The sequence below is a fragment of the Mustela nivalis genome (assembly GCF_964662115.1).
Source record: "Mustela nivalis genome assembly, chromosome: 12".
NCBI classification, from domain to species: Eukaryota; Metazoa; Chordata; class Mammalia; order Carnivora; family Mustelidae; genus Mustela; species Mustela nivalis.
In genome coordinates this window covers 33,578,726-33,722,904 of record NC_139031.1, presented here as the reverse complement: position 1 = coordinate 33,722,904, position 144,179 = coordinate 33,578,726, and the positions used below count along the sequence as shown (strand labels likewise).

Below are 144,179 nucleotides of genomic sequence, written 5' to 3'. Positions count from 1 at the left end.
CTGATGTTTTTCATGATTAGATTTAGGTCGTGATTTACTTGCTTTTCTGACCAATAATGCAGCAGCGACTGTGTGTCCCTTGTGAAACAGGAGGCGCCTGACCGCGGTTGGTACCATTGCAGCTGATGCTAACTTTATTTGCTTGGCTCAGGCGCTCTAGCACATTCTTCCACTACTCCTTTTTGTACTTAAAAATATATATGTATATTTAACAATGAGGTAAGAAGGATGTTCAGAGGCATATAATGATGTTGGGAAAAAAAGATTCCACTTGTCCTATGAGAAATAGAATTCTTTTGGGGTTCGGAACCATACGTACGTACAAGCTTACAATGCCTTGGTAATAGGATCCGTGTACTTGTACCTGTATGTTCTACACGTACCTCTTTCTTACCTGTGATGGTTTACTTGCTAAAAATTGGATTCTGGTGGCAGCCAATTGCTCCCATTCTTGGCTGCCATTGTCTTAAAAGTTGTATCAGCTTAAATGCCCTCAGCTTGGTCTCTGGCTTGTGTTAACCACATTGAAGACTTGTTGAAAGTAGTTCTCCAGGCCAGGATCTCCCACACACAGCTCCAGAGAGTCGAGGCAATGCTTTTTACAGAGTCTATGGGAGCTAACTTGGCACTGAAGTGACCAGGCCGGAAAAGTACTTCACATATTTGTTATTTTGGCAGGTTGGTAAGAAACAAGAAGACAAAGCGACTAAGTTTGAATTTGGTAAGGAATTATAGTCACCTGGACTCTGATACTTTGCTTTCCATTTCCATTTCCTATTCCTTGAAAGCGAAGTTGGTATTTTGGGGGCTAATAGGTTCCATTTATAGTTCACGCAGGAATATTTAGAATTATCATCCTGAAATAATAGTGGTGAGAAAATCAGCAAGAAAGATTAACTTTCTCCATGCATATCCAGGGACTTGACTTGGAGTCTTTTTTTTTTTTTTTTTAAGATTTTATTTATTTGACAGAGATCACAAGCAGGTAGAGGAGCGGGGCAGGGGGGTGGGAAGCAGGCTCCCCACTGAGCAGAGAGCTCTATGCGGGGCTCAATCCCAGGACCCTGAGACCATGACCTGAGGCGAAGGCAGAGACCTTAGCCCACTGAGCCACTGAGGCGCCCGTTGACTTGGAGTCTTATCAGTCTGTTTCTCCCACCAATTACAGCCTAACCTACTGCAGTAGAATGTTAACCTTCTGGGGAGGAAATTCTGTTATTTCTTGATAATCTTCTCCCCTTTTTCTATAGTGTAAAGTGTGTGTGTGTGTGTGTTTTTTAACTGGGCAGATGCTATCCAGAGATTAAAAACTACATTTCCCCTGCTTGTGTAATCTAGGCGTAATCTAGTCCATTTAAGTTCTGACAAGGGGAATGAAAGGGAAAGTGGTAGGTACAATTTTTCTTAGAGGGGGCTGCTTTTCTTCCTCTTCTATCCTCTGGCTGGAGTATGTCCATGCCGACCAGAGCTGGCACAGTCACTTTGGACCTTGAGTTGATATGAATAGTGTAGGTCATCGGTGAGCAACAAGGTAAAAGGAGCTAGGGTCCCTGAGATCCTGAAGTCCCATACGGAACCTGAGCCACTGACCTCTGAACTTACTTGAGCCTTCTTTGTGTATCTGGCTTCCCCTAGATCAGTGGTTCTCAAACATGAGTGCACTCAGAACCACCTGGGAAACTTTTAAAATTAGAATTTCCACTTAAGACAGCATCTTTGAGAGTGGGATTTGCCTATTAGTATTTTTTTGAGCTGTAATTAACCTTTTTAGTGTCAGGTATACAACAGAATGATTCAATATATATATATTGTGAAATGATCATCACAATAAGTCTAGTTAACCTCCATTACCACACATAGTTTCTTTGTGATAAGAACTTTTCAGATATACTGTCTTAGTAACTTTCAAATAAACAGAACTTATTGTTAACTGTAGTCACCATGCTGTATGTTATATCCCCATGACTTCTTTTCTAATTTAAGTTTGAACCTTTTGATCCCACTACCTGGTCCCCACCCCCACCTCTGACAACCACCAGTCTGCTCTGTCTCTGTTAGTTTTGTTGGTTGGTTGTATAGATTCCACTTATATGTCAGATTATATGGTATTTGCCCTTTTTCTGTTTGGCTTCTTTTTTTTAGCATAATGCCCTCAACGTCCATCCAAATTGTCACAGTGGGCAAGATCCCTTTTTTTTTTTTTAATGGTTGTATGACATTCTGCTAATATATATGTCATTTTTTTTTTAACCCATTCATCTATCAGTGGACCCTTAGGTTGCTTCCATATCTTGGTTATGGTAAATAATGCTTCAGTGAACATGGGGGTGCATATATCTTTTCAAGCTAATGTGTGTGTTTTCTTAGAATAAATACCTAGAAGTAGAATTGCTAGATCATATAGTAGTTCTATTTTTAATTCTTTAAGGAACCTCCATACTATTTTCCATAATGGTTGTACTAATTTAGATTTCTACCAACCATTGCTGAGGGTTCCCTTTTCTCCTTCTCCTTTGTCTTTTTGATAATAACCCTTATAACAGGAATGAAGTGTTACCTAATTGTGGTTTTGGTTTGCATTTCCCTAATCATTGATGATGAATACCTTTTCATGAATGTGTTAGCCTTCTGTATATCTTCTTTGGAGAAATACCTGTTTAGACCATCTGCCCATTTTTTAATCCAATTGTTTGCTCTAGAGTTGTATGAATTCTTTATATATTTTGGATGTGAACCCCTTAACAGATACATGATTTGCAGGTATTTTCTCCTATTTGATGAGTTGCCTTTTCATTTGTTGACAGAATCATTTTTAGATATTACTTATCCTTGTGCTGGTAACTAACTATAATATATGCAATGGAAAAAACAACATTTTTTTCCAGTTATTGAGGAATGAAATTCAATTTAACAAATTCTATTTAAACAGATATTAATAAAATGTAAAAATAGTTATTTCCATGTAGAAACATGGAGTAGATAATTATATAGAGAAAGAAAATCAGACTCAGTCACTTCCTTCATGGCCTTCTCAGTATTTCAAATGATTCTCAACACAGAATTCCGTAAACATCCCACTTCAGGGGCACCTGGATGGCTCAGTGGGTTAAGCTTCTGCCTTCAGCTCAGGTCATGACCTCAGGGTCCTGGGATCGAGTCCTGCATTGGGCTCTCTGCTCAACAGGGAGCCTGCTTCCCTCTCTTTCTCTGCCTGTGTCTTTGCCTACTGGTGATCTCTCTGTCAAATAAATAAATAAAATCTTTAAAAAAAAAATCCCACTTTAAAACTTCTGTAAAAGACAACCAGTTTCTCAAGTACATGAGTTATATTCTAAAAGTTCTTACAGTCTGTCTAGAACTACTTTCACCTATAATACAGAAAAGCAGTTGGAATTCTATCCCTTCTATTTTGTTTGTTAAGCTTCTTGGAATTTTTAGATTTAGCTAACATCATAATAGAATTCTCAAAAGTCTAATTTTCAAAGTTCTAATTTAAAAAATTCCAAACTAAAAAAAAAAAAAAATTCCAACCTATATGTCTTAGTTATATTGTTAATTAGAAGTTGGTACCACTGTTCTGGTTTTGAATTATAAATATAGTATTTCAGTAAATTATTTGTATACCTTACCATTTTGAGGAATCAGATGTCTGAGTTTTGAAAATTGGTACATTTCAACTTAAAAAAATTAATCAGAGTGTTATTGTGACTACATAAAAAAAGACCTACATTTAAGAAAACAAGACCAGAAGGATAGACTATAATGTTACTAGAACAAAAAAGCCCAGCTGAAATAACCTATACGGAAGAACTTTTAGTCAAACATAATGGTTACCAAACCTGTTCTTTAATTAGGATTACTGAAGGGTTTTGACTTTTTATCTTTTTAAAAGATTTTGCTTATTTGAGAGAGAGAGAAAGAAAGCATGTGCTCAAGCAGGGGCAGGAACAGGGAGAAAATCTCAAGCAGATTCCATGGTGAGGGCAGAGCCCAATGCAGGGGTTGATCCCACAATCTCAAGATCATGACCTGATGCAAAATCAAGAGTTGGACACTTAACTGAGCCACCTAGGCCCCCCTGAAGAGTTTTTTAAAACAGTCGCCTGATCTTCATCTCCTATCTATTGAATTAAAATTCTTCTTGGTAGTGCCTGGTAATTTATCATTTTTTGTTTTTTGGGGTTTTTTTTTTAAAGAAAGTTTTCAAGGGTCTTCTTATTCATAGTTTTGTGTTTGTGATCTATTAATCTAAAGAATACAGGGGGTTTTTTGTTTGTTTTTGTTTTGAGAGAGTGCATGTGCTGGAGGAGAGGCAGAGGCAAAAGGAGAAGGTGAAGCAGGTTCACTGCTGAGCAGGGAGTCTGATACGGAGCTTGATCCCAGGACCCTGAAATCAGGACCTGAGCTGTAGGTAGACATTTAACCAACTAAACTCCCTAGGCAGTATCTATTCATTTCTCTAAAATACTCTGATTTGTAGAGTTTCTTTAGTAGAGCCAAAACTTAACATTTTCTTTACTTTTATTGAGAATGGCTGTAAGAAGGCAACATTGGGAGCATTTCTGAGTATTTCACAAAACTGAGGAGACCATGGATGGATGTGCATAGGCTTGATAAGTGGAGTGAGATTATGTGCTCCACACATTTTGGGGGGCCTAACTTGAAAGGTAAAGGTCAACATGAAGGAAGGTCATCAAACTTAAGACTTTTGATACTTTTATTTCAACACATACATGTGATTTATGTATGTGCTAAAAGGCTTAGTTAGATATAAATATTTATAATGTCACAATTTTTGTAATCCAGCTTTTCCCTTCCATTTTAAAAATCTATTAGGGACTTAAAAAAAACACCAAAAAAACCTGTTGTGACTGTGGATGTTTCTTAAATTTGAATGATCCTACCTAATACCTTTCATTCAAAAAGTCTCCTGAAAAGAGTTTCAAATGAAAATCAGAGATAATGAAAAATCTGCCCATCTTGAAGAACTGTGAGGCTGAGAGAGAACAAAAACTCTGATGGTTATTGGGAGATTGTCAAGAATAACAACGGGACTTGGGTAAGGTTTCTTTCTCCTTAATTTCTGTCACTGATCCAGCAAACCAGCAGGGCAGGTATTCTAGGAGCTCAGGGAGCCATAGGACTGGATCTACATCTCCTTGCTGCCTACCTGGCTCTCACAAAGACCTGCATGGCAGCGGTCACTTGTGCAGAGGGAGGGGTCAGGATCACAGGGCCAGGCAAGTCCGCCTTTTATAATACTGGCCTCAGTGAGGAGGCCGTTGGCATTCGGGGTCTCCCTGGAGTTCTCCTGATGCCACAGTCCAGGACTTTGGAACTCTGCCTTACTTCATAGCCAGGCCTAGAATGGGTCTGCGCAAACCCACCCCAAGGAGGTAACCCATCATGTCATTATGTCGCCCTTGTTCTTGGCTTCTGGGATCTTCAGTACTGTTTTTGTGTTTAATCTCAGTGTGCATACTCCATGAAAGCAAAAACTTCGTTTTGTTCATCATTGAATCTCTAGTGCCTTCAACCATGCTCAGCCCAGATAAGTGTTCAATCATTATCTGTTAAATGAATGGATAAATTCAGGAGCTTTTCTCTCTCTCTTTTTGGTAGTTGAATATCTTACTGTGACTGTGTTTTTATTTTTTAAGTTTTTATTTAAATTCTAGTTAGTTGACAGAGTATATTAATTTCAGGTGTACAATTTAGTGATTCAACACTAACATATAACACCCAGCGCTCATCACTATAAATGCACACCTTATTAACCCTCATCAAGAGATTCTTAATTTTAAAAATTAACTTATAAGATTCATAAATTTTTAAAATTGTTCCTTTTAAAAAGCCTCCTCACATTTTTGTTTTCAGAACACAGCAGCCTATTTATTTTCAGAAAATTAAATTGTACCAAGACATGTACCGTAGTTACTTTTTACTTTTAATTTTTGCTAGTCAATCAACAGTCTTCTCTGTTATATAGAACATTACTAGGGGAAAAACAAAATATGTAGAAGACATAGCCTATAATTTACTCATCTCCATATTCCTTGGAGAAACTAAAATTTATAAAATGTTAAAATCTTTTATAAAAATTTCCATACAACTATGTACTTATAGATAAATATGTAAGGAGATAATTTTGTGGTTAAAGTTTGATAGTGATTAAAAATTGCCATAATTACCTAAATTCTAAGAGAATAAAATTTCTATGTGAATGCTATAATACAATGCAAAAACAAAAACTTCAGGGTAAGCTTTCTATCTGCAACTTCTATTTCTAATCATTTTCCCTGAGATAACCACAGAAACATGGGAGTATTTCATCCATTATATTTTCTTTGCACTTACATTTCCACATATGTGTGGTTTCTACATCTTGCTCTCCTTCAGCAATTTACCTTGGAGATCTTTCAAAGTTAGCAAAAAGATTTATCCCATTCTAAGAAGGTTAAATTATTTGGCCCTAACCATTTGTTTGACTTAACCTAGTTCCACATTTTGTAGGTAGGACTGTATGTGCCATGTTTTATTTTCTAAGCTAAGTTATTTTTTGTTATTTTACTATATTTCACTTTATTGGCAAGGTACCAGAATGACCTCATTTTGAGAATACTTAGCTCTTGAGATACTGGTTGCTATGAAGTTTGCTTCATCTGTAGTATATGTCTCTAATAAAACAGCAAGTGACATTTTTAAATTGTCAATTGTTTAAGTTTCAAAATGAATAATGGGTCCTGTTTTTCTAATTCTATGGCAGAGTCAGACTTTCGTGACATGGTTCATGTCTTCTGGTACAACTCCACCAATCTGTGTCTTATGCTATTTGAAAATTGAATTTTTCTGGGCAAGGTTAAAAAAGAAAGTAGTCCTTAGATGATCACTGCCCTCTTAATGAAAACAAGAAAGATTGCCAAGAATAATTGTTAGAAAAGAAACATTTCTGGTTGTTGACTCCCATTCTTCCTTCTCACTTTATTTGGATGAGCCGCATCCAATCTAACTAGGTATTGTTTTAATTGAAATTAAGCATTTAAAATTCGGTGCATGGCTTTATATATATGCACTTAGTACACAGGAATTTTTTCCTTTAACAAGTACACTGCTATAATGTGTCCAGAAAGATCCATCAAAATTTGTAATTTCTTAATGTAACAAAGGTCACAAGGAATAAAAAGCATACTCGAACTCTTAGATGGAATTTTTAATGCCAAAAGTACATAATCTGAGTGCTAATGGCCAACGAATAAAAATATACCAAACTGTAATGTTCCAAGGAGATGGCTCAAGAAGATCACCAGTCATAGAAATAAAAGGGAAAGGCACAACTAAATCTCATTTACAAAATGTAAGCATAACATGCCCACTGATCTAGATTTAGATCCAGGCTAGAATGTATTGTATGTGAAGAATTTATTAAATTTGCACATTAGCCTACTTTTGAGTCATTATGTTTCTTTAGCAAAAAAATGTCCTAAGAGTGAGAAAGGGATTCCTGCTTTGCCCCAGAGAGCAATGCAGCGATTAATTCCACCACCTGGAGCAAAAGAGCTCAGAGCAGATCTGCCTTCACAGTTACAATCCCAACTGAGAAAAATAGTTTCTCTAAGTGTTCTTTCATATATTTTTGTTTCTCATAGAAGATTTCTAATCTCCATGTTGTTAAAGCTTACATGCTAGAAGAGTTATCTGTTATATTTAGGATACTTTTAATTCTAACAAATATCCATTGAAGCTCTTTGATTCTCTATGTAATTCACTATTATTTGGTCTACTAAAGTAATTTAAAAAATTTTTTTATTTGCATTTTATTCTGTGCAGAACTCACTCCCGGGCCATAAATTTTTGTTTCTTCAGTTCCTTCTGGGATATCTTTTTCTTCTAAACAATAATCTGCTCTTTTTTGGTGAGGATCATCTCAATGTGGCAGGGAGAGCTCATGTATGGGTTAATCCGACCATGAGCCCTGTAAGTTCTACGCCGTATCTTGGGAGCTTTGTTCAATGACCAGAGAATTAGCATCTAAACCATTAAGTTTAGCATTACTCTCTGCATTTTTAAGTATGTGCAGTAAAAATTCAGCACTCTTCTTGGGCCACCGAGCCTGTGTCCAGCCCCACTATTTGGCCTGGGCACACCTACCAACACTACCATCATAGTGATGGAATGGCACACACTGCTTCTGCCAAGTGACATCTTTCAGATACTTGGTGGCTCTTCGGATACGCATATCCTTGATGGCCAGCAGTTTCACATGTGTTCTTAAAGTGAACAAGAAGATTTGAACCTCTTGATTTGCATGATTTTGTAGGGCTTCCTGGGTCAAGTGAATAGTGAACCATTTTCAGAGGTCACCCCAGGTCGCTGAGAGGAAGAGCTACTAAAGTAATTTTTAGGGATGTTGTGGGTTCCAAGAATGTATGTGTATCATATATAAGCTTTATATTAAGTACCTTACTTCCTAAGGAAAAATAGAAGTTACTTTGTAAGTCAGAACTGCTTTTCTAGTTACTGAATACTTAGACTAAATTTCTTACGTAGCTCATACTTTCATTAACTTCAAATTAGATGGGTTATAATACTGGCCACTTAGGTTATTTTGTGAACAAAAGATTAGAAATTCTGTTGAGTGTATGTTGAGGGGGAGGGTACTGATAAAAATAAAGTTTCTAAAAATTAATCTAGTTCTATAGGTTTAGTAAATCACCAGAAAACCAGATTTTATCTTCTGTAGTAAAATGAAATTACACTTGCAGAGATCACTGGTAAAGATGAAAATCAAAAGACTGTCTTTCTGTTTTCAATCTCTTGACTTCTTTTTTGATTACCCTCACTTTACAATAAGATATGTAACACCTCTGGTGATTGTTTATTATATTAACCATGATGTTTGTCATAGGTGACAAAAAAAAAACCCAACCCAACTCAAACTTGATTTAGCAAAAAGAATATATTGGCTCCTAGAACTAGGAAGAATAGGGATGTGTCTGTTCATAGTTTAAGCTGGATCCATAAACTAATAGAAATCTTGTCATCTCCCCATCTCTCCTATCAGCTTCTTTCTGGGTATCAAGCTTTTTCTCTCTTAGTAGAAAGGGATGCCCTCCATTTGGCAGGGGATATAGGTATTCACAGCTTGAGTCATACACTTGAATTAGTGAATCAGAGGGAATGAGAATTTCTCCTTTCCAATAACTGAAAATCCTGGGAAGGATTCTCTTTGGGATCAGCTTCTGCAGAGCATGACTGCCCAGTATATAGTGATGGAAGTCCGAGGAGAACCATGTGGAGTTGGGGAGGGGGCTGTTAGGCCCCCAAAGGATTTAGGGGAGAGAAAAAGGGGAGGGTCTAATTAAACATCTCATTGTTCCTAGTGGCCCTTTGATATTGCTGATTTTTTGCCCCCTACTAGTTTTGCCAACTACTCTGTTGGCTTTTCACCCTCTTCATACCCCCTAGCTCTCATTTAGACATTGTCTAACATTCTATTCTTCTAGAACTATATATTCTGTCCCACAAATAACTCCTCTTAACACACATTTTCAACTAGTGTGTCTATGCAGAAGCACTGTGAGTTTATATCTTTTTTTTAAATTTTTTATGCCATTTCTTCTCTTAAAAAAGACTATTTATTTTAGAGAGTGAGTGAGCAGAAGTTGGGGGAAAAGGCAGAGAAGGAGAAGCAGACTCCCTGCTGAATAGGGAGCCCTACATGGAGCTCCATCCCGGGACACCGGGATCATGACCTGAGCTGACAGCAGGTGCTTAACATTAACCAACTGAGCCACCAGGTGTCCCATGAGTTTATTATGTCTTTATGCATCAGTACCATCACTTCCAATTTGTCATATAAGAGCATAGGTATGAGTTACAGGCTTACCCATCATCAAAAAGTTTAACTGCTATAGAAGAAATACAAACATGGAACATGCATGGTACAGTTAATTTTTACTGATTTCTTAAATCTTAACAGAAAATTGTTATGAATCACATTTCACTCTTTCCCACACCCAAGACTTAAATATGGAATTGGCATTCTTGGGACTCTTTTTTTTTTTTTAAGATTTTATTTATTTATTTGACAGAGAAATCACAAGTAGACGGATAGGCAGGCAGAGAGAGAGAGAGGGAAGCAGGCTCCCCGCTGAGCAGAGAGCCCGATGCGGGACTCAATCCCAGGACCCTGAGATCATGACCTGAGCCGAAGGCAGCAGCTTAACACACTGAGCCACGCAGGCGCCCCCGAATTGGCATTCTTAATAATAAAGTTAGCTAAGAACTATAACTAATAGGTAAAAAAAATTTCTTTCTATCCAAAACATCGAATGTATATACTTAACCCAGAAACAACTGGGAAACCCTTCAAGTCTTTTGAAATAAAAGTTTTGTAACCTATGTGTTATGAGGAAATTATATGAACAGTATCATTCCAGGACTGTACTGAAGCCAGTGACTCGATTGCTTTGCACTGTCCACATTGGTGGCTTCTTCAGTTCCTTCATACAATAGAAGTAGACAGAAAATCTGTTGTAACTTACCAGAGCAAAACATAATCCTGAGAAGCCAGCCTAACTGCATTCTACAAGTATCACTCACCCCAAAGTCTGCTCAACGATGGCCTGCCACGAGGGGAAGAAGACTGTTTTCACTTTACTCAAGATCTGTGTCACCCACTACAGGACAGCTAGAGGCATACTGCGGCAGTGCCAAAAACAAGGAAAGAAAAGTTATGGGAATAGAGAGGAAGTAGACAGATAAACCTGCTCTTTTGTTTTTTAATTTTTTAAAGATTTTATTTATTTATTTATGTGAGAGAGAGACAGTGAGAGAGAGCATGAGTGAGGAGAAGGTCAAAGAGAGAAGCAGACTCCCCATGGAGCTGGGAGCCGGATGTGGGACTTGATCCCGGGACTCCAGGATCATGACCTGAGCCAAAGGCAGTCGTCCAACCAACTGAGCCACTCGGCATCCTGAGATAAACCTGCTCTTATGGGAGGGGAGAGTAGACACATAAGGGAGAAAGTTAAGTTCAATTTTAAGTTTGAAAAACATCCATCCGGAAAATTAAAGTTAGAATCTTTGGTTAAGGACCAAAGATTTCTGCTACAGGTTGGAATATGGGAGCCATCCAGTTAACGAAATTCTACAAGTGTTTAGGCTTTATTGTGTGAGCAAATAACCTAATTTCTAAGCATTCTGGTTTTCCTACCTTCAAACTAAGGAAAATAAATATAATCACGTGTGTGTGTGTGTGTGTGTTAGTTATGAACTTAAATAGGTCAATTTTCTGCCCAGTTTTTATTAACTAGTAAGTCATTGTTACCAGTGTGTTAACTGCCATCACAGTGCACTTGGCTCTGTGGCATGCTGATGGGCTTAATGAAACCGTCAGGAAAGAATCTAATGGAAAGAACCATGATATTAGAGTCTCCTGATGACTGCCTTACTCTGTCTTCTCTGTCTTGACCTTCTTTTCACCTCCCAGGATGTTTCTTCTTTGTGATTCTTTTTTTTTTTTTTTTTTTTTTTTTTTTTTTTACTTTATATCCTGAATCATTTTACTCAAGATGCTATGGAAGTATCCTATCACAGGTGATAGTTTTGTTGTATTACTAATAGTATTGTGTATAGCTTACATTTACTAAGTGTTGACTAAAGAATCCTTGTCACCACTCTGTGAGTAGAAAATTGAGCCAGATTCCTATCAAGTGACTTGCCCATGATGCCCAGCGTTAAGAGACAGAGACAGAATTTGAAAGAAGACATTCTGAATTAGGACCCTCTGGTTTTGCCACCTCCCCAGGCCGCCTCTGTAAGAGAATGAGTTTTCTTAGTCAAATTCTGCCCATCTTCTATTTACTTCCAGTCTCAAGTTTTTAGGAAAGTATTTCCTGAACACAACGGCCATTGATGGTTTTCTCAGTGTTTGCACACAGTATCTTTCTCAGGACTCTGATTCAGAAAATGGAAAGGTCTAGGTGAGACACCGTAATGGGTGATAACAGTAGGGTAGTCAGAGTTTGGGAAGTAGAGGGAAGGAAACGCATCTATTATGCAAGAGGAACAGCACAAGCCTGGGTACCACTCAGGAGAGAGAATGGAATGCCTGAGAAATGGTGAGGACCCTTCTGGGGTGGAGAAAAGCAAGATACGGGTAAAAAAGGAGAGTGAGGTCAGAGACTTGAGCGATAGATTGAGGATGTTGAACTTTATCTTAAATGAAGTGGTTAAACAGATTTTTTAGAAAAGAGACTAATAATTCAAGGTTTCAGGAAGGTTGAATCCATGTTTGGTGTTCACGGTGGACTTGCACAGAGATCAACAGGGCCAGGAGAAATAGCAGAGAGCTGTTGCAGCAAGCTGAGTACAGAGTTTGAATGCTTGCAAGGGTTGGGAGTGGGGAGGATGAGAAGAAAGGTGTGTTGACTCACACTCTTGGAGGAAGACACTAAGGTGCTTAAGGAGTCACAATTTAAAATTCAAGATGATTGGAAAATAGAGTAAATCACATCCACTCAGGCTGGCCCAATCTATGTGCTACTTTGAGTTATTACTTTTTTTTTTTTTTTAAGTGGGGAATCCATCACTAATGGACTCTGTTATTATGTCCCTTTTGACTTTGCTTCTTACTCTGATGTAGGTTTAGTCTAATAAGAATTGTGACTTTGTCATTTCTTGAAATGTCACCATCTTTGTCCAGCATACTTGTTGCCAGCTGCCTTTCTATTAGAGGACCAGGGAATTAGTTTATTCTGAATTTTTCTAGCTTTCACTATTCCTCCCTGGTTATTCAGTGAAGGTGGGAATGGGGTGCTAAGGGCAAGAGAATTATGGGGTTACATAAATAAGTAATTGCATTTGTTTTCAGTTGTTGAGTTAGTAAGGCATACACTGTGTTCAAGATTCCTTCTCTCATGTGGGAGAACATGGGGTCTGCTTTGACTAGGGCCACCTCCCATGCCTCCATGTTTTGTGAATGAAATGTTACATGATATACACACATTCAGTTTATGCCCTATCCAAAATTTTGTCTTTTTAAAATTTTCACTGTATTTGATCAACACGGACGAATGGAGCACACTTGTCCAATACTGAGATAAGTTCTAGGAATTTTTTTTTTTAATAAATGAAAGAAGGAAAACATGGTTCCAGCTCTCAGGGAACTAACTCCTGTTATATAATGTCAACTCTTAATTTTTATTTGCCTAATGGGTTTCTACTTTCAAGGATCATTTGTCTATATTGAGTTTTTCAGAATTTTATCATTTTCTATAAAGAGTGGCAACCTTTTTTTGTAAGAACTGAGATATTTGTCCCATCCTTCATTTGTACTTTTATCCTTTACTTTTCTTTTCTATTTAAAAGAAAGATGAAATTGAATGCTACCTTAAATATTAAGATGACAAGTAAAATGATGGAAATTCAGAAGAAGCAATGGAGTATGTAACAGTCCATAGTACCTAGCTAAGGTGGGAATGTCTAAGAATATTTGTTTTATGGGTCTACATTGCCTCAGTACCTCAAAATTGTATAATGGCTTGAAAGAATAATGTAGGGTATCGACTTTGTCATCAATTAAGAAATACTCCATAACATTTGAGGTTATACTAGTCTATGAATTTTACTTCTGTAAAGATAATAAGAGCTAACTGATTCTGGCCAGGTAGTTTTACAGATGAGGCTCCACTGATACAGGTCCTGATGAGAAACTGGCTAGGTAAAAGTGAAACCTTGAATGAACCCCCCACTTCATGACTTCCATTTAATCTGGGGATCGTTGCTTTACATGGTTTCTGAAAAATAACATACTATTTTACTCTTCGATTTCATGTGCCACATATATCTTTATGAGCCAAACAATTCTAACAATTGGATATGTAAGGCTTTGTCTACATGATACTAGAGGAGTTATCAAAGGGAAGGACACTTTAAGGTATGCATTTCATTCATTCATGAATATTCAGCATGTGGACACTAGCCAGGCATTTTGCAGGATAAGGAAATAACCTGAGCTATAGGATAGACACAGCTGTGTTTCTACCCTCTAAGAGCTTTTGTACTCTTTCTCAGACTGCTGCTTCCCCTGCCCCCTCGGTGTTCCAAGATTCATTGTTTATGCACCACACCCAGTGCTCCACGCAATACCTGCCCTCCTTAATACCCACCACCAGGCTCACCCAACCTCCCACCACCTCCCCCCCAAAATGCTCAGTTTGTTTCTTAGAGTCCACAGTCTCTTATGCTTTGTCTTCCCTTCCTTTTTGCCCCGATTCACTTTTCCTTTCCTTCTCCTAATGTCCTCCATGTTATTCCTTATGCTTAAGCAGAGAAAGTCAGTTACCAGACTGCTGCTTTAAACCCTCCAGCAAAGGGATGCCTGGGTGGCTCTGTCGGTTATGCATCTGCCTTCAGCTCAGGTTATGATTCCAGGGTCTTAGGATGCAATTCATTATTAAGTCCAGTCAAGATGCTATATATATATTTCATCCCCCTTTATACTTTATAATCGGAAGTTTGTACCTTTTGACCCCCTTGGCCCATTTTGCCCACTCGGCACCTACCACCTCTGGGAACCACCAATCTGCTTTCTTTATCTATGAGTTTGATTTGTTTGGTTTTGATTTACAGATTCCATGTGTGAGATCATATGGCATTTATCTTTTCCTGTCTAACTTCTTTCATTTAGCATAATGCTCTGAAGTTCCATCCATATTGTCACAAATAGCAGGATTTCCTCCCTTTATTTTTTATAATATTTGAAAAATATTTTATTGTACATTCATATCCTATTTTCTTTTATGGATAATAAAATGGATACATTCATCCATTAATAGACACTTGCCTTGTGTCTACAACTTAGCTATTATTATTTACATAAATATTATTATTATTATTTAAATGCTGCAATGAATAGGAGAGTAGAGATTTGTTTTGAAGTTAGTGGTCTTCCCCCCCCACCCCACCCCACCCCGCCTTTGGATAAATACCCCAAAGTGGAACTGCTGGATCCTATGGTAGTTCTATTTTAAATTTTTTGAGGAATTTCAAAACTTTAGTATAGTGGCTGAACCAGTTTACATTCCTATCACTAGTGCACAAGGGTTTCCTTTACCCAATAAACTCACCAACACTTATTTGTCTTTTTTTTAAGATTTTATTTATTTATTTGACAAACAGAGATCACAAGTAGTCAGAGGCAGGCAGAGAGAGAGAGAGAGAGAGAGAGAGAGGAGGAAGCAGGCTCCCTGCAGAGCAGAGAGCCCAATGTGGGGCTCAATTCCAGGACCCTGGAATCATGACCTGAGCCGAAGGCAGAGGCTTTAACCCACTGAGCCACCCAGGCGTCCCAGTTTGTGGTTTTTCTATTGAGTTGTTAGTTCTTGTGTTTTGGATAGTAATCCCTTACCAGATACATGATTTGCAAATATTTTTTCCCATTTGGTATGTTGACCTTTAATTTTGTTGGTGATTTCCTTTGCTGTGCAGAACCTTTTCAGGTTGATATAATCTCACTTACCTTTCCTCTTGTTGCCTTTCTTTTTGGTGTCAAACCCCAAAAATCATCACCAAGACTGATACCAAGGAGCTTACCCTGTATGTTTTTTTCTATAAGTTGTATGGTTTCAGACCTTACCTTGAAGTCTTCAATCCATTTTGTGTTCATTTTGCATATGCATATTGCATAATTTTGTGTTAGTTTTGCATATAAAATAATAGTCCAGTTTTATTCTTTTGCATGTGGTTGTCTGGTTTTTCCAACACCATTTATTAGAGTCTGTCTTTTCCCTCTTGGCTCCTTTGCCATAAGTTGATTGATCAAATGTGCCTGAGTTTCTGGGTTCTCTATTTTTTTCCTATTGATCGATGTATCTGTTTTTATGCCAAAACCATCCTGTTTTGATTACTATAACTTTGTAATATAATTTGAAATCACAGAGCATGACACCTCCAGCTTTGTTCTTCAAGTTTGCTCTGGCTATTTAAGTCTTTGGTGGTTCCATACACATTTTAGGATTGGTTGTTCTTTTTCTATTAAATAGGCTCTTGGCATTTTGATAGGGATTTTATTGAATGTGTAGACTGCTTTAGGCAATAGGGACATTTTAACAATATTTTTTCTTCCAATTTAAGAGCATGGCATATCTATTTATTTGGATCCTCTTCATTTTCTTTCATCAATGTCTTATAGTTACCAGTATGTAGGTCTTTCACTTCCTTGGTGAAATCTGTTCTTTGTTTGGTTGGTTGTTTTTTTTTTTTTTTTTATGCAATTGTAAATGGAATTGTTATTTTAATTTTTCTTTCCACTACTTCACTATCAGTGTATAGAAACCCAATGGATTTTTTTATATATAGGTTTTATATCCTGCAACTTTACTGAATTCATTGATAAGTTCTAATGTGTTTTTGTTTTTGCTGGAATCTTTAGAGTTTTGTATATGTAAAATTGTTATCTGCAAATAGTAACAGTTTTACTTCTGCCTTTCCGATTAAGACACCCTTTATTTCTTTTTCTCATCTAATTGCTGTGGCTAGGACTTCTAATACTATGTTGAGTAAAAGTGGAGAGAGTATGCATCCTTGTTTGTTCCTGTCCCTCTTTTCTTTTTTTTCTGAAGATTTTTTAAAAATTTATTTATTTGCCAGAGAGAGCGAGAGATGGACCACAAGCAGAGTGGGGGAGGGAGAAGCAGGCTTCCCACTGAGCAGAGCCAAGTACAGGGCTTGATCCCAGGACCCGGGATCATACCTGAGCCAAAGGCAGATGCTTAATGACTGAGTCACCCAGGCACCCCTCCTTTCCCTCTTTACAATACTCAATTCCACAGGTACTTTTGATACTTTTAATGATTTTAATAGTAATCTGATCGTGTTTAAGAAAATGCTACTTCCCTCAGAATGAAAATTTTTGCATTTAAGAGAGTGTTTTTTTGCAAAAAATGTGACAGTTTTATTTTACAGTTAATATGATATTAAATTTACTTAAAGAATGAAACATAAGCTATTAGGCATTTTGTATTAAGCACGTGAGTACCTATTACTGAACACAATGACTACTGGATGAAGCAACATCATCTAGATTATGAAGTAATTTTAGTACACTGTACACTACTGAAGTCACCTGGCTAGATGTCTTCGATTTCATGTTCATGTTAACACACTTCCTGAATGCAGAGCACTGTCTCTTTTGTTTTGTACTATTGTGAAATTTGATTTCATTGTGCTAATGGGACATAAAACACCCTATTTTTCTAGAGAGCTCTTGGCATTTCTCAGCTACATAAAGTCATTCAGTTTATGGCCTTGTAACACCATCTGAGGTATTTAAAATCACAGAACTCACCGATCTTACTGCCTTTATCTACCTGGTGACCAGCTGACCTTCAAAGATTCATCAGGAGGAAAGGACATGTGGCATTCATATTATGAGTTTAGGTCCGTTCTGGATTCTTGTAGTTGATGAAAAACCAGCCAGCCCTGATACTGTAGGATTTGTTAAATGGCCATAGATGAAATTTAATTTACATTTTGCAGATCTGGGGACTTTAGAAGTTTATCCAAACTTCTACATCTATTATAGAACTTTAAAAATAACAGCTGGGGTGCCAATAACAGTACCAATAACCAATAACAGTTGGTTAAATATCCGATCATGGTTTTGGCTCAGGTCATAATCTCATGAGGGGTGAGCTAGAGCGCCATGTTAGGCTCTGCGCTCAGCAAGGAGTCTGCTCTCCTCTCCTCTCCCTCTACCCTTCCTCCTACTTTATCTCTTTCTCTCTCAAATAAATCTTAAAAAAATAACAGCTATGCAATGAACACAATGAAAATATGTTCACTGCAACTAAAGTTGCTAATTCTTTTACCTATATTGACTGTATTCTGTTGAGGGTATCAGCAGGAATAAAAAAGTATTTTTTTATTTGATCATGTAACCTCCTGAAAACCTGGGTTTTCTATTAATTTCTACTACAAAATTTAGAAGTACCATTTCATGAATGTAGAATAGTAAGTAATGTGTTTAAGTAAATAGCTTTTGAATATTATAACTACATTTTTATAAAGATTTTGCTATGCATGCAATATGATGAACTCCTATTATGCAAATATATTCTACTATTAATATGCATTCACAGCATACCTGCATAATGGTTCCAAAGGAACTGTTACAAGATACACTCTGAATATATATGAAGAATAATAGACACATGTTGTGGGTTCAATGTATAGTAAGGGTCCAAAAAGCAGAATACATGGTTTCATTAATATTTATTCACTGAAATGCTGATGAAACAAAAAGAGACATATTGTGGTATAAGTCTGAATATATAGTAAATATATACCACAAATTTAGCCAACCATTATCAGTTCTTTGATAGTATACAGTAATGTGATGAATGGTATTTTGTTATAGAACTTTAGCTGATCTATAAACAGAGAATGATTTAGATTGGATAATATAGCTTACCTCTGAGTAAAATGAACACTTAGAAATTTGTACCTGTGATCTATTGATCAAAGTATAGGTTTGGTGGGTCTGCTTCCCATAAGAGGGAATAAGCTTCTACTAGATTGGTCCTCTCACATATTACAATAATCCATTTTGGAGAAAATAATACAAAAACAAAACAAAAACCTCTACCTGAAGTCCATGGATAAAGATAATGGACAAAAGCTGAGATATTTTGGAAGAAAGTTAGTACTTAAATGAATGAAGGAAATGGGACGGTTTGATTTCCTGGTTTATGCAAGCTTTGGACTAAAGGCAACAAGTTGAAGTTCTAGTAGAAAAACTATGACCTTTCTGATGGCCTAAGGAAGGAATCAGAAGACAGCTCAAGATGGCCACTGTCATACAAAAATGACAAGTAATCCTGATCATTAAAGAGTTAGGAAAGAGGAAGCCCAGGTTCTGTATATAAACTCTGCCTAAACGTCTGAATTATGCTTAAGAACTGAAAAATTGAACTGAGATTTGAGATACCATAGTTGAGGTAGAGTTTTCAATTTGAAAATCAAATCAAGATAATTACCTTCCAAGACCAAAAAAAAAAAAAAAAACCCCAAAACAAAACAACAGCAGCAACAACAAACCAACACTCTTCAAAGGAATGTAAAGGAATCCAGAGGCCCTGCAATATAACAGTCAATATTTAGGGTATAATCTGCAATTACTTGACAGACAAAGAACCAGGAAAATGTGACACATTTTCAAGAAAAAGAATCCATAGAGGCTGTAATCATTTTCATTGTTGCATAACAAGTTATCGCAAATTTAACAGTGTAAAAATACATACACTTATTATTTCACAGTTCCCATGGGTCAGGAGTCCAAGCTCAGCTTAGCTGAATCCTGTGCTGAGTTACAAGGTATCTGCTAAGCTGAGCTCTCATCTAGAAGTTATGGAAGAATCTGTGTCCCAGCTCATTCAGGCTGTTAGCAGAATTCATCTCTTTGTATGGCTAAAAATCGCAGTTTTTTTGCTGATGGTTGATAGGAGGCCATCTTTGGATAATAGAGACTCCTTATACTTCTAGAGGCAATCTGCAGTTGCTTGAGTTGTGGGATTTTCCTTAATAGCTTTTTAATTAAGAATTGGTCAAATTAAAAAGAGGAAGAATATTAGATCTGGGATTTGAATTCTATCAATAATCTCATGAGTGAGCTAGGAAGCAGATTCTTCCTAGTGGAGCCATGAGGTGCCTGCATCCTTTTGAGAGACCTCGAGCTGGAGGATCAAATTAAACAGTGCCCAATTTTCAAACTTAAAGAAAGTATTAAATAGTAAATGTTACTGTTTTTAATCCACTAAATGTAGAGGTAATTTGCAGTAATGAAGAAGTAATATATCTAAATATATAGCTACTGTTTGCTAGAAAGACAGGATAAAAGTAAAAATAAAAGTAAAAAGGAACATGGATTTTCAATTTTGAATATTCATGAGCAGAAGGGATAGACTTAGGAAATCTGAGAGATAGTGGTCTTAAAAATCACTTACTGAACCACTTTGGTTTTTATTCTTGTGCATAGTAAAGTTATATAACTTGTCCAAAGACCTAATATCATGGTTTAATTTGGAATTCACTACCAAAGTGATTTTATTACCTAGTGATTTTCTCATGGCTCCTTCTACATACATGTATTTCTTAGCCATTTCTCACTAGTGAAGTCTCCTAACTGACCCTAGCTATGTTGAATGCCTATGAGGAAAAGAATGAAGATGAACACTGAGTAAAGATAATAGCAAACAGATGCTGTTCATCTGTTGTACTAAGCAATGATCTGTGTCCTCCATTGCAGGTTGATGAATAAAAAATAAACAAAAGTGATTTTAACGAAGTGTGGGTGGACAATTGAGAAATGCACTCATGAATTAAATTTACATAGCTAGTCAGGATTTATTTCACGAGCTGATGCTGATAAAGTGCTATGCATAGTACGTGCTCTAAGTAAAAGTTCCTTAAATGTTAGAAATTGTTATTTTAGAAATAACTAGTTTCTATCTTTGAATTTTTATTAACATCTATACAACACACAGATAGAATTCATGTATAGGTGTTATAAAATTATACATCTTGGCAGTGTATGTGCGTACATGTTTTTCTTCCTTTCATCTCCTTCTCTCAGTAAAGGACTTTTGGTATCCTCCCCATGCCCAGAATAACCCATGATACCAAAGTTCATGCTTCTCTATTTATGTATATACTATCCTATTTAAATTTATATTATATCTACATCTACTATGTTTGTATCTGCCTCATAGCCACATGTATATTATATCCATAGTGTGTCTATGTCAATAACCAAATACACAGTGAACATATTACACAGCTTCACATACATGAATGGTACCCCTGGAGTTGTTTAACAACAGCAGTTAGGTTCTATGCTACATTTACACCTAAGTGTATATCCATGTCTTTACCTGAGGGATTTTTTTTCTTTTTTGGTTTGTGTTTTACATAATAGTATATTAAACATATTTGTTTGCATTTTGTTTTTGTAGCTAAACATTTTGGGAACTGATTCAGCTTTGATCCTTTCTCTGTAATAATCTACTAGTCTGCAGTATGGATCGTGGCATAATATATTCAATGACACTTTTGATGATAATATTCACATTATTTCCAGTTTTTTTCCCTGAGCATTGCCATAAACAACATTGTACATGTATCTTTACCTACTGGAAATTATATTTCTATGATAGGTTCCTAGAAGTTGTCATGGGTAGAGTGGTATATGTAATTTTTCATTTTAATTAAAGTTGTAGATTACTTTTTAAAGCAATCTTTTCTCCTATTCACACCAGTACTGTAATTTGTAGTCTTGTCTAAAACAGTGGATATTGTTGTTTTCCATCACCTTATCCTATATACATTATTCTAGTTATTCTGTCTTGGTATGAAGTTTCCTCTACAGATACAGTTTCACCTGTATATTCTATATGTAATTGCTTAGTTTCCTACTACAATTTATGTTACTTTATTTTTTACCTTTAAATCCATTTGAAATATTTTGCCTTTGGTTTTAAAATTAAACTTAATATTCCAGAAAGATAAATTATTATATCAGCATCATTTATTAAATAATCTTTCTTTTCTATACTGAAAAAGAATAACAATGTTTGTCATATTAAGTTATTTCTGGATCTGTTCCACTAATATCTTGGTTTCAATACCATCTTGATTTGATTACTTAGACCATGTAGAAATTTCTAATAACTGGTAAGGCAAGTTCCCCCTTAGCATTCTTATTTATTATATATTAGGTTATTCTTATTTATCATATATAATGTATTCTCATGTATTTATTTTTCCATATTCTAAGATTATTTTACCCCCAAATTTTAAAAAAATGCAACTGGAATGAATTCTAATTGGAATAACATTAAATGTATAAATTACATTTAAGAGGAATGTCATTTTATAATATTAAAATTTCTCATCTAAAACAACTCTTCCTATTTGTTCAGATTTTTTTTTTTAAGATTTTATTTATTTGACAGACAGAGATCACAAGTAGGCAGAAAGACAGGCAGAGAAAGAGGAGGAAGCAGGCTCCCTACTGAGCAGAGAGCCCATGTAGGGCTCGATCCCACGACCCTGAGATCAGGACGTGAGCCAAAGGCAGAGGCTTTAACCCACTGAGCCACCCAGGTGCCCCTGTTCAGATTTTCTTAAGCCTGTTGGTAGGATTTTTCTTCATATACGTCATAGATCTTAAATTTCTTTCGTGATTCATGATTTTTATCACTACTGGGCAAGGAATAACAATCTCATTTCCATTTCTAATTTCTCCATTGCCTAAGGAAAAGTTACTAGACTTGAAAAAATATACTTACTTTAGGGGCATCTGGGTGACTCAGTCGGTTAAGCATACGCTCTTGATTTTGACTCAGGTCATGATCTGAACATCTTGAGATTCAGGCCTGTATGGGGCTCAGTACAGAGTCTGCTTGAGATCCTCTCCCTCTCCCTCCCTGTGTGCATGTGCTCTCTGAAGTAAATAAAATCTTTCTTTTTATATGCATCCATCCATTTTGGTAGTTCCTATTTTTACTGATCTCCTAATTCTAGGTATACAATTCAACTTTAGGAAAAAGAAAATTTACCACCATTCCCCATCATGTTTATACTGATTGTTTAATTTTCTTCTGTGTTAAATTTGCTAGACTCTGAGGACAATATTAAATAATAACAATATTTAATACCTTTTATTAAACTGGGTTTAGTGTTAGCTATTTAGAGTAATATTTGCTTTTGATTTTATTAAAGAGGCTATTGTATTTAAGTAGTTTTCTCAGTTTTTTCTACTTAATGTTTTTACAGGTAATGACTTAAATTTTATCAATTTGGGGGGCATTTTTCTCTTTAAATTAGTTGACATATTTTATTAAGTTGATAGATATCTCAATACAGAATCCTCCTTGCATTACTGGAATAAATATTATTTTATCATGCATTATGCTTCTTTTACAATATGGTAGATTCTATTTGGTATGCCTTCATTTTAAATTTTAATGCATTATAAGTAAGATTTATCTGTACTATTTTTTGTTATTTACAAAATGTGGGAGTCAATGTTATTTTAACTTTACACAAGGGATAGAAAACTTTTATACCTTCTTCAGTTTATAATTGTGTATTTGGCATTTAATTTGTCTATTCTTTGAAGGTTAAATGAAAGTCAGTGATGAACCTATGAGATTCTGGTGCTTTTTTTGTTGTTGTATCTCTAATCACTTTTCAAGTTTCTTCAGTGGTAACAGGTTTTTTCCATGTTTCCACTTGTGTTTATTTTGGTAGTTCATATTTTTCTACAGAATCATCATTTCCTCTAGATTTACAAACTTAAAGGAATTGCATACATGAAATTGTATATCCTGGTGTCTTTTAATTCCCAGTTGGTGGGTGTTCTTTTTTTTTTAAACTTCAGCTTGATTGAGTATAATTGACATATAAAATTTTAAGATATTTGAAGTGTACATCTTAGTGATTTGATATGTGTATGTCTTCACCACTCCCCCATCTGTTAATTAATACCTTTTACCTTGAGTGTGTGTGTGGTGTGTGTGTATTTGGTAGGAACATTTATACTCCGAGCAAATTTCAGTTATACAGTACAGTATTATCAATCGTTCTCACATTTTGCATTGGATCCTCAGAATTTGTTTTTATACCTGGAAGTTTGTGTTCTTTTACCAACCTTTCCCTATTGCCCCCACTCCCCAGCCCCTTGCAACCACTTTTCTACTGTTTCTATGAGTTCAACCTTTTTTTTTTTTTTTTCAATATTCCATTTATAAGTCATGCCATGCAGTATTTGTCTTTATCTGGCTTATTTCACTTAACATAATGTCTTTAAGGTCCATCCAAGTTGTCACAAATGGCAGGATGACCTCCTTTGTTATGACCCAATAATATTCCATTGTATGTGGTATATATGTATATGTGTGTATACCTATATCACTTTTTCTTTATTCATCTATCAATGGACATATGTTGCTTCAATATTTTGGGTGATGGTTATATAGATATATATATAATTGTCAAAACTGTATTTTATGACCTATTAACATCCTACATCTCAATTTTTAAAAAATTTTTTAAAAAATCAGAATGTCTGATGCTTTAGGGAGATAAAGGAATGTGTATAACTATCTGTAAGTATGATGGGAAAAATTCAGACACTGAGAGTAAGCACACATTTACTTGGCTGAAGGATAACTCTGGTGTTTATTTGGATTGAGAAGCAAAGGTACAAGGAACCTTTGTTCCTGGAACATGAGCCTAAGTGCTGGGCATTAAGGCAACTGCTAAAGCTTAAGCTCTCCATAGTGAGAGTTGAATGGTGTTCTTCTGCACTTTGTAGATGGAGAATAATAATTTAGCTAGTTTTTTTCCCCCTATCAGTTATCTATAGATGCCTTACAAATGACCCCCAAACTTGATGGCTTAAAACAGCACCCATTTATTAACTCATGGGTTCTGTGGGTAATGCATCTAGGAAGGCTTACCTGGCTTCTCTGCTTCAGGGATCTCACAGGCTGAGATCAACGTGTCCGCAAGGGATATGGTTTCTCCCCAGGGCACCACTGGGGAGGAACTGCTTCCAAGGTCCTCGTGGTTTTTGGTAAGGTTCGATTTTCTGAGGGCTGTTGACTGAAGGCCACCCTCAATTCCTTATTATAGGACAATGAGAAAGCATGATTACCAACAAGAGACAGAGAAAGTGCTGGAAGATGGAATTCTTAGGCTCTTCCACAACTTAATTGTGGAAGATATATGCCATCTCTTTTGTCTTATTCGGCTCATTGCAAACAAGTCACTAGATCAGGCCACACACAAGGAAAGGGACCGTGCAGGAAGTGAGGATCATTGAAGGTCAATTCAGAGCACTGCCTGCCCAGATCCTTACTAATGTGGCTAACATAGGAAATACTGAGTGTATATTTTTTGGCTTTCAGTATGCATGAGTTATTTTATTTAATAATATTGAAGAACTTTCATGATGTTAAGGAGAATAATATAACAGTTCTTAAATATATCTTCATCGTGTATAGTTGTAAGTGCATAATATAAACATTGACAGGGAATGAAGTAATTTTTTCATGTTATAGATGATTAAATTTGCTTTACAATTCATAAAGTTAAATACTAAAGGAAACATGACTTAAGTAATATTTTAAGTCAATTTCCTTAGTCAACTGGATCATTTTCAGAAATATAAATTTGCGTGGTACGTTATAATAGTTTTTATAGTATAGTGGCTATAACTTGATTGTATGGACAATTGATTACTTACTGGCTTGATAGTTCAGTAACAGAATTTATCTTAAACCAATGAAAATAATTATTTACTTTTAAAGTTGGCTTCCTAAGAGAAAGGACCCAAATAGATAAAATCATGAATAGTAGAGGAGAGATCACAACCAACACCACAGAAATGCAAACAATTTTAAGAGAATACTACGAAAACATATATGCCAACAACCTGGACAACTGGGAAGAAATGGACAAATTCCTAGAAACTTACAAACTACCAAAACTAAAACAGGAAGAAATAGAAAAATTGAATATACCTATAACCAGCCAAGAAATTGAACCAGTAATCAAAAATCTTTCAACAAACAACTCCTGGGCTGGATGGCTTCCTAGGGGAATTCTACTAGACATTTAAAGAAGAGTTAATTCCTATTGTCTCAAACTGTTCCAAAAAATAAAAATAGAAGGAAAACCTTCTAACTCATCCTACAAAAGCAAAACTGAGGTATTAAGACTTCATTAGGATGAAGAGTTTCTGCACAGTGAAGGGAACAATCAACAAAACTTAAAGCAGCCTACTGGAGAAGATATTTGCAAATGACCTATGTGATGAAGAGTTAGTATCTAAAATCTATAAAGAACTTATCAAACTCAACACCCGGAAAACAAATAACCCAATTTAAGAAATGGGCAGAAGACAAGAGTAGATACTTTTTCAAAAAAGATATCCAGATGATGGCTAACAGACATGTGAGAAGATGCTCAACATTACTCATCAGGGAAATACAAACCAAAACCATGATGCGATCCCATCTCACATTTGACAGGATGGCTAAAATTAACAAAACAAACAGCAGGTGTTGGTGAGGATGTAGAGAAGGGGGAACCCTTTTGTACCCTTGGTGAGAATCCAAACTGGGGCAGTCACTCTGGAGAACAATATGAAGGTTCCTCAAAATGTTAAAAATAGAACTACCCTACAATCCTGCAATTGTGCTACTACATATTTACCAAAAGGATACAAAAATACAAATTCAGACGGGTATATCCACCCTGATGTTTATAGCAGCATTATCAACAATAGCCAGACTTTGGGAGAGAGCCCAAATGTCCACTGACTGATGAAGATGTGGTTGAAAAACAACCATTATATATATATATATTTTTTTCATCCATCATTTGCAATGACTTAGATGGAGCTAGAGTGTATTATGCTAAGTGAAATAATTCAGTCATAGAATGACAAATACCATATGAACATATAGGAAGGGAGAAAAGAAAAAGGAGAGAGGGAAGTAACTCTTAACAATAAAGAACAAACTGAGGGATGATGGAGGGAGATGAGTGGGGTTTGGGCTAGATGGGTGATGAGTATTAAGTAGGGCACTTGTTATGATGAGCCCTGAGTGTTGTGTTTGAGTGATGAATCACTGAACTCTCTCCAGAAACCAATGTTGCACTGTATTTTAACTATCTAAAATTTAAATTAAAAATATAATAATAATAGAGGCAATAAACCAATATATTAAAAACATAATCTACTATGAATGAAAAAAGTTGGCTTTCTAAAGTATTGATATTTTAAAATTTATCAAGTACAGCGCTATTGTTATACATTTAAAATAGCTAGGGGAAATAGTACTAATGTAAAAAGAAACTGTATCTTTTTTTTTTTTAAAGATTTTATTTATTTGAGAGAGGGAGAGAGAGCATGAGAGGGGAGAATGTCAGAGGGAGAAGCAGACTCCCCGCAGAGCTGGGAGCCTGATATGGGACTCGATCCCAGGACTCCGGGATCTTGACCCAAGCTGAAGGCTCCGGGATCTTGACCCAAGCTGAAGGCAGTGGCTTAACCAACTGAGTCACCCAGGCACCCAATACTGTATCTTTTATTCAATATTTTGAAATTACCATTGGGCTTCTACTGAATACACTAAACTGCATGCATGTAGGTAAAAATTTGTCTTAATTATAGTTAGGAGCATCACCCCAAATCCTAGAAGCCAGATTCTTACAAGTACAGTTACTACTTTTGGGGGGAATTTTAACAAACAAAATGATGCTTTGTGTTGTTAAAGGATGTTAATGATTTAAAATCATTATGATGTTAAACTTATTAGAGAATTAAAAAAATGGTTTTCTTTCATTTCATCTCACTTAAAATTTTTTATGTATCTGTTTGCCCTGGGTCAAAGGCTACTAGGGAAATAGTTCAAACTGATAACTGTTTTATGATGGTTTTCATCTTTCTCTTGGATTAAGGTTGCAAATTCTCAGAAGTCGTCTTTGCCTCTTGGTCCATTGTCTAGTCTAATGGGCTTGATGGGCTAGAGGAGAGATGTGGCCCCTTAAGGGCCACTGAGTGTTGGAAAGCATGACTTTGGCAGAGCCAAAGAAAGGAGTGGTTTGTGTTTGTTATGCTAAACTAAAAATTAGAATCATAATTTGAATTAAGAATCTTAAGTAGCCTTGCTTTTAGAGTAGTTAGGCTTACTTCTTGAGTTCATTCATTTTAGAAATGACTTTTCAGAAGATGCTAAGAAAATCCTCAACCCTCTCCAAAAATTGAGTAGGAAAAAAAATCTAGGTGGTCCAAAGAAGTTACTTCCTTCTGGTTTTGAAGGTATTCACATCCTATATGAAAAAGGTATAGTGTCTGTAATGCTGAATGATCACAGACAATGTCTGTATGCTAGTCTGAAAAGAGAGTGCCCTGGGTCTCAGTATAGACCAAACAGAATTCCAAAAGTATTCCAGTAATTTTAAATGTCATGGTTTCATTTTGTAATGGTTTGTTTCAACATTGTCTTTCTTATCGTCTTTGGCATTAATGATTGTTTTATGTGATTTAGAGATTTCTTTCTATTTTGAAATAACTTTGTAATCCTTCCTTTATAAGTATCATTCCTTGTTTAAAACATTACCTTTATTTGTTAGTGGACTTTTTCAAATACCCACTTCTTCATAACAGAGAGACCCAGGAGAGATTCTCTGTTCTTTGGAGTTTAAAAAGCAAAGACTATAGGATAAAGAGAGAAATGACCCAAGGAACTCTAACTGATGTCCTACTCCTGTAACACCATGGGGCAACACAATTCTCTGGGTGACACTGGGTGGTACAATTTATGGTGCAAATACAAATGAGCTTTTCAAGCTTTTGTTTTGTTTTGTTTTCCCCTGCCTGCTGCTATCACGTAGATTTTTGCCAGCACCATTTAGCAAACAGCATTTTGGCTAAACCGCAGATGGACTGAAGTCTGATCACCTTGGAAAACTGAATATTCTCATTAATAGAGAGTTAAAAAAAAAAAAAAAAACTTAAGTCTAAAGCTAACCTAAAACTGTTAACTATACTGGAATTAAAATTTAAAAACTTAATAAAATTTTAAAACACTTAGCCGAGAAATCCCTCCAATAGAATTCTGAGACAAAAGTTTTTGGAATGTATAAATATGGTCTTGTTTTGGATTAGGCATACATGTCTTATGAAATACAAAAGAACAGGTAGAGGGTTTGGAGTTCTCTGTTTGCTCTCCCTTTCCCCTCCTCCCCTTTTCCTCTGGTTGACTCCTTCTCTTCTAGGCTCCTCTTGAGACCCGTATCATGCTGGAAATTCTTCTCTCCACACAGGGTTTGGTTCTACCTCTTGTGCCCTATCACAGGACCCTGTTCCTACTTCCTACTTAGTATGAATCACATAACCCAGGATGATCGCTTCATTTCAAATACTTATTTGTGTCTGCAAAGACCCTTTAACCAAATGATGTAACTTTCACAGGTTCTGGGGATTCCGATGTAGACCTCTCTTTTTAGAAGCCACCACTCTGCGGACAATGAAAGTCTCTATGAGAGTGAGAAAAGAAAATGTCTTTGTATAGGTTGGCTGTTGTAACCAAAATATTCTGGTGTTGCTGACCTTTAACACAGATAAATTAGGTAATTACATCCACAGTCATTTTAGTTACCCCTCCCCCAATATATATGACACAGAATCTTCAATTCTTCTGGTCCTGTGTGTGTGTGTGTGTGTGTGTGTGTGTGTGTGTTTAGATTATTTATTTATTTGAGAGAGAGTTCAAGTGGGTAGAAGAGGGAGAAGCAGGCTCTCCCCTGAGTAGGGAGCCTGACATGGGTCTCAATCCCAGGACCCTGGGATCATGACCTGAGCCAAAGGCAGACGCTTAACTGAATGAGCCACCCAGGAGCCCCTCCTCGGGTTGTTTTATGGCACGGCCTGATAATCTACCAAATACAAATTCGGGCAAGTCTATTATTATTATTACTATTACTCTTATATTACTAGTATTATTGGTAGTAGTACTTGTCACTGTTTTGAATCTCTGAAAGGAGAGTTAATCAGTACCTTGGTACAAGGCCCCTTAACAAGGGCCCCTTATCACGGGCCTATGCAAGTCCCCTTTCTTGTACACATGTTTCTTTGCATGTGTATGTTCCCTTCAATTCCTGTTCACTCATCCTTCCCTCCACAGATTACCATTGAAAGGTATTTGTGTAAGTCCTTTTGCTTGTGTGTATTGTAAGTTGTGTTGGTTTTTTTGTGAATGTATTTTTAATCATTAATCGGTGCTATGCTGAAATTATACTATTTCTTACCCTTTATGGGCCTGGGTATATTTTGGGGGTACTATGAACATAGGAACAGGACTTTTGCTCCTAGAATGAGGAGGGCTAGGAGTTATTTATATCTTTGTGTTTAATACATGAAATTGAATTCATTCCTTTAAACTTCAGTGCATTATTCGCCCAGGGACTAATGTTGGGATTCTGGGATAGCAGGAGAATAGAATGGGACTCCAAGTGCCTGGGGGGCAGGGGATGCTCAAAAAGGAGAGAGGAAAGCAACGGAAGGTGGGAGGGTAGTCAAGAAACCCCCGCATTTTTCCTATAGTTGCTTGGAGGTCTCTGGATTGAGTATCTTTTAAATGTCTTCACCATGGCCACCCTGCAGTTGTAGGGTTAGCAGGTCAGTGATGGGGTTCAGGGCCCTCCTGTATTCATTACTTTTCCACAATGCCTGGTACATGCGGGTTTGCTTTCGGTCTACCAAGAAAACGTCTCCTTATTGTCCATTGTATACAATATCCCCATTTTCATTTCTGTCTTCACTCATGCTGTTCTTATCTGACATGTGCCACTGTGTGGCTTAATGTCTCCCTCCTTTCCTTTAAAACACCAGCAGAAAAGGAGAGTGACAGCAAGAAAATACCCTGCAGGCCAGAGCCGCAGGCCAGAACAGTCAGCCAACTGAAAGGACACTCACGGAGGGCTTGGCTGGGAAGTAGAAGTCGAACTAATCCAGCAGCAGGAGATCCTGTGCCCAGTTCTTGGGCCACGTATGCACAACAGAAAATCTCGGGAATTCCTAAATACAGGATTAGGTATGGCCTTTCTTCGCTATCACTTAGAACCGATGAATTCACTGACGTGACTCAGCTAGACAACTGCAATGGGAAGCCTAGATATCCAGAGACTTAGGCTCTAGGGCCATCTTTGTAGTGAACCCACTCAACGACCTTTGCCAAGTCATTTAATTCTGTGGGGCTTTCCCACTCCTGGGTCTTTCATATGTTACCCCTGCTTTCTGGAATTCCCTGAGCTCCTTGACAGGCAAACTTTTACTCATCAGCGATACTCAGCTTGGTATCATCTTCTCTCTGAAATATCCTGTGACTGTCCCCACCTACGCCTGAGCAGTAAGGTGCTGGTTTCTTTGTGCCCTGTCCTATGGTTATGTGACTGTCCCTGCCCCACTCTGCTCCCTGCCCTACTCCTAGTATTCTACACCATGAGCTCCTACTACTTCCTCTGTTTTTGCATAGAGGAAGTATGTAGCATATGGCTTGATACTCAGTGCATGTTTGTAGAGCATAATGAACTTTGTCTTCACGTCCTTTTGCATGTTATATGAGCGAGTTGGGCAAGATGGTGGTTTTCAAATGTTTAAAAAGTGGGTGGACGGGTTTTCTCGTTTAAAAATTTTTAAGGGAAGGACTGGTGTGTTATGGAGAAAGAGAGGAAGGCACTCTATTTGAAATAAGAATGGGATTCCAGAAACCTGTCCACTTGACCTCTTCTCTTCGAGAAAGCACTAGGAGGTGGAGAAATACAGTTAAAACAAATTGGCCTAGAATCACAGTTACTCATTTCCCTTGCAGCTATAAAAATGTAATTCTGTGAAAGATACTCTTTCAAGTTGCAACAGATTTTTTATGTGAACATTTTTGGGTGAAATTTTTCCTGAAATATAAAAATACTAACCTGCTTCCATAAGAAACAGAATGCAGTACTAATTTAACGGAATCTTCCTTAATGACCTAGACCTCGTTAGAAACATTCACTTTCACTGGGCTGAATTCACAAAGGCACCAGTATGACGTGTTTATTTTCCTGTATCTTCCCTGTCTGTCATCTACCATTTCTTCTGCTGTCATTTTTTTCTGACCTTATAGCTCCCTTAGCTAATGTCTTTTTCTCAAAGCCCCTATGTCCTAAATTTTTTGTGAGCTAAGACAATAAAGTTTGTTTAGAGGTCTGTGTTCACACACAAAAAAATGAGTAGGATTTGAGAAAATTGATGGCCATTGTGTTGGCACGATGGGAAGGTCATGAAGGTTATTTTTGGTATTTAAGAGTCTTAGGGTGATTTCCTGGTTGCTATGTCCCTGGGTTTTGGGTTTGCTAAAGTCACACTTCCACATGAATGAGTTAGGTATATATCTTTTCTAGAAAAACTACCAAAGACCTTGGTACAATCTGGGAATGACTGACTTTAAATGATTAAAGTATATAAGCCTTTTCCCCCCCCACAAAACAAATAATAGACTTTTTTTAGTATGCACCTCTAATGTATATTTATAAATGACATACAAGTGCTTTTTTTACTAATGTTTTATATGCACTATAAAACATACTCAGAAATAGAAATTACAAATAACAAAAGAAAAATATAAATGCTCAAATTAAAATACTTTCTCATTATTCTCTCACATTCCAGAGACTTGTCTTGTGCACCCCCTGGGATCCATGCACAATGACCTATCCTGCTTGCAGAACTCTGGTTAAGCTTACTATGTAAGAGTAGTTACTCTGACTTGAGCTATGCCATTCAGTCTCTGCCCAACTGAAAACTAATTTAGCTGCTTTTCAAGACCTCAAATAAAAATTTTTAGCAACCAAGCCTAACATGTGGCAATGTAGCATATAGTAGGTGCACAATAAACGTTTGAATGTTGAACAAATGGTGAAGGTTAAGTAGTCCATAAGGATGCTTTATAAACTCATTTGATTAGTTCATTTTATCTGCTTAGGTCATGACCGACTTCTCTGACAACGTGTTCATATATTCTATCACTAGTGTGTGTATCACCAAGCAGAAATGGTTGCAAGTAAGAAAGGGCTAAAACAGAATCTTTCAGAGTGGTTACTTTCTTCCTGTTTCTTTGATTGCAGATAACTGTGCACCATACAGTGATGCTTTGTAAATGTTCGTTCTTGCGTGATAATGCAGTGATCCTCAGAACTGATCTGCTTCCGTCATTGGGATTTTAAAGAAGGTAGAGGGCTTTGAGCCAGGACTAGAGCACTTAATTGTAATGGGAGGCCCGACCCAGGATAGTTTCCACCCATCGAGATCATTATAGTATGAGGCGTGGCAAAACCTGATTGAACGAACACGATGATGTGATGATACCCATGGACATCTGGGAGGGTGGGTGTACACTAATCAGTAGTAACTAAATAATGGTGATTCTCAAGCTAGAGAGAGAACAGTATGATGACCTTGGGAAGCCTGTAGAGAAAAGGAGAGAGGCCAGTGAGGACACACTTGTATTGAGTATCAGGGCATAGCTGTGTCTTAGGCCTTCTGCCCTTACATGACATGTTCATCTTGGGTGCTCATAATTTCTAGCCAGTGAAGTACCATCTATCTGCTTATATTCCCAGCTCCTATCCAGCAACCTTCCAGATGCTTCCAGTTAGCTCTCTTGCTAACTCTCTTGCTAGCTCTCTAGCTCTCAGACACCACGTGATCTGCATGATTAATTCAGCAGATTTTCCCAAACCTGTTTTTCCTAGATGTTTCGATCTCTGTGGGTGGTATTGCCACTCTCCAACTAGATTCAGAAAGCTGGAAGTCACCTTTGATTCCTCTAACTTCCTACCTTATATCTCTATTTGGTTTCACTGCCAGCATCATCCCTTGCCCCCTTTTGGACTCCCGAACTCTAGTCTCAGTGCCATTGGACTTACATTGACCGTTGTCAGTTCTCCACAGATGCTTGGCTGACCTCCACTCTCTGGCCTGCCACCCTCATGGCTCCTTCTACCTGGGGCAGTCTGTTTCTCTTCTTTTCACTTTCTCCTTCTGGTCTCAGCAGAGACGCAATTTTTTCGAGGAACTTTCTCTTGGTTCCTAGACCAGACTGTATCTCCCTGCTAGGTTACTATCCTAGCACCCCAAAACTTCCCTTGCCATGCTTCTCAGCAAATCTGTTGTCAAGGGGCTGCGTAACCATACTTTTTCTAGGCTGTGAAATCCATGGGCAGTGGTCCCACTTATCATCTTCATTGCTATGTCCCCGGCACCCACCACAGCGCCTTCTGCCTCCAAACATATTTGTTGAATAGAAGAATGAGAGAATGAGGGCGTGGAGTGCTGCTCATCAGCAAGGGACAGGGTAATTGGGAAGCTTGGGGAACACTTAGGAGCACACACTTAATTTCTGGTCTATCGGATGCCACCTTTATACCTTGCAGAGGGAAGACTTGTATCTGCCTAAACAACTGAGATAATCTGCTTTATAGTCAGATAGGTCTGAGTTCTAAATTTTAGCAATGAAATCCTGGCAAGTTAGTGGTAGAGCCAATGTAAAAATTCATTGAGAAAGTTTGTGTAAAGTACATGCATGGTTACCTGGTATGTTGATGTGGCCGTTGTGTGATCTTGCTGTCATACCATGCTCTGTGTAACCCATCAAAATGCTTCTGCTGTCTAATAACAGTTAACACTTTGGAGCACCTGTCTTCCTATCTGACGTTCTTCCAAATGCTATAAGAGAATTATCTTTTTATACTTTTAATTTCTATTTTAATTATTTTATAATTATTTTAATAATTATCCCACTAGCCCTTCTGGGACTCTGTAAAGAGTTTCTCTTGCCATCCTTATTTTATGAGGCCACCAAAGCCGAGAGAGAGTTTGACTAAGATGCCCAAAGTCACACAGCTGAACAAGATACAGCATTTGACCATCAAGGTGATTGTACAACATAGCCTCTCATTTATTCTTTATATTTTTATTTAATGTTATTTCTTTCCCGTTAAGAAGATGTTTAAATTCAAGGATTGACTCACATATGTGCAACACTAAGTACTCTGCAAAATTACCAAATACTTATCACTGATTGTGACTTTCCAGATGAGTGGTATAACTTCTTTATATTCATGGACTTTACCATCTTTGTGAGGCGATCAGAAAAAAAAAAGGGGGCAAAGGAAATAGTAAGAAAGGGCTAAAACAGAATCTTTCAGAGTGGTTACTTTCTTCCTGTTTCTTTGATTGCAGATAACTGTGCACCATACAGTGATGCTTTGTAAATGTTCGTTCTTGCGTGATAATGCAGTGATCCTCAGAACTGATCTGCTTCCGTCAAGTAGATTCCAGAGTCCAGGCCCCTGTACACGTTTTCAGGAAAGTGAAGGCACTTCTATGCACACCATACCTGAAACCTCTACACTAAAGATAGAAGAAAAAAAAAAATGTGTTAGTCCTAAGTCATTAGGGAAAATGTCATTTGTTTTTTGGTAAGTATAGTCTGAATAACTGTCATCAGAAACTTGAAAGACTGTGTTTTTTAGATTTAATTGAACGTTTGGTTGCACTGACTCTAAAGAAGCAGATCTTCTCAATTAGTTGGACTCAATTCCAGTTGTTTTTTTTTTTTTTTGGTTTTTTTGTTTTGTTTTGTTTTAAGAAATGAGATTCCTGAGATATTATGAATGATAGACCTAGAAAGATCTATCCAGTACACATTTTCTTCCTTTTTTTGGTAACATGGCTGTGATTCCTCTCTTGTCCTAGAGATCTGAAGAATGAGTTTGTTCTACCGTTTTACAAATGAATTCTGCATTTCACTTACAATGAATGAAAAAAAAGAGCACAGGTTATGTGAACGTATTATTAAAATACTTTATATCTGCAAATTACTTTGTACTTGTATTCTAGGCTTGTCAGATTAAGCTACAATCAGAACGTCTGAGAGTTCCTTGGCTTTTGACTTCCGACCACAAGTTTATCTCGCCACAGAAGCCATTCAGGGTGTCGTAGTCCTGGCTTGGGGCCCTGGGTTGCAGTGTCTTCTGTGGCATCTGTCTTGTCAGCCTGGATGCCTCTCCTGGCTTCAAGCACGTGCAACTGGTTTTATGGAGCTAGGATCCTGTTTGACCAAGATCAAGCCTTGAAAAAGAGAATAAAGGTAACTTAAGAGGCACAGAGTAAGAATTTAAACACTGCTAAGGGGCACAGTTTCAAAACCACACTTCTGCTCTCCCACCTGTAAAATTCGACAAATATTTGTACTCTTTTTGGTTTTGCATTGTCCACCCTAAAGGTTTCTCCTTCACTGATATAGTTCCCAGAGCTTCAGTAGGTCTGGGACAGGACTGGGAAGAAAGGCTGGGAGAGAGAGATTGGGGTGAGGATGGCCAGGAAGATGCCAGGGCAGCCAGGGACCAGCCAACTCTCTCCTTTCTCCCAGTCCTTAGAAGAACCCCTAGCTCTGAGCCAGCCCATTCAGGCTTTGGCCTCCTGACCCAGAGGGCTTGGGCGAGAAGGGAGCCCACATTGTACCGCCCCCGGGCTCGGGCCACCCGCCAAGAGTTCGAGGCCGCCTGATCCGGATATGATGAAAAAGAGCAACAGAGGGAAAAGTGTTTCAGGAGTGGAGGCGTGGAGGACCGGGGAAAAGAGAGGCAGAAGGGGGAACAGTCCCCCTCGGCGGGGAACGGGCCGGACTGAGCTGGCTGGAAAGAGGGGGCGGAGAGCTCGGAGTCAGAGGAACGGCCGCTGGCGCAGTTGCCGCCACTGCAGTGTCTGGGCTGAGCCGGAGGGAGGCGGGGAGGGACGCGCCGGGGCGGCCGCCAGTGCTGCCAGGCCGCTGGGGCAAGATGCCGCCGCGGCCAGAGCTTTGCTAACTTTCTGGGCGGAAGAGGAGGAGGAAGAAGGGGCTTTGAGAGAGTTGGGGGGATGCTGAGGTAGGTGGTGGTCGGCCGGGCCAGGAGGAGGAGGAGGAGGGGTTTGGTCCCCTTCCCCAGGCTTCCAAACCCAGACTCCCTTCCCCGCCCGCCTTCAGCGCCTCCCTCCCCCCGCCCACCCCCACTGTCAACGTGCGGGGCAGCAGTTTTCCTCCCGGGTTTCAAATCAAAACTTCTCCGGGGTGGGGTTTGGGGGAGGGAAGCGGAGGGGGAGGGAATGTCCTGTCGGGGTGGTGTGCTGGTCTCTAAAAACACTTTTTTTTTTTTTCCGCCAGAAGCAGTCAGTCCTCTGCACCCAACACCTTAAGAGCCCTTCGGTCCGCCCCCGGGGCGGAGAGCTCGGCGGCAGCGCGGCGCGGGCTCCGTGGAGCGGCCCATGTCCGGCGCGGGTGAAGCCCTCGCTCCCGGGCCCCAGCTCGGCGCCGAGGCGGGCTGCGGCCGGCTGGGCGCCCCAGCCCAGGGTGAGTGCCTGCTTGCAAGTTGCAAGACACTTTGTCATTGTCGCATTTTAAAAAATCTGTTCACACGTTTACTGATCGGGGGCGGAGGGGTGGAGGTTGGTGCGGGGAGGACGGATTCTCACTTCGTAGTTGTGAACTTTTGCACAGTTACTGTTACTCAAACAAGTTCTCCAGGACTCCTGCCCCAGATCAACAACCGGATAAGAGGGCGGGATCCGCTGGTCCTTCCACTCCCCCTTCCTTTGGTTGCGGGGGGTGGGGGGGTGGGGGAAGGGGATGACCTGACTGGTCTTTCTTAAGCATATGCATTTTGGGGCCTAAGACTCAAATATGTGGGATCCCTCCCTCCCCTGCTTCGCTTCGGTTTTAGTGTCTTCATCAGATCCCGGTGTGCTGCTGCTCTCTGACCAAGTACGCGCTCTCTGCTCATCTTTCTGTTTCTTGTGGGCCACCCTGTGACTGGACTCCGTTGATGATCCAGGTGTCTGTGACCCACTGCTTGGGAATGACTCTCACAGATGTTTCAGTAACTGTTTTGTTTTGAAATAAACATGCTTTAAAAGAAACACTTTCCAAGAATGAATTAGCTCCTCTGTGTTCTTCCAAAGTGTAAACACAGGCAACCTATAGAGAAACTAATCTTGTTTCTGGGAAACTTCCCTAAGAAACTTATAAACAAGTCAGGCAGTATCTTTTTTCTCTTGAAGGTAACCTACTTCAGATCTTCCATGGCGACAGAGAACAAGGACCTTACTCTTCAGATGCATTTTCCTCTAAGCGTGGCTCTGATTTAAAAAGTTCTGATATTGATAGAAGCTAAATGTTCCAGATCTCAGAAACCTACTTTATACTCTTGATTTTAAGCATATCTGATAGCTTTTCTTTTCCTTTGACCATAATGTAGTGAGCTTCTTGGGATTTTGTTTTTATGTTTGCATTTGTGTTTGTAAAGACAGCAGAAATGGAAAAGAAGAAGTTAATGTTGAACTCAGAAAAGGTTTTGCAGAAAACATCCATGACTAAATTAGAATGTTCTGGCATTCAGGGCTGTTAAATTGAATTATGTTTATCATTGCCTCTTGCTTCTAAACAGTGAGTCATTTTTTTTCTGAAGAGCAAATAGAACGAATCAGAGAGCTAGAATGATCAACATATTTTCCCAGAAGCAGCCCACGTTCTTCACTCTGTATTGCCAACGTAGTCATTTTCCTGTTAGGCATGCCCTTCATAGTCTTATCGACTCATTGATGTTTATGTTCACACTTGAGCTGTTAATCACTCTTGTTAAATGATGCTTATGTCAAAATCCACATCAGATATACTACAAAAACAATTGATTTGACATAGTGATATCTACAGTGTCCAACTTTAATAATGCATCTTCAGAGTCAGAACTTGCAGTGGTACTAAATATATCTGTGCAAATGCAATGCTGTAGAATACCCCAGGATCTGGCATTAAGAAGTGGTCATCTAGAATGGCCTGAGGTGCAACTGACTGCATACAACACCCAACACCTACATTATCAGTGTGAAAACTCTTGGACTATATTGTACCTGAAAATTGGCTTATCCTTCACAACATAGATATATGGTGCTTTTTTACTAGTTTATCTTTGACTCACAACATCCTTTAAACAGGCATCAATTTAATTGTAACCATAATACAATGTTGATCTTTTAAAAAAAGATTCTTGTTATAATACTGTGTCTCAAACAAGCAGATTTCATAAAGTGTATTGAAAGAAAAAAAAAAATTGAGCCAGTAGATAGAATAAGAGCTTCAAGATGCTGCCTTCCATGGTTAGGTTGGTTTTACTGGTAAAGACATTAGCGAAGAGAGCACCTTTGCTCACAGAGCACTTAACTCTCAAGCTCTTGCTTGAGTTGTTTTATCCTCTTCCTTCTGTCCTTGGATTCTTTTATCATCCTTTCAGAAGAACAGTTTAATCGTTCTCTGGTAAATTGTGGGTGCTTAGTTAATGGAAACTTAATTTAAAATTTTTATATATTGAAATCAGTGAGAAGAATGGAGTGTTGTAGGAAAATTAGCCGAGAATACCTTTTCATGAGCGGGACATAGAAGGGCAAGTCTTAACTTGTAAACAAAGATACCTAGATGACAACATAAAACCTACACATTTATTACTGGATTATGAAGCGCTATCCATACTGCTAACTGAGGACCTATAATGTTCAAGTTACAAGACATTTTAGGGGGTCTGTAGTGAACTCACCATCAACTCTAGCGTTCCTTTCTCCATTCCTTCAGGTGGTTAGTTAGACCCCAAAGTGTAGCTCATTTTACTCATCAGCATTCAGAGTTAGGAAGGTTTTTCTTATTAAAAGCATAGTTCTCTTTTTTCAAAATTTCTACTCTTTTCCTGTGATTCTGGAAGGAAATTCTATTGCTTTGAAAGCATTAAAAGTATTTTCTGTGTATTTTGAAAATTGTTACAGAGCAAGGACGTAAGCTCATATGCTCCAGGCTGTGAGAGGGACCCAGGACCCAGGATGGATGTCAGAAGAGAGGGAGCAGCGGGGACTGTGGGCTGTAGGATGGCTCATGGGCCAGGAGGCTCCAGCTCATTGTTGCCATTTGGGCTAATATCTTCCAGTATTTCAAGAGACACTGGAAATACAGGTTTTTATGTATCATCTCTCCCTGTTTAAAAGTTGGATATTGATTAAATACAATCTTTGTCCAGGCCAACAAACAACTACACTTTCAAGCTGGAAATGGCCTCTAGGCAACTGATCTGTTATCTCTGTTACAGAAAATAGCACGTAAACATCTATTTATAACTATGCAGAGAACCTGTATAAATGTCTTAGTAGGTGAAGGATGAGTAAAATGTAATATCGTTTTAAGAGAGAGTGGATCCTAATATGTTGTATGTTAATTAATTGAATTTAAATTTAAAAGATGTGGATATTGTGTATGTGGTTCATCAAATTGTCTTTTTTTTTTTTCTTTTTAGGGTTAGACATCTTAAGATTCATTGTGTTATCAAAATAGAAAATATAAGGACTTACCTTTTGGTGCAGTAGTTACTAGAATCCATACAGCAGAAAGAGCTTTTTAATTAAGTACTTCACTCATACATTTGGGACTTGTAACCAGAAGGGTTTTTAGAAATAATTTTGTCCAACTTGCTCACTTTTTAGAAAGGTTGCCCAAATAATTTAAGTGACTTGGCCAAGGTCTCATGCAGTCAGTAGAAATCAGGGTAGAACCACAAATTGTGGAATATATGTCATTGTGATAAATGTGGTTGAAGGAGAGAATCAATACAACTGTTTCCTACGGCTGGATGAATTAAAGATAATAGGCTTTGGATACTGTGAATCACTTGAGCCTGTTCCAGTCCCTGCATCACGCCCCCACCCCCCACACGCCCTATTGCATTTGCCAAGACTTAGACTGTTGGACTGTGAGTGCTGGAATATACTTTAATGTGATAATGTGTGATTTAATGCACTCTTTTCTCTTGGGAGAGTCCTCTGAGACTATTAGGCAGACTTTTCATAGCAGGATGCAAAATGCCAGTGAAGTTAATTAAAAATAATTTAAAATAGAAGCTAGGGAGAAAATCTTTGAGTTGAAATTACATAAGAAGAGCTTTGACTTAGAAGATTAGCTGAGTTGTCAGGAGTTTATAGTGGCTAATCAGATTTCCTTTATGGGAAGCCTGTTTATTTCATTTTATGCAGTATATGCTTGTAATACCCATATTCTTCTATTTGTATCATATTGTTTTATCCTTCTGGTTAAGGATGGCATTTCTCAAAGTGTGTCATCTTTGGATAGCTTCTGTCTCTGGTTCCAGTCGCCAATGACCGTGTTTCCAAGAGATATTTGGTAACATCTGGAGGCCTGTTTAGTAGACATGCAGGGAGTGGAGTGGGTCCTCCTGGGATCCAGTGGGTAGAAGCGAGGGTTAATGCAAAATATCTTAGAATGCACAGGACAGAACAGCCCCTTACAACAAAGAATTATCTGGCCTTATAATGTCAGTAGTGTTGAGATGCTATCCTGATCTCTTGAGGCAACTGACAGTTTTGGTCCCCCTGTAGACTTAAAGTGTCCATTTCTAGGTGGAAGGCTCAAGAATCTTCACTTTTAACAGGCCCCAGGTACTCTTTATTTCTGGTTGGAAATCATTGTTTTAGAGTATTTTATCTGTAGAAAGACAAGTTATCATAGATTTCTAGTAAGTCTCTCTCTCTTTTTTAGTAGAAAGAATTCAGAAAGCTTTTATTTTTTATTTTTTTTTTTTTTTAATATTTTTTTTTTTTTTTTTTTAAAGATTTTATTTATTTATTTGACAGAGAGAAATCACAAGTAGGCAGAGAGGCAGGCAGAGAGAGAGAGGAGGAAGCAGGCTCCCTGCTGAGCAGAGAGCCCGATGCGGGACTCGATCCCAGGACCCTGAGATCATGACCTGAGCCGAAGGCAGCGGCTTAACCACTGAGCCACCCAGGCGCCCCAGAAAGCTTTTAGAAAGTCTCTTTTTCAAGTTCCAAATTTTCAGTGCTATCACTCTGCATTACTGGTCTTCAGCATTTTTATTACCTACCCAGTTAATAAAAATAGTGCTATGTATTCATCTTCAAAGAATTTTCTTAAATTTTGTTTACCACCATACAAATGTATTGTGTGTGAACATTAGAAAAGAAATACATAAATAAGGGTTGTAGGCAGATGAGATAAAAATAAGTGAAACAGATATTTTTATACTTTCTTCCACCACTTCAGCAGATAATTCTTGTCCTGCCGCCCTACACTGCTCTTTGGAGATCCCATGATTATGGAATAATGAGGCAAAGATTGCATAATTTGCACTTTAGTTGTGTTCCTTTGTGAGCTGGAGTTTTGGAATCTTGATCCTGTCTTGTAGAAACAGTGATCAATGGAATTTTGTTATGTGACAGGTACAGAGAGAAATAGACTGAATGAAATCAGGATCTCACAGATCGATGGGGAAATATATACATTCACCCATAACTATCATGCAAGGTAGACTGATAGGTGCTATAACAGATGTATGAAGGAAGTGCAAAGGCAGAACGTGGATGTGAGAAAGTATCTCTAGCTGGGGCATTTGGAAAAACCTCAAGGGAAACTTGATTTGAGCTGGATGAAGAGCCATGATCACAGGACTCAGCTCTGTGAGATGGATGGTGGGAAGTAGAGCTTGGAGGGAATTACTACAGAATGCTAAGTACTTTGCTAAACCCATTGTATGGATTGTAGGAAGAAAGCAAGAGTGGAATAAGGTTGAGAAGCAAACTGAGGTGATTTTGAGGATGGCCCTAATTCTCCATGGAAGTGTTTGAATATCCTTAACTGGGAACAGTGGTGAGCCATTAAAAGTTCTTGAGAAAGGGAAGGACAGGACCACGGTGGTTATTTTTAGGAAAATAAATCGGGTGGCAGTACAAATGATGGTGTTGGTGGGAGGGGCAAGAGTGAAGGTAGTGATTATCCAGGAAGCTATTATTGTCACCTGACAAAAGAGGACATAGGGCAGAATGAGTAGGAGTAGAATTGAGAAAATTAGTTTAAGAACATAGCAAAAGTAGGATAGAGTTCTACCTAGATATGAGAGCCCCTGGAGGGCTTTTGATTTTTACTTATCATCTGTGACTCCTAAAGCACAGTGTCCAAATTCTGTTGAATTCAATTGATATAATTGGGCAACATATTTAATATGGGAGATGCTGGAAAGGTAAAAATTTAAGGTAGTCCACAGGTTTGCCTTTTTGGCCTGAGCAACAACATAGGAGGAGCTGTTGAGTCATCTTTTAATCCTGTTGGTTCCTGAAACTTATCCCTTGACATGAGACCCAATAAACAATGGAAAAGTAGAACTTGTACCTAGGAGAATGGTGAGGGTCAGGCCCCTAGGCTGAAAGTTCACCATCAGGTAGCTGATGGATGGGCACAAGAATGAGAGAGAGGACTGAGGGGCAGACTGAGGTATGGGCACTCTTACGGAGGAGAAGGAAAAGAATGCAGAAAGAGAGACTATAAGGAGTGGTCACAGAAGCATTAGAGGTTTAGTGGTCGTAGAAGATGAACGAAAATTGCAGTCTGGTGAGGGAGAAGTATGGTGTATAGAAGGTTTCTGTTGGATGGGTAGATTTTGAGCATGCTCACCACATGCTAATGGAAAGAAATTTAGAGGATAGAGAGATTGAAGATGAAAGTGTATGGAGCACAGTGATGGTGTGGGTGTGTGTAATTGAAAGAGTAAAATTCTGGGACCGAATGGCATGGAGACCAGTCTTAGGAAGGTAGAGAATATTCCCTTTTCAGATGGATATGGGAGAAAATGATGAATGATAATCTAGAGAAAGTTTGATAGGAAAAAGAGATCCTGGGAGGCCTCGATCTTCTCAGCAAAGTAGATGGTAACATTTCCTGGGAGCAAGACTGGGGGGTGGTTTTAGGATGAGCTGAGAAATTTGAGATGAGTGGAAAAGATTTCAAAGAATGAAGTATTCAAGAGGGATTCAATCTGGGGCAAACAAAAGTCTGCTCAGTAACACTGAGGGCTTAACTAAGAATGAATGGCATGAATTTTTAGTGGACAAGGTCAGCATGGTTGATTGCCTTGCTCAGCAAGGAGCAGGAAGGAGCTTGAGAATAGAAGCTGATAGAATGAATTTTTGGAATTAGCAAAGGGTTGGAGGTTGGCAGGGTGGAAGCAGTGGGGGACAAGGGAGGAGGATTATACATGTGTGGGAAGAGTGTGTTTGTTCTAACTAATCTTGTGTTCTAGGGTATATGGGGAGCCAGAGAGACCAGAAGTGCAACTGGCAGGCAAAGGTTTCAGGGCAGCAAGAACTGTGCCTGTTGGCCTTGTTTGGTCAGTTAACATACAAGGATTTTTTAATTAAAAAAAATATATATATGTGTGTGTGTGTGTATAAAGAAAATATATAATTATAAAATATAGATAATATACAAATAGTAAATATAATACATATAAAAATATACATATATATGTGTATGTACACATATATATGTATATATTTATAAATATTTATAAATTTATATACATTGATAAAATATAAATATTTTATTTATAAATAAATAAAATTTATATATATATATATATATATATATATATATATAAATAAATTGAATGACCTTTATAGAGCTAGTGGGGAAATTGGAATTTTTGGGTGTGTAAGAGTCTTTCCTGTTTCTTTGAACCTTATTTCCTGGATCTTGTTGAGGTGATTTCATGGAAAGTTCTAATAGCTGTGTGCAATTATTTTACCAGCATTATATTTTTATAATAATAAAAGATTTGGGGAAAATAAGGAAGCGTAAATTGACACAATCTAAAGTTAAGTCATTTGCAAATGGAAAATTAGAACGATACAATAAGCAACAACAGAGTATAACAATTCAACCAAATTGTCTTTCTGAGATAATGTAATTATTCTACCTTATGTAAAGGCAAGGGATGTGATTTTTATGTTTCTATTTCTAAAGGTCTTTATAATCAGTTTTTGTTAAGGGAAGACAGATTCTGCACTGGCTAGATTCTGGATGTTTGGCTAGTTGGATGTTGGTGAGTCGCTTCAGTGAAGGACGCTTCAGTGCTTCCTGCTGACCTAATCTTACATGTGTTTGTGCACCAGTTTTTTGGATGCTTCGCTTTTCTTTATCTTCGTGGCTCTGTCTCTTTTTCCCTTCTCTCCTCCTTTCCCGAAGTTAAACTTTTCGTATCTTCTTTCCACGTCAGCACACGTATTCTGAAGGAAAGCTTTTAACTTTGTTTTTGAAATCAAGTTGTATTTTAAAAGATTCTAATTTAATCAGTTAGGGTTCACCAAGTAGGAGCTGTGAACAGAGTTATTTTAACATTAATTTCGTTTGTGGTTTCTACTTGCAGTCCACTTCTGTTTTCGGATTCACACCCATGTGACCTGAAGTAAGATGATTCATATGCATGTGCTTTTATGCCTGAATTTTTTAGTAGTTTCAGGAGTCAAGTCTGAAGTTAATTTTCATGCCAGCACAGAGATTTCATTATTGACACGTTTGAAGAGAAACCCTGTTAACAAACATTTTTTTTGTGTGCCTACTATGTACAAAGTCCTGTGAAGATTAAAAATGTGTCATGCAGCGTTTGCCCACAAGGAATTTATAAAGTAGGCGAGAGAGAGAAGATGAGATATAAATGTGCCAAATTAAATTTTAATTCCTTGTCTAAATATCAGTTGCACATTCCAACAAGAACCGTGTGACAGATGAGTTGATGGCCAGTTGCCAACTGACGGGTGTAGTTCTGGAGCATACAAATTCAGAGGTTGAATGAGAAACTCAGAATGGCAACGAGTCAGTTTTGCTGGGTTGGAGTGCTAGTGATCCCCTCTGAAGAATGCGCAGTTTGTAGGTCTTTATGGTTTGGATTATGCAGAATTGAGCACTAAAAATAAAGCAATTTGTGGTTGAGTAGGTGACAGGCGCTCTGAAGGCAGCTGGCAGAGTACAAAGGAACTGGCTTCCCCTTCAAGATACAGTCCTCCTACTCCTTTCCATGATGGATCAGCCCTTGATCTTTTGGGCTCTAGAAATGTAGACCTACTCTGTTCTTAATTTTTCCATCATTTAAGCAACATGCATTTTCTAAGGGGTATTACTCTATTTCTCACCAAAATGCGAGATGAAATTATGGAGCGTGGGGAAGGTATAGGAGCTTATATTAAGATGTATACAACATGAAAATAACTATACCAATTTTTCATCAGTATGCAAAATGAAGTTAATTTTTCTTGAGCTGAGTCATAGCATAGTCAGTCTTTGTGTTGAAAGTATTTCTGGTTGGAGGAGATAAGGATTGGTGGCACTGGTAGTGGACACAGGGGAAAAAAAAGTCTACATCTGAGAGAAATTGAGAAGTTGTAAGTAGCTCAGTCTCATAATTGATTTTGTTGGGGCCGGGAAAAGAGAGAATTGAAAGATGAGTCTGTGAATACCATTAACCAAGATACGGACTACAGTTGGAGAAACAGGACAGAAGAGAAGTGATGACTTTTAAGAAATGTTGAGCTGGAGTTGCTAAAGATGTACTGATGTGCGTTAACTTCAGATTTGTAGGTCAGGACATGGGAACAGGCCTAGAATAATGGATCTACAAGTTTGTCTCCTAGAGTTGGTCATTATGGACCCTTGTAGAAGTTAATGAGATTACAAAGATTATGGAGCCGACATGGGTTGGTTGTCTTACAGGAGAATCCAAAGAAGGCAGTGTCTCAAAGAAAAGAAGCCAGATTAGTGAATTCTATGAGAGGCTTCTAGTTTGGGCCTTTAGGAGAAGTACCAGAGAGGATCAGTTCCATGACCTATAATCTCTGTCTATCATTCTGAAGTCCAAAAAATAAATTCCAGTACAGCTCTGATTCTCTTATTATTATCTTATTTATGGTTTCACTGCTCTGTGAAATGCTCTTCTCCATCCTCTCTCACTTAAGCTATATCAGGATTGGACTCAAATCATAGCTGTGAAAAAGCCTTTGCAGAAGAAACAACCCCCTTTGGTTCACTTTTGATTTCCCTTGGCCTTCATTCTCATAACAGTACCCAGTTAAGGGTTCATCTCCACCTGATAGAACTGAGAGGTAACAGAAAAGTTTTAGAATTGTGGCAGTTAAAACAGTGATCATGAAAAGACTAAAGTTGGGTGTGTGACCTCATTTTAAGAAAAGGGGAAGATGTCAGAGTCCTCAGTTCCTTTTTGTCATAGGCTTAGTCATTTACTAAGCAAGAGAACTGCTGTAGGTATGGCTTCTCTGTGTTCTCGCAGTCAGTAAGACAAAACTCTTTCATAATAGCTTTCTAGACAAGATGAAGAAGACCGTCTTGTCCATAAAGGTGGGCAGAAGTTAAAAAAAAGGCCCTGAAAAGCCCCTGAAGAAATTAAGGGTGTTTAGCACAGAGAAGATCAAGACACAAGAGCATGAGATATTTTCTAAGATGAAACTGTCACATAGAAGGAAGATTAGACTTAGATTGCGAAGAGCAAAATACGATGAATCGGTGAAAAAGACAGGGAAGTAGATTTTAGCCAGTTATGAGGAAAGTCTGAATTGTCACAACAGTCCCAGACTGGGGTGAGCAATGTGCTGAGGCTGTGTCCCGGTTCCTGCCTGGCTCCTCGGGTTGTTCTTGGGAATATTTGATGGTGTTAAGTATTCATCTGACTTCAGGTTATCGGGTTGGGTTGAGACCTCTAAAAGCCCATCTAACTCCAAATTCCTGAGCCGGTGAGTATTTGGTGTTAGCATGAGTATACTTGGTTGAAAGAATACAATTGAACATCTATTTGAAGAGGCAGGAGTTCACTAGGCCTCAGGGTAGGTCATCCTGAAAATATATCTTTAGGACAAGGAACTGTAGTTTAGATGTCAAAGGGAGGAGATAAAACGTGACTGAAGTAATGTGTCCTGGTTGCCAGTAGGAGCTCGCTGTCACCTCACCTCTCCCTGCTCTTTCTGCCGTTTATTTAGAGCCCCGATTGAGATATTACCGGAAATACAGCGGCATTTTGTACTTAGTCTTTTGCATAGTCATATTCAGTTGTATGTTGATCTGATTGTGGAATTGTTTTCCTCTGTGCTGTGTGTATAACCTGCTCTCCCTACCCCCACCCTGTGAACTAGTCCAGTCAGTGTCATTTGTATCACTCTCGCATGTAAATGCACCCTAAGCCTCTGAATGCATAAGAAACCCTTTGAAGGAGTGCATTTTAGATTTTGCTCAGAAGTCTTAACTTTACAAAATATTGGTAACAGTGAATCAATTCAATTGATTTAGGCGTTTCTGTCTGTAAATTTCATAATGATCTGTGCTTATATAATAAATTTATTGTCTTTACAGAATTATGAAATTTTATGCATATGCACATTCATCTGTTAAAAATGCTGTGTTTTGGGGGCGCCTGGGTGGCTCAGTGGGTTAAAGCCTCTGCTTTCGGCTCAGGTCATGATCTCAGGGTCCTGGGATCTAGCCCCACATTGGTCTCTGCTCAGCGGGGAGCCTTCTTCCCCCTCTCTCTTTGCCTGCCTCTCTGCCTCCTTGTGATCTCTCTCTGTCAAATAAATAAAATCATAAAAAAAATGCTGTTTTTTTTTGTTGTTGTTGTTGTTTGTTGTTGTTGTTTTTGCACAGTGAGATTTTGATCCATTCGAGAGCATTAGGAAAAGCACGTTTGTTTTGCTGTGCTTCTTGAATGTCATTGGGCTTGAGGGGTTTGTTTGTTAGTGTTTGTTTGATGGGTGAAGAAGAAAAATTCCAGAGCCTCAGGTCTTCCTGAAATCTGCCTTATCTGTGGTTTTAAAAGGTTACATTTGGGAAGCATTTGTAGATTTCCACATTGTTCTGAGCCTCTGGGACAAACAGACCCAGATATTTTTACTTTTCCCAGTTATTTTAGTCTTGGATTACTTGAGGTTTCATAAACCGGAGCACACATAGAGCACACATAGATCACCTGAAATAATACTGGTATTTTAATAGGGGAGTAAAAATTGTTTAAAGCAATTTTGTTTTCAGAAAAAGGAAGTGTGAATATAGATTGCGTAGCAGTAAGAATATATATCTTACGTAGATTATAAATGATCTGTCTTAGATTATTACCAAATATTAAGTTGAATTGGATGAGACCTATCATGCAGAAACCCCCAAATTTAAGTATAAAGAAAACTACTTATATTCCTTTTCTGTATGAATATATGTGTATTTTACACTAAGTTTTATGAGGTTTTATTAAGATTTCTGCCAAGCACCATTGTTTGTATTAGTCTTTTATGAAGTAAGCAAATAAAGTCTGTATAACAAGTAGAAAATGTATTTGATGGTTGGTTTGTGCATTTAGATATACCTCTGCCTAGTTCAGCAGAATATTTAAGGCAGCTTATAATAGTACATTTTAAAAGAAGATTAAAACATAATAATAGAAAATACGGGTATCGAGGAGATCAAAACATGGGGGAAATAAAAATGTACAGAGAGACTCAGAGTCACTCAATTTTGTCTATAAATTTGGGTCAAAAAGAAGGTATTTTATTTTTATTTTATTTTTTTAAAAGAATTTTATTTATTTGACAGAAAGAGATCATAAATAGGCAGAGGCAGGCAGAGAGAGAGAGAGGAGGAAGCAGGCTCCCTGCTGAGCAGAGAGCCCAATGCGGGGCTCGATCCCAGGACCCTGAGATCATGACCTGAGCTGAAGGCAGAGGCTTTAACCCACTGATCCACCCAGGCGCCCCAAAAAGAAGTCATTTTTAAAAAAATTTGATGTTTACTGTGCATCAAGGAAAAAAAATACAGCTTCTCAGACCACAATGGTTTTCCTTATACTCAGTCTAGAAACAGATTTCTTGCATGGTTTTTCACATAGGGATTATTGAATAGATAACTGCCCTCAACAGCTCCCATATGCTAGCTTTTTTAAAAGATTTTTATTGGGGTGCCTGGGTGGCGAAGTGGGTTAAAGCCTTAGCCTTCGGCTCAGGTCATGATCCCAGAGTCCTGGGATCGAGGCCCATGCCGAGTTCTCTGCTTGGCAGGGAGCCTGCTTCCCCCCTCTCTCTGCCTGCCTCTCTGTCTACTCGTGATCTTTCTTTATCAAATAAATAAATAAAAACTTAAAAAAAAAAGATTCTTATTGTCCTAACAGTTAATGAAATACTAATAGCAAATATGGATGAGCCCTTATTCTGTACCAGAAACTCTGCTTCCCAGACATGATTCCGTTTCTTTCCACATCCACCTTATGGGATAGATACTGTTGTTGGTCCTGTTTTGGCAAAAGTAGTTTTCCCAGGATCTATAAGTTAGTGGTGGACCTCAGGGCCCTGATTTGAGATCCTCTGTTCTTAACCACTTCTAGTGGAAACTATGGTTTAGAGATGGTATTTCTGTCCCAGAGAAACTAATGAGAGTCTTTTCCTTTGTCAGGAAGGAATCAGATACATCTGGACTTGTACATGACAATATTGTCTCCATTTCTTGGAAACCCGTGGCACATACAGAACTTTATGTTTAAAAGCTCATTAGTAGCTTTGACAAACTAATCATCCTTATGCAGCATGACTAGATTCTTTCACTATTACGTGCTCACAGCATTTAGCTATTGAGATTGTACATTTGCTTGATGACAGACTGCTGGAAAGAATATCCCTCTTCAGTAGTTGGAAGTGTTGTCGTTTAGGAAGAGTTACCTTTACCGTTTCTACCGACAATGGGCAGAACTGTGATTAGTTATAAATTACCCGGGAGCAAATTTATGTTGAAAATAAAGTATAACTTGCTAATGAACCTAACTGACCGAGAATAGGATGTGTTTTTTTGTGAGGGGTCATTCCTTGGAATTTTGAAGGGCTGAGTGTTGGAGTGGGTCTTTCTGCCACTAGGTGTGGTATGAAATGAGCCAAGCTGCACGAGACTCTCTAGCTCTGACTTTAATCCTATTTTCAACTGCATATCTATCTCTGAGACTCATTCTGTATTCTCATCAGTAAAATGGAGCTAATGTGTTCTTTAAAATATCATTGATGGTTCTGAAGATCAAATGAATATTATATATCAAATTCCTTTAAAAATTGCTAATGCTGTAATTGCAAAAATTCATTAATTTACTCTTCCCACAAAAGAAAGTGTTGTTTCATTTTCAAAAAGTTGTTTAACAACCATATACCAGCTGAGTGGCTGTTGTGTGCATAGAACATAATGTTGTACATACATTATTATCGAATTTGCTTATTTTTAATGCTCTTCGAGTTTTCTTTTGTGAATCACCATTCAACTAGGTTATCCCCTAGCTCTCAGATAGGTAAAATTCTTACTCTCAAAAATTTAAATTTGTATAATGTCAACTAAGTAAAATATTAGAGATATTTAATTAAATGGAAATTCTGTTTACCTGGTTCTTTCTCCTTCTTCATCAGTGGGAATGATTGAGATTAGAGAGAGATTGCTTCTCACATTCCGTACCTTTCTTTAGAAAAATAACAGAAAGCTAAGAGTATTAATCCTGTAAGAAAGTCATTTCTGCATAGGGCACATTGTATTTTAAATTGATTGCTTAGAATTCTTATTTTCCTCTGATTCTTTTGCTTAATTCATGCTTATTATTTTCTTGGAGAATTAACTTAAATCCAATGCCTTATGAAGGCTTTCTTCCAATTGCCTCCACTCCATTCTGAGTGCCCTTCATTGTATATATGAAGTTTTGGCTGTTCAGCCCTTTTGCAGAGTTAGATTTACAGAATTTGGAGTTAAAAAAAAAAGACCTCTGCAACCATCCAGCTCAGTGCCCTCATTTCCGGTTGAAGAAAATGTGCCCCAGCCACATAGCTGGTCAGTTTCTGAGTCAGAATTATAGCCCAGTACATTTTTCATTACCCTCAGTTTTGTCATTTCTTGTTTTGTTTATATGCTGGGTCTGCCCAGCCAGAGGATTTCCTTTTTTCAGGGCTGAGGTTTTTTTTTTTTGTTTGTTTGTTTGTTTTAATTTTTATTTATTTATTTGTCAGAGAGAGAGCGAGCGAGAGCGAGCACAGGCAGACACAGTGGAAGGCAGAGTCAGAGGGAGAAGCAGGCTCCCTGTGGGGCAAGGAGCCCGATGTGGGACTCAATCCCAGGACGCTGGGATCATGACCTGAGCTGAAGACAGCTGCTTAACCGAGCCACCCAGGCGTCCCAGGGCTGAGGTTTCTGGTAGTTGTTGGGGTTCTCCCCCACCACCCCAGCCAAAGATTCGTCTGTACTTCGGTATTCAGGGTAACTAGAATTCTTTGGGAAGCCAGCCTTTTGGAAGTGGCTGCCAGAAGTAGGCAGCTATTTTCTGGTCTAGTGTTATCTTTAAGGTATCTTCAGTTTTTATTTTAGTCTCTAAAACACGCTTCTGTAGTCATCTGTTAGTAGAACTGATGAGTGTTCACTGTGATTCAGGTTTTATATTCTCATAGTTGTTCCAGCATGGGGACACAACTGAATACCTCTGTATTGGTGATGAGGTCAACTTGCATTTTCTGCTTACTTGGAATCCTTTGATGAGGTGATGCAAAAAGCAAGGTGTGTATCTCAGTGTTAAATAGGCACTCCCGAGTTTTCTCTAAGTTGTGTAGAACAGAAGAACTTAGAGCAGTTTCCCTCACACCTGGCTATCTATGATGATGACAGGACTTCTCCTGTACCACCTGAATTGGGACCTCTGAGGTTGGGACCTGTGCATCTTGATGGTTAAGGAGCTCTGCAAAGAACGGCATTATTGAGCTGATGAAGGTCTCTTTTCAAGAAAAGATTGTTAAGTTAGGGAGGAGTGCTGCTTGGATATGTATACAGAATTCTTGCAGAAAGATACAGACTGATCTCATGCATCATGAAGTTACTTGATTACCTATGGGATATGCGGGACATGTCTTTGAGGACCACATCCTAGATGAATAGCCACTACAAACCTTTGTGAACCCAAAATGATTAAACCAGGACTGTGGCCCTGCTTCTGCAGTTCAGAAGTAACACCATAAACCTATACTGATCCTAGAAATCCGCTCTTTGAAACTGCCTGTTGGTCATTTAATGAGTAATGGCTGACCCAAGATATTGAAAGTTGTAGTAAAGTGGGTTCTGTGGCTGGACATCATGGTGTTCATCTTAAAATTGTCTATCAATTAATTCTTCCTCTGCCTCAGTGCATTTCTTCAGTGTTAGATGGAACTGTGCACCATTTATGAGGCTGCCGAATAGGTATTCCATTAAGTATTACAGATATGTTAATAAAACAATATACGTATGTGAGAAAGCTGTACATCACTCAAGTGGTCACAGAAGTTTAGTTTATAGACGTGGAGAATTGGCAAAAGTCGACTGAATTTTTATACTTAAGACCTTTTCTGAGCCTTGCTTTGGGCTGGGTGCTGTGGGTCACAGCAAAAAGCTGAGGCCAACTTTTGGGCCAAGACGTTTACTTTTCAAAGAAGGTGAAGTTGGATAGACTGATGATTGTGATTTGAGAGTCATTACACTTTAGTGATTATTTCTTGAACATAATGGGACAAAGGATGATAGTTTTTCTTTTTTAACCTGAGGGGAACTCTAACTCCAGTATTTCACAGATCAGGAAACTTAAAAAAAAAAAAAAAAAAAAAAAAAAAAAAAGTGAAACTGTCCCTTAATAAATATTTAAAGCAGAAGGAACTTTATGTTCCTCTTACGAGTGGGTCACTACTAGACCCGTGTGCGTATGGACCACATGACATTTTCATTTATTCAGTAGAGAGTCTAGAGGGCCTGTGTTGAGCACTTGAATATTGGACATGATTCAAATGTGAGTCAAGTGTGTCTAGAGGCTTTATTCATACCTATTTTCTTTTAGTCAGCAATGCTTCATAATGCCCTGGTTTCATGAATTAATTTTAATGGAATTAAACTTGAACAGCTCAAAATTATATAATTAATTTCATTCAGCTTCAATTAAAGTTACTAATTGAATCAAGCCTACTAGCATGACACCTGGCGGCAGTTAGCTACATAACAGTAGCTGCAAGTATGTGGGACTAGGCTGATGAGCTAGTGTATGTAAACTAGTGAGTTTTTATAAAAAAGCTCTTCTGTTGATAATCTCAGAAAGGCCTTGAGTTGACTGTAACAGTGGAAAGACTTCTGGAGTTGTTTAAAAAAGTCAAGATTTTAATTGAAACGAACACCTCTCAGGAAGATTACATTTTCTCTCGGATAATGCTGAGTAAATGTTACATAAATCTTCTAGAACATATTGGTTTAGCATGCTTCTGATTTATATTTTACTGCTATCTGAATGTGGTTTTGCTTTCTGAAAATACTTAGCATTGAAGACCCTGCTTTTTTTCAGAGACTTTAGCCTCTGGATTTAGTCCCAAGAGGGTGTCCATTTATTTTCATGTGTTGAAATGTGTTTCATGGCAGAACTTTTCAATTGTTGTGAAATCCCCATGGTACATGAGAAACTTTTGCATGTGCAGAAATTTTTTCCTTCCACTGGAAATGTTAACACAGTTGACTAACAACTTCTGTTTGAATCTCTTTCCTTTCCTTGCTTCCATGGCTTGACATCATCCAGCTTCTCGTCCTTCTCTGACTCCTTTCTAATTGTACGGGCCCGTCTTGGTACTCTTTTTTTAATGTATTAATTCTTCTGATGGGCCCATTCACTTAACTGGCTTTAGCAGTCAAGTTGAGGAGGGTCACTGTTCCAAGCTATAACTTGATTTATTTAGGATTTGCAAATTCAAATGTGCAACACTAAACTCATCCACTAAACCATAAAGTCCGTAAAGGCCTGAGTTGCATCTCACAATTCATTGCATCCTCATTGCCTAGCACAAAGCCTAAACATCCACTGTGTACAAATACATATTTTTAAATTAATAAATTATTCTTCTGGCCTCCATGTTTTCCCAGTGAAATCCTTGACCGAGAGGGCTCCCTCATCTCCAGTCCCATTCGTGCAGAGCTCTCCTATTAGATAGATAGGGAGATAGATAGAGAAATAGATCTAATTATATTCTCACGTCCCCCTTTCCCATCTTGTCGTTCAGGATATTCAACTCTGATCAAACTGGACTCGTCTAAGTCTCTTTTAGTTTCGCTTCCTCTCTTCTCCCTCTTAGGTACATCCATACTCTAGTGATTCAGGGATATTAAGTGCAATAAAATTACCTAAGTGCCCCACACTCAAGTTGAAATAGAGTCTTTGGTGGTGGGGCCCAGGAATCTGTTTTTTTTTTTTTTTTTAAAGAGTGCCCCCAAGTGAGTTAAAGCGCAGTCAGGACTGAGGCACTGCTGTGCACAAATGTATTAATCTTCCTAATGCATGGCTCTGATAAGGCATTTCATAAAGCTTCAGTGGCTACTTTGACTTACTTATCTTGCCTTAAATTCGGTCCAGATTTCTCACCTTTGTGTGCAAATATCCATGCTGTGTCCCTAATCAGACCTTTACAGTCTTATCTCCTAATGTCCCTCTTAAAGTATTTCACACTCCAGAGTGCTGGAACCTTTTTGCTTGTAGAGTTCGCCCTAGCCGTTCTTCTACGCAGCATCGCCTTTCTCCCATCCCTGCTTTTAGAATTCCTATGAATATTCTGAAGATCGTCCAACATGCACCTTTTTCTCTAGTGCTTTTCTTGAGCTCTGAATCGGGGTGAGTTTCTTTTTCTTCCTTCAAACTTCTTCAGTGCTCTGGACCTCTTATAACATGGATTTCACCTTGTGTTCCAGTTAGCTTTTTGTTTGAGTTCTTATGTCCCGAAAAGGTGGTACTTTTTCCTTACTGTTTTTCCCCCTGGGGACCCATAAACCCATGTATAAATCTCCCATCCTCAAGAGCCTCCCTTTCTGAGAATGCGGAACACAGTCGTTGCCTCTTTCCCAAGCTTCCACAGAGAGAACTTTACACTTGGTTTCTACACCTTCTCACTTCTCAGTCCCTCCTCGTTCAGCTGCAGTCTTTTAGCCCAGCCGTTCAGTGGGATCTCTTCTCCTTTTGTGCTTTCCCTACCATGCCTGCCCCCTACTTGTACAGACTCACTTTCATCTTGTACATGACCTTTGCACATGACTCTGTCATGGCAGACCACGTGTGTTATGATGACTTACTTATAATCTTTTTTAAAAAAGATTTTTAAAATAGTATTTATTTGAGAGAGACAGAGCATGAGCAGGGGGAGAGGCAGAGGGAGAGGGAGAAGCAGACTCCCCCCTTGACCTGGGAGCCCAATGTGGGGCTCAGTCCCAGGATCCTGGGATCATGATCCAAGCCGAAGGCAGACATTCAACCATCTGAGCCACCCATGGGGCTCTACTTACAATCTTAATAGGTTATTTTTGCTGTATGCATGTCTGTGTCTTTGATGCTGGTCACATAGTAGGTGCTCAATAAATCTGTTACTGCAACAGTCAATAGAGATATGGCTCCCATTTGCTTAAATTATGGCAGACTTGGAAGCATTTGGGGGGGAAAATACCTTAAAATAAGAAAAAATAGAGAAAAATATATAACATTTAATAATAATATATCTTGTGTTTTATCTAGAAAAATGTGATAAAGAAAATACTGAGAGAACTGTAACTCAAGCTACCAATAGCTGCTTCACACATGGAGAGATGCAAGACCAGTCCATTTGGGAAAACTGTTCAGATGACGAACTCATCCGAAGTAAGTATTTGTAGAGAAAATCAGAGTGATTTGGGTATATCGCTATGAAAGCATGCTTTCAGTTCATTGTTCCTTGTAGTTCTCCTGGAAATCTCTAAATCAGCAGAGTTTATCTGAAAGTATATTCATAAGTATTTTAAGATGTAGAGCTAAAACTAGGATATAAGTAATACTGTCTGTCCATTTCCATCCTTTTATCTAAAGGAAGAATTGACCTGTAAATTTTGGACTTTATTTTCCTAGAGATATAGTTAAACTTACTTCCTTCTTGAGCCGTGATGAAGTAGAAGTTGGACAATTCTGAGTGGACTGTGAAACTAAAAAGATAAACACAGAGCAAAAGGATAGTAAACAGCACTTTGGTGATTGGTACCATTCTGGTCCCTGTTCTTGTGACAAATGATTCCAAACTGATTTTCTGTTGTCATTTTTTTTTTTTTTTGCAATTAACATGTTTAGCACTACTTGGTTTCTTTTTACTCTTTTCCTCTTCCTGAACGTAGTTTGTAGAATATGTACAAAAGCTTTGGTGTATTTTCATCTGAATGTGGGAATGTCTGGCAACAGCAGTATCACAGGGGTGCTGTTCAGAATGCGGGTTCTGTGTCATGTTCTCTAGACCTGGAACTTCCCCTCTGTAGGTTCAAAGAGTGAATTATTCTTTCTAGTAAACAAATAAGTAAAAAGATTTTTGCTATAGTGTTTGGTGAAGCTCCATCTTAGGTACAGAATTCATACCATTAAAGGGAGAGGATTGGAAATAAATTCTTGGCCCTATCGTCTACACTAGGTAGGTGGGCAGTGATTTTAAAAAAAAAAAAAATGTAAATTGCATTAAATAGTTTCGTTGGAGATAATGATGGTTTAGCTTGTACCAAGGGACAGTGGAGTATCTGGGAGCCACTGTCTAGTTTTATGGCCCCCTCTGAGAAGGCTGCTGGGGAAACAGTCGAATGGATATCCGGAAGAAAAAGGCCAAAGACAGCAGTGCCACCCCCGGCCCGAAACATAGCTGGCAAGACTCTCTGAATATTTACGGGTGACCTTGGACTCTGAATTCTGATTACAGATTTCAGAAACTATATTTTTGTCCTCTTCCTGGTCACACATTTTCTAGGCAAAGGCAGCTTTGTTGCGTCTCCAGAAAAATCTGATATCTGGATTTGCCAAAACAGAACGATTTATGTCATCTTTAGACTCGACTCAAGGTTGGCTAGCACTTCAAAGTTTGACACTGTGATAGCTTCTGCTGTTCCAACTCCCTGACACTGGCCTCCACAGAGCTGTCTGGATTTTCTTCTTTGGCCTTCCCGGTAGAGTAGGTGGTCGTCTGCATAATTCATTGCCTGTCTCTCTTAACTCCAAGGTGAGTGAGGTGTGTGTTTTCCTCTTCAGCCTCTAGCACATTTGAGGGGGCCCAGTAAAATACTTTGTAATCACAATAGGCCCTGGAAAGAAGGCCCTGGCTCTGAGTTGCAAGGGGGAGGAGGGGGGAACATCTGTGGTGAGTCAGGCCAGGGCTGGCTCCCATGCCAGGAGTCCTGTGTGGCTCCCTGAGCACTGTGGAAGAGGCGGGCAGCTGGCTCTCATGGAATTGATTTTAGTGTTCCCACTGTAGTGTGAGGTTGGTTGGACGCAGGAATCATCAGAAAAATGAGGCCGGCCGGGGTGTGGGAACGTTGTCAAATGCACAGCCCACTCTTTTTCCAAGCTTCCATGGGACGGCTCAGCTGCATAAGCAAGAAGTGGACGAGAGTGAGTCGGTTTAATAGGACTTCTCTTTCTCTCTCTGCTCCTGAGAGTGGTTAGAAGGCTGGCAGCTAACATCTACATTGTCCCGGATGCCTGCTGCTTTCTTTGTTGGACATTGAAGGCCTAATTTATAGGGGACTGTTAGCTGTCAGTGTGATGAGGCTGTTTTTACTTTCCTGAGAATAACTGAGCTCTGGAAAGTCAAGGGAGTGGTTGCTTTGGAAATTGTATTCTAATTAAAGGGTGTATTCTCAGGCTTATAAATGAGATCCAAGTGGAGAATAATTTCCAAATTATTCTCTGAACTTTAACCCTGACCTCAGTGGACCACCCACTTGTGGCTCACACTTGGTTCATGCTCCACACAGAAGTTCGAGCTTTGTGGGCCTTCCCTGGTCCTTCTAGAAAACCTTGCAGGTGGCAGACCTCAGGTACAGTGCTCTCAGGGCCTGGATTTCAAATCAGTTGCCCTTGAGTTGCTAACTTATTACAGAGAATCCTTTCTGGAAGTTATAAATAAAAGAGAAGAAATCCATATGGAATCGAACATTTCGAATAAATAGGCCACACACAATCTGGTCAGGGAATGTGCATTGTGATTCTCGTTCTTATGAAATTTAAATTAAAAAGACAATTCCAACTACTCAAGTTGGTTTAAAAATAAAAAAAAAAGAAAAGACCTAAATCAGTAAAGAATTAAAAGCATAATGGAGGTTTTTGAGGAAATTTTATGATTGGGAGGTTTTATTTTTTCATCTTATGAATTTTCTTTTTACAGTTTAAAAGGGGGTTCATATTCCGAGTAAACATTTTGGCATATAATTTCTGGAATGAGGCTTAAATTTTAGTTTATAAAAGTATCTTTTTATGGGAACACTAGTTAAGACTTTGGCTTTTCCCCACGGATTAGCGTATATGATTCAGTATATAATTTGGAGCTCTGCCTTGTTTTTATAATCACTATTCCTCTGAATTGGTAAAATAAATGTGGCAGAGAAGTGACACCCTCAATTAATATTAATTTTTCTGTTTAACCCGTAATATGCATAAACTGATAACAGGCAATAGGCAACATTTCATGTTTTAATTAGACTAGAAAAAGAACAGAAGTAACATTTTGATCTTAGTCTTTGGGGGGATTTCTAAGGTAGGAGAGAGAGAGAGAGAGAGAGAGAGAGAGAGTGTGTGTGTGTGTATCCTGTGTTTATACTCAGATATTTGTAGTATTTTCCTTTAATTTAGGTCAAGTTCTATTCTAATTATTTCCTATAGAGAGAGAGCTTACATTTTTCTTTGTTCTTCTTTCCAAAGTGCCTCAGGTCTCTATTGCAGATTTTTCTAGGTCTTTCTGAAAATTCTTATTACTTAACTTTATCCTTGGACATTGCTTTTTCATAAACGTCTCCTAATTCTAAATGTCATTACTTAACTCCAGAAATTTTCCTTAGCTCCTCTTCAGAAATAAGTTTCCCATTAAATTAAACTATTTTGTACAGCTAATTCTCTCCTTTGTGATTTTGTAGAATTCCCATGATCTGAAGCAAAGTTAGAATGCTCCACTTAAATGGTAATCCTCATTCTATTTAACCCATTTATTCATTCTGAAGAGTTTTTAGCTCTCCTAATAGTAAGCACTTAATTGGTAGAAGAATGCAAGCCTCTTCTCGAATGCACACTTGTCTCCTCTTCATGGAGCTAATGCTTCCTGCTGTTTCACTCTTCCTGCTGCTGGAAATCTTCCTCTTGGCATCCTTGGAGTTTCCTCTCAACATTGCCAGGCTCGGTTCTAAGGAGCTCTATTCCTTCCTCTTCCAAGACTTTGCCAACTTACCTCTGATCACTCTTTAGTGAATACTACTTGATCGCTTGACGGAATGCCTTCTTTATGTCAAATGCTGAAAAAGGCCGAGACTCAGGCGTGCTGTTTACATACTGAGAACATTTCTCACTTGATGATAAGGGAAGAGCATGAGAGATTTATATTTAAATTTATTCAGCAGTTCTCATGTTTGAATGCACATGATAGTTAATATTATTACTGTTATTCCTTTAGAATTCACTTTATATAAAAGAGGACATATACAAGCTCCTGAAATAAGTATCATCCAGTAAGACTGTGGGGGAAGGGGGCAAATGTAGTTCTGTGTTATGTTTCTTAGGTGATGTGGAATTCTCTCTTAATAGTGCCTGCTCATTCATTCTGGGATCCCATATTGGGAGTAAGCCTTTGTGACTTCACCTGGCTCAGTATTTTTTCCTCCATTTGTCTCTCAGAAAAATTCTCTTTTTTAAAAAAAATACGCTGACCAAATGGTAATGTGACTATAGTTGAGATGCTTTGGTTATTGCTGTAGAGAAGAATCGTTAACCACCAGTTATTCCAAAATCCAACTCATGACTTGGTTTCAGGGTTGAGTGGACAATCAGAAGCTCTTTTGGGTGGTTACCTATATTTATCTCATTGGCCAATGACCATGATTAGGCTGCATTCTAGAATAGAACTCAAGTTTATTGACGTATTTCTTCCTTAGGGTCCATCATTCCAAGCTTATCTGGGTTTGGGTCAAGATGCTAGGGAGAACCATTGCCCATTGTTTCTGCGTTGGACATCCTAGGCTCAGAGTCTTGGAAGCTGACTGCCAGGTTCGGATACTGACATCGTTATTCCTGGTGTTGGACATGTTACTTAAACTCTGTGATCAAATTTCTCATTTTTAAAATGAAGGCTAGTTCTGTATGCCTTATTGTGTTATTTTAAGGATTATTTATTTATTTTAAAGATTTTATTTATTTATTTGACAGAGAGCACAAGCAGGAGGAGTAGCACAGGGAGAGGGAGAAGCAGCTGGCTCCGTCATCAACAGGGAGCCAGATGTAGGGCTCCATCCCAGGATCTCAGGATTATGACCTGGGCCAAAGGCAGCTGCTTAACTGACTGACCCATGCAAGCATCCCTATTTAAAGGATTATATGAGAAAATGTATTTTGTATGCTTAGTTAGCACAGAGTTGTATGTGTAAACATTGAATGAATTTATTGATTTTCATTATTATTATCCTTGGGTAGAGGTATCAGTTACGAAGCTTTGTTTTTTGGTTTTGGTTTTGCTTTTGCTTTTTTTTTTTTTTTTTTGATCCATGATTCCAGTCGGTTTTGTGTGCAGACATGCTAGGTACATAGACCATGTCTTCCCAAGATTGTGGATATTTATGTCACAATGTTAGCCAACACATTGGATGCTATGTGGTTTATGCTTAATAAATGCGTAGGAAGCACATAGAATTAATGAGATTCTTTACCCATCTTGCTTGTACTATTTCTGACTTTAAGGTCCTCTCATGAACATGCTAAATCAATACATTCTTCCTTTTATTCCTTCTAACTCCCTTCTTACTCCCAAGCTATACATGATTCATTCATGTCAAGTTCCAAATATTTATAGATGACTCTAAGGGTATTAAAGCAGTCAAGTCATAGGTGTGACTGCTTTTTGCTGATAAGTTCTTCTGAAGAGTTCTCAGTGATCCATGGCCATGATCTCAATAACATTCATTGTCCATGGGGGTGGGTGGAGATGGCACTTTATGTAGGACCTTTTTTGGTTCCCCGTTTCTTACTCTTCTTGTCTAGCCAATAAGAAAAAGAGTCTGAGACCGATTTAGTTTCTTTTCTTCCTTCCTTCATCCCTCCTTCCCTTGTTTATGCCCAGCCTCGGCCTTTCTTCTTCCTTTTCCTCTCTTCCTCTGCCTTTCCAAATTACTTATTAAATGCTTTGTGTTCTGTAAAGTGCAGTGTATGTTGTTGCTGTTGTTGTTCTTACCGATCCTATGAATAGTTTCATTTATTACTTCTCCCTTCACCCCTACCCTCTACCATGACTGGTTTCATTTCCAGTCTATCTCCTGCTGCCCTTTGGTCAAAGATTTTCAGTCTCTTTCTGATGTCCTTAAAATCTTCTGGTCTTTACCGGGGGGAGATGAGATAGTATTGAAGTGTAAGTGGTGGGTAGGGTCCAATGAGGGAATCAGATTTATTCCTTTCCCATTTGGGACTTTCTTTGAGCCTCGGGGAGGTGCTGAGGCCTGGGAACTACCTCAGAGATCAACCTGAAAATGCTAACCACTGAAGGAATAACTAACATGTAAAGATCAAGGCCATAAATGCTGTGGTCTAGATAATTTTAGTTCTCAAACCTCCCAACTTCCTGGAGCTGAACACTATGTGAATTTACACATAAATTATTTTTTGTGGAGTATGTTATTCATACATAACTTTCAGGATTAGCAGTCAAAATATAACTTCTAAAGCTGAATAAGAAATCGGCTACATTAAGATGGAGTGTTACACTGGGCTGACTCTGTATTATGTTGATGATACAGTGAGGAACAGTGCAGGTGTGGTCTCTGTGTTCAGAGTTTATGATCTTGAAATGTATATTATGACTGCTATGATGGGAAAGGGCAGGCTGCTCTATTTTCACATTTGAGAAGCACAAATTCTCACATTGGGGAGAGGTCAAAGAGGGTGTTCCAGAGGGACTGATGTCTATAGGAAAGCCTAAAGGAGTTAGCCAACTCAGGCAGAGAGCATGGGAGTGCCATAGTAAGCCAAAAAAAAAAAAAAAAAACCAAACCCAAAAACAAAAAACAGCATACTTACAGGTCTAGAGGTAGTAGGTCAGCTTGAGGAGAGTTACAGAAGTTTTATATAAGCTGAGATACAAAATGTTCGACTAGAGGTAGAGAGAGGTAAGAGGCAAAGAATCTGTTAACAGAGGGTTAAGGGAAGATGGAAGGTATTGAAGAGAGTAGGGTAGGTTTATGTTTTTATATTTGCCTATATTTTAGGATGATTACTGTTGTGGTAGTTGGAATATACATAAGAATGGGAAACTGAAAGTATCAGGAGACCAACAGGGAGACTGTTGTATTAATCCAGCTGAGAAAGCTACATCTTGGTTAGGGTCATGGCAGGTGGGATCCAGCTTTCTATGGTCTATGAGGGGTGAGAGAAAAGCAGGTGCTGGGAATGAGGCCAAGGGTTTTAGTTTGGACAAATGATAGTTGTTTCCAAAGGTCGGATGGCAGAGGTTTTAAGGACTTTTCCAAAGGGGTTTGAAATGCTGGGCTGTGGCTGTCTGATGGGCTGAGAAGGGAGTAAAAACAAGAAAGGTCTAACAAATAAGAAAAATAGCCAGAGAGGCTGACAATCCATCACGGTTTCTATTCCTAGAGAAACAAAACAGGTATCAATGGAGTAAGTGAACAGGGAAAGTGGAAAGAGAAGATGAATTATGAAAACGGAAAGTAAGAACTCTCAGTTTTGAAGTGGAATGGTCCTTGGTGAGGACAGGCTACAAGGTGCGGTTGCACGGATGCTAAATGAAATAGTTTCTCCCAAACCTAGATTGTTAGATTTGGAAGAAATTTTAGAGGCTTCATAAAAATTGCCCTGTTCAATAGGTGGGGAAACAAATCCAGAGGTTGGTTCCCATCTTTGTGACCATTAAAAGGCAAAGTTGGGGCTTATCTATGTTTGACTCTCAATCTTCTGAATTCCTCATCAAAACTTAATAGTTGAGGAGAAGCCAACAAGTTGGTTATCTCTGGTTCCTTCTGCTTTGCCCTAAGATTAGTTACCTGTTGTGGAGGAATGGAAGAGTCGTTTGATATTCTCTAAGCTGAGGACTCTGAAATGAATGAAAAACAGTGCACGTTGTTTGGAGCTTCTGGTTTGCCTCATTGTAAGATTTAGAAAGGTCTTCTCCATCTAGTCCAGTAACATACGAGAATGGGATTATTTTAAAAAGAAAATCTCCTACATAGCTAACAATGCCAGGGTAAGGGTCCAGCTTCCCAAAGTTACATTAGAGCCCAGTCCCCTGTAGGAACTGTTTCAAGTAATAGATAAGCCAGAAGATTCAGATTCCTTCAGGTTCTGCAGGAGACAGGACCAGCTAAATAAATTGGTGGGTGGGGTATGTGTGGAGTGTAGTGCAAAATGAGAATTCTGGTCCCCTTATTCAAAAAGTGTAAATTTCAAGATGGCAGCGATAGAGCATTGAACCCACTCAGGGTCCTTCTGAGCATGGGGTTCTGTGCCATTGCCCACACACGTCCCATGGCTGCAAAGCCAGGCCTAGCTGGAGGCATCAAGGGAGTGGGAATTCAGTTTCTGGTAAGCAAAAAAGAATACTGTATACCCATTTTAGAATTATTTATTTATTTATTTATTTTCCCAGTAAGGCTCTGAAATTCTAGAATGAGGAAGTTTTTCTGGGCTGGGCAGATCCTGTCTTTGTAACAAGTATGAGTAGCTTGTACAGGTATGTGGGACAGTTGCTATGTAACAGATTCTTGAAGGCAGTGGTTGCCAGGTTTTATCCAGGCACAGAACGACTGAGACCTGCTTCCGGCTATAGTTTTATCCATGGCTTGGTAGAGGATGAGGTGTATGAGAACGAGAAGGAACATTGAAAATCCCTCTCCACTCCTTCCAGGAGCTCCATTCCCCTCCATCTTAGCACACTTCAGAGTCAATACGGTGATTTGTCCGTTTCCTTCACTGAGTCTTTCAGGACTGACGGTAAATCCTGCTCCACGGTTTTCCATCAGAAGCTGGAGTCTTCCTAAGTCCTTGGGTTCCACAGTAAGACACCCAGAAGTCAGGGAAATTTTTTTTGAAACCCTCTGATGCTGGTATTGGAGGGGTAAAATTGCATTAAGTGAGCTAGAGAAGAGAGTGGGTGGAGTGATTTGTTCTGCATTGGAACATAATCTCATTAAATACATTTTCCATGGTTTTGAGAATTTGGACTGGGAAATTTAAGAAAAAAAAAAAAAGATTCCTACCATCTCAAATTGTCATAAATAATTGATTATGCCAGCGTGATCTTTAAGATTTTATTTATTTAGTTTTAGAGAGCAAACACAAGCCACGGGGAGGAGCAGAGGGGGAAGGAGAAGAAGGGGAAAGAATCTCAAGCAGACTCTGCACTGAGGGCAGAGCTGACTTGGTGCTCGATCTCACAACCCTGGGGTTATTGCCTGAGCTGAAACCAGGAGCCGTAGGCTTAACCGACTGAACCAGCTAGGTGCTTTCATGCCAGTGTGGTCTAATGAGACCATACATGTCATTTTTTTTTTTTTTAAGATTTTATTTATTTATTTGACAGACAGAGATCACAAGTAGGCAGAGAAGCAGGCAGAGAGAGAGAGAGGAGGAAGCAGGCTCCCTGCTGAGCAGAGAGCCTGATGTGGGGCTCGATCCCAGGACCCTGGGATCATAACCGGAGCCGAAGGCAGAGGCTTTAACCCACTGAGCCACCCAGGCGCCCCCATACATGTCATCTTTGAATGTTGCCTATCGTTCCTTGTCTTAATGGGGGAAAAAAAAAACAACCCATACTGTATCATCAACATAGAGGCCCATCTTTGCAGGGCACCTCCATGTTCGTTGAGCATTGCAAAGGTGCTGTCATAACCACAAAGATGAGCAGCAGTGAAAACAATACATCCAAAGAACGGTGTGATCGTGTACAGTTAGCCTGCTCTTTCTCGTGAGTTAGATTCTTATTGCATTTCTCTCATATCCAGTAAATTTTTGAAAGAGATTTATTTATTTACCAAAGAGCATGTGAGCAGAAGTGAAGGCAGAGGGAGAGGGACAGAGAGAATCTCAAGCAGACCCCCGCTGAGCACGGAGCCCTACCAGAAGTTGGGGATGGGGGCTCTGTCTCACCACCCTGAGATCATGACCTGAGCCAAAAATCAAGAGTTGGCCACTCAACCCACTGAGCCACCCAGATGCCCCTCCAGTAGATTTTTAAAAGTCTTGTCAGATAACTCTGAATATGAATATGTAACACAGGAAATATAAAAGTAAACCCATGTTCTTACATATTTAGGTTTTTAATATTTTTCATTTTAGCCAGTTTCAGGTGGTTGATTTTTGATCTGGCTTTACACTATTAAAAGCAACAGAGCCAATGCCCTTCAGTGTTTTCCAGGTAGATATATCTCATTTGCCTCTTTAGCTTCTTATAGATTATACCCCAGTGAAATATATGTGCATAATATTTAGAACATACTTTAAATATATATCAGGTCTTTTTTATAGGAGATTGAATAATACTGACTTCTTCTATAAAGTCCAAGTTTGTTTGAACTGATTCACATTAGGCTCAAAAAATTTCAGTTGATGTAGACATTAGATTTGAGCCTCACTGCCCCTCCGAGGCCTGGAAGGTCGGTGTGAAGGGGTGTTGGTGGTCTCCCAAACTCACAGTCGAATGGCAGAGTCTTCGGTGAGTCCCCGTGTGGAGCGGTGTTGGGTGGGATGGTGCTGTGCCTGCCCTTGCATCCGGCTCCACCTCCCAGCATGACCTCTTCAATCCCTGCTAGTATCCAATTTGTCCTCTAAGTCAAGGCTGCTTTTAATTTCCTTGAACTGTAGAGCTGCTTTTCCTTTCTTTGAAATCACACTGATGCTTGACTACTTTCCCTCAAAGAACCTCAAATCTGTTTCACTGGAGCCACCTTACAAACATGGACACACTTTGGACTTTGATGCCGCCAAGGTCTCTTTTCTAAGATCTTGAAATCAGAAACTCGAGTTCTCATTTCTGCCCATTCTTTAATTATGCCTAATGTGTTAACTGTGTTCTTTTCCCCGACTTGAATCTCATCTCCTTAACTTCACATGTCTTTTTGTTTTGTTTTCATGGCTTGCTGACACCAGCAAATGATCTTCCATTATCTCCCCCAATTCTGTGACCTTGTGTACAGTTGACCATGATAACAAGGGAACAGCCAACACGGTCCGTCTTCTCCGTTCAGATTCGAAGGCCTGGGGACTCCTAGATAAAAGATGTTCAAGGCAGTGCGATTAGGTTTAGGATGACTACACGTTCTCTGATCTCAGTTGAGACCTCTCTGCTTCTCACCTGTACTTTAATTTCTAGTTGATGTTTGCTTTTGGTCCATTCTTGCCTTTTGATTTTGTGACACTATTTTCTAAAGACTCCTCTTATATTCTAATGTATCTGTCTCTATCTCTGAGACATTTTAAGCTATATTTTAGGATGAGCTCCTGGTTTTCAAACCCACTTCTGGTCTTCACGGCTGGTACTTTGTCTACCTTGATAGATGTCTTAGATCTAAAACGATCTCTTAATACTGATAAGGCAGTTTGCCCAGTGGCCTCCTCTCAGTCCTCTTGTAGTGTTTGTCAGGACAGATTTCCTGCTGGAAATTCCTCCGTCTGCCTCCCGAGCTATCCTGGCTTTCTTTCTGTCTTCCAGATGCCCTGAGTTCCTTTCTGTCTCTGAGCTTTCCCACTCTGGGTCACCGTGTCCCCACCACCGCCCCCCCAAACTCCCTGAGCTCCAGACTTAATTCTCAGTTCCGAAGAGAGAAATCTGACTCCTCCCTGTTTCTCCAAGCACCCTTTCCTTTCAGTTGTCGTCACAATTTGTAACCCAGTTCTGCTACGCCGTGGCTACGAGCTGCTGGATTTCCGTTGCAACCCCAGCAATGAGCCCCGGTGCGGGGCCGCTGTGGAGTTTCCCAAAGCTGTTTTGGATGACTATGGGAAGAAAAGAAATTTGGCTTTTTCCTTCATGACTTCTTTTCATGTAGTTTTACTGTAGCCAACATAGATTCCTTGTTCTTCCCTCTGCATGTGCAATCTTTGCCTCCTCGGCTTCAGTCAGGTTACCCGTCTCCATGCATCTCCAGCTGCACGAGCAAGGCCTGCTGTGATTTCTCCCTCTTCTGGACTCGCAGACTGGGTTCATCTTCATCTCTCCTAAAGGACTTGTTAATTTTGAAATTGTCCTGCCGTGTGGATGGCCCTCTTCCTTGTCACTGAACTGAAGCTCCTTAAAGGCAGAATTGGCGGCTCTTTCAGCTTTGTAGCCCTCCCAGCATCTAGCCTAGGGCCATGCACAGAGTTTGCTCCCAATACTGTCATGTTAATTGTTGCATAAATGAAAATCTGTACCTTTTGACTACATTTAGCTTCTCTGTAGGAGACTGACAGCTTTGAATTGGTTAAGCTGTAGTAATTTGTCTTAAAATGTGGATTGACTATCTTTGCCTCTCTTAAGGAGCTAATTTTCTCAGTCTACAGTTCATGCATATCAAAGGATGCTTTTTATTAGTTATATTAACAATGTTATTACTTAGAGCTTTTTACAGTTAATGAAATTTTTCATATTGATGATCTCACTTGGCCTATCAGCAACTTTATCAGACAGGTGGAATAATAAGTATTATTGTCTCTAGATGAGGCTGGGCTCAGAAAAGTCAAGCGGTGTACCTAAGGCCACACAGCTCATCTCCTGATCATCTAGCCTCGAGTCTCAGATGCGGGATGGAGTAGGGAAAGGGTTGAGACATTATGATATTCATGGTCTCCTAGAGATTGCATTCAAGTTACAGGCGAGGTGATAGTTTTCCCAAATTATAAGTTTATCCCAAGCTGAAAATTCTAATCCTTTTTCCTACTTGGCAGTTATTGCCATTCTGTCACTATCATGATGTGACTATATCCTGCCTTTGTGTTGGAACATAAAAAAGTTAGGAAAATTTTAATGTACTATAGTCCTTTGGAATTTTATCTTTGTTGTGATGAATTCAAGACAGTTCCGGGCTAACGGTATACTTGACATCTTACTAAAAAGGCTTGTTTAATTTTGAGAACTATTTCCTCATTGCCTCCATGAGAACTTGCCTGTTCTGATTCCAAGAGATGGGCAGAGAATCTTGACACCTGCTGTTCACTCAATTCCTTCTGCACCAAGAAGAAATCAGAATAACTGAAGCCAAAGTTACAGAGGCAGGAATATGATGCTATAGTCCTATCCCTTTGTTCAAAGCAGTGGTTCTCAGCTCTTCACATGAGCTTAAAAACATACTGATGCCCAGGCCGTACTCTATACTAATGAAACTAGAATCAGATATGAGTAGGTCCTGGACAACCTTAATTTCTGAGAGCTTTGCCGTTATTTTTTTTTTCTTTAAGATTTTATTTATTTATTTGACAAATTATTTATTTATTTTATTTATTTATTTGACTTGTGATCTCTCAAGTAGGCAGGGCAGCAGGCAGAGAGAGAGAGGGGGAAGCAGGCTCCCTCCTGAATAGAGAGCCCGATGCAGGGCTTGATCCCAAGACACTGAGATCACGACCTGAGCAGAAGGTAGAGGCTTAACCCACTGAGCACCCAGGTGCCCTCTTTGCTGTTAATTTTGAGTTATGGCTCAGACTTAGGACTGGTAAGATTTTCAATTGAATATATTGCCCTAGAACAACAAAAAAAAAAGCTTGCACATTGAGCAGTTTTTTGAATATTTAAAAACTTTCTTTTCTTTTTTTGGGGGGTGGTGATTTCTTATAATTGTGATTGATGATTGATGACCCGTAGGGACTGAGAGCCGTGGCTGCCTGTTTGGGAGAACCCAGATCCTGGCTTCTTGTTTTTGCCCTTAGTTCTTCTGGGAAATTGTTTTCTGGAGAGATGTTTACATGGTCGAGAAAGCGTTTTGTGCTTTTAGTTTCACTCTGAAGCACTTTAAGCTTTATGATACTGGAAAAGAGCTATCATAATTTGCACTGTGGCCTTGCGAAGTGGTGTGATGGGGCGGGGAGCGCATTGAAAGGACTTGAGGATCGAAAACTTGATGCCGCCATAGGGATTATTTGATTATCTTTGGAATCTTGATGTAGTAACCCAAGATCAAGGTTTATGTTATTTAAGAGTTGGATTTCTTAAGGTTGAAAACACTTTTGCCTGTTTTTCTGAGGAATTACAAATGCCTGTTTTCATCTTCTCTTGACACTCTGTCCCTAGTGGGAATAAGCTCTCGCTTTCAGTTAAAAATCTCTGCAATAAGCAGTCTCCCAATCAAGTGCTTGTAGATAGAGTAGAAAGAATACCTCCTTAACCATTATAGCTAGAGTTTGTTCTTGGAGTAGAGCAAAGTCCCTTATAATAGAGATACAGTTTACCTAAGCGTCATATTAATAAGTAAAAAAAGATCAGCATTTTGAATAATATATGAATTCATATGATATCAGTGGTATCTGGGCATTTGGGACAATACATAATTAGTTTCAGTTCCTTTAGAGAGGGAGATGTGGATGTTAAAATAAATTGCTGATGAAGCACATACTTTGGAGAACAGTGTATTTCAAAACTTTGTGCAATATCAGCTATTTCTTTCAATGGTATGGAAATATAGCATAAGACGGAGAAGATTTATTAGGGGCAGTTTTACACCATTCTTACTGTCTAGAAGTTCATAGTTTGCTCATTTGGAACTAGTTACTAAAAGAAGAATAATAGCAAATATTTATAGACCTGCTGGGAACACATTAGTTCCGTGCAACTTTGGCACCATTGTTTGTCACCGGTAAACCAGTCATAATCATTTGCTTGTGTAAGAATAATCAGTATCACAAAATTTCAGCATTTACAGGAGCTTGGTCATTTCGTTATTAGGAGGTACCCTTTTGCCAAATTCCGAATAATGGAGCTACCCCAGAAAACTCAGCACCTACACACAGAATAAGAAGACTTGGAATTGTGGAATAAATACATTCTGAGGGAAGAAGGGAGGGAGGGAGTTTGGAATAAATGGTTTTTATTAAGTAAAAGTGCAGAAACTGACCTATGGAAGGAGCTGTTTTGCTACAAGGAGTAAATACTCCAACCAGAACTGTTCCTGGGCAGTCCTGTCTCCTCATTCTCACCTTGAGGGAGTCCCTTCAAAGGTTTCAGTTTTACCATGGAAACTAATTAGTGAGGCTCCAGCATGTACAGTGTAGGTAGTTTAAGGCCCTCCACAAGCACGGTTCACCATCTTGAGAGACACAAACAAAATACTGTATCTTTTGCACAACTCTTCAAGTTAGCACTCTGATTTCAGTACAGATACTGTCCTTATCTTAAATATGTCCAAAAGTTTTCTTCCTGAGAAACGGGGCCTATTACTTAGGCAAGGATCCATGCCCTTGCTCATCACCTTTCTCGGGTTTGCTTCTTTTGAGAAACATCGCGTTCATGATCGATTCCTTGTCTCCATTGAGGCTAAAGAAAATGAGGGGTTTGTTAGAACGCTCACTGGAGAGAAGTCTTTAGTTTGTTTTTCTGATGACATCTATGGTGTTAAAGTAAAAATATTTAAGTGGAAGTTCACCGGGTGCATACTTAATGTGCAAAAAGCCTGAATGTGAGGGAGTGTTCATTTTCTGCATTTAATTTTCTTCTTTCTTTCTCTCTCTCTCTCTTTTTTTTTTTTAACTAAAAACAAACAAACAAAAGCCCAACCACTACTTCTTTGACAAAAAAACTAAAATGGGATAACTAAGCCCACAGAGTCAGAATCTAGGGCTCTGGCAGCCCGAGTACGTGCGATTATAGTTTGGTCAGTAATAATGACAGATTTTAGTGTCCATTTTAGTGTATGAAACACTAAATTACAATGAATTGAAAAGATGGCTGTTTATGGTCCTAGAATAGCATTTCTGGGAGGTAAGGGTGATGTGAAATCATTTCGGGGATGGTTTCAGTCACTTCTCTTGTAATTGCAGGGACAGTGTTGTTTTCACTTCTCTGCAGGTTAATACAAATGGGAAAATGTTTGCGGATGGTCTGTTTGGGAGAGAGACTCATTATTATGTCTATCTCCACATTTAACCGATCCCTGCTTTTCTGTTGTTTGTTTTCGGCACACAGTATCAATACTCAGCCCATTGGAAAAATGTCATAAAGAAGTTTCATTATTCAGATAACTTAATTCTTTTTCGCAGTCTGCAAGCAGGCTGCTTCAGCTAGAGAGTTGCCAGTCAGTCGGGCCTGATGGAACCCACTCTAGCCCACCTTGCAGACTCAGTGCTGGGATCTCTCATGCTGTTAATGATAAGTATGAAGACTTGGGAAGAACTGGAGGCGTCACCGACGACAGATACAAACATAGCATGGTGCGTTTTTCAGGTAGGGAAAGGTACACATGTGGCAAGCCAATTATTGACTTCCATATTCCAAATAGACAACGTATTTGGAGCAAAAGTGAAAATGAATTAATGGCCCAAAGCTTGACTTGTCAGCTAGCTCAGTGTTTGGCAGGAGGGAGGCCCCTGGTCAGACATTGTGAAGGGGCCAGCACGCAACCCCCGTGCTTAGAGAGAGACCAGGTGTAGGTCAAGAAGGTAAGCTCTTGGGTCCTTGGATTCAGATTCTGATCCTGCCTGAAACCCATTGGCCTTGTGGCATTATGCCAGGTCACTTCATGTTCTGCATCTTCAGAAGACGGATGGCTGGGGAAGTACTGTCTTCCCTCAGTACCTCATGAGGTCAGTGAGGGGACAAGTGGGAAAACCCAGGTGGAAATACTTCATTAAATCTTAAGTTTCTTTGTGTAATTTGTTAGACATTATGATAAGAATAACTAGTACCTGGGTTAGAGGAAGAAGTGCTGAACCATTCTGAGTTATTCTTTGGAAAGAATGGAACCTCTTCCTTAGTCCCATTTTCGGGTGGATCCAGAGACACTAAGCAAAGAACCAGGAAAGAAAGTAGAGTGTGATTCTCTGGGTTCTTGCCTTGGTTATCCAGGAGTTAGCCGGGGAGAGTCAGGTGCACGTAGCATGGCCTCTTTTTATGATCCTAAAATAAATGCAACCTAAATCACATCATCAGAGTTGCCTACAAAAATGTAAGGACATGAGCCACTGCACTGAAGATGCCCCTCTTTAACTTGAAATGCATTTTCAGTTTTAAATGTAGTGAACTATCTCAGTCAAAACAAAAGATTATTTTTTAAGAAAAAGGTGATATTGTTTTGCCCTTGATTCCTGGTAATATCCCACTGTATTAGTGTTATCAGGATAAAATGATGCTTCTACCTAAGTTACCAATCAGTAGCAATTCACTGGTTTGTGGCCTTAGGTGCTTAATAAATAGAATTCTGAGTTTTCTTAGCATTTAATTAGCTCCTTTAAAAATGAGAGTTAAAAAAGAATATCAAAAACACCCATGTGCCAACCAAGCTCAGACTTAACAGGTGTTAACATTTTGCCACATTTTCTTGAGATTTTTTTGTGTGTGTGATAGTTTTTAAAACTATTTGCTTCAACATGGCAGATTGAACATATATATTCTGTTCTCTTTGGAAATCCCTTGAAATGATAGTAAATTAATGATAATTTTAACAAAGACATAAATTGAAGGAAAGCAAAAACAGACAAGGAAATGACAGATCAGAGATGTTAAAACATTTTCTGAAAGACAGAGAGTAGGTGGAGAAATCAGAACTGGCTCTGTAGCGTGGACTAGCCAAAAGCTGAGTGTTCGCATGACACGGTGTGGCACTACTCTGAAAAGGTTCAAGATTGGAGGCACAAAGGCTCTTGGAATCAGGGAGGAAGTTGGGAATGCACAAGTGTGCCGCTCAGAAGTTTGCTTACAGATGACTTAGACCATCTGGTCTCTTCCACCCCTTGAGTCTGAGTAACCGAATCATTCCTACTCTGACCTTCGCAAGACACAAGAGAGGGATGCTCTAAAGAATTGAAACCAGGGAGGCTCCAGACCTGAGCGCCTGGCACAAGAGTGAGGGGTCTCCTGGCCAGGGGGGCTCTCAGTGCAAATCAGCTGCCCAAAGGACGAGTTCCAGTTGTCATCTCACCCTCCTTTCCCCTTAAGATTGATGGTCATAAACCAGATATCACACAACATAGAGAGAGACTGAGTTTCATATTCTCTTTTGGTCTCTGATTTTCCATGTTAGACCAAAAAAAATGGAAGAGATTTAATTTTACCCCCTCTTGCTTACTGTTGTCACTAGGAGCAGGCCTGAGCTCCTGACACCTGGCTAAGTGAACTTTGTTAAATTAGTAATTGTTGGTTGAAGGTGGAGAGCAGAGCACTTAGTCCCAACAGTCACTCCCTCTGGTTAACCTTGCTCCCACTGAATGGTTCTATTTACATGTCATTCCTTCCACTCTCTCATATGTCTCTCCCTAAAAAAAAGACATTTGAATAATTACATTAATAGATATTCTCTAGATGACTTAGATTCTGAATGTTAAGGCCCTAACAGTGCGGGTGCTTACATTCATATTTTCTGGTTTGTGGTACTATGCTACACTTACATTGTTCTTCTACATGTTGAAAATGAATTATGGGCCTATTTGTTCTTATACTGTTAAAGTTAGGAAACATCCCTAGAGATCAGTGTGTTCAGCCTTTGTGGGTTTTTTGTTTTGCTTTGTTTCTGCTGGCAAATTGAGCATGAAGAGGTAAACAAGTCATCTAAAGTGGCCCAAGAAGTTAGTGGCAGAAACAGGGCTAAAATTACTGAAAATGGTCTTTGATTATCCATGAGAATATATAGTTGCCACGTGGAGTTTGTAAACTACAATGTGGGATTGGAAAGTGTATATCTATAGAGAGAGAGAGAAGTTTTTATTTAAATTCTAGTTAATTAACATACAGTGTCGGACTAGTTTCAGGTGTGCAATATAGCGAATCACTGCTTCCATCCAACACCCAACGTTCGTCACAAGCGCCCTCCATCCCCGTCATCTTTTTAACCCATCCCCCCATCTCCTCTGTGGTAGTCATCACTTTGTTCTCTCTAGTGAAGAGTCTATTTCTTGGTCTGCCTTCAGGTCTCTCTCTCTTTTTTTCTCTTTACTCATTTGTTGTGTTTCTTAAATTCCGTGTATGAGTGAAATCATATGACATTTGTCTTTGAAAGACTAATAGAAAATAAGTGCTAGAACATGAGGGTAATTTTTAAGACCTCTGGTAGATAAACTTAATCTACTGACTGTTCAGTTTCTCGTTTTTTTTTTTTTGTTGTTGTTGTTGTTGTTTTAAAGATTTTATTTATTTATCTGACAGACTGAGATCACAAGTAGGCAGAGAGACAGGCAGAGAGAGAGGCAGGGAATCAGGTTCCCCACTGAGCAGAAAGCCCAATGAGGGGCTTGATCCCAGGACCCCGGGATTATGACCTGAGCCGAAAGCAGAGACTTTAACCCACTGAGCCACCCAGGTGGCTCATTTTTTTTGCCTTCATGATAAAAATTTGCTCTTGGTCTGCATTCTACCTGTCTGTGGCTCCTGTATTAGAATTAGGATTCTCTAGTGCTGCACGCAAGCCAGGAGATAGGAGAGTCATTGGAGAAGTTTGTTTTTTGAACCCACACAAGATACTACTAAAGGTGTGCTGCTCAAATAAGCCCTATGGAGTTGGAAAAAGATTGAGAGCTACTGCTAAAGAATTGTATTTTTAGTAAAGGAATCAGATTTGGGAAATTGGAATAGAATAGGAAGGTAAGTATAAATCACAGTGATAGTCTCTTATCTAAAATCTGAGCAGATTCATAAGAATAGTAGCAAGATTCTTGCACAACCATTCACTTTTCTATTAGAGATCATCAAATAAGTCCTGCTACTCTCTCTAGCCCCAGAAAAATTTCAATATAAATAGTTTTGTACATTTCCGAGAAATCTATGTGTTTCTTTCTTGGGAAGTAATTAAAGGCTAAGATTTCTATAAATGTTCCCTAATATTCCAAATTGTGGTTGTATTTTACATACACGGTTGATGGCCCCTTTTTGTAATTTCCTAAGAAGTCTTTTACTGGGAATATCTTGATTCACAGTAAAGCATGTAAGTCAACTTCTGGTCGGTTTTACTAAGAGTGGTCTTATAAGTGAATAATTTATTATAGTAATGGCTTATAGGGTGAAGAAACATAGTATCTGGGAGAATATTACCAGGAATTGTTGATGGAAGCACATTCTGTGATTTTTCTAATGTATTTGTTAATGTTTATAATTTGAATTAGGCCGTAAGTATATGGTCCAAAGGACCCTGGGAGTATTATCTAGACACACTGGCTCAACGTTGGGTCAGGAAATGCTGCAAGCCCTGTTCTGCTTCGGAACTTTGCTAGTGTTGTTAGGCTGTCCTGAAACCCTATTACTCCTCTTGGTGAGGCTTCTTCCCCTTCAAGTCTTTGTGGAAATGTGGAAGTATTTGGTATAAGAAAGCATAACACATAAAGAAAACATAATTTTATATGTGATGGGCACTTCCCACTCTTTGTCTTCAAGTGTTAACATCTGTTGGTGGTGGTTTTTACCAACTCCAGTGATTATTTATGGGTTTTTATCTACTGTTGGAAGACAGAGCAACATTCTTCTAAATGTTAATGAGATTAATATGAGGTCTATGGTGACGAGTACATTAGACGTTCTCATTTTTCCCATTTCATCTGAACTATTAATGTCCGGCATATTATAAATAACACCGTGTGTGTGGGCTAGTTGTTACAGGGCCAGAGGATTGGTGTCTGGAATAAGTAGAGGTCAAATTATATCAAGGAGGTATGGGAAAAGGCAGCTGTTGTGCTTACATTTTCCTTATTTACTTTTCAAGGTAAGAAGTATGTACTTATTAAGGTTTTACTTGAATAATTGAAATTAGGACCTGTAGAATGAACGTTGTTGTTTCTGTCACTCCTTCATTTGTTTTTCTAAGTGACCCCTGTTCCAGGTGCTGGAGCACGTTGTCAGAAGGACTTGGCACTTGAATGCAAAGCTCAGTAAATGCTCATTAAATGACTATATGAATGAATGAATGAATGACAGGTTTCTTTCTATAGAGAAGCATTCATACAGTTGGGTAGCGGGGGCAAACCTTTCAGCAAGTGTTGATCTGTGGGGAGAGAAGAAGGAAGCTTTCATTTTAGTTTGGAGGACTCAGTGTGCACCAACGAAACTGGAGGGACATCTCCTGGAGGAGAGAATTTTCTTCTCTATATTCTTAAAAGGACAGTAAGAAAGAGCATGTCTTTTTTTCAAGGGCTGTCATCATCTCTGGATGAGATGGCTGGTGGTGTTTCAGAGTCTTATGACTATGAGGCAGGAGTCCGATGGGAAAATTGACATGCCGAGGATGGAGGTGAAAATACAGAACCTGGGAAATTAATATTAGTAGAGCTGCCCTATCTTGGGATTTCTTGTCATGCAAGATAATAAGTATTTGTAAACTTTGTGTGGGCAAGGTATTTGTAAATTTTGTAATCTCTCCTATGCCTGGAACAGTGCCTGGCACTATAGTATACTTAACAAATATTTTATAATACATTTAAGTTAGTTTTGTCACCAGAGGCACCTTGATGGATTTAGTGGGTTTACATGGCAAAATCAGAGGAAGAAAACTTTTTATAAATGGTCTCCATTGTGTCCATCTTTAAATGTGGTTAATACATTTCTTCCTCTGTATCGAAGCCATTTCTTGGGGCTTATGTTTGGGTAACAGTTTTATTCCCATAGAGGTTAAAAATCCCCTTGATGCATTGATAAAGCCAAGAAACTAAAATTCACATTCTCCAAATCAGTCTTCAAAAATGTAAAGTAGCCCTGTAAGAGGGTGAGGAGCGGGGCTGAGATTTCATCCTCGGAGAAGACAAAATGAGAATGAGAAAATCATGTTATTTTTGCTTACGCTTTTACATATGGAAACCTTTCCATTGTGTTTATGTTATCCTTTCCATTGTGTTAAACTTTTCCATTGTGTTATGTGATCTGTGGTGCACAAGTAAGAAAGAATTTAAAATTCATATATACTTCATTGCCCCCCCCCTTTTTTTTGAAGGTTATTTTCAGTTATGTGGGGTAAGCAGCTTGTTCACTACTTCCTTAGGGAGGAAGCTCTCCAGGATCTCCTGTAGGGGTTGGACATGATCACCATGACAATCCCAGCCTTAGAGTCAATTCTGAGAACTTTGCTTGGAGTCCTAAATCTTTAAATTATGTCAGAGCATCATCTATAATGGGATGTTCTTAGAACTAAAACACAAAGGTTTCCTCTTCTCGGACCATATCTTAAAGGAATTTATTGAAGAGTGAAAAGCTATCCCAATAACAAATACTCACCAGTGAACTTTGAGGGTTATGACCTATATTAAAGCTCGGGGGAATAACAGTGGAATTTACTTTTTTTCTGATTTACCTTGTATAAGCTACCAGAAATAAATTTCTTTTTAAACGTTCAGTTAGCAGTGCATCGTTTCCTCCACCAGATTCCCTGTCTTCGGCCTGGAACTTCATTTGCATTTCTACTGCCCTAACCTCAAAGAGATACCAGTTTTACTTATACGTTAGGTTGGATTTACTTTTATTAAAGGGTGGGGGGGAAACTTTTAGTCAGATAATTTTTACTGAGTTTTTAATGCTGTTTTCAAGAAGGTCACTTAACTAGTATTTTTGATGCATTTCCCTCCACATTGTATGATATCTGTAACTGAATCTTTAATTCCCTTGTTAGAGCAGAGAGAATTTCTCAAATCCTTGCTGTGGCTCCACCATCCTCATATTATGCTTTTACAGCAATTCCCTAGACTCGTGAAGGTGAAGGATGAAGTTTATAATGGTATTGAATACCAAACTGTTGCTTGATTTATTCAGAAAGGTTGTTATATACTGGGATCAAGTGACAGCTTAAAAGCTAGTATAATTCATCATCATCAGTTAATTTTCACTGGGTGTCCACTGGGTGCTGAACATTGTACAAGGTTCTTTGTCAGCAGGTAGTGCCTGATAAGGTTGATGGAACTCTAAGAAGACGGAATCTTGTCTTTAAAGCACTCGCTGTATAATCAAAGGCAAGTCAGTGAATGCCCGGTGTTAAACTCTGTGTACAAAACATGGGAAACTAAAAGTGCTTTATTTTTTTGAAGGGTTCTTAGTAGTAAATTGAGGTCCTGCTCTCAACAGCTATGCTGACACCAGAAGAAAGTGGGTGATACAGGATGGATCAAGGTTAGGTGTCTGCTATGGTCCAGTCCTTGCTTGACCCCCACGCATTTACTTGTGTGTGGACACACAGGTGCTTTTTGTTTCCGTGCATATTATTTCACAATATTCTTAATGAAACCCAGTTATCCTTTGAACAAACATGTGTATTCTGCCTCTCCCTAATGGGAGACAAATCGAAGTCACGTTCAGATGATGCATCTAGAGCTGGTGTCAGGTCATTGTTCGAAGACCTCTGGGTGATGTTTATGCCTCCATTGAGATGGTTCAGAAATGTGACCTCAGTCAAATTTGGAGTTAGCTCCTCGTGATCTTGCAAGTTATGTTTTATCATACTCCTGGCTCTATGATGCTGAAGGGAGTATGGGATAGCTGCATTGTCAACTTTCAACAGAGTCTGCAGTTTCAGGCTTCCCGGGGGACTATCCATATGCCTCAGGTTAGGGATAGCACAGAACCATCTCTCCATTGAGAGATGATGGTTCCTTGGTCTGGGTTCTCCTGTCAATGGATGTACTTACTCCAGGATTCTCGGCTGAGATTTCCCCTGTTGGGTGTCGTCTGTGGCCGGAACGGAGAAGGGCTTCAGGGGAGGACTCCCTTATAGGGGCCTGAGCAGTTCTCTTCTTGTTGTTAACAAGGACTTAGATTCAGGGATTGCCTTAAGGTGGAACTGTCACAAGCCTTTATTCGCTAAGCTAGAGATTTATTCTAAAATATAATTTCTTTAACATCTTCGTTCATTGCTTATCAATACCCTTTCTTGGGAGATGGGTGGGGGGAAGACTTGGTGTTCTAGTAACTGGCATCAGAAGTGCTGAATAATGATCTCTGACTCTGGTCCCTTGACTTGCCACTTCTGTTTTTGAGCTCTGGTCTCCCTGTCTCCATGTAGTAGCTTGCTGTCCCGAGCATTACTTCCTTGGGTGGTGAGGCTTGGCCCAGCGGCTGCTCCTTCCGCAGCCAGCATCCCCTGTGACGGAGTTGTGTGAACGACTGATGGGCGGTGAGTGCGGCAGGCACCAACAGAGTCTGCAGTTTCAGGCTTCCCGGTTCTCGCTCTTCTCCCTGTTCCGTTGTTCAGCACTTCGAGTTTACCTGATCGGCATGCTGAATTTTGACTGAACCCGTATTTGGGCTGCTGAAGTTCAGTTACCATATCTGACCATCTGAACGTCGGTGGACTCACCTTCCTGGCCAGTAGGGCTGCTGCTTGGGGTTGTATGCCTGTGAATTGCACAGAGACGAATGGAAGCCAAAATCCAGTCCTTGCTCTGATCACCAGGACTTATGCTCAGGCAAGGAATGCTTGTGAAATTGGTTTTTGCAGAGGGGAGTACCTCTTTGGATTTACACACTAGCCAAATTTATTTGTGTGTTGCTAGCTTTGTGTTGCTTGCAGGTAAGGATAGCGCTCTGTTTTTTTCCCCCAGTTGGCTTTTACCATCACCAGTTAGAATGGAGTTTGTTGTTTTCTTGTAGCAGCTGCTGAAATCCCTCAGATATCCAACATACCAGTATATAAGTAGTTCTCTGCAGAGTACCCCAAAGTGCCAGCCTCAGTACCCACGTGATCCGTGTTCCAGGAACTGGTGGCCGCTTCTTTTAACTAACTCCTCGGCCACCTGGTTTTCTATGGTAGGATGTATTGATTCTCATCTTCTCCATTCTTGGCTTTACTTAGGTGATTGTACATTTTAACAGTCTACTTTCTTTTGTTTTTTTTTTTTTTAAGATTTTTATTTCTTTATTTGACAGAGATCACAAGTAGGCAGAGAGGCAGGCAGAGAGAGAGAGAGAGAGGAGGAAGCAGGCTCCCTGTTGGCAGAGAGCCCGATGCGGGGCTCGATCCCAGGACCCTGGGATCATGATCTGAGCCGAAGGCAGAGGCTTTAACCCACTGAGCCACCCAGGCTCCCCTTGTCTACTTTCTATGTAGGTTTTTCCTATTTGATCAGAGCTCTTGGTTTCAAGGTTTTTTTGTTTTGTTTTGTTTTTTGTTTTTTAATTTGTATCCTTACTTGACTGGAGAGCCCTTATCCCATGGGGGAAGGCTAAAGGGACCCCTTTGGCAGGGACGGGTCTAGGACCTATGTCAGAAAGCAGTTCTCCGTCCCCCCAAGTGTGTCAGTGTGTATCTTAAGTTGAAACCCTAGAGTGCTGCGTGCTTCTTCATGGGGGGTCTTCCACATGCTTTGTGGTCCTTGAAAGCTGTAATCAGCATGTAAAGTTCTAGGATGAATTCCGAAGTTTCAGATACTTGGGGGTTTTGGTGTGTACTTTCCTTAATTGTTACCAGCATGAATTTTACTGCAGTATATGTTGTTTGATGTTGTTAAATAAAATATTTCTGACCTGGGGCACCTGGTGGCTCAGTGGGTTAAGCCTCTGCCTTCCGCTCAGGTCATGATCTCGGGGTCCTGGGATGGAGCCTCACATCCCTCTGCTCAGTGGGGAGCCTGCTTCTCTCTCTCTCTCTCTCCCTCTCTCCCTCTCTGCCTACTTGTGATCTCTGTCCGTCAAATAATTAAATGAAACCTTTAAAAAAAAAAAAATTTCTGACCTGTTAAAGACATGTGAATGTGTCCTATCCCATTGTGATAGGTGCTTTTAAAGTGAATACTTACAAAAACAGGTATTAATAATTTTTAAAATTTTTTCCTATAAACCCAGGGTGAAACGCCAGCAAGGTCAAAGAAATGTTTAACTTATGGTCTAAAGATTGAAATATGAGTCATTGCTGTCTGATGCTTCTCTTGCCTATTGTTCTAAGAATCCTGAGGAAAGCTTTTTGTTAAAACTCAACATAGTAATAATAGTAGGACTTTTCAGGCTTCTGCTTGCCTGTCCACTAATTGCTTTTTAAAAAAAAAAAAAAAACAAACCTAAGAAATGTCTTTTATAACTAAAAACAAAACAAAACAAAAAACTGTAAAATTTCAGTATGTAAAATAGACTTTTGGAAGATTGTGACTTTGTGCTATCTTTTTATTCATATGTTTTCCTGTCATCCAAAAAACATTGCTTAGGCTATTTATTTTCTATAAATATAAGTACATATACATTTATTTAGATAATTTTGATACAGTTATAAATAATTATAAGCAGATGTCACTTTATCAGTTGAATCAAATGATGGAAATACCTATTGAGCCTAGAACAAAGGGATGCCATAGCCGAGATCCCATCTTCACTATGGGATTATATTGGAAGACAATATGATCTTGTAATATATAAATAAAGCTTATAGATAACAATCCATAAGGAAGCCTGCTAACTTAAACTGAAACATACTCTGTTCTTAAATGCAGGAGTGGTAGGCTCATATTATCTATGTAAGTTAACTAGAAACTGATGTGCAAGAGTGGGCATATAGACAGGCCAAGTTTGTCATTCATTTGTGGTTAGAAACAAGCATTCAAGAAAGGCTACACTTGGAGGGAATATAGAAGTTGTTTTGTTGTTCTTTGGTTTACTGCTGGGGACTTTTCAGTAAAACGTGCAAATCTTAAAATGCTGATTATTTTCCTTCATAATTCTTATATTTTAGTATATTTTTCAATGAAATCATTATTTTTCTGGAAAAGGAAAGATAACTTTGTGTATTCTTTTCAGACCTGTTTATTTCTAAAAAGGTTTTATTTTGATTTATAGGGGGGGAGCAAAACCCCCTAGTAATAGAAGAAAAAATAAAAGCCTAATAGTAAATCAGAAATGACAGGAAAATTTTATAGGGAAGAGAAAAACAATGGTATGAAACTGGGAAGTGTTAAACCTGTCCTGAGGAACCTGTCACTTTTTCTCATTTTGCCAGTGAAGGTCCTAATGCCCAGGGGAATGGAACAACTTTCTCAAGTTCACAGAACTGGGAAATACTGACTCCAGAATTCAAACCCTAGTGGGTCTCCCTCAAAGCCTGTGCCAATCCCTCCATCTCCTGATGCTGGTGTCTTTTGAAGGAAAACAGTAGCAGTTGTGCACAAATTGCCCCCGATAGAGAGGAGACCAAATCCTGATTTACCTAGAAATGTCCTGGTTTTAAAACTAAAAGTTCTGCATCCCAGCACTTCCCTTAGTCCTGACCAAACCAGATGGTTGGTCACTTGACAAGATTTCCCACCAGCCATGGGGAAGATACAAATTGTCTTCGAACGGCAGAGAAATCCTGGGTTTCTTTCCCTACAGAACGGCGTGATACATGCTTATCCTTCAGTAATAATCAGCTTCTGCATTGTAAGGCATTGTAAGGCTCGTCTGCTATCTTCTGAGATTCACCACAGGCTGTGGATTTGGCAGTGGTCTTTCTGCTGCTAATAATGTACTGTTGCTTTCTAGTGAAATGTGGCATCTTTGGGGTCCTTTGGACCAGGGGCAGTTCACGTGTAAGTCTATATAATGTGCCTCGTTGTTCATAGGACTTGATAGAAGCTGTATTAGTGTTTTATAACAGTGAGTCCTGGCATTAATCCCATGGCTAAATAAAAGTTTATGTCTTAGGGAACAGTATAGGATGAACATTCCAGGTCAGTGAGAGGCTCTCCTCCCTGTTGTCCTGTACATTCCTTCCGTTTGGTTTCTCCAACCCAAGATCTTCCCTCTGCTGTGGTCAAAGCTGGGTTGTTGGCAAATGCAAGAAACAAAGTATCGAGGACACACCCCAGGCTGAGGCCTAGGCCTGGAAGTGGCAGAAATCATTTCTGCTCTCATTCTTTTAGAGTGAACATTGGGTACATGGCTGAACTGAACCACCAGGAAGACTGGGGAATGGGTTAGCCAGGAGCCCAGGACGATGGGGAGCGTGAATCTGGGGAAAAGCTAGGAGTCTTTCCTCTTTCAGGTTCTGCGGAAAGATGTTGAAGTACTCTCTTAATGTTGTTTACCGAATGAAGAAAAGGATGGACTCTCCAGACAACTTCGAAAGTTTTATCCTTTTGTTTGGGAAGAAGTCTTTGCAGCCCCTGTCACTGATTACTGATGAATTACTGTTAGAAATGCTTTCCTAATAAGACAGTCTCCTCCCCTCTGTGCATTCCAAGTCATGTGGGTAGATGGAATTCGATTGGGATTCTCAAAGTGATCAGTGTTCCCAAATAACATTTCACCATGTTAATAAATACATTAAATAAAGTGAAAATGTACTAGGTGTTGAAAAAGTTCAGAGGCTCAAGAGAGAAATAGTAATTTTCAGATATGCCATTGGAGGGGAATTGAGGAAACAGGTAGAAAACACCACGTGCTCCTCCCAGACTGTGGGAGTATTAGGCTACAGGCTCTCTCTAGGGTACACCAAGGAAGGCTTGCATCAAGCTGAGGAACAGAGTTGGCCATTAGTGCACTTGTTTTACTTGATTTTAGCCTAAATTTACATTATGACAGGTAAATACAGTTTTATCAGGAGTGCATCTTGAAGTGATTTTTAAAGCTATTACTCTGTCTAGATGCATGTTATACATATTTATAATAAAACCCTGTGTTACTCATATATATAATCTCTACCATTTGAGTGTGTGTGTGCACACACGTGCATGTTTGTCTCAGAATGACCATGGGGGAGCATAGGACCACTCACCCGGGAAAAGCTTCATTAACTATCTCTGGGAAGAGTAAGTTCTGTTCATACCAAGTCATCCCTGGGCAGTATTCTATTTTGATAATTTCGTTACAATTGTGAATTCTAAGCATTTACATTTTCTTTGTATGTGTACAACCAGCATTTAAACTGGGTGCTTGGTATGAGAATTCTTTTGTAATTTTATTAAATATGATTTGTGAAAAAGACCGGGGACTGAAGATGACTTGCCCATGCTAATAGATTATAGGCTGTAACAAAATGTTGCTTTATATAGCCACTCCTGCAGCTGCAGTTTCCAGTGTAGTTATTATCGGCTACAATATCACCCAGGTGTTTTTTTTTTTTTTAATCAAAAGAAGTTCATGCTATTGACTCATTACTCCCATATTTATTATTCTTATTGAAAATCACTAGATTTAATTCTATTGGTTTCCCTCCTGATTGAAAACATTTGAACCTGAAAAGCACAGTATTTCTTAAGACGTTTGTAACAATTCATCACGGATATGAAAATTACAATCATGCGCCATTGTGTGAGCAATGATTTAAAAAAAAAAAAATTCTTTACACATATGGTAAGCGGGTGACCAATGCTATCCAGGTTTGAAGATGCTGAATGTTCATATAACTGGTATTTGAAATTTTGATGTGTATTGCATTCGTTACTGAATATCAAGAATCCATTTTTTTGCTCATATAGAGTAAGTTTAAAATGGGGTCTTTTGTAGAAGCACCTATCCTGTTTAGAATGATATAACAGATGCTGAATGTTCACATATCAAACAAAATGCCAGCTTTCTGTAGAAAAGAGGTGTCAAAAAGTTTCTTTGTACCTTTAACGCATGTGATTATGTAGTACAAAATGCAGAGTTTGTAAAATTTCTTGAATATACAGGCAAAAAAATGAATAATTCAAAACAACTCATAAGTTCTACATTCTATTGTCCCTTTATAACGCAGGCAGAAGATAGCAGTGCGCTCCCAATAGAGCTGAATTTGCACAAGTTACACCTCTGAAAATGCCAGATGGTCTATGGTCTACTTTTGAGAGCTGTCACATATGTAAAGATTTGAAAAAAGAAAGACAGCTGAATGAGAGCAGTGGATCATTAAAGGGAGAGTGAGGGTCCCTAGGCATCACTTGTGTTTTAAGAAGCATTGTGTCGTTCCCATATTAGTGTGCTGCTTTTTTTTTTTTTTTAAAGCCATACACAACTTTTACACAATGAGGAGAAGAAATCTGTTTAAAGCCAAGGAGTTGGGGTTTAATCAGTGAGATGTTTTTGTTCTTTATATGAGAATAAAACCCTGTTTCCGACTTGGTTTCACTTATAATTTTACCATAAGATTCAAGTCACACCCATGAAAAATTAGCAGTGAAGTTAAAATAAATGTTAAGATAGCTAATCTATCTAGGGTTTATCCAGTTTTAATTTGACTTACATACTGCATGTATCTGAACAAATCATAAAACTACGAAATTGTGTTAATGTTAAAAATCTGGCATAAAGAGATAATACTCGGTTGTTACCTGACCGTAATACAAACTATAGGAAAAATAATTAGGTGACAGTGAAACAAAAACGAATGTACTATCATTTATCTGCCAACAGAAATAGATATCATTTTGAAGACTGAAATGTAGATAAATCATTAAGGATATGTTTGAATACCACGCCAGCCATACCCGGTAATTTGCAAATAGTCAATTTTGATAGTAGAAAAAGGTCAGATCTGTCAGTTTGAGAATTTGGTGGCAAGACATAGTTGTCTTTTACCACCTTTATTTTTATTTATTGAGAATGTTTAACTATGACATGGTAATTTTAAATTTTTCTTGGATTATGGACTATGACAGGACATTTTTGATTGATAAGAAGGCTACTTAGCATGGGTCAGTTGGACATTTCAATTTAAGCAAGCTCTCAGATTGCTTGAAATATTCTTTTCAGAGAAAAAGTGGGCCAAAACATTCCATTTATTTGGCGAGATTACTGGTAAATGCTCCTAAAAGAGCACCAAATGAGGTTTAACTGTCTTCTTTGGCATCCCTTTAAATACATATGCATAACTATCCATCTTCAATAGCAGTCATTAGGATGTCATTCTAGTTGATACAAGAAGCTAGGGGAGCAGCAGATTAATCTCTAGATCAAATGATTGCACACCCATAAGAAATAGATCTCCTCTTGCAGATGCCTTGTCCAATTTTGTTATAAGAAGGTCACATAGAGCTGCTGAACAGAGAAGTAACCTTTTCTTTTTTCATCAAGAGTAAGGAGAAAACCAAAATATTTTGATATATTTTCACACCATTACTTTGTGGTTTTCCCAAATATTTAATTTTTGGATAATCATTCTCCAGTATCACTGAAAAGAACCAAAAAACTGTACTGTATGAGGAACTCCTAAGTTTCATAAATCAGGTATTAATGGTAACAAGATTTGGTAGGAAAGATGCTTTTGTTTGTTAAATAAAGAAATGAATGTCTTTAAAATTGAAATAGGCACAATCCTGAGTAGAATGTTTTGATATGTTAAAGATGTTTTTCTTCAAGAGACATAGGATATGTGAACAAAAATGGAAGTAAACAATGTGCTAAAGACTGACTCAAATGCAAACTATCTTCTTTGTCAAAAATATATACCGTTTTGGCTAATCCCCAGATCACAGATAATTAGGTCCTTTTAGACATTGTCAATGCCATGTATAATTCTTAAGCTTTGCATGCAGTACTTTTTCTAAATTGAGTTCTTAGTATTCAGATTTAATTTACATTTTCTAACTGCTCATAAGCATAAATGGAAAAAAAAAGACTAATTAAAATAGCAGGTTTTGGTTTTGAAATTACAGGAAATTGCAAAATAGTAAAATTTTGGCAACGAATGGAATAGTTTTTGTTCTTTCTGTTGTTTTTGCTGCAGCACTATGATTGATAGCTTTGCTTAGGGGCTACTCAATCAATGTAAATGTTGATTTTAATAACCTCATTACTTAACCAGTATAAACAAATAACATTTGGGAGAGAGAGGAGTCAGGGCTCTTCAGCTGCAAAAACTCGAATTCACTATGGCTAATTTAAATAGAAAAAAAACTTACTAGTGATGTAGTTTTGGAACATTGGTGAGGTTTGGTGGGGTGGGGTACAGAGCCAGTGGCCCAGAAAGAATTCTTGAGACCTCTGTGGTGCAAAAAGGTGATTTTATTAAAGCACAGGGACAGGACCTGAGGGCAGAAAGAGCTGCCACACGGGGTGGGGCTGGGGGTTTGTTGTGAGGATTATCTGGTTACAAACTCAAACTCCGGAGTAGGGGGTAGGGAAAAAGGGAGGTCTTCAAAAGAACCTTCATATGCTAAAGAGGGCCTACAAAATACTGGAGGCCTTGCATTGTCAAGTTAAGGTGACCCCCCCCCCCCCCAGTAAGGCATTAATATTAAGACAGTTGAGAGCTTCCTAGAGGGTTGGGGACACCCAGGAGTGGGGGCAGTGGGTGGAAATGTTGCAGGGTGTCAGCTTGGGCTTTGTCCTCAGCTTGCCTTCTGCTGCCTCCTCATTAGCACACGGACCCTCCCAGGAGTTCCAGAGCCAAGATCATTCCCATCCATTCAGTGGGGCTTCTCTGTTGACAGCCCCACTGCTGCACCATCAGCCCATGGTCCGCTAGGGAGTGAATATCAGACACTGCACCCACTGCCAAGACCAACAAACGCCTTCTGTATCATTTGTGCTGAGAGTTCCACCTTCCTGGTGTGGCTGGGGTCTTGCAATGGCCACTGCTGGTCTGTAAGTCATCCTTGTGCTTGGTGGGGCTTAGGTCACATATCTGCCCCTTAACTGCAGAAGAGCAGAGGAATGGGATAGAGGTATTGACCAGAAAATCTGTGAAGGTGTTCAGAAGTTCCAGGCAGCACAAATGATGAATAGTCACGTTGCAGAACCCGGACTGTATCCTGGTGGAAGAACCAAGCAGCACTCGGAGACTCTGGAGGATGGGAGGTTTATTTAACACCGGCGGGCTCAGAGGAGGTTGTTCTCCAAAGGTCTGAGCCCTGAGCACAAGCAGGGAGGGGGATTTATACCCTTCTCCTTCTCCATATTTGGTACTTTTGGTGCGTGCCGGAATCGGAGTAGGAAAGAAGAACCTGGAAGGGCTTTGAGATGGGACTGGAATTCCCTTGCTGGTTTGGTCCGCCATCTTAGAGTACAGTTTTTCCCTATCAGTCATCCTGCTTCTTTATGAGTCACTGTCCAAAGAGTCAAATTTGTCCTTCCATAGTATCATGGTGGTAAGTCTCTTATTTTCTTTTTAAAGATTTTATTTACGAGAGCGAGCATGCATGCTAGAGAGCTGGGATTGAAAGACCTGCGGATCCCCTTACCCAAGTATTCAACACTGCCACAGGATGCAAACAGCAAGAGGTTCTTTATTGTTTCCGCAGGCGCCAGCGGGTGGTCAGCAGCTCCTGCTAGCTGAGCACACCAGACTGGGGTGGTGCAGGATTTTTATAGACAGGTACAAACAAGTTTTGGGTGGGGCGGAGCTGATTGGCTGACAATTTGAACATTTGAAAAAGGCATACTTGGTGTTAGCTGATTGGCTTTGGAGGACCCGCGCGCGCGAAGAAAAAGGCGGGAAGGGGGAGTGAGGAGGGGGAGTTGGACCTTATTACTCAGCAGAGAAGCATCCTGCCTACGTGACTATGCGGCCCCCTGCTTACTATGCCTGGGCTATTAGCAGAAGGTATCTTGTTCAAACAGGAGACAAGTGTCACACCCTAAAAGCCAAGCCGTTACAGAAAGGCAAAAGAGCAGTTAATTAGTTAACAACTGGGGGGGGAAGGGTCTTTCAGGATCATGGCGTGAGCTTGAAGTCAAGAGTCCCATGCTTAACCAACGGTGCCACCCAGGCACCTCTCATATTTTTTCTTCAATCTGAAGTGTTTTGCTTTTCATATATAGGCATTTAATGCATCTTTAATTTATCTCTATAAGGTATATATGCACTTAGATGTGCAAACACATACATGTTTGGAGTGCTCTCTTCTTTTTCTGCTGGTTATTTGTGCTGGACCCATAACACATGGCTTTAGTTGCTGGGGTTTCTTAAGAAGACTGTGTAGTAAGTCAGGTGCTGTAACCCGCTTTTACTTTCTTAAAATTGCTTTAGCAATTCTTGCTTATTTTTCCTTATAAATTTTTGGATCAGATTCTCTAGTTCCATGTAAAAGTCTGTTGGAAATTTTTTGGGAATTACACTGAACAAATAAATTGGGGGGGGGGATGAATATTTACTCTACACTTAGTAGGATTTTCTTTTATGTCCTTCAGTATTGTTCTGTGATATTTTGCCAAGAATTTCCCCCATTTTTTTCCCTAGCTTAATTCTTAGAAACCTAATGGGAGCTTTGGGAGAGGCTTTTCCCTTTACTTTATTTTTACTTTTTTGATATTGTAAAGGGTTCATTTTTTTCTTGTATATTAGCTGCTTGGTTACTGTTAGCGTAGAGGAAATTTATTGATTTTAATGTGGTTGATCTTGTGTATATCTTCTTAAATTCTTAGTGTTTCAGGGTTTGTAGTCTCCTAAAATTTCCCCTAGAACATTCAAATTAGGGATGCATCTCAAAAATATTTTTTCCAGACCGGTTATTTTTTTTTCATGTTATATTGCTTTCACCAGTGCCTCCAGTGTAATGTCGAATAAGATGGATGAAGCTGAGCCACTTTTTCTTGGTCCTGACCTAAATGGGAGCATTTCTTAAGTGCTGACATTTAATTTTGGCAGATGTGTTTTGTCAGATTCTACTTCCAACTTTTCATAAATGGTTTATTTTTTATACCAAATTAAAAAACAAATATAGGGAATGTTTTCTCTAGGATTCAAAATGAGATAGAAACAGTGCCTGGCTGGCTCTGTTAGAAAAACATGTAACTCCTGATCTTGGGGTCATGAGTTGGAGCCCCACACTGGGTGTAGAGATTACTTCAATAAAAAAAAACTTAAAAAAAAAATTAAAGTAAAATGAAATTAAAAAGAAAACTATTTCTTTCTATATTGTCTAGCTATGATACTTGGATTCATTGCTTTTTTCCTTTTTTCTCAAAAGATAATTAAATATTTTATCCCAGTATCAGGGTTATTGAGATAATATTGACATGTTTCTAGCACCAAAAGAGGGACCTGGTACATAGAAAAACAAACACTTGCTGTCTAATGAGTGTATAATAACTTTTTCAAAATTCCAACTTAAATTTTCTTTATTTTAATTATTTATATTAACATATAATGTATTATTTGCCCCAGGGGCACAGGTCTGTGAATCCCAACTTAAATTTTCTTAAAAAACAAAGCAGTCTTTCCCACTATTTTCATATGCCTTGTATAAAGTCACTTTTGATGACCCTGCCCCACTAACCTTTTTTACTAATTATGTTTCCTCAATGTCCATGTTTATTAGTATTTTTCCTTTTTTTTTTTCTTTTTCCTCTCCATTTTGTAGAACCGTGGGTACAGCCCGGAGCCGGGGGGCGGGGGGTTGGTTCCTGAATATATTTTGATGATTTTCAAATATTTCTTTTTTAACCGGACCAACATTTCCTGTTGTTTAGCCCAACCCCAGCGCTTGCCTCAGCTTCCAACGTGCTCACAGGAACCAACTGAGGAAGAAACCAGCAAGATAAAGAATGGCCACACAAGTCTGAGCAATGGAAATGGAATTCACCATGGGGCCAAACATGTATCTGCAGAGAATCGAAGACTTTCAGCACCTGTTTCTCACAAAATGCATAGAAAAATTCAGTCCAGCTTGTCTGTAAACAGCGATATCAGTAAGAAGAGTAAAGTAAATGCTGTCTTCTCCCAAAAGACAGGCTCTTCACCTGAAGGTAAGTTGGAGATATATACTTATTTTATTTGACTGGATGAAAATCATATTCACCAATAACTACTTGATCAAGTAAACATGAACCAAGACTCCTGCTCATATTTCAGACAAACTGGAATTTTGGTAAAATGCAACCACTCCAAAGGAAAACACAGGCTAGGAAAGGAAGTGCCAGCAGCTGACATCCTGCTTTAAAGATTATTGTCTTCTAGAGTGAGGAGTCATTACTTTAAATAGAACTGATATACTTAACTGTTTTTCATACCATGTTTAAAAATATGAAGGCAACATACTGGTGGTGGATGCATGTGTTTTTTCGGTCTCTGGTTCATTTTATTATTCTGTGGTTCAGAGAGATTACCTGCTTGTATGTTCATCTTGCAAATGAGTTCTTTTCTTTTCTTTTCTTTTCTTTTCTTTTCTTTTCTTTCAGTGTTCCAAAATGCATTGTTTATGCACCACACCCAGTGCTCCATACAGTATGTGCAAATGAGTTTTTAAATATGCAGCACTAAAATGAGAAAAAGATTTGGTGATTGTCATGTTCTTGCCAGAGAGTGGGGCCATGCTAGTATCTTCCAGCTATCAGGGCTTCCACAACCAACCCCCCACCATTCCCCACTCACTCTGCTCTGGCTTTTAGCGCCTCCCATGGAGGTACAGGGGTATTCTCTGACCTCTCAGGAGCTAATTATTATGTCTTCAGTTCTGTTCCATCCTGCCCTTGGCCAGGTCAAAGGCTAAATACTATGAACCTGAGGAAGGTTTTCTCTATTATGACCCAAACCTATCTGATGACAGTGGGTTTATAACCCACAGACTTCTTTTATAAAACTAGTTCGCTATATTATATATGGATATTTTGTAAAAAGAATAGTCTCCCTACCATGTATAAGGTCCCAGATTTCTGCCAGCCTATCCGTGTTCCTCTCTTTTTCCTCTTTCCTCTCCTTTAGCAGTTCTTGGGATCCAAAAACTCAAATCTGTTTTCTAAATATAGATGTAGATGTATCTTTCCTCCTGCTGGTTGGGGTATATCTGATTTTTTTCTTATTCCCCTTACCTTTCAATTTTAATTGCCATGAAATCTTAAGTAAGGCAAATTCTGTCGATGCTTCTGTGAAGTTGGCCATGCTTATTCATAGAGATAAATTGAGTTGTAAATAGGAAATTGTATCGAGAGTTACCAGTAGTGAGTGGAAGAAAGGATATTACATTTTGGCTACAGGTGTCGCAAACTCAACTGAGGTAAAGTGTTGGGTTGATCAAATGATATGATAATAAATGGTCTGCATAGTTCTAGGTCAGTGACACTACTTTCCAAACTAATTAGATTGAAAGGGACATGATTGACACTTTAAAATGAGTTTGACATGTAAGCTGTATGGTCATCTCTGAAGCAGAAAGAGGCTGTTAACTAAACTGGCTCTCCAAGGAGTTGGGAAGGCAATGCAATTTTCTTTAGAGTATCTTTGCTTCTAGGTGATTGGGTGAAATAATTGAAATCTACTTGTTTTATACATTTGAATTTACTTATTACAGCCTTAACCTCTTATTTGCCATTTAATATTTACTTATTTTAAAGAATGCTCTCTCAGTCCAACCGGAACAGTGCGTATCAATCCAACTTGAAATAGCTTGTGGAATTTTTAGAAAATTATTCATTATTTTCTTATTTTTAATACCACATCTGAAGTTATTTCTGATGGAAGAAGGCAGCTGCTTTTTCTTCTTCTTCTTTTTTTTTTAAGATTATTATTTATTTGAGAGAGTGTGAGTTGGGGGAGGAGCGGAGGGAGAAGGGAGCGTCTTAAGCAGACTCCACACCCAGCACAGAGCCTGACACGGGGACTCAATCCCACGACCCCAAGATCATGGCCTGAGCTGAAATCAGGAGTCAGACGTTTAACCAACAGAGCCACCCGGATGCCCCAGGAATACAGCTTTCTAAGTAACCTACAAAGGAACAGGAGAATCAATAGTGTTGAAGAGAATTCTACTCTTCCCCCTGCTCTTGATCACGAAATGTTTTCCAGACTGGAGTGGGGGTACGAGTCCTATGAAACACAAATGAAGGGGTCTAAATATATTGTAGAGTGTCCTATCCAGAACTTGGCCGGGAGGCCATAGAACTTAGCCGGTTCTGTGTTCCTGGTGTGGGGATTGCTCAAATCCAGATGAAAATTTCCTTGTCCCAGTTCATGTATATTCTCCAAATTAGGTGTCCTCATGTTTTTTGATGCTATTTAAAGTTGAGCACTGACTTTCAGTTTTGAAGCTATGTTTCTTCTCTGGTAAATGTGCTGTAGCAAAACAAAAAAGGACAGAGCAGGCAGATAGCAAGGACCAACATTGTGAGTGTGACCACCAGCTCGCTGGGCAACTCGGGTTTCTCTGGGGCTGCTTTCTCTAGAAATTGGTTTGGAGGAGAAATCTTCCAAGTTAGTTTGGGTTCCAAGATTCTGTGATGCTGTTCTCCCAGCAGGACTGCTCCATTGCAGGGCAAGTTTCTTGCTCAACAGAATATGGGATTCCAGGCTGAGCAGAAATATAATACTTGCTGAATGGGATGGGGCAAGGGCAGGGATGGATTTGACGCACAGGGATGGCATCTGGATTTCAGGAGCTCCATACGTCAGAATGGTAGGTCTTAAACACTTGATTTAGGACACGAATAAAAATGGATAAAAATTATTCAAAAAATGAGGGGCTTAATATAGTTTTCTCAGTTTTGTTTTTCTTTCTGTTTTACATTTTCTTCGATCTTTATTGTCTGTGCCTGTTGCTCTCACAGTAAAATGAGCAAATGAATAGCAGAGTCTTACTCACCATAAACCTCAAATCAGCTAACCACAGTTTGACAATGTGTTTTTTTTCTGGACAAACGTCCCTTGTGGTTATTTTTGGGTTGCACATGAATAATAGCGACAAGCACAGGGGCATTTTTCTGACTCAGATGAGGAATTAGATATTTAACTATTTCATTTTTCTTCCATAAGAGAAGTAGGGACCTCTTTGCTGACAAGTTTGGGAAAACTCTTGAGATGGGGACTCCTCACTGCCACAGAGCGAAAGACTCACCCAGCCTTGGAATAGAGCCCGTGCATTGGCAAGATCTCATGAGCTCTAACCGTGGGTTAGCTACAGCAGGACTACAAGTAGAAATGCACACCATCGATTCTCTTGCTGAGTTGTGTTGATTGGTCAGTTACTTCCTTCTGTGTTCCTGCTGCACTCATGTGATCTCCTTGCATCCTCCCCATAGCACTATAAGTCCATCAACTCTATGTGATTTTCTCATTGTAAATGAGGAAACTGAGGCACAGACAGGTCAGGTGAACCCACTGACAGCAGTTGGTATGTGGTAGAAATGAGATTCAACCTCAGACATTCTGACTCCACAGCCTGTGCTCTTAAGCACTGGTATTTTGCCTTCCTAGAGTTCCCTGAGATAAAGGTAATTTCTGGTCATTCCAACACTGCACCGTGTTGACCCGGTTACTTGTGGGTTAGGTAGGGATCTTTATATACATGTGCCTTTCCAACTAAAAGGAATTTGCACACTTTTGCCCTATGCTTGTTTTCCTTTCCCAGAGGCTGGACTCAGATGAATCTATTTTGTTTTCTGATTTATTGTGGTGCCCAGCACAGTGGCTTCCTGAAGTTGCTGCCAGTTAGTGAGTGAGGCAGTGTTTTATCTCACACACCTTTATCCTACTCTTCCTTCAGACTGGCCCTGGAAAATAAATGTGTACTCATATTCATGAAAAAATGTCATTTTAAAAAGTGCCTTTTATGCAGTAGAGGAAAAAAAATACCCATGTTGGAGAACATTGTACTTTTTATTTAAAGGTTATTAAATAGGTAGATTCCTACTTGTTTTGTATAATTAAATATTTTCATACATACTTTAATTTTCTGATTGCATCACCCAGGTGGAGAGTTTTAAGACTAAATGTTTAAGATTCTTGACCTTTGCAATAATTATAATATGATTTAGTATCCTATAATATTCAAATTGCCAAGGGTTTTCATTAGGCTCTCAGACACTTTTCATGTCCTAGGAATGGTGAATCCTAACATTTCAGGTGTGCCAATTAGAGCCATGTATTTTTGTAAAAATTAAGAAGTTTCAACAAAGAGGTTTTTAGAACAGACTGCATGCCTTTTGGATTAAGGTTCCATTGTATATGTACCTCCAGCTCCAGGAGCTCATTGAACAGAAATGTTGACTAAGACCATCTAGAACCTTGTAGATGTGGTAGTACCTAGGATCTTTTTGTTTTGTTTTGTTTTGCTTTTTAAGATTTTATTTCTTTGAGAGCGAGCATAAGCAAGAGGAAGGTTACAGAGACAGGAGCAGGGAGGCTGGCATGGGGCTGGATCCCAGGTCCCTGGATCCCAGGGCCCTGACCTCACCCGAAGTCAGACGCTTAACTGAGCGAGCCACCCAGGCAGCCCAGATCCATCTCATTTTTTCTCACACGGACGCTCTGTGGCCTACTTTTCTTTTTTGTGGACTACAGATTAGAACACAGATGCTGGGACCAGTCTGCTTGGGTTCAAATATTGGCTTTACCGTTGTCTGATATGTCTTTGGGTAGGCTTTATGCCTCAGTATCTTAACTGTAAAATGGGGAGGTTATTGGTCCCTACTTAATAGAATTGTTGTGAAGCGGAGTCACTGTCGAATTCCTTGGAGTTAGAATAGCAGTCTGGCCCAGAAGGAAGTGTTTGGTAATGACAAGGACAGCAGTGACACTTAAGGAACTCATGGGGGTTAAGAATGTTAACTTCCTTGAGAAGGCAGTGGAGACTCAGTACATCCGGTAGAAGGAGAGACGTTCCAGGCTGAAGGGGTGTTATGATTTACTGTGTTTTTTTCCAGAAAACCATCAGCATCTCACTGTTCAAGTGGGAGTAGGAGCAGGGAGACTGGAAATGTGACAGTTGGCAAGTCCACACCACCCCTAGGATGTCCTGTTCCTCTGAAGCTTTCACGCAGCTTCTCAGAAGGACATCATTTTATATCCAGTGTGCATCTCTTTGAAAAAAAGTCTTCTCTCCATAATGCAAAAACTCCATGGTTGTTTTTTTAAAAAAACCAGATGCCTTAATATTTGTTCAACATGGCTACCTAATAAGCACCCACACAGAGATGGCGTTTACCATCCTTTCATGTGTTAGAAATAACTGCAACTTTGGACTTGTTGAGCTGGGATGCTACCAAGCTCTGTGAAGCCTTTGGATAGACCTAAACTCAGTCTTTGATTTTACTGGTTCTCTCTGCTTCCCTCTCTTCTAACTCTTCTGTTGGCTTCCTACCTTTTTAGACTTTGCCTCCTCTCGCTTTTCTGTGTATTTCCCCTTGTTTTCATGGGGAGCAGTAGTTTTTTATGGTCTGTAGGAGAGGGACAGGGCATGGTAATCAGGAGGAGGACAATAGGCCTGCCTTGGAGACAGGCTGGGTGGGGCACACAGCCTTCAAAGGGGATTTAACATAATTACCAGGACCTGCGCACAAGGCAGGTCCTGCTGCCCCCTCCCCCCACCGACTTCCCCTAGCCTCCACTTTCCATCCAGCAGAAGACTCCATGTGTTTGAAAGAATGCCTCTACTGCAATCCTTAGAGGTCTGTGTGTGTGGTTAGTGGCACAGCTAAATGCCCTTGTTGCTTCTCCCCCACACCCAGCCTGGAATGTTCTCATAATTTTCTTCCGCCTGTTTGACCTGTGCACATTTTCTTCAGAACTCAACTTGGGCATCATCTCCTGAGGCCGTTGCGAGCTAATTGCCCCTCTCTGTGTTCCCTGCAGCACCTTCCCCATAGGTGAATGTATCCGCAAGGATACTCAAGTTTATCTCTCGCACTAAAACCTAATCTCACTGAAGGCAAAGCTTCTGCCTTCTTCTCATTTCCAGCAGAGCCTAGAATCTGGCTTGTAGTCAGTGTTCAGCCAATGTTGCAGCAAATAGGGAGTATAAATCTGAGAACACAAGTACCTGTTCCTTAACATTTTATAGACATTATAGTTGAAACCTCAGAGTGGCTGAAATCATCAAGAGTGAAAATGTGGAGCCATAGAAGTGCAAATATCTGAGGTCAGAGTGAGGCGAGAAGAAACTCCACTGAGGCAGGACTGGAACTCAGAACTTCTGCCTCTTACCCTCATCGTTTTCTCATCATTCCTTGAGGTTTTCAGTCCACAACATGTTTCCAGCTCCTAAAGCCAGAAAGAGAGGTAAAGTTCAAATTGAATTGTTCATTTTCAGTTACATAATATTATAAATCTTATATTCATTTTCCCCCCATAAACATGTCAGTTTGGGCTGTAATTATAGAAGTACAAGTATTTTAGTGGACAAATAATGGGATTTTATGATATGACTATAGTGTTATAATCTGAGCTTCCAGAAACAAACTCTGTGGCTTTGGCAAAATATGTCCCTGCATTCCTCAAAATACTTAATTTGCTTGGATGATGTTTTGTTTTGTGCTGTTTTCTCAGGCACAGGGCCTTCCATTCCATGTCAAAATGATTGTGTGGGAGAAAGGTTTAGAATTCTGCTTTCCGAGGCAGTATTTGCCAGTCCAGTGGAAAACAGGCTTTTAGTAAATTTTACTGCTCAACTAACAAACTAAATGGAATAACAGTAATACAATGAGAGGGGTGTGTGAGCCAGGAAGGCCTGATCAAAGTTGACAGTGTCAAAGTATAAATCATTCTGCATATATAAATCATTTTGCTCACTTGAGATATTTAATCAGCTGTGTTTTTTTTTAATTGAACAAATTATCTATCCAAAGTATTTATAAATGGTAAGTGTGTCTTTAGGGCTAAATGCAAATATTTGAACACACGTCCTTTAGAGTTGAGAAAAATAGGTTAACTCTGTAATTTATGTTCTAGAGTAAATTATTCCCATACCCCTCAGTTTGATGAGGAGCACAGGAAAGATTTTATAAAGTCCTGAAATACATATAACTTAACATTTGAAACACTTTAGATTGCTTCTTTAAAAAGAGCTGAACATGGAGCAGGCACCAGGGTGGCTCAGCGGGTTAAAGCCTCTGCCTTTGGCTCAGGTCATGATCCCAGGGTCCTGGGATCGAGCCCTGCATCGGTTCTGCTCTGTGGAGAGCCTGCTTCCTCCTCTCTCTCTGCCTGCCTGCCTCCCTGCATACTTGGGATCTCTGTCTGTCAAATAAAAAATAATTTTAAAAGAATAAAAAATATAAGAGCTGAGCCCTTTGCAGGCCCAGTGAAAGAAGAGAGAGAGGCCATCAGCTAGGTATGCATTTCACCTCCTTTACCTTTGGCTTTTGGGTTTTGTAGACAAGTTGCTTAGACCACTGCTCTAACAATTTAAATGAACTTAGCATTCACTCAGGAGGTGGGTGGGTGGAGAGGAAATTAAACAATGGAGATACAGATAGATTGGCCAGGAAGCTCTGGGGTGTGGGGTGGCAGAGTGAAGAGACTGTTCAGAAACCCAGCTTCAGAAGAATAGGCTCAATGGAAAAATTGAATAAATCTTACGACCCTATTAATATACCATCATTTTAATTTTTGCATTCGTAGTGAAAAGTTTCAGTGGTGTTTTTAATAGGTCAGACAGCACTGGGCAGGTACAGCAGCGAGGCTGTTCTGGGATAAATATTTGCAACCCTGTGACTTGTGCGGAAGGTGAGCACCGAGAACCCGAGGTTTTCTTCAGGGTGTCAGGATTAAGTGCTGGGTCCCAGGGTTAAAAGTGAGTAGAGCTGAACAGCAGTCAGACATCCATCCTAATGAGGACTGACCTTAGTTTTCTATTTCAATTAGTTGGGAAAATGAACAGAAATTAGGAAATCATGTGCAGCTCAGTGTAGTTTGAGGATGGCCAGAAGTTGAGTTTTAGACATGTTGAATTTCAAATGATAATATACAGTCCAAGAGCATTTGGAAATACATGCTTGGAGCTTGGGAGGAGTTAAAACCAAGTATGCTAACTTATATTCTCACAGAATACTGGACATTGTGAATTTGGATGAGTTTTCTTAAGAGACTGAAGAGAAAAGATCAGATGGCTGAAAGCTAAGTGATTCAGGGATCACTGGAGGCCAGCCAGTTTGGTGGGCTGGGAATGGGAGTTCAGCTTGTGTGCTTGGGAGGAATCCCATGGAAAGTTCAGACTTCTCTCCATAGGTGATGTCAAATAAGAGAAAGTCAGAGTGAGGCCAAGGCACTGAGAAGACAACCTACAGGAGAGGTCAGAGGCAAAGATAGGAGGATGATTATCTTGCTGAGGGGAAAAAAAAAGGGAAAGGGTAGTGTCATGGAAAGAATGTTTTAGGAAAAGGCTGCATGGATAATTGACAGGTTCAGCAGGATGAATACTGAAATAATTCTGATGGATTTCATTGTGGACGTCATTGGGTGACCTAATTGAGAGCCATTTCACGGAGCAGCCAGAATGATGTGGGCAGTGGAATGCTGAGGAAACACACTGATAACAATAGTTCTAAAAAGGCTATAGTCCAGAATGGGAGTGTGGGTCCAGGGAGGTTGTTTTGTTTTAAGAGGGGAAAGCTTTGAATGTGTTCACATTTCAGTAGAAAGAATCTAGGAGAGAGGCAAAGTTTGACTATATAAAAAGGTAGTAACATTAACTTCTTGAAGAATTCAGCTCTTGAGTTCAGTTACCAAGCCAGACAAATGAGCGACCCAAGAAGCATTTACTGAATTGTTAACCTAGATGACTCTACTCTGTTGTGTCATTGGTTAGTCTTAGAAGCCTTTTGAGTAACTTCTGTGGAATGGCTAGGTATGAGGAAATGCGACTTCAAGTGATTAAAAGCCTTTCTCAAGCCCTCACTCCTACCTCATTCCAGAAACACTGACTGACATTTGAATGGAAGGCATGGACAGGGTGGGCAGTTAGGATTCTGTGTTCCAAATTTCTCATTTATTTATTTATTTATTTATAAATAGATTTTATTTATTTATTTGACAGAGGGAGATCACAAGTAGGCAGGCAGAGAGAGCAAGGGGTAGGCAGGCTCCCTGTTGAGCAGAGAGCCTGATGTGGGGCTTGATCCCAGGACCCTGAGATAATGGCCTGAGCCAAAGGCAGAGGCTTTAACCCACTGAGCCACCCAGGCACCCAAATTTCTCACTGTTATATTTTGGATAAGTTGATGGAAATTTAGAATTCAATTTAAATCATAGCTTGTATATAAGTATATAAGTAGTATAAACTATATATATATATATATATATATATATATAGCATAAGTAAGGAAATACAACATCAACAAGTAAAAAAAGCAGTTAAACAGTTACCAGAAAAGTATAGGAAAGATTAGTAAGGAAACTACCGCATAATCCAGAAAAATAGAAGACAGGTTAATTTTAAAATGTATGTAAAGTAAATTTATCTTTAATGTGGCCTACTCTTAACTGAATTACTATTGCAGGCAAAAGGTTGAAAAGGTTAGGACCTAACCTGTAATAAATTGGAATATTGATTATGATAGTCTCTTACACAGTGATTCATTTTTCGTTCATGGGCTTCTTTGAGAATCTGACAAAAGTTGTGATTCTTTTCCTCCAGTTTTTAAGAAAGATGGTAATGGAATCCTGTTATCTCTTTTGTTGTTCCCAGAAGTAAAGACATTGGACACCTTCAGACATCTTACTCTAAAATCAAATGTCTCTAAAACATTTGAATAGCGAAGGGAGAGCAGATAATGGGAATGCTGATGAGCCATTGTTAGGGTTTTGAACAGATGAAGGACATGATCTAACTTACCATTTTTAAGCATTACCTGCCTCTGGTGCTGAGAGTCCACTATAGGCCCATGAGGGCTGAAGGTGGAGGCCTGCCTTGTGTCTCCCACAGTAATTCAGATGGAAGATGTCTGGGTTGGACCAGGGCGGCAGTGGTGAGATATTGCACAGGAAAGTATTTTGAAGGCCAGTCTAAGTTACTGAATGCTAAGATTTCAGTCAGTGTGAGAGACAAAGTTAAGGATGACTCCCATGTTTTTGTGGCCTAAGCAGTCTCAAATAATGAGATCTCATTAACGGAGATGAGAGGTCTACCAGACGAACAGGGTTTCATTGGTGGAGGAAGATAAGGATTTTAGTCATGGCCATAGATCTGAAATACCCTTTATTTAAGTAGTGATGTGAAAGGAGGAGTTGAATTCAGAGGAATGGTCTGCAGCCCGAGAGATGTATTTTATGAGCCATCATAGACTCATATAAGGTATAGAATGTTCGGTGGACTGCATCCCCTAGGGCTGGGGTTCTCAGCCCTGGCACCTGGCTATCTGGAGTAAGAGATTCTGGGCAAAAAATATAGGAAGTAAATTATCACTCTCTGGGTTTGCCCCAAGAAATTCTAATTCATCTGGAATACGGTAGGGGTGGCTAAGTTATCAGTATCCCTTAGAAGCTCCCCCACAGGATTTCAATATGCATGCAGAGTTAAGAACTACTGCACAGGATGCAGGAGCCCTGGACTGCTCTTATATAGAGAGATCAGAAAAGGAAGAGGAACCATTTAAAAAAAAAAAAAAAAAAAGGATGAGTAACTGGTGATGGAGAAGGCACCATGAAAGAGGGACAGCTTGGAAACCAAATGACCCTTGACATTGTCCTGTGAGGGTCATTGGTGACCTTCATGCTTTTGGTGTTGTGATGGGGACAAAAGTCTGATTGAAGATGGTTCTAAAGAGAATGAAAAGAGAGGAATTAAGGATGGCAAGTCTAGCCTATTCTCGTACAAGGAATTTTACTGAAGGGGAATGTTTTTAGAAATGGGAGATATTGGTTGCCGGTTCCTGATAATGAGCTACTTAAGGTGAGAGAAGGATGTTCTGGAGTAGGAGAGAGGGAGGAGCTCTGTTACAAAGTGCCTTAGGTTGTAGTTAATGATGTATGTATGTATGTTACATTCTTCACAGGTTCTATTTATTTATTTGTTTTTTAAAATATTTTATTTATTTGACAGAGAGAGTTCACAAGTAGGCAGAGAGGCAGGCAGAGAGAGAGGGGGAAGCAGGTTCCCTGCTGAGCAGAGACCCCCCCCCCCCCCATGCAGGGCTCAATCCCAGGACCCTGAGATCATGACCTGGGCCGAAGGCAGAGGCTTAACCCACTGAGCCACCCAGGAGCCCCCTTTACAGGTTTTACAGTGTTAAAAGAAAGCAGGCAGGTGCTATAAGGTGATCTTACCAAGTGTCTGCTAGGAATAAGCACTGTACTACTGCGGGCCCTATACACTGAGCCTGGTATCTCTCAGGTGACCAGTAGGATGTGGCATGGATTTGCAGTTTTGGAAACCTTCCACTTTAAGAAAATATTTTATCATTTGGAATGATGCTAATTATGATAAAAGTTTCCGTTCGTTTTAGAGGGATTTCAAAGAATTATTTCATAGTTACAATAATAGCCCTAGACACTGCGTAATACTACAATTCTCAAAGGGGGAAGTTTTTGGGAAAAGATACAGAATGTGCAGGATGTTTTGAATCTTCTGACAAAAACTGGCTGATGACTCATGAGTCTCTTGCAATTTGTTAAGTATACAGAGGGAAAATAGAATCAAAGTATTGCTCACTGGATATAATTTTTGTCTTCAAATATCAGAGGTGACAACTCACAGCAAAACTTTATCTCAGATGCTCACGATAAATCAAGACATTTTTATTTCACTTCAGCCTAAAGTTTACTTTAGCTATAGTATTAGCGTTGTAAAAAAAAAAAAAAAAAAATTGTTTCTGAAGGTTTGAAGAATAAAAATATTTAAATAAGCTAATGAACTGAAGATAATACTGATGTGTAATCCATACTTTAATTTATGTCCAAATGTCCTGTGGTCTCTCCACTGACAATCTGGAAGAAAGAGAAAATTCAAAATGTTAAGTTTAACTGGGTTATATTCTTTTTCCTCTGACTTCAACTAAAACCATTTTGATGAATACTATATTGTGTATTTTTTGTCTTGGTGTCTTCATAGATTTCCTGGGGTCTTTTTGCCCTATGTTGTATTATGTTCTTTGAATTCTTTCCTTTGTTTGCCTGCACTGTCATCTCGATCTAGTTAAAAAAAAAAAAAAATCTATTGTTTCACTGTCAAAATACACACTAAAATGTTTAAGAATAGAGAGCTGCAGTTTTGGGGGGAAATTAAAAAAAGGTGGTGCCGAAGGAACAGGAACAAAAGGGTGTCCTTCATCTCTAGGAATAGGTCTGTTTTGTCCCTAGAGAGGCTTCTATCTTTGCAGATCTGGCTTGCAAGCCAAGTTTTGTCTCAGTTGAGTTGTTACTCAAAAGTACACCTTCCATAGCTTTCTCCATCTGCCTCTCTTTCTCATCGCCCACCCCCCGATCTGTCTTTCCCCTCATTTTTCTGTCTTTCTCCCCGACTCAGAAGTTTTGCATGATTTCATTGAAGAATTTATTGCTAGTTAGAAGAACCCAATTGCTGTGACTTCAAAGTGATGTTTTAATAGTATTTTCTAATAAGTTTATTCTTACCTTGTATATTTGTGAGTTTGGATACATGGAGATTTTCAGAGCTATTTCTTTTAAGCTGAGACCCACATTTTTTTTTTTTAAATAATGATTTATTTTTCTAGATTGAATTAAACTCTGGTGATATTTGAGTTGTCTTTCAGGATACATAGTTGCTTCACTGGAGTTACACAAGGACATTTGAGAATGTAATTTTAAAAGATCAATTGAAGTAACACAGAAATATATACAGTTTCTCTTAGAAATGTCTTCACTAATACCAATATATAGTGTTAAACTAGTAGAGTTTTTGAGGACCTTTTGTAATTAATTTGTATAATTCTCAATTAATATAGTATAAAATAGGGTAGAGGAGGAGCTGATAGAACAAATTTGCCTTATTTCAAAAAAAATCTTGCAAGGCATTAATTTTTTCTTATATGGAAGGTTTAAGTTGAATACAGTAGGAAGCTTTTTGAAAGATTCACTTAGGATCCTCCAGTTGAGGGGTTCCTTGTTTTGGGAGAGTCTGTGACTTTCACTTAACTTCTATACTTGAAATCTAGCATTTCCTTCATTTATAAATGGAAGTAATAAACTTCAGGAGCATTAATAGTACCTCTGACTCTGTCACTTATATTTTCATATCCTATTACCATTGTGGCAGAAATCCTAAAATATTGTTTATGCTAATCACTACTGTAAAATTATAGTAGTTATCAGATGACCGCAGAATCTTGTTATTGATGTGAGAGAAAAAACACTTAACAATACTTTTATTCTACTTTTTTTTTTTTTAGATTTTATTTATTTATTTGACAGAGAGAGATCACAAGTAGGCAGAGAGGCAGGCAGAGAGAGAGAGAGAGAGAGAGAGAGAGAGGAGGAAGCAGGCTCCCTGCCTAGCAGAGAGCCCGATGCGGGACTTGATCCCAGAACCCTGAGATCATGACCTGAGCCGAAGGCAGAGGCTTAACCCACTGAGCCACCCAGGTGCTCCTTTTTATTCTACTTTTAATAACTATTTCAACATAATTGGTTTCCTATGAAATCATTTCTGTTTTATACATTTAAAAATCTTTTGTCCATGGCATGCAAAAAACCAAAAAGTGCTCTACCCTCCTTTGCTACATCCTAAGCATTCTTTGTAGCATAATTTCCTTTGTAATCCTTCATTTCTGTGTGTAGTTTTCATAATGCAGAGAATGCAGATTTTTTAATAGCTTTTTTTTGGCTCACATGAAATTGGAATAAGTGTAAAAGACATATCCAGGGGCACCTGGGTGGCTCAGTGGGTTAAAGCCTCTGCCTTCAGCTCAGGTCATGATCTCAGGGTCCTGGGATCAAGCCCCACATCAGGCTCTCTGCTCAGCGGGGAGCCTGCTTCCCCCTCTCCCTCTGCCTGCCTCTCTGCCTACTTGTGATCTCTGTCTGTCAAATAAATAAATAAAATCTTTAAAAAAAAAAAAAAAGACATATCCAAATTTCCACCTTGAAAAACTGTTAAATAGTAAGTAGCCGTTGTTCTCACGTTTACCTTTTCATGCATACTTTTGTAAAATTATTTGTTTTCTAACAGAGCATAGTCAACAGTATTGGGATACAGAGGCATACAGAAAATGATTTCTGTGGTTTTGCATGCCACAATTTGGGTAATGTTAACTCTCCATTAAAAATACAGGAGAAAACAGAAGAAACATCAAAAGTCAACAACCTGGTGAGAATTTTGTTTCCGGGGTCTCAGAGAAATCTTCCTAAGAGATTGTAATTGATGTGTAACAACAGTGTGGCTTCAGGCCCTCTTCCCAGCACAGGACCCCGGTAGTTTGTACTGGCTTCCCTACTTCTTGTACACTTGACCGAAGCAAAAATGTCAGGTGGTGGACATTGGCTCAGGAGGTAGAGGAGGCAATTAGAAGAAAATATGGAATAATTAGAAAACAGTTTGCTCAGGTAAGTTAATGATATTCCTTCCTTTGACAGGGAAAATATTCATACAAATAAATAGTTGTCTCCTCAAAGATTGAAAAATCCAGGAATTGGGGGGAAATGTGAAAATAATTGAAAGAAAAGAGCAAAATGGATTAATACACTAGTTTCCCAAAGATATATTAAACCTGCCTAAATTTCTACTCTGAATTCTCTTGGGAAATCAAAGTGGAAGAACTGGACCTCTTGGGGAATAATATCCTCATAACATAACATAATTTAAAGTTGACACTAGACGCTGAAGTTTGTTTTTTTTTTTTTTTCCCCTAATAATTATGCTCAGTGAGGGATGCAGAAATTGCATTTTGGAATGACAGAAGAGCAGTTCTTTAGAAAGAACTTTTCAATGTCTGTGGTAGCTCTCTCCTGGAAAACGTGTTCTGTGGAGTGACAGGAGAAGATGAAGTAAAACCAAAAGTCATCTCCGCCTCAGGCCATACAAATGAATTTCATAAAGTCAACAGGTATTTAAGGATTTGCCCTGTGCCCAGGCTTGGGTAGAAGAGTGTGTAGAGCAGCCCCATTTTATTTCTTAACCTAGTGCTTTGGGTTATTCGGTCACTTATATTATACCAAAAGTATAATTTTTTACAACGTATGAACATACTAGCTCTGGGACCCCAGTGGACTCCATTATGTGTGTGTGTGTGTGTGTGTGTGTGTGTGTGTATGTATGTATATATGTATATGTGTGTATGTATATGTATGTAATAAAATCAGGCCTCCCAAATATCATCTTCCTAACTGATACTTATATCCCTTGCTAAACCTCCTAACTTGCTTAAGATCCTGGCCTTCCGGCATACCTGCCCTTCAGAACCAAAATCCAGACTTTTTCAACTTCATACCAGGGAGCTGGTATGGAGAGAAGTTGAAACTTCCATAAAATCACCATCAGGACCCATGTATGATCTTGGGTCTCAACTGGATTTTCAGAATCCCTCCGCAGACCTTTGGTGTGCCCTTCATTCATTCAACATCACCGAGCTTGTGCAGGGGCAGGCACACTGTTGGGGACTGGGACACCACAGTGGACTGTGCAGACAAGCAGACCTGCTCTCTCTCTTTTCCACAATGGCTGCTCTATTCTGTTGCCAATCTCTTGCAATGAAATTCTCGGAAGCTTTCCCTCACTCTCCAGGGGCAGAAGACGCTTTCTCTGCATAGATTTCTTGAAAGGATATCTGCATTTGCTGTCTCTACTTCCTCATTTTTCAATTACTCCTCTTCCCACTGCTCTTCAGTTTCCCTGTCACATCACTGAAATGTCTCTGGCTAAGCACCGTATTTGACACAACCTCCTTGAAATCTTTTCTTGCTTCCATGTCCCCTCCATTCCCTGGAGTTTCTGCATCCTTATTAAGTCCTCAGTTTTTATCAAATGATGTCATTCTCCCTGGACAACTTCATAATTTCATTCGTTATAAGAATTTCAGCCACAAGTGGCTTCCTACCCTGGATCTGTCTGTCTCTTACACTCTAGGCCAGTGTCTCCATTCTTGTCCAAATGTCCACCTCTTGGACATTCCCATTTGAGTATCTTCAGACTACCATGTCTATTACTTTTAAGTAGGTTCCTTTAAGTAGTTTCCATGACCAGTGTGGAGCCCATGGCCAGTGTGGAGCCCAGTGTGGGACTTGAACTCACAAACCTGAGATAAAGATCAGAGCTGAGATCAAGAGTCAGACGCTTAACTGACTGAGCCACCCGGACACCTCCCCAAAGTATTTTAAACCACACTATTTTTCTTTCCATGTTTCTTTCTTGCTAAATGGCTCCAGAAACCAGGAAGTCATACTTCACTATTTTCTAACCATCACTGCCTCATCTGTTGTCTTATCAACTCCTACGAATCCAAGGACCCCCATTATATTCCTTGAAGTCACCTTACCTGACCCTCCTGACACCATATTATTATCGTTGATGTTGCTCCTGCCTCCTCCTTTCCAAAATGGAAAATTGAGGGTTTTCTCTGCCCCAACAATGTTGAGCCACTTGCATGTCTAAAACTATCTTGTTCTTTGTGTGTCTCTGAATAACCTCTGGACTACCTGGAGCCACCTTTACCTTCTCTTCACCCCGCACATGCCCTCAGCTCCCCTGCTTCTGGGGCTTAGCCAGCTTGGGGCCCGCACATATTCAGCATTCATTTCCTTTCCACTGTACTTAGACTGCTGTGAAGCCAAGTAATGGCTCTTTTCAAGGCCAAAAAAAGACCCTGAGCTAGACTTTCACAGACATCTTGTAACCGAAAAGAATCTGGAGATCATTTTCTTCTGCATTATATGCATATAGACACTGAGTGAAATGATTTGTTCAAGGTCATTTTAGCCAATTAGTGACAGAGTCAAGACAAGTCAAGACTTAGAAAATAGAATGTCATTTTCCTAGTTGCTAGAAGCCTCACCAAACCCAAACAGACAGACAAACACCACAGACACTTGTGGTATTCCTTCCAGTCGTTCTGGCATTGCTGGCCTGAATGGGCAGCCTAGGTAATGAACTATGACTCAGGGAAACCTCAGTGGGGTTGGAGGGTTGGGGGGGTGGGTGAAGTGCAGAGCAGCGAGAGGCAGCACAATAAGAGTTTTTTTGTTTTTTTTTTAATCATCTTTTCTATGATTTAAAATAACAAGGCTACAGAATTTTTTTTGGATGAGAAAACCAGGTTTGTCAGTATTAGGGGCCTTGCAAACAACATGTTCACGGATTTTCTTGGCTCTGAAATTGTTTGTACACTAAATTAAGGTGGAGGTATTTATACCTTATAATTTCACCGTCATGCTGTCCTGTTCATCTGAGGTTTAAAAAAACAAAAACAAAAAACAAAAAAACAAAAAAACAAAAACCCAAATGGTATTAATAGATAACATGGGTGGAGAGGGAGGGATGTGGAAAGAGTAACAATGCCATCATTGATTCACAAATTAATTCCATAAATAACAGGATTTACCTCCTGTGCACTGCTTTGAAATGTGCTTTGGTGTCTCATTTCACTAGGCTTTTGCTCTTCATCCTGCCTGGAGTGTCTGTCAGACTGCTGTGTCTCTTTGGTTGGGGCCTGGCTCTTCTATCAGGAGGGGGGAGCACATCCTGAGCCTTCTCCGGGCAAGGCTATTCTTGCCTGTAGGAGGCCCCTCCCCCTGCCAGGGCGGCAGTCCTGCCTCCATAGGAGATTGCAGGAACAGGAACTGCCAGGGCCTCTCAGCCCTTTGGATCACAGAGGGGCAGGGGCCTGATCCCAGCCTTGTGAACACTGTCAGCTTCTCTTTGTGTGTGTGTGTGTGTGTGTGTGTGTGTGAGTGTGTGTGTGTTTGTTCCCACAAGATCTTATGTCATGAGTAAGCTGGCCCATTCTGGGGGTTCAGTAATAGGCTAATAATGGGTGACTAAGCATCTCCAGATGACAGTGTCAGATTCTGAACTCCCCTCCTCCCATGAACACCCCAAATCTACAGCTACATCTGGAACCATTTCTTCTGAAAAGGACCTGCAAACTAGCTGTGTATCCTTCCCATCTGGCAAGGAAAAAAAACCCACATCCAAAGCAAGCAGGAGAGGCTGAGGCTATCCTGCAGTAAAGCTCACTCCGGCGCAGTGATGCACGCTTAGAGGGAACTCAAAACCTGGAGCTTCTCCCACATTCAGCACCCTAACCTTTAAGACTGCATCTGATGGAGGAGCCCCCGAACATCTAGCTTTTAAATCAACGGTGCTTGCATCCCTAAGACCCAAAAGAAGACTATGCTGAACTGAGGAAAGGCTATTAATGGGCTTGTGCTCTTGGACCCACAGGCCCCATGGCCCAGTATAGAGGCAGCTGATTGACAGGTTAGATGTAAACCTTAAGATAGGCAAATACTCTTTAACATAACCAAGAATCAGTAAGGGGGCAGGCATCTAATTTAACACACCTGTAGGGGTCGTCTAGGGTACTGTGAGAACTGAAGCTGGCAGGTACTACCTTAGGGAGGTTGCTTTCCCTCTGCCTCCCGCCAACTAAACGGCTGTAATCTTCTCCAGAAACCTCACAGTGGGGTCACTGTCTTTGTCATCTAGACTGCCAATGGACTTACACATGTGTCTGATGCCCAAGGACACCACTGGATTGTCTAGCTCTGGTGGACAGCAGGGACTGTGTTCCTGGGTCCCACAGACTGACACAGGAGAGACTGTTCTTGGCCAGCTGCCACTCTTAGGGCACTGTACAGATAGCAGACTGAAACACAGCTCTAGTGTTTCTGCAAGAGGGGCTATTTGCTTAACATGAGCTTAGACTTTGGGCAGGCTTCAGGTGGGGCATATATCTAGGGGCCTGCTGATAATGGACTCCACAGGCCTGTGCATGCTTTCTTTGAGCGCCCCTTCTGCCTTGTTCCAGATTACCAGTATCCTTCCAAAAGGAACTTGCATACCCACCTGCTATCCTGATTTTTGTAACTTCCACCCAGTGGACACCTCTAGATTGCCTAGCTGTGGAAGGCAGTGGGAGTCCTACTTGTAGTCCTACAGGATTTTATGTATGTTTGCATACTTTAAAACTGCTGTTGTGTGTGTTGGTGGGGGGAGGGCGAGTCTGTCTTTGAAACAGTTTGAGTCTAGGTGCTGACTGAGATCCTTTCTTTTGGAACATGGATAACTTTTAGCATACTCTCAACCACTGGGAGCCACTGAAAGTAAAGTAGGCTATTGGACAATACAAAGGTTTGAGAGACAACCAAGAGCTAGGATAGGATTGAACAATAAGATTTATCTGCTACACAAAGCCACTCTACTTCTTCATCCTGGGCAAGGTGGCTGTTGGATCTAATGCATAGAAGCCAACATAGAGAGTCAAGAAAAATGAATAAAGAGTATGGTTTAAAAGAAAGAACAAGACAAAACCTAAGAAAAAGTTCTTAAGCAGTTTACCTGACAGAGTTCAAAATAATAGTAGTAGTTTTAAAGATGTTCACCAAACTTGGGAGAAGAAAGAAATATACAAAATTACCAAATGGAAGTCACAGAGCTGAAGAACACAAAACCAAACTGAAAAATATGCTTAGAAGGATTCAGCAGCAGACTATATCTGAAGCAGAAGAAAAAAATCAGTGAACTCAAAAACAGGGCAGTGAAACTCACCTCATCAGAGCAATAGAAAGAAAAAAAAAATGGGTAAGATAGCTTAAGGGAGTTAGGTGACATCAAGTGGGCCAATATTCACATTGAAGGGATCACAGAAGGAGAAGAGAGAAAGGGGCAAAAAAGTTATTTGAAGAAGTGATGGCTGAGAATTTTCCTAACCCCGTGAAGAAAACAGACCTCCAGATATAGGATGCTGAGAAAATTCCAAATATAACAAACCCAAGGAGACTCACACCAAGACACATTATAATTAATATGTCAAAAGTTAAAGAGGAGAGAATCTTAAAAGCAGGAAGAGAAAAACAACATACGTACAAGGGAACCCCCTACAGACTATACTTGGATTTTTCAGCAGAACCTGTGCAGGACAGAAGGGAGTGGCATGATATATTTCAAGTGCTGAAAGAAGAAAAACTCACAACCAAGAACACTCTCCAGCAAAGCTGTCATTCTCGATCTTAGGAGAGAGCATTTTCCAGACAGACAAAAGCTAAGCCTGCCTTACAGTAAACGTTAAAGGGACTTCGTTAAGCTGAGGTAAAAGGGCATAAATGAGCAGCAGAAACACATATGAAAGTACAAATCTCAGTGGTAAAGGTCAATACACAGTAAAATTCAGAATAATGTAAACATGGCACATCAATCACTTATAAAGGTAGTATGAAGTTTATAAAAATAGTAAAACTACAATAAGTAGTTAAACATATAAAATGTGACATCAAAGAAGAGAGGAAAGTAAAAATATAGAGCTTTAGAATGCATTAAAACAAGTTATAAACTTAAAATAGACTGTTAGAAATGTTATTATATATAAGCCTCTTCCTAACCACAAAGCAAAAACCTAGGGCAGATTACACACACAAAATGTGGAAAAGAGATTAATCTTAGCATACCACTGTAGAAAATCTTTAGTTATAAAGGAAAAGAGCAAGTGAAAGGAAGAAACAAAAGAGCTACAAAACAGCCAAAAAAAAAAAATTTTTTTTTACAAATGGCAGCCAGTATATGCCTATCAATAATCAACTTTAAATGGACTAAATTCTTCTATTAAAAAGGTTGAATGAGGGGTGCCTGGGTGGCTCAGTGGGTTAAGCCTCTGCCTTCGGCTCAGGTCATGATCTCAGGGTCCTGGGATCAAGCCCCGCATCGGGCTCTCTGCTCAGCATGAGCTGCTTCCCCCTCTCTCTCTCTCTCTGCCTGCCTCTCTGCCTACTTGTGATCGCTCTCTCTCTCTCAAATAAATAAATAAAATCTTTAAAAAAAAAAAAAGGTTGAATGAAAACACAAGATTCATCTATGTGCTCCCTACAATAGACCCACTTCAGATGTAAAATCACACAGACTGAAAGAGAAGGGATGGTAAACAATCTTCCATGCAAATTGAAACGAAAAGAAAGCTGGAGTAAGTGTATTTAGATCAAGCAAAATAGTCTTTAAAATAAGGACTGTAAAAAGAGACAAGAGAAGCACATACTGATAAAGGGGGCAATACTACAAAAGGATATAACATTTTAAATAATTTACCCACATAGGAACACCTGAATATGTAAAGCAAATATTTACAGACCCAAAAGAAGAAATAGCAATACACTAATAGTACAGGACTTTAATACCCCCCTTTCATCAACAGATAGATCACCCAGATAGAAAATCAATAAGGACACATTGTCCTTAAGCAGATCATTAGACCAGATGGACTTAATATACACAGAACATTACACCCAAAAGTAACATGGAATATTCTCCAGGATAGAGCATGTTAGGCCACAAAATAAGCCTAAATCAATTTAAAAGATTGAAGTTAATATTCAACATCTTTTCTAACCATAGTTGTCTTTAATTAGAAATTAATTACAAGGGGTGCCTGGGTGGCTCAGTTGGTTAAAGCCTCTGCCATCAGCTCAGGTCATGATCCCAGGGTCCTGGGATCGAGCCCCACATCGGGCTTTCTGCTCCGCAGGGTTCCTGCTTCCTCCTGTCTCTCTCTCTGCCTCTCTGCCTACTTGTGATCTCTGTCAAATAAATAAAATATTTTTTAAAAAAATTAATTACGAGAAAAATGGAAAATTTACACATAATGTGGAAATTAAACAGTCTATTGAACAACCACTGGGTCAAAGGAGAAATCAAAAAATGCCCTGAGAATATGAAAACAGAAATACAACATAACAAAAATAATGGATACAGCAAAAGCAGTTCTAGCAGGGAAGTCCATAATGATAAATACCTATCTCAAGAAACAAGAAAAAATCTAAAACAACCTTACTCTATACCTCAAGGCATTAGAAAAACAAATGAAGACCAAAGTTGGTAGAGTGGAAGTAAATGAAGTAGAGGCTTAGAAGACAACAGAAATGATGAATGAAACCAAGAGCTGTTTCTGTGAAAAGATAAGCAAAATTGGTGAACCTTTAAATTCACAAAAAAAGAAGACATAAGGATCATAAAGAGGAGACATTACAACTGATATCACAGAAATACAAAAGATTTAAGACACTACTATGAACAATTACATTCCAAACAATTTTACAACCAAGAAGAAATAAATAAATTCTCAGAAACATAACCAAGAAACACTACCAAGAGTAAATCATAATAAAGTATAATTATTTATTATAAATATAAAGAGAAATTTAAAGAGACTGGTTACTAATAAGGAGTTTGAATCAGTGAGAAAAAAATCTCCCAAAAAACCAAAGTCAGGACCAGATGGCTTCACTGGTGAATTGTAAAACCCATCCTTCTCAAACTCTTCCAAAAATAATAGAGGAAACACTTTCAAACTCATTTTACAAGACCAGCATTACCCTGATATAAAAACAACACAAGGATGCTATAAGAAAGAAAACTACAAGGCAGTATCCCTCATGAACGTACATGCAAATAGCCTAAACAAAATATTAGCAAACCAAATTCAACAATTCATTTAAAAGACCATACATTGTGATCAACTAAGATTTATTCCAGGGATGCAAGGATGGTTTAATTTCTGCAAATTGATGTATATACCATTTTAATAAAATATAAAAATTATATGATCATCAGTAGGTGCAGAAAAACTATGACAAAATTCAACACAAATATATCATTAAAAATCTGAACCCTTGTGTATGGAGGGAATATATCTCAATGTAACAAAAGCTGAACATGACCAGCCCACAGCTTAACACCATACTCAATGGTGAAAAGATTGAAAGCTTTTCCTCTAAGATCAGGAGTAAGACAAGGATGCCCACTCTTACCATTGTTATTCAATATAGTATTAGAAATTCTGACCCGAGCAATTAGGAGAAAGAAACGGAAGACATACAAATTGGAGAGGAAGAAATAAAACTATCAGTATTTGCAGATGATATAATATATATAGAAAACCCTAAAGATTCTTACAAAAACTGTTAGACCCAATTCTGTGAAGGTGCAAGATCCAAAAATCAGTATGAAAAATCTGTAGCATTTATATATATGTATATAATCAGAAAGAGAAATTAAGAAAATAATTCTATTTACATTTGCATCAAGGAATAAAATACCCAGGAATATATTTAACCAAGGAAGTAAAAGAATTGTACCCTGAGTACCAACAGACATTAGTGCAAGAAACTGAAGACAACATAAATATGAAAATACTCTGTGCTCATGGACTGGAAGAATATTGTTAAAATGTTCATACTACCTAAAGCAGTCGACAGGTTCAATGAAATCCCTAGCAAAACGGCAAGGGTATTAATAGAAATAATAGAACGATCCTACAGTTTGGAATTACAGAAGACCCTGAATAGCCAAGCAATGCTGAGAAAGAACAACAAAGCTAGAAGCATCACACTGTCTGATTTCATCTATATTACAAAGCTGTAATAGTCAAAGCATGATGGTATTGGCATAAAAACAGACACATGGATCAATGGAACAGAATAGATAGCCCAGAAATAAACCCATGCATGCATAATGAGCCAAGAATATGCAACGAGTAAAAGTCTCTTCAGTAAATGATACCAGGAAATCTGGACAGCCACATGCAAAAGAATGCAACTGGACCACTATTGTATACCATACACAAAAGTTAACTCAGAATAAAGACTAAGACCTGAAACCATAAAATTCAGAAGAAAATACAGGCAGTAAGCTACTCCTTGATTTCTACTCTGGTGGCAATTATTTTAGATTTGGAACCTAGAATAAACAAGTAGGACTACATCAAATTAAAAGGCTTCTGCACAGCAAAGGAATCCATCAACAAAACAAAACCACAAGCTATCGAATGGGAGAAAATATTTGTAAATATTGAATGAGGGGTTAGTATCCAAAATATAAAGAGAAGTCATACAACTCAACAGCAAAAAAAACCCAAAGAATCCGATTTAAAATGGGCAAAAGATTTCAATAGATATTTTTCCAAAGATGATATACAGGTAGCCAACATGTCCCATGAAAAGGTGCTTAACATCACTAATCATCAGGGAAATTCAAATCAACAACACAATGAAATACCACCTCACACTTGTCAGATTGGCCAGTATCAACAAGATAGAAATACCAAGTGCTGAGGTTGTGGAGAAGAGAGACTCCTTGTGCACTGTTGGTGAGAATGTATATTGGTTTAGCTACTATTGAAAACAGTATGGAAGTTGTTCGAAAATTAAAAATGGAACTGTCAGGGTGCCTGGGTGGTTCAGTCATATTATTTGCCTTCAGCTTAGGTCATGATCCTGGTGTCCTGGGATCAAGCCCCGGCATCAGATTGGACTCCCTGCTCAGTGGGGAGTCTGCTTCTCCCTCTCCCACCCTCATAAATAAATGTAAAAAAAAATTTTTTTAAATAAAAAAATAAGAAGTACCATATGACTCAGTAATTCTAATGCTAGGTATTTATCCAGAAGAAATGAAAAGGCTAGTTCAAAAAGGCAAATCCACCCTCATGTTCACTGGAGATTTATAATAGCCAAGATATGGAAATAATGTTTCTTAACGGATGATTGAATAAAGAGGATATGATCAATACATATAATTGTGTGTGTGTGTGTGTGTGTGTGTGTGTGTGTATACACACAAATGAACATTATCCAACCATAAAAAGAGGGAAATCTGGCCTTTGCAACAACATGGATGGACCTTGAGGGCATTATGCTAAGTGTCTGAGTTAGATAAAGACAAATACCATAGGATTGTAGGATCTCACTTATGTGACATCTAAAAACAGAAAAAAATGAGTTCACAGATATAAAGAACAGATTAGATTGGTGGTGGCCTGAGGCAGCAGGTCGGGGTGGGTAAAATGGATGAAGGAGTCCAAAAGCGACAAACTTCCACTTACAAAATAAAGAAGTCATGGGGACGTAACATACAGCATGGTGACTATAGTCAACATATTACCTATATGAAAGTTGCCAAGAGAGTAGATCTTAGAAGTTGTCCTGAGAAAACTATGGTGACAGATAGTAACTAGACATATTGTGGTGATGATTTCACAGAGCAATTACAATAAATCATGTTGTAAACCTGAATCTAATATGTTACATGTTAATTATACCTCAATAAATACATTAATATTAAATAAATTTGTTTTATTAAATAAAAACTGCACCTTCCCACCCCCTGGGCACTATTTTGCCAAAAAAAATTTTTTGTCTTAATTTACTTTGCACAATATTTAGACAAGCACAGGTAAGAAGAGAAACTGAAATGTGAATTTGAAAGAGACACAGTTGGGAAAAATGGGAAGAACGTTAAGGTTTGAGGAGAGATTTCTAAGATCATTTCTGAACAGTCTTAAGAACATAAATCCTACCTCGCACCAGACAGAATGGATAAAATTAACAAGTCAGGAAACAACAGATGTTGGTGAGGATGCAGAGAAAGAGGAAACATCCTACACTGTTGGTGGGAATGCAAGCTGGTGCAGCCACTCTGGCAAACAGAAAAGTGGGTCCTCAAAAAGTTGAAAATACAGCTACCCTATGACCCAGCAATTGTAGTACTGGGTATTTACCCTAAAGATAAAAACATAGTGATCCGAAGGGGTAAGTGCACCTGAATGTTTATAGCAGCAATGTCCATAATAGCCAGACTATGGAAAGAACCTAGATGCCCATCAACAGATGAATGGATAAAGAAGGGGTGTGTGTGTGTGTGTGTGTGTAATGGACTACTATGCAGCCATCAAAAGAAATGAAATCTTGCCATTTGCAATGACATGGATGGAACTAGAGGGTATTATGCTGAGCAAAATAAGTCAACCAGAAAAAGACAATTATTGTATGATCACTCTGATATGAGGAATTTGAGAGGCCGAGTGAGGAGCTTGGGGGGTAGGGAAGGAAAAAATTAAAGAAGATGGGATTGGAAACCATCAGAGACTCTTAATGTCACAAAACAAACAGGGTTGCTGGGAGGTGTTGGGGGGGCGGACAGGGTGGTTGGGTTATGGACATTGGGGAGGGTATGTGCTATGGTGAGTGCTATGAAATGTGTGAGCCTGACGATTCACAGACCTGTACCCCTCAGGCAAATAATACACTATATGTTAATAAAAATAACTTTAAAAAAATAGAGAATTCCCAAATACACAAACTATCTTTACACCTCAAAGAACTAGAGAATCAACAAATTAAGCCAAACCCATGGATGGGAAGGGAAATAATTACAATTAGAACAGAAATCAATGAATTAGAAACCAGAAATATAGTAGAACTCATCAACAAAATCAGAAGCTAAAATTAAAAGAATTAATAAGATTGATAAACCACTATAAATTATTATCAACAACTATATGTCAATAAATTTAGCAACCTGATAGAAATGGATGCATTCTTGGAACCTATAAACTACCAGGACTGAAACACAAAGAAATTGATAGCCTGAATAGATCAATAACCAGTAATGAGATTGAAACAGTGATCAGAAATCTCCCCCAAAATAAGAGTCCAGGACCTGATGGATTCCCTGGGGAATTCTACCAAACATTCAAAGAAGAAATAATACTTTTTCTACTGAAACTCTTTCAGAAAATAGAAACAGAAGGAGAACTTCCAAACTCATTCTGTGAGGCCAGCATTTACTTTGATCCCCAAACCAGGCAAAGACCCCGTCACAAAGGAGAATTTCTGACCAATATCCTTGATGAACATGGACACAAAAATGCTCACTAAAATACTAGCCAGTGGGATCCAACAGTACATTAAAAAGAGGATTCACCACGACCAAGTGGGATTTATTCCTGGGCTGCAAGGTTGGTTCAACGTCTGCAAATCAACCAATGTGATACAATACATTAATAAAAGAAAGAACAAGTTAAAAAAAAAAAGTAAATCTTAGTTTTAATGAAAAAATTTATATTTTCCTGGCCATAGATGGCATTGTGACCAACTTCAGCAGACCGTTAGACATACTCTTTCTAGGAAACTGCTTCTAAGATCTAAAGTGGATTTTGTTATCCAAAAGTTACATTCAACTTTATTAATTAAACCTTTTGGATTAGGGGTTTTCCAACTGGCCAACTGAATAAAGTCAACACTGACTAGGTTCAAGTAAAGTATGGTGTTCCTCTGTTTAAGCCTTCCAGCTTCCAGAGAAAAGTAAATGGACGTAATTTAAATATGGAAAAAGATGATTATTTTAAGTCTTCCGCTGCAGCCAAACATAAAATTTCCTAATTTTTCCTGGGCAGATTTCTGCCTGCTTTACTCTTCTGCAGATTCTCTTTCTTGCCTTTTTGGGTCTCTCTTTTCAAAGTGTTTCAACTATAAACTGAGCCTTTTATAACCTTCCCTTGGTTAAAATGGAATGGCCTGGTTTTAGTGTGGTGATCAGAGTAATGAAATATTGGTAGGTAAAGAGGGGTGGGCTCCCTAGAAGAAATCTTGTATTATACTTCTGTCACTATGACAGTAACAATATTTAGTAAGTACTTCATGAGAAATCCCTTCTTGAGCACTTATAGGCACGGTCATCCTCATCGTAACCCTTTGAGGACAGTGCTGTTATTACCAGCTAGCCAGCTTGTTGTCTGGTTCAAGTAATGTAAATATTATTTGCACCACCTGTATTTTTTTTTTTTTTTTTTAGCTTTCCTTTACCCTCTTCTCTGCTCAGGTACTAACTGTACATGTAAAATGTTTTAAATAAACACCTCTACTAACTGAGCCTTTACTCCTCTTCATGTTTCTTTGTACAGCTCCTGAGGGGAGCAGGGGGGCAGGGGCTGTTCCTAGAACACTCCCTAAAAGGGTTCCTAAAAGGCTGTGTTCCTAGACTTAGTAGATGCAACTCTTCAGAAAGGACTCCTTGACTCAGTGCTACAGTTAAGTCTTGACTGACAATTACTGGATCAAATCTCTCAGAGTTTGGAATATTTAATGAATCGACCACGGAACAGGCAGCAAGATAAATGAGTAAGAGAAGCAAAAAAAAAAAAAAAAAAAAAAAATCTGTGCTATTCACTTAACTGTAATTTAAAATGCAAATGCACTTCCCATAGGTGCAGGATGGAATCCAGAATTTGGACATGTGGGAGGAAAATCAAGGAGTCCCTTTGTGGGAGGTGGGAGAACGGTTTTATATTTTTTTCCCAAGGTTCTTTTGAGTTTGCTGAGAGGAAAGATAATAGTAAAGATAATTGTTCAGTTTTCCTAAGCGTGGTCTTCTCTGTACTGCAGTGGAAAATACAGCTCTTCTCTTCTCTTACCTCCTGACCTAACTCACTTTCTTCCCTACTAGGAAAATGTTGACTGTGTTCTGGCTGAGAAGCATGGCCTCACGGGGACAGCAGTGTGCCAGAGAGTTCTGGGTAGGAGGGACACTTTAGGCCAATTTATGCAGGCGGCAGGTCATCCTAGGGCTGTAGGCCAGATGCTGTGTGTCCTCTGGCTTGGAGACATAGGGCTCCTTGGAGCTGAGCTACCGTGCTGTATTAGTAAATATTTCCTGCCCCTGCATACGCTTGAGGAGCAGAACTCCCTGGAGATGTCTGCGTCTCCTCCCTCACCGCTGGCTTTTCACAGAGGCCACATACTTAGCTCTCCTGGCTGCAATTCAGGATTACTAAACCCCAGTTCTAGCCTGCTTTTTGATTTTGCGTTGAGAAACAACGGTCGCAGTGAGGCTGCGTCTGGGCACAAGAATGCCTCCACCCAATTAGGCATCCCCTGTACAATGAGCCCCTTTGTACCCCCGCCGGGCAGATGTGAGCCTTAGCAGCTAAAGACATGGCGACACCTGTGGGTTCTCTGTAGCTTTGGTCATAAAGTCAGGTTTGATCTCTGTGCAATTTCCTAAATTACTAATTATGCATAATTGACTGCTCATATTTTTATCGGCAGTTGTTTTTTGGCACACTGTCAGTCTGTTACAAATGGTAACCTCTTTTTCTCCGTATACAGTTTGCTTTTTGGGGACCTGATGAAGCAAGTCGTTTCAAAAGTGTAAGTCATAGGAAATGATATTAGAGATGAGTCGAGATAAAACATATACAAATCTGCGTGCACTCAGAAATGGTTTGTGGGTTATTCTCAGAATTCGTTGCTCTGTGCTTCCCAGTACTCTGCTGCTTGGGGTCTCTGTTCCAAGAAATTTAGAGCACCTGTCATACCATATCTTAAAAAAAGAAAACGAAAGAAATTTAAGAGGCTCCCTTAGAACAGAGCAGAGTTGAGGGTGCACATGGTTTTCTGATGGCTCTTAAGTCTGCTTCCCTCATATTTTCTTAGCACTTTAGGTCACATAGGATTGGGTCAATCAATCTGACATAAGCACTTTGGGTCACAGAGGATTGAGTCCATCAATTTGGGATCATTTCTTTATTAAACTAATGTGTTCTTCTAAAAATGAGCCTCCAGTCTCTTCTTAAACAGAACCAAGGCCGTTGGACCAGTCACAGAGGCTTCCACCAGTCCTCTAAGGATGCTGGTTATCTGGGTTTCTGGTGCTACCTTCATGGCATGGGACAGCTCGATGCTTTCCAGATCGATGACCTTTCACAGGACTCACAAGATTTTGTTTGGGTTTGTTGTCTGCAGTCATTCGTAACGGTTTTGGTTTCTTTTAGTCAAACGTTGTGCTGAAGCTTTCTTTTTAGGGCTTCTTGCGGCTGCTGGTGTGTTCCTTTGTTTTCCTCAGTTTACAGTAGCTGTCAGTCTTGCGCCGAGCTCCTCTCTCAGGAGTACACCGAATTGTGCAATTCTTGCTTGGCCCAATCTGAGACAGGCATCCTTCCCAGAACCTAGTTGGCTTCTCAGAGGTTAAATACTTTTGGCAAAAACTGCAAATATGACTGAATAAAACCAGAAAAATGAAAAGCCTCAAGAACAGGGGGAAAAATAATTATTCCTGACTGTGAACTACATCAGTGCAGAGGACTCATCTTCTTAGTTGGCTAATACTTCTAATCCTCTCTGCTTCAAATAAAACCAGCATGGTAATGCTGTTTGTGATTGTTGATTCCCCTGAAGGGGGTGGGGTGACCCATGGCAGAAACTGTCAGCTCTTTGGCCTTACTTTAACCTCTTCCTTACCTCAGGTCACCATCTGATCCAACTGCCCTTTCTAGAGCACAACTAAAAATGAAAAATAAATTGATCGGAGAGCATTTAGGGATCTCCTTGTTGTCGTCATACCTAGGTAGTTCTTTACTTCTAAAGGACAGATAATGACTGTGTCTGTGGTCCCCGTCTGTACAGATGCACCTTGGTTAGTATCACTGTTCTCTCTGAACTGTATTTTGGTTTGTGGCTTTTTTTAGGTGTCCTTAAATTGATTGGTTTTTCAGAGTAGCCCAGAGTGGTTTCCAAGTAAATGATGTGGAACCTGTGTTTTAAGATCATGTCTTTTTTGTGTCTGTGTAAGTTTTAGTATTTACATAAAGAACATCTTCTTTTGAGACCTGTGTCATGACTGTGTTTGACCAGAATTCCTGTGTCATCCGTTCACTGCTTTTGTGCAGGTAAGGACGGACCTGAACTTTTATCCTTTAAATTGACAGATTTGTTTCTTCTGAGACGTGCTCTCTCTCGGCTGCCTACTGTCTCCTGTCTATCTCCACAGCGTGACCAGCTGCTTATCAGGTCTCCTACTCATCAACTTTGCTCTCGTTGAGGGTTATAGCCTTTACTACTTCATTAAAAGTGAGACTCAGACTCATCTTTAGAAAGGAAAGGAACATGAATCAAGGCTAAAAACAGATCAAGACAAATCAGAAAGTTTTGGATTTATAACTGATCTTCCCCCAAGGAAGATGAACTGAGTGCTCCACCCCTGTGGTCAGCCCAGCATGCTGGACTCGAGGCTGGCCCATTCCGGCGAGGCGCGTGGCTTCTCACTCTGACTCTGCTGCCGGCCTCTAGGACTCGGGGCGAATTTTCTAAAATTCCTCTAAGTCTATATTGGTAAAATGGGGATCATACCAGTATTGCTTCTTGAAAATATTATTAGAATTAAGGGAATTCATATTTGGAAAGAGCCTTACACAGAGTTTAGTACAAAGTAAGTATCTAAAATAGTTTTTTAAAAAATGAAATGGTGTGGGTGCCTGGCTGGCTCAGATGGTTAAGCATCTACCTTCAGCTCAGGTCATGGTCCTGGAATCAGGTCCCCCATCAGGCTCCCTGCTCAGTGGGGAGTCTGCTTCTCCCTCTGCCCCTCGCCCCGCTTGTGCGTGCTCTCTCTTAAAAATATATCGTTTAAAAAAATGAAATAGTGATGAAAACATCTCTCTCCTAAAAAACATATTTCTTAATTCTGAAAACAGCAAATAAATAATTTTCCTTCATTAACACTAGCCTTTCCATTCTATGAAAAACAACCAGTCATAACTATTAGCTATAGAAACCACATTTGGGGGGGAAAATCACATTTTGTTATAGAAGATAGTCTAGAAAGGAGTGTTTGATCTCTTGGCAGCTAAGAACTTTTCCATTTTGTTTACTAAAAATAGTTTAATAGACTTTAATTTGTGAATCTGGTTGGCTTAAAGTAGGAGCTTGGAAAAATCATACTCTGGGTGTAGGGCGTCTCATTTCTGTATGACAACTGTCTTGTCTAAAATCTGGAAGAGCTTTTGATTTCCAGGGAATAGATAGGTCCTCCGAGTGGTGATTAACTGTTTAGTTTGGAATGTCACTCCTGTCCCTTTTTATCCTGCAGGCTCTTGATTTCTTAACAATTACATTCAGTCTCTCCCCTCCTGATTATTGGTTTCTTCCTCTTTTCTCTATGTAGGCATGGCTGGGCTACCTTCTTTTGAATCAGGCATAAAAACTTTTTATTTCATTCTGCTACCAAATCTTATTAAGGCCTCCTCAGCCATGGAATCAATCCCATACCTTTAGCTAACTGTAAGATTTGATTCAGATTTCTCTTTATTACTTTAAACTCTCAAGGTCTAAAAATTAACTCATCTGTCTCTTGTTTTATCTTTACCTTAAAAAAGCCACATACTGAGAGCAGATAGTCATTTTTGAGAAAGGACTGGTATCTTAAATATCTACAAATCAGTAAGAAAAAAACAAGTAACTTAATTAGAAAAATGAGGGGGAACTTGAATGCCTGAACACCCGTTTTAAAGAAGAGGAAACACAAAAAGATGTCTAGACTTACTAGTGAAGATATAAATGCGAAGTGAAACCACCATGAGATGCCCTTTCGAACTCAGCTAACTGGCATTAATGAAGGCAGGACAGTCTCCAAGACTGATGAAGATGGAGATATGGTTGGTTTGGGGGAGTAAATTTTGGAGCAAGCAGTGTTTTTGGAAACAAGTTTGCATATCCTATGAGCCCAGAGCTCTGCCAGTGACCTAGCATGGGAGCTCTAAGACACTTGCACAAAACTATTCCAAACAGTAATGTCTGGAATAGCAAAAACATTGGATATGACGAATATATTCATAAATAGTATGGATAAATTAATGATGGTATATTTAATCAATTGGGGTACTCTACACCTGGAAAATAAGTGAACTTAGCAACATGATCCTGGAGGGGAAATACACAGTACTGAGCAAAAAAATGCTACTCACAGGAATCCGGAAGGTACCTTTATCCTTTCTGAGAGCTTACTGAGGGACGTTTCCACATTCACTGTCGGGAAAAGTATAGTGCAAAGTAAGGGAAAGATGTAGTCAAAATTCAAGACATTGATTATATTGTGGAAGAGGAAGGGACCAAAGGAGACTTCAAAGATGTAAGCCTGTCCTTCTCAGGCTGGGTGGAATGGTCATTCTTTCCTCCCTTGAAGCTGATAGATCCAACACGGATAGTTCTGTGTATGATGTATTCTGTGATTAATATATAAAGAATCTTATGTTCACAAAGATTCTTAGGGCTTTAAGAATACTCGGTTAAAGGTTCTTCAACGTCAAGTGAGTTTTTGTAGATTCCCCTTTCAGCCTTGAAATAGCGGCGTTCCCAGTGAAGTAGAAAGTTAAGGTCACAAGTGTTAGAACTAGTTAGTACTCATATCTCTGTGAAGGCATATGGAATAGAACTGGCTTTCTGAAAGGTAACTATTTTCTTCATAGGATAATACATCTAACTCTTGATAACAGTTGTCTTACAAACCATGACGACAGTATAATCCTGGAAAAGCTCAGTAATCTACTGAATGCATCGTACTGAATATTTTTTCCTCCAGTTTGGGAGCAGGTGGGTGGTGCAGTAAAATGTCTATTTCTAAAGGACTGCGAGGTCACAGAAGTGTTTAGCCCGTGTGATGGAGAGCAACAGGATGTAGGGAAGATGGGGGAGAGGCACAGAGCAGTAGAACCGAGGACTAAGACCACTGTACGCTGTGTGAGAATAACAAAATTTCACCCACATGCATACATCTGGTCCCACACCCCACCACCAGCTTTTCGCTTGGTTGGTTGTTTTCTGAATGCAATATCGACTTCTAAAGATGGCTCTTCTAAAATTTAAGCTTCTTTGTGAGCTTCCAGCCCACGGGAAGGCTTCTGAGACTGCATGTCATGGGGTTTTGGATTATTTTGATCAATTCTTATCATTCAGTCCATTGATGATTTCTCTATTTGTGTTCATTTTTTTCCCCCCCCCTCACTACATGGTGTCTTCCCAACTGAAAATGAAGATTGCTGTGTCCACTGTATCCTGGCCTGCTTGTTCTGTGAATTCCTCACCCTCTGCAATATTGTCCTGGGCCAGGCTTCCTGTGGCATCTGCACCTCCGAAGCCTGCTGCTGTTGCTGTGGAGACGAGATGGGGGACGACTGTAACTGCCCTTGTGACATGGACTGTGGCATCATGGATGCCTGTTGTGAATCATCGGACTGCTTGGAAATCTGTATGGAATGCTGTGGCATTTGTTTTCCTTCATAGGTATTTATCTTCTGTTTGTGTTAAAACTGGAGGTTTTACAATTTTTCTTTGAAGGGGGCAGAAAATCACATGGTGAGAGTCTCATGAAGCAACCCAGTATTTGCACTGTTAACTCATTATTTTAAGTAATCTCTGAAAGCCTTTTCTCTCTAACCGAATCTACATGTTTTAATATGTGAAATTTTAACTACTTCTAAACTAAATAAGTTACAATGACTGAGGGACATTTTGACCAAAAAAAAAAAAAAAAAAAAAGCTAAATGTCTCCTTTTTATGCATGTTTCTGTTGCTTTTAACCATTCTTAAGAGCTTCTTGCTCCAAGTGTATTATTTCTCTGTATTTAAACCAGACAGTTTATATTTTTGATGTTTATCTGTTCATGGTTCCAAGTAAGCATTCCTTCTTTTAAAGTGAACTTTGGGAGAAAAACCCACACCATATTTGGGCACCCAGTGTTCAGCTCTGTGCTGGGTTCTCACTTTCTCCCCTCGTTCATCAGACACTAAGCCCCGGCTGTGTGTAACGGCCTCTCAGATGCAAGACAGATGCCACTCAACTCCCAGCCAGAGCACTATACAGTTTAGTAGAGGAAAGACACCTGTCAAGTACACACCAGTCCTTAAGGCATACTGAAGTGCGGATGATGCGAGAGAGAGGCTAAAAAGGCTCTAGGAGTACATAGAAGAGACTAGCTCTTGTCTACTGGCATAGGCACACAGCTTCAAGGACAAGGGGGCATTTGAGGAGGACTTTTAGGATGAGTGATCCATCCATGGCTTGGATGAATCAGATATAGGAAGACCAAGTTTTAGGTGGGGAGCCTGAACTGTGTGTGCCCTTAAGCCGTTAAAAGAAAAATGCCTTAAGTATGTATTTTCTTTAGTTGCAGGAATACAGCTTTTTATTAAAGCCTATAAAATTTAAATTAATGAAAAGTATGCAATTTTTTACACATCATTTAAATGTTATGATAAAGTTTTGATAAGAATATAATGCTTTATTAAAATAGCTCTATTTTATTAAGAATGTGGAATACTTTTTGACAAAATGCATTTAAATTAGGTGATTTTTAAAAAAATATTAAAATCTCAGTATTCTGATTTTTATTTTGATCAAAAGTGGTTGTTTGGGTTTGTTTTTGTTTTTGTTTTTGTTTTGCGAGGAGGGTTTGAGAGCTTTCAGTCTTTTGCAGGAGGGGGAGGTTGTTTTGCTTTGTACACAATGTTTATAAACAGGGCTCACCTTAAATGTAAACCCTTCCTTCCAATACAGTGGTAAACTGGACATCTGCTACTGTGACCAAATTTTATTTAGTACTGCAATTTTGTGTCAAACGAAACCAACACTGCAGGTTATCAAGATGCGGCAGTGTAAAGAAATAGTCTCATAATTGACTGAAGTATATAGTTAGTAAGACACACTTTGTGTAGCCCAGATGAAGGTGGGGATAAATTTCCAAACTGTGTGCTCTCCTACTAAGTCTGATCTTCCCAGAACTGTAGTTTGGTTTGATTTAATGTAATTCCTTGTAGAAATTCTGGAAGGATACAAAGTTTTGGATTAATAGCTCTTTTTTAATTCTTCCAGCTGAAATTCAACTTGATAGTGAAAACAAATGCATAGCAAGGCTAGCCTTTTAAGAAAGGTTTTAAACCTAAAGTGCAGGAATGTCACCTCTGGTTTTTCCTTTGAGACAAAAACCTAGCTTCTACTTCTATCATTACTTAAAGGACTTAAAGCAAAAAAAAAAAAAAAAAAAAAAAAAAAAAAAACAAAAAAAAATCAAACTTCTAAATCCCCTTTTCACTGCTATGTGTGTGTATACACACACATACCCTTTAAGTTGTCAGGTTTAAATAGAATTATAGAAAACCGCTATCTTTCTGTTGTCTAAAGAGTTTTTGTTACAGTAAATATAAGAACATCTTTGTACTATTTCATAGTAGCCAGAATCTGAATATTTACGTATACTCAGTTATGCGTATCTATTAGGATAGAGGAATATCATCTGTGTATTGACATATAAATTAGCCTTTTAATGACCTGGAATTGTTAAGATGTGTCACTTTTTATCTTGCAAGATTTTTCAACCAAGTGGTTTATCTAATATTTAAATATATTCTGCCACTATTTGCAAGGAAAATATTAGCACTTTTGAAGGAATGTTTCTTCGTAACAGAGAACATTAATTGATAGCAGAATTTTTTTTCATATTTATATTCACAGTACTTTTCCTCTATTGTCTACTCTAGTCATTCCATAAAGTATTTGTATGGTTTTAAAAAATGAGGAAAAAAAAAAAACCAAAGTAGGAAAATGTGAAAATAGTTTCAGTATATGTTAGAATTTCTGTATGTAAAATGTTTTGTTGAATATATGGCCGTCATGACTAAGTGCTAGAGTTTACAGTTACAGATTTGGTCTCTTTTTAAATGTGGAAACTAAACCTTTAATATTTTTAAACTGGACCTGTATTATCCTGAATACATTATTTTGAAATAAAAAAAAAGTTATCTCTTGTGCTTTAGCATATTTTCTACCTAACTGATACATTGATATTTGAATGAATTTGACTGTCATTTAAAACTTGAGGCTTTTATCTTGTTACTTCCCTTTCTGAAGATTTCCTAATTTCCTTATGTAAATTACATGACTCATGCTCCTAAATAAACTATGAAAGATTCAGATCCGTTTATACTGCAGATCATAGTTAACATATGATTTTAAAACATGGTCTTAAATAAACGGTTTTTAGAAGTTGGGAGATAATTCCAAAAGAAGTAAATGGAAACAAAGTTCATTTTAATATGTATAGTGAGATTAAACACAAAAAAAATCTATGAAATCGGGTATTAGAGTTAATTAATTTCATCCAAAAGTTAAATCATCAGTATTTTCATCTAGGGTATTTAGTAGTGCGATTTTTAAGTAGGAGGTAGCATTTTATAGTTACTATTTAACCACCCCCCCAGCACTTGAGCTAGAAGGCTTTTTACTTAGGAATAGAATCGGATTTTTGCATTCTTATAGTCTATAAACTATATCCTTTTTCCTAACCTAAAGTAGGGTTTCTCTGAACAGTTCAAGGAGTAACCAAGGCAACCTTATGTAATAACTTTTCATTCTTTATCCATACAACCTCTATCAGTGCCCTAGATTCTAATGTTATAAATGTCAAAGTCACTGCCTACCATAAATAAGACTGGAATCCTGAGTCTGTGGCTTGCCTTCTGGAATTCTGGATTAAATGCTTCGATTTACCCAACCGCCTAATGAATAAGTTTATTTATTAATGAGGTTATTTTTCAAATTATTCAAGACCTTTATGCCCTTTCCAATTACTTGTGATTTGTAAGCCCGTAGGTTTATTACATCTAATCTGACAGGCAAGATAAAATTTCATCAAATAATACACTATCCATTTTTCTTTTCCTTTCACACTAACATAGTAAAGCATACCATTTTTTTAAAAGATTTTATTTATTTCTGTGACAGAGAGTAGCGCACACACCAGCAGGGGCAGGGGCAAAGGGAAAGGGAGAAGGAGGCTCCCCACTGAGCAGGGAGCCTGATGCAATGGGGCGCTTGATCCCAGGACCCTGATCATGACCTGAGCCAAAGACAGACACTTAACCAACTGAGCGACCCAGGCACCCCTAAAGCTTACCATTTTTGTTTTAAAGACTGGTTAACATATTGATAAGGGCTTACTGCACACTTACTGTTTACACTTTTGGATCAAGCTTTTTTTTTTTTTTAAACAAAGGAGTCTCTTTAACCCTTCTCCATGCCCCCCTGTCCCTAGTAAATTTCCAGTGTCTGTTTTCTCAGGGTACCTCAGTAAGGAGTCAGGACCCTCACGTAGTTTCAACCCAAGCAAGGAGTTTGCCACCTCTCATGAGAAAACGGCCTGTATTTACTTGCTTATTTCGTATTCGAGATTTGCAGAAGTGGGTGTGGAGCGGGGAAAACACTGCAAGGACGCAGCCCTCCAGTGGAGGGTGGTTTTGGCAAAAATGATCAGTAGTGACTAAACCCAGCACAAATTTTTTGCCTCTCAAAATGCCCAACAATGATTGCTTCCTCGACCGGGAAAGGGCTGCAAATCAAAACATCATGTAAATATTCAAATTTTAATGGTGTCACTAGGCAGTGACAGAGTGAGTGAATGAAAAGGATTATGAGCACAGCCGCGCCTCACCTAGGTAGGAAGCGGGATCTCGAGGCAAGCAGAAACCTGCAGCAGCCTCTTCTTCATCAAAGGGGGGGGGGCAATGGTGGGACAACGGCCACGGGGGCTACCCCGATACTCCCAAGCTGCCAAATGTCAACGGGAGCGGTTTCCTGCCTTCCTACTGAACTCGGGCCACTAGTTCGGGTTCCACTGTGTGTCTGTTATTGATGCCCTCGGGCCCTCACCTGGGCGCTTGCTGAAACGGAGTGCTGCTTTCAGTTGCGAGGGGACCGGGAAGAAATCACGGGTACATAACCATCCTTTGACACGTTACCGACATGGGGTATAGATAACGTGTGTTAAAGACAAAGTGTAGCTTTGCAATTAAGTGCTTGCTTCCAGGCAGGTCTTTGTGTGAGGTTCGGTTGAGAATATAATTATTAGGAAAATAGTAAAAAGCAAATTCAAACAAATTCTAAGTTTAGCTTGAAAAACTGAAAAGGTTCTTAAGTTCTGTCTGATGCATAAAGGGGTAGAAGCAAAAGAATTACGTTCCAAAGCCAAGAAAGAGGGTGTACAAAAGCAGCTGATCCACTTGACATAGTTCATAGCCTTTTGCAAAGGAATAAAAGCCTGTTGAGCAGGGAACCAAAAGATCTCATTATAGGATGAAGCCAAGCCATATTAAAGCTTGTGCACTAGTAACTATGTCTAAAAACAGCCTGCTGTTTTATATTGAACCAATACATTTCTTAACTTGGTAGGTTGCAGTGTAAAGATGTACAGAGCCTGTCTGCTGGATGCAATGCCAATTACAGATGTGGCCGAGTGGTGTCAAACACCTACAAATAGTTAGTATCTCAAGCAATCTTAGAGTGAAACAAAAGAAGTTTTAAAATGTCATCTCAAAACCTAGAAAGCGCAGTTCGTCATGTGTGTCTGACTCTTAGAGTCTGGAGATCACCTTTATTATATAATTTGATGTGGACGTCATATGATCCCTCCATCAGAATGCTCAGTTCTTTCAAGGACATGAATAGTGCCTGAGAGATAAGGAGAGTATCTTTTAGAAGTAACACCTTCAGATGACAAGGCATCTGTGATCAGCTCTGCAGGAGGGGCGTTTTCTTGGTGTTGAGGCAGAGGCGGAGGGAAATACTCACGAATGCATATTCTATTAGATTTTCTTAGATCATCAGAAAGAATAATTGGGCATATTTACACAATTACATTTTAGTAAACTATTATCCTGGTTTAACGAGAATACATATCCTGGTAAAAGTACATTAAATAGCAATCCAAAAGCAATTTGGCTGCTGAGGACATTATTTTTTTTATCTAATTATTCACAAATTAATGAATAAAATTAAATTCCAATCACTGAAGAAAATGAAGCAATGGTGAGAATCAGAACTACAGATTAGTTAAAGCAAAGATATGCAATGCATAACAGAATTAAAGCATTTCTTTTACTCAAACTCGGTGCTTAAAAAAGAACAAATCCATCATCTTGAAATTTGACTTGTAGCTTGACATTAAAAATAATATGAGTAGAATTTTCAGTGGGGTAAGCACAAAACTAGTTCAAGTTGTGTCACTCTCAATTACTGTACTCAGGTGGTGTGCCCATTAAAATTCCCACTTGTGGGTTCCGCTCACTATGCAAATGGGGTCATTACCTGGAGAATTTAATTGGTTATGACACTGGGAGTAGGACTTTTCCTTTCAAAATAAACCCACTTACACACATTTTCACTAGAAATATGATTGTTATATATACTTTGGATTGTTTTGCTCTATCAATATTTACTAAAATTAGACTCCCTTTGCTTGCTTACTTCTTACGAATAATTCACAGTGGATCCAAATTACTTTGTGGATATGGTCTTATTTGTCCGTAAAACTACTTAGAATGACTCTTCTCATAAATCAGATTGCTTCTCACAATATCATATAAGTCTCTGTATCTGTCACCCCACCCTTCATGCGGGTACATTTCCAGTAAAGGTTTTCATCTTTTCATAGAACACATCTTCTCTTTCATCAGCGTTCTCAATATTTGATTTGAGGGGATTCTTCCACTTTTGTCCCTCCTTTGTCACTTTAAAGAACTGTACAGGTAAAGACTTAACCTGCCCTCTTGGCTGTCTAACACACATACTGTTGTACAGTACAGAATGTATAATAATCTGTATGGCCAAGGAGTCATATCTGTACCATTTCCAAGGCCCTCACGTTCACTAAAGAATCTGGGCGAGGACAGAAGTCATTCTCAGAATGAGTTCCAGAGACACCTCCACCAAGAATCATTAGACGACTGAATTTACTTTTTTTTTTTCAGATTTTATTTATTTATTTGACAGACAGAAATCACAAGTAGACAGAGAGGCAGGCAGAGAGAGAGGAGGAAGCAGGCTCCCTGCTTGAGCAGAGAGCCTGATGCGGGGCTCGATCCCAGAACCCCGGGATCATGACCTAAGCCAAAGGCGGAGGCCTTAAACCACTGAGCCACCCAGGCGCCCCAGAATTTACTTATTTTTATCTAAGATTTTTATTTGTAAGTAATCTCTACACCTAACATGAGGCTCGAACTCACAACCCAGAGGTCAGTGGTTGCACACTCCACCAACTGAGCCAGTCAGGTGCACCTTCATTTGTTCTGAATTTAAAGAACAAATAGCAAGTAGGTGTGAAAAGTGCAGCTCTTCATACACCTAGACCATCTGTTCTCATTGACTGTGGCAATTTCAACTGGAGAAAATCTGAGTTTACAGCTACCTACTAAGAATATTAATAATGGCCTGAATTTACAACAAATCCTGAAATTACAGCATAGTTTAGGGGATCTAATATTAAACTGGGCATCCAGGAATTTAGTTCCCAGACACTGACCCAACCAACAGTTCCCAGAGTGAACTTGAAGTAGGAACAGGACTGTTGTTAAGTATTAATGATAGACTCTCTGGGAAGCACTAATGGTTCCCGAAAGAGCAGGGCCATGCAGTCCAAATTTTTATCACTGTACCAAGTTGTATAAGCCAAGATTTTATCACGGGCTGATCTGGACCTAAAGAGAACATTTTTTCCTTTAATGTAAAAAAGAATATTCTAAAACGAGAGTAAAAATAATTCCAAAGATGATAGAAGCAGAAATAGTACACATTCATAACTGGACCATTGGGCAGGATTTTTAACATCTGTAACTATGGGAAATTTTCCATAGAATATCAAATATGGATCCAAGTCTCTGACATTCATTTTTCTATGATATTTCTAATTGTGCCCAGAGGATAAGAAGGAGTTGGCGCATCCAATAAATATAATCATTTACATGCACGGAGCTCCCTTTGAAGTTAATAGGACCTATGGATAGGAGAGTTATGCACCACGAAAACGGAGTTCAATGTGAACCTGGTTCTTTCTTGTTAACATGCAGTGATATTGCCAACACATTTGGATTTTCTTACTGCTTATCTTTTCTTGGTATGTGCTGTTTAAGTTGGAGTCGAGTGAAGTGCTCCATGTGTAGAGGCAAGATAGTCAAGAGCGCGGATGTGATGATTGCAAGCATATACGCGGGGTCCAGCTTTGTAAGATACTATCCAAAAGTGGTAGGGCCTGACATTTGTAGCGCTTGTTTAGCTTTCCACAAGGAAGCCATTTCTACTTTCCCATTTGATCTTTGCAACCCTGTGATTCATCTAGGATATGCATTTTTTCCTTCCATTTTGCAGATAAAACAACGGATTGCTTAAGCTCATTTTCTAAAGTAGTTCCGTTAGACCCAGGAAACCTGATCTCCCAGATCTTGCTATTACAACAGTATTTTGCTTAAGAAATTTTACATGTAATTTAATATAATAGACTCAATCACAACTGCTCTGCTTGAAGCTGGCTTGAGGATATGGGGATCTGAAGTCTCACCAGCCTTACTCCTGTCTCCCATCTTTGTCACCTGGCGTGGTGTCCTAGCATGGGTTCTCCCAGAGACTGAAAATCACAGCCACTGTACTACTTAACTCGCATTACATGCATTGACCCAAAGTCTGTCAATCCACAGTATTCTGCTACCTTGTGCCTACTCATTTTAATTTTTTTTTTTCCTTGATGGATAAGGAATCAGGAGTTAGATGTTCTTCATGAACTGTTTGCTGGTCATTCTCCATCTTTATTCTCTCTAGGTCTGTTCTCTGTCTCTGCCTTTGTGCCAGGCTCCCTTGCTTTCTGGTTTCTAGTTGGCTTTGGTGGATGGCAAGCACTGATGGGCAATCAGAAGGTGGGAGGAGAGAGAGGTCAAGGTATTCCAGGTAATGACCTTTACAACTCCATTCCCAGACATAAAGTGCTGCTATGTAGTCATCCTTCTTCCTGATTCTGCCCCTTCAGGCATGGGGAAGTAACGTCTCCCACTGTGGCTAGTTTCTGTCACTTCAGATTCCTCTGTTAGTTACCTTACAACTGATTCTTCCTCTGTGAACAGTCCCTTTTATTAAGTGCTCTTTAATTACGGCCTTTGAGTGAGCCATCTGTTTTCTACCAGTCCTCTAATGAAGTAGCAAGACTGTGTGTGTGCAAATGCACATGTTGTCTGAATCCAATCTTGTTATCATGCATTTCTCAGATTTATCAAAATAATGTAAACTCTGATGGTTTCTTAGATGTTTATCTCTTTAGCATTGACAGTCAAATCTAGTATCACAAGAACCACACTAGACACTCCACAAATTAACTTAGCAATTTCAGGTTTGATGATTACACACCTTCATGCTAACATCTGATACTATATAACAAGCTGGCAGGGGAACAGGGAAAGAAAGAGGGAATCATTACCGTGAGTGATCCAAAATCTACGATAGAGTTTTTAGAGCTCTAGGATCCCAACAGATGATGAGGTTTAACTTTGTTCCATACATCCTGGAATGACTCAACATCATTATCAATGTAAGCAGACCCACAATAGAAATTTAGCCTGGAAATCAGTCCCTCCAGAAAGGTCTTAGAGACGCCATAAGAATGTCAACAAAGATAATAAAACAACTTAATTTGCAATCTGTATGCCTTCAGAGTTGGATACTTCTAAGTTAAAGTAGGTCCAACATCAGCCTTAGTTGTCTAGTTCAACACTAGATTGGTAAATGGCAACATTTTAATTGGTACTTCAGATATTTACCCAATTAGTCAAGGAGCATTTACTGGTCACCTGTGTGTGCCAGACCCAGGACTGTGAGTAGGGACAGCAAGGTGTCTATTAATGAGTTCCTAGAGAACGCACATTAAATTGATAGAATTCAAGAGTTAAGAGACAGGTAGAATTGCTTCAGGAGTAGAGAGTAGGAGTGACTAAGGGTCTCTGGAAGAGCCAGGAAGGTTTCCCAAAGGAGGGATTATTAAAACCAGGATTGGAGAAAGAGTAAACAGTTATCTGTTCATTCTCAAGTTGCGATAATATTAAAAGGACAGAGTACAGGTGAGCCAAGAACAACAACTGAGCCCAACAGGTAGCACCATAAAGGCTTTAGTGAAGGTTTCTGAACGCAAACCTATAGGCAACATGAAGCTTTCTGAGGATTGTAATCCAAGAAACAGGATCAAATTTGTATTTTAATATAATTTTATTGGGGCGGCAGTGAGGGACAGATGAGAGGGGACTGAAGATGAATTTAGGTAGACAGTTCAAAGACTGTGTATTCACTTACACAAAAGATGGTGAGAGCCTGAACTAAGGCACTAGCTGTAGGAACAGATAGGGATAGAGGAGGGACTGAGGAGGGACATTTCTGGAAGAGAACCGAAAGACTATCCTTGGAGAATAGACATGTTACATGTGCCCAGTGCTTGCATACAAAACCAACTGCATGAATGTTGTACAAAAGTCAAGTTCACAGAAGTTTTCAAGTCCATTAATGTTTAAGGTCACAAATGTCATGTTTTCAGTCAGTGAGATAATGGGTCTGAAAGTGCTTATCAACAGTGTCACCCATATTAGAAATCCATTTAGGGTTTACATGGTAGGAATGGTAGCATACCTGGTGTTCTGGTGGTGAACCAGTGAGAAAAATACCATATGGATGTTAACGCATGTAGCCGGCGGGGTTAGATGCAGGGAAGAAGTACGAGGAAAACAGGAGTAAGGAGACACGGACAAAGATCTCCAGTGTTCTCGGCAGGTAAGAGGTGTTCATTCATATACTTGTTAAATTAATACATGAATGAATAAATAACACGTGTGTGTGTGTGTGTGTGTGTGTAGCATGAATAACAATGAGCAGAATCACACGTGTATTTCCACAACACACTGGATGATGATTATAAGCATAACCACTGAAAGGACAATTTCCACTTGACTATACACACAACAGTTTGATCATTTTTAGCTAAACTGATCACTACCCCGTTACTGCTTACTAATGGTTAGTTAAATGAGTCATTCTTTAATTGCCCTAATGAGTAAGTCTGCTTCCCATCATAAGTCTTAGGTAATGCATGACCCAAATCTCTTTGGTGGGCCTCCAGCAGCTCTAAAATTAGCGAGTAAATCTTCCAAAGTTATATTCTTGCTGGCCTTTGTCTTTTGGCACAACCTGATTCAAATGTTCAATTGGGCAGCTTCCAAGTTTTGTGTTAGTCTGGGAGGGTGTTTACTGGCCCCCAGAGGTTGGCTAATTTGTCTTAAGTTCTGTGCATCACACATTATGTTTCCCTCTTAAAAAAAAAAAAAAAAAAAAAAGGACAAAAACCAAAAATACCCCCAAACCTCCTTTAACTATTTTTTGCTTCACAAAAAAACCCACAAAAAATAGAAAAAGGATCATAGAATTAGACTGTTTTCTTAAAAAGTAATCACATCAAAATGTAAATATTTAAATTCACATTGAAAATACTAATTAAATTTTAAGGAGCTCTTTAAAATATAGGTGCTTACTAATAATAATCAGGGAGGAGGGAGGCACCAGGGCAAAAGGAAGCCACTCGGGCTCAAGCTGATACTTTAAGGGAAGGACAGTGAAGTTGCCCAGACGCTACGGTGATTTGTATCCGGCAACTATATCCTAAAAAATGAACCAAGGGCTTTTATCCATTCATCAGAATATTTGTTAATTGTTGAAAGTGTGAAGGACAAGGCAATGGGAATCCAAACCATAATATAAAAACTTAGATTTGCCAGATTCTTAAAATCTTGTCTATTCCAGTTCCTGGGGTGGGGGTTTGTTTTCAGAGATCATGTCAAAAAAAAGAGGAGTCAGGTGCTAGGATTTCCATGCATCATCAAAGTCAGAGCTGCCATTCATTTGGATTACATTTTCCTTTAAACAAAACTTTAGGTTCTTTGACTTAAAATATAATACATGATACAGCAGGGGATGTGTGATACATATAATTAAGTAGCGGCTATCCCCAAACATGTATTTTTAAACTATTTTGATACATAACATTGGCATGGCAATCCTTTCTTCTTTAAAGAAGAGCATCTGCCTTGAACAACCGACTATTTCCATGGGGAACAAAGTTAATATTTAAGAAGAGTAAACACTTTGCTTGTATGCTTTCTTAAATTTCAACAAGTATATGATTTTACATCCCATCAAAGCATCAAAATGCCGCACATCTTTGTGATGAAAAAGTTCCATTCTTTCTACAGGCACTAAAATATCCCCATTATTTGGAAGTTGGCAGATTGTCTTCAAAAGTTTTTTTGAATGAAAAAACACCGTGGGATAATACATCGCATAATTACATTCCAAGTTTGCATGAATAAAATACTCCACTTGTAAGTTTTACAACCAGAAGTAGCACTGTGGTTGTCATATATCACAGTACACACAATTTGATTGTTACAGAGTAGACATCTGCCAGAAACATTTCAGTTTAGCATGATGAATTTACCTTAGCCCTGTCAAGAATCGCATTACAATGCCAAAGTATTGCTTTGAATGTATGTTGAAAAACAGAAAAAAAATTATTGAGATAGGGTTTCAAATCCTCTCAGAATCCTGTCATTACTGGTACTATGGCGAGGCCCCTGTGAGCTCAGGTTACTCCGTGGGGGATTTGCCAAGAGTGAACGTCACTCCCTTCGTTGGAACAGCTCAAGAAAAGGTACTGTTGACTGTGAGTGATACAAGGAGTTTATCTGCATCACAGCAAGGATTCCAGCACGCTCCATTTATTAAGAAGTATGAGGATATTTAAAACATAATTCCTTTCTAAGCCATTTAAACATACTCATATGGGAAGTTGTTTATCTGCGGCCTCTTCTCTGGTAAACTCCACAAGATTGAACTGAACTCTAATAGAAACCATATTTGCCTCAAAATGCTTACTACTAGCCATCATACATTTAAATGGTGGAATCTGTGCTTTCCTTGTGTGTGAAGTACAAACAGGTAGATAACAGGGGATGCCAACCAGTGGTGGGTTATTCCAGAACCGTTCAAGAACTATCGTTCAGTTCACGTCCAGTATCTTTGGGAGCCAAGGTAGACCACAGTTTCCACTGCTGCCTGCTTCGCAAATACCAGGCAGAATTTTACTCTGATTTCTTGAAAGGCTTATGAATTCTACCAAGAATTTGCTGCGCACCCTGGAAAGATTTTATGGTGTAGACATGACCACATGATGGGCAGCTTATGTCCGTAGCAACTTTTAAAGTCTAAGATCCAGAATAAAGACTACGGCCTTAATAACACCAAAGGGCCGGATCCACATAGGCAAGATTGTGTGCAAGGTTCACAGTGGAACTACCATAAAATTTAGCTGCCACTTTCATTTGAGAAATGTGGCAGATAAAAGCAGTTTCAATATTGCACCACTGCATTAATGTAGATGTAGCACAGATATATTAAATTTTTTCCTCTCAACACCATGCTCTAAGAAAGTAGTTAAAGTATTATGTTTGCATGATACTGATTTGACATGTAGTCTGAGAAATATATGAAATGTTGTATTTTTAAAGGACTTGGCTTATGAGAAGTCATATTTGAGGGAATGTAGAATCAATTTGCAGCGATAGTTTATGGTCTAGGAGCTCTTACCAGCTAATGGGAGAAACTGGTTTGTGTGTGGGTATGTGTGGGTGTGTGTGTGCACACATACACATGCATGTGTATACACACAAAACACAGAAACACAGACACACACACACACACACAGACACATATAGCCTCACAGAGAAGTAACTTATATCGAACTTCATCAAGAGAGAATAAAAATCATATAATCCCTAGGCTTATAGTTGCAATGTATCAATACTATTTACTTAGTCCAGAAAGTGTGTTTAGATCATTTTTCCACTTTTCCTTTTCTATCTTCTGATTGCTTTCAGTTCCTCTAGAAATATAAATTTCTATCACATTCAGGTAAGCCACGTATTAAAAAAATAAGATCTAAGTTTAAAAGATCCCTGAAAAGAATGAATTTCTAGTGTGTATGTTGTGTGTCTGTGTATCCTTGTTTGATGTATGACTTATAGATCCTGGAAGAATGTCTAGAACAACTGACTTGAAGAATATTTACCGATACTTCTCTAGTAAAATCTGACAATAATACAGACATGAAAAGAGAGGAGAAATGTCTAAGAGGCGGGGCACCTGGGTGGCTCAGTGAAGCCTCTGCCTTCAGCTCAGGTCATGATCTCAGGGTCCTCAGATGGAGTCCCGCACTGGGCTCTCTGCTCAGTGGGGAGCCTGCTTCCCCCTCTCTCTCTGCCTGCTTCTCTGCCTACTTGTGATGCCTATCTGCCAGATAAATAAATAAAATCTTTAAAAGAAAAAAAGGACAAGAAATGTCTAAGAGGAGAAACCCCTGGCAAAACAACCCAGATAAACAGAAGACATGATAGAGAACAAATACATGCAATTATACTCTATGAAGAAAACATGACGAGACTATTGGCAAAGTATGGAAAAAAAAAAAAAAAGAGAAGAGGATTCATAAGACTACCAGATTGTGGCACAACAGAATATTATATCTCTATGTCTACAGGACAGTGAAAAAGAACACTGCACTCATAGGGGAAAATTGCTTTTATTGGAACTATGGGAAATCCTTTTTTGTAGGAATTCAGAAACTTCAGACAGCATAATAGGTCTGGTATCTCTCCAGTGTATCTTCTATATTAAAATCAAAAAAAGTTTTCTCATCTTTTCTACTTGTCTGCCATAGTTTAGCAAGGGAAATTAACACTATAAATCAAATCTATTTCCTCTGAAGTTATTTAGATGATGAAGCATGTCCAGTTTTTTTTTTTTTTTAAATTTTTGAGAGTTTCCAACTTTTTGGCAGGCAGATACCACTGCTTCTGGGGCTCCCTTTCTGGCTTTGAGATCGGGGAAAATAGCAAACACTCAGAAAACAATGCCCCACAGTCTTTCTGAGATAGAGGCCTAGGACCTCAAGATTCTCAAAAGGCAAATTTCAATTTGCAAAATATCTTCAAAATAGAAATTTAAATTTAAATCGCTTCACATGGGCACCTGGGTGGCTCAGTGGGTTAAAGCCTCTGCCTTCAGCTCGGGTCATGATCCCGGGATTCTGGGATCGAGCCCCACGTTGGGCTCTCTGCTCCGTGGGGAGCCTGCTTCCTCCTCTCTCTTTCTGCCTGCCTCTCTGCCTATTTGTGATCTCTGTCTGTCAAATAAATAAATAAAATCTTTAAAAAATAAATAAAAATAAATAAATCGCTTCACATTACTTTGTACATTATGGTGCCTTTATGTACACAATAACTTAAAGCATAATTTGCAATATTAAATTAATCCAGAGAGTAGAGCAGTTGGTATGAATAACAGTACTTAGGAAACTGAGCACTAATAACCTGTGGGATTTTTTGTAAACCACAGTAACATCCCGGAGCCTGAGCGTCTGTCTCTGTCACTGGCAGTTCTCCTCTCCCTGCACTCTATCTGCACACCTTTTTCTTCTCACAACGCTGATCTTCCCTTTACATTCCAGCTCTGTTTTCATTCATCACTCTTCACCACCTTCTCCCCAAGTGCCTGTGGATAGACATCCTTTCCTAAATCCATCATCCTCTCTTCCCTGTGCTTTTTTTTTTTTTTTTTTAGTTTTTAAAATTTTATTTATTTATTTGACAGAGAGCGAGCAAACACGAGCAGGGAGAGTGGGAGAGAGAGAAGCAGGCTCCCCACTTAGCAAGGAACCTGATGTGGGCATCGATCCCAGGACCCTGGGATCATGATCTGAGCCAAAGGCAGACATTTAATGACTGAGCCACCCAGGCACCCCTTCCTTGTGCTTCTCCTCAATGTCTAATTCTCTCTTGATGTTCTCGGTACTATTCAGTTAAGTTTGGTGCACCTAAGTGGCCACTCTTCCTGGGCACTGGGAAGACAAGATAAATCAGAGTCGGCTCCCACATTTCTGGAGCACAGGGCAGACTGAGGGAAATAAAGATGGGTACATATTGTAAAAATGCATGATCAGGACACCGAGAAATGTGAACTGGGTATGGAACTGCAAAGACTGAGGCTTGGCAGGAATAAGAATTCTGTTGAGGTAATAAAAATATATGTTTATAAAAAAATTTTTTTTAAAAATAAAGAAAAAAAAAAGAATTCTGTTGAGGTATTATTTTAAGCCAGTTCTTGAAAGGTGATTTCAAGTTTCTCGGGCTGACAAAGAGCGGGGGAGGGGCAGTCAAGCAGAAGGAGCAGCACCACAGATCACTGACACTGTGAAGAGCCTTGAGTGTCCCAACACCCGAGCCCGTTCAACGTGGCTACACAATAACTTCAACAGGAGAGACAGGGCATCAGATGAGACCGAAAATAGCTGTGGTCAAGAGGAGTTTTTACGCCAGGCCACGTAATTTAAATTTTATTCCATGTGCTGTAACTTAAAGCAAGAAGATCATTTCAGATTTGTGTATGAGAGAGGTCATTTGGACAAAGAGAATGGAAGACACTGGAAAGGAGACAGGAAGGGGAAAGTGAAACCAGCTCCAAAGCTGTTCTGGTGGAGATACCCATGATTGTCCCTCCCTAGGCTACCAGGTCTACGGCTGTGGGGTTAAAGTATGGGGGCTGAGACCTTCAGGAGATGTGCTAACGGTCCAACCCCTGGGACATAATCTGTAATAGGATAGGAGAATGAGGAAGAAGAAAGAGTCAAGGATGACACTGGAGTTTTTATCTTGAAGAACTGTCTTACGGAATGTCACTAGCCACTGTAAGAAACCTCTGATGAATGGAATGTGCTAAGCATGAGGGCCCCATTCACACAGAAGTTCAAATACCAAGCAGCTTGACACATAGGAGGGGAATGCCAAGAGGAGGTCAGGACTAGAAAAGTAAATTTGAGAGTTATTTCAGTTTGGATAGGGTTGCCCTGAAAGCCAAGTCTGAGGCAAGAACTTCTATACAGTTTTTCTGGGAGGTGATCCCAAGGGATCAGGGACAGGGAAGCAAGTGAAGAAGAAAAGCCCATTTAAAGGTATTACTGAGGTTATCACTATGGGCACAGAGGCTCAATTCTGCCAATGCTGAGATGGACATGGAATGTTTTCCAGAAATGTATATCTAAAGGACAAGAGGCATTAAGCTATAAACTCCTATTCCATTGACCTACACTGCTCCTGGCAGTGTGAACACCCAACCCTCCAAACTGTACTGGTTCTGGCTAGTCTAGCTCCTACAAGGTCTGAACTAGAAACCCTGGTGCACAAAGCTAGTCAGGGGTCCCCTCGGGCCAAATTTGGTCAGCATGAAATAGGCAGAAGTCCACAAGGAATTACCTGTCCAATTCACATGAGACAACAAAGGTGACACTTTGAGGACGTGAGTCAGGGTACCAGATGAGTTTGTAGGAAAGATAACCACAGAGAGGTGCTAGCTGAAGCTACTCAGCCTGATGGGGTCTCCCGAATAAACACGGAGACTGGCATCTCTTGCCATGGTCCGATTATAGAGCAAACCCACAACGGGCATAAAATATGTTGATATTTATTTCTATACATATTTTCCTGAGAAGTAAGTCCAGAGCTTTCATCACATTCTCAAAGTGGTTCTTTTTTTTTTTTTTAAAGATTTTATTTATTTATTTGACAGAGAGAGATCACAGTAGGAGAGAGGAAGGGAAGAGATCACAGAGAGAGAGGAAGGGAAGCAGGCCCCCTGCTGAGCAGAGAGCCCGATGTGGGACTCGATCCCAGGACCCTGAGATCATGACCTGAGCCAAAGGCAGCGGCTTAACCCACTGAGCCACCCAGGCGCCCCTCAAAGTGGTTCTTGATCCAGAAAAGTTTAAGAGATGCCAATTTGGAGCAAGAACGGAAGCTCAAGAAAAGAAACTTCAGAAAAACATTTCAGAGTCAGAGAGGAGAAGATGGGAGAAGTGTTAGTGCCCAAGCTTCAGAATCAGAAGAACTTGAGTTTGATCTTGGCTCTATTTGAATTTGAGATTATTGCATCCTTTGAGCCTCATGATGCTCCTCTGTAAAACAGATAGAAATGGTAGCACCTAGATCACAGGAGTATTATGAGGATGAAACAGGAAGTGTGCAGCACCTAGAATTAAGTAAATGCTCACTTAATGAGGAGTCATTGGAAAAGTGGGAAAATGTGAGAAAGAAGCTGTATAACAGAACCCAAGGGGAAAAAAAATTCCAAAAAAGAGGCAAACAATAGTTTTCATTAGGCAAATACAGACAAGAAGGTGGAAAAGAGTTCATTGAGTTTTTGATGATTGTCAACAACAATCGCAATACAACGGCTGGGCAGAGAAGGTCAGGAGAGAAGCGCGCTGAGTGAAGCAGCATGTGGCCAGAACAGACTCCTCCTCCTCCCCATCAGGGATTCCACCCAGGAGTGACCTTCACAAATAATTTTAAGGCTACCCTCAATTGGGGCACCTGGGTGGCTCAGTGGGTTAAAGCCTTTGCCTTTGGCTCAGGTCATGATCTCAGGGTCCTGGGATCGAGCCCCACATCAGGGTCTCTGCTCAGCAGGGAGCCTGCTTCCCTCTCTCTCTCTGCCTGCCTCTCTGCCTACTTGTGATCTCTGTCTGTCAAATAAATAAATAAAATTCTTTAAAAAAAAAAAAAGGCTACCTTCAATCAACAAGCACAGATGAAATAGGCCTGGAGTTTCCACACAGCTTTCCAGGTCCCTCCGCCCACATTAGACATGCTATCCCCAGCCCAGAATAATACACGGAGTCTCCAAATAAGCTTTCACAGGGTTCCCTGAGAAGTCAGGAACACTGAAGTTATGAAACATCTACATTTTATACCTTCAAGAGTTCTAGAAATTATGGGACATTCTCTAACAAGTTATGCCTCCTTGCCTTTCAAGCCAAGGAGGACTTCAAAGGATGAACTTACAATGCCAATGCCACCTTGACTGAACATAAATTATCACATAAACTGATTCATACAACTCAAATAGAAAAAAAAATCTGATTAAAGAATGGGCAGAGAATCTGAATAGACATTTTTCTAAAGAAGACCTACAGATGGCCAACAGGTCCCCAAAAAGATGCTCAATGTCACTATTCATCAGAGAATGCAAGTTAAAACCACAAATGAGATATCACCGCACACCAGTCATAATGGCTAGTATGAAAAAGACAAAAAATAACAAGTGTTGGCAAGAATGTGGAGAAAAGGGAGCCCCTGTGTGCTGTTGGTGGAATGCAATTCCACTTCTGAGTATTTATCCAAAAGAAATGAAAACACTGACTCAAAAAGATATCTACGCCTCCATGTTCATGGCAGCATTATTTACAATAGCCAAGACATGGAAACAACCTAAGTGTTTATTGATAGGAG

At 39.2% G+C, this 144,179-nt stretch overlaps 1 protein-coding gene, 1 long non-coding RNA gene and 1 pseudogene across 4 annotated transcripts; 1 reads left to right on the top strand and 2 right to left on the bottom strand.

Moving 5' to 3' along the window:
- Positions 1–7,830: 7,830 nt before the first annotated feature.
- LOC309844950 (large ribosomal subunit protein uL22 pseudogene) lies at positions 7,831–8,348 on the bottom strand (annotated as a pseudogene). Its single transcript has one exon. The product of its transcript is annotated as a large ribosomal subunit protein uL22 pseudogene (transcript).
- Positions 8,349–36,143: 27,795 nt separating this feature from the next.
- MDFIC (MyoD family inhibitor domain containing) lies at positions 36,144–127,740 on the top strand. 2 transcript variants are annotated; one of them, XM_082692413.1, is made up of 5 exons: positions 36,144–36,546; positions 36,822–37,007; positions 56,107–56,229; positions 91,004–91,279; positions 124,972–127,740. In XM_082692413.1, the coding sequence occupies exons 2-5, from the start codon at positions 36,923–36,925 to the stop codon at positions 125,217–125,219; spliced, it is 732 nt and encodes a 243-aa protein (XP_082548539.1). In that variant the 5' UTR covers positions 36,144–36,546; positions 36,822–36,922; the 3' UTR covers positions 125,220–127,740. The 2 variants fall into 2 exon arrangements, with proteins under 2 accessions (XP_082548539.1, XP_082548540.1); XM_082692414.1 differs by having other exon boundaries at positions 36,212–36,546; positions 36,825–37,007.
- LOC309844972 lies at positions 101,942–124,965 on the bottom strand. The gene is made up of 2 exons (XR_014300992.1): positions 123,905–124,965; positions 101,942–103,163 (listed from the first exon to the last, which is right to left on the bottom strand). It is a non-coding gene; the product is annotated as an uncharacterized lncRNA (long non-coding RNA).
- Positions 127,741–144,179: the final 16,439 nt, after the last annotated feature.

Excerpts from the sequence above, each read along its gene's own strand:
- MDFIC (XM_082692413.1), top strand. The coding sequence starts at position 36,923 with ATGTCCGGCGCGGGTGAAGCCCTCGCTCCCGGGCCCCAGCTCGGCGCC. Across the intron at positions 37,008-56,106 it reads GCTGGGCGCCCCAGCCCAGG|AAAAATGTGATAAAGAAAAT; the intron begins GTGAGTGCCTGC and ends TGTTTTATCTAG. Across the intron at positions 91,280-124,971 it reads GACAGGCTCTTCACCTGAAG|ATTGCTGTGTCCACTGTATC; the intron begins GTAAGTTGGAGA and ends CTGAAAATGAAG.